This window comes from Leptopilina heterotoma, unplaced genomic scaffold (assembly GCF_015476425.1).
Source record: "Leptopilina heterotoma isolate Lh14 unplaced genomic scaffold, ASM1547642v1 Lhet_95, whole genome shotgun sequence".
NCBI classification, from domain to species: domain Eukaryota; kingdom Metazoa; phylum Arthropoda; class Insecta; order Hymenoptera; family Figitidae; genus Leptopilina; species Leptopilina heterotoma.
This window is the reverse complement of record NW_025111202.1, coordinates 40181-184040: the sequence shown is the minus strand read 5'-3', so window position 1 is coordinate 184040 and position 143860 is coordinate 40181. Positions and strand designations below refer to the sequence as shown.

General features: G+C 23.8%; 17 protein-coding genes and 1 long non-coding RNA gene across 21 annotated transcripts; 16 read left to right on the top strand and 2 right to left on the bottom strand.

Moving 5' to 3' along the window:
• The first annotated feature begins 6884 nt into the window (after positions 1 to 6884).
• On the top strand, positions 6885 to 12194 carry LOC122512052 (divergent protein kinase domain 1C-like). Of its 2 annotated transcripts, XM_043627670.1 has the most exons (5): positions 6885 to 7084; positions 7589 to 7749; positions 7887 to 8395; positions 8510 to 8574; positions 11414 to 12194. In XM_043627670.1, exons 1-5 carry the CDS (start codon positions 6935 to 6937, stop codon positions 11651 to 11653), a joined length of 1125 nt encoding a protein of 374 aa, XP_043483605.1. In that variant the 5' UTR covers positions 6885 to 6934; the 3' UTR covers positions 11654 to 12194. The 2 variants fall into 2 exon arrangements, with proteins under 2 accessions (XP_043483605.1, XP_043483604.1); XM_043627669.1 differs by having other exon boundaries at positions 7887 to 8574.
• A 554-nt stretch (positions 12195 to 12748) lies between these two features.
• LOC122512054 (divergent protein kinase domain 1C-like) lies at positions 12749 to 19951 on the top strand. Its single transcript, XM_043627671.1, has 4 exons — positions 12749 to 13379; positions 16150 to 16310; positions 16852 to 17539; positions 18802 to 19951. Exons 1-4 carry the CDS (start codon positions 13230 to 13232, stop codon positions 19027 to 19029), a joined length of 1227 nt encoding a protein of 408 aa, XP_043483606.1. The 5' UTR covers positions 12749 to 13229; the 3' UTR covers positions 19030 to 19951.
• A 1405-nt stretch (positions 19952 to 21356) lies between these two features.
• On the top strand, positions 21357 to 22462 carry LOC122512082 (putative ATP synthase subunit f, mitochondrial). The gene is made up of 4 exons (XM_043627715.1): positions 21357 to 21524; positions 21611 to 21709; positions 21922 to 22038; positions 22322 to 22462. The coding sequence occupies exons 1-4, from the start codon at positions 21443 to 21445 to the stop codon at positions 22348 to 22350; spliced, it is 327 nt and encodes a 108-aa protein (XP_043483650.1). The 5' UTR covers positions 21357 to 21442; the 3' UTR covers positions 22351 to 22462.
• Positions 22463 to 22971: 509 nt separating this feature from the next.
• On the top strand, positions 22972 to 29181 carry LOC122512112 (serine/threonine-protein phosphatase alpha-2 isoform). Its single transcript, XM_043627766.1, has 5 exons — positions 22972 to 23215; positions 24578 to 24709; positions 26618 to 26848; positions 26973 to 27301; positions 27408 to 29181. The coding sequence occupies exons 1-5, from the start codon at positions 23161 to 23163 to the stop codon at positions 27645 to 27647; spliced, it is 987 nt and encodes a 328-aa protein (XP_043483701.1). The 5' UTR covers positions 22972 to 23160; the 3' UTR covers positions 27648 to 29181.
• Positions 29182 to 29319: 138 nt separating this feature from the next.
• LOC122512110 (T-box transcription factor TBX1-like) lies at positions 29320 to 45724 on the top strand. Its single transcript, XM_043627765.1, has 6 exons — positions 29320 to 30501; positions 30853 to 31068; positions 32664 to 34209; positions 38823 to 39136; positions 39484 to 39735; positions 44872 to 45724. Exons 3-6 carry the CDS (start codon positions 33978 to 33980, stop codon positions 45370 to 45372), a joined length of 1299 nt encoding a protein of 432 aa, XP_043483700.1. The 5' UTR covers positions 29320 to 30501; positions 30853 to 31068; positions 32664 to 33977; the 3' UTR covers positions 45373 to 45724.
• A 13094-nt stretch (positions 45725 to 58818) lies between these two features.
• Positions 58819 to 60454, top strand: LOC122512113. The gene is made up of 2 exons (XM_043627767.1): positions 58819 to 58950; positions 59326 to 60454. The coding sequence occupies exon 2, from the start codon at positions 59337 to 59339 to the stop codon at positions 60318 to 60320; it is 984 nt and encodes a 327-aa protein (XP_043483702.1). The 5' UTR covers positions 58819 to 58950; positions 59326 to 59336; the 3' UTR covers positions 60321 to 60454.
• A 3405-nt stretch (positions 60455 to 63859) lies between these two features.
• Positions 63860 to 68594, top strand: LOC122512107 (splicing factor ESS-2 homolog). Its single transcript, XM_043627762.1, has 3 exons — positions 63860 to 64311; positions 66075 to 67068; positions 68191 to 68594. The coding sequence occupies exons 1-3, from the start codon at positions 64155 to 64157 to the stop codon at positions 68495 to 68497; spliced, it is 1458 nt and encodes a 485-aa protein (XP_043483697.1). The 5' UTR covers positions 63860 to 64154; the 3' UTR covers positions 68498 to 68594.
• Positions 68595 to 70557: 1963 nt separating this feature from the next.
• Positions 70558 to 71816, top strand: LOC122512116. The gene is made up of 3 exons (XM_043627771.1): positions 70558 to 70976; positions 71220 to 71446; positions 71563 to 71816. The coding sequence occupies exons 1-3, from the start codon at positions 70648 to 70650 to the stop codon at positions 71604 to 71606; spliced, it is 600 nt and encodes a 199-aa protein (XP_043483706.1). The 5' UTR covers positions 70558 to 70647; the 3' UTR covers positions 71607 to 71816.
• Positions 71817 to 74963: 3147 nt separating this feature from the next.
• On the top strand, positions 74964 to 77279 carry LOC122512109. Its single transcript, XM_043627764.1, has 3 exons — positions 74964 to 75124; positions 75261 to 76378; positions 77077 to 77279. The coding sequence occupies exons 1-3, from the start codon at positions 75011 to 75013 to the stop codon at positions 77147 to 77149; spliced, it is 1305 nt and encodes a 434-aa protein (XP_043483699.1). The 5' UTR covers positions 74964 to 75010; the 3' UTR covers positions 77150 to 77279.
• Positions 77280 to 79190: 1911 nt separating this feature from the next.
• On the top strand, positions 79191 to 81616 carry LOC122512115. Its single transcript, XM_043627770.1, has 7 exons — positions 79191 to 79369; positions 79932 to 80344; positions 80550 to 80624; positions 80802 to 80864; positions 80991 to 81053; positions 81131 to 81193; positions 81453 to 81616. Exons 1-7 carry the CDS (start codon positions 79274 to 79276, stop codon positions 81502 to 81504), a joined length of 825 nt encoding a protein of 274 aa, XP_043483705.1. The 5' UTR covers positions 79191 to 79273; the 3' UTR covers positions 81505 to 81616.
• Positions 81617 to 83800: 2184 nt separating this feature from the next.
• On the top strand, positions 83801 to 86767 carry LOC122512114 (gibberellin-regulated protein 14-like). The gene is made up of 3 exons (XM_043627768.1): positions 83801 to 83975; positions 84887 to 85584; positions 86555 to 86767. The coding sequence occupies exons 1-3, from the start codon at positions 83859 to 83861 to the stop codon at positions 86619 to 86621; spliced, it is 882 nt and encodes a 293-aa protein (XP_043483703.1). The 5' UTR covers positions 83801 to 83858; the 3' UTR covers positions 86622 to 86767.
• An 808-nt stretch (positions 86768 to 87575) lies between these two features.
• LOC122512108 (ABC transporter F family member 4-like) lies at positions 87576 to 89732 on the top strand. The gene is made up of 2 exons (XM_043627763.1): positions 87576 to 87843; positions 88098 to 89732. The coding sequence occupies exons 1-2, from the start codon at positions 87610 to 87612 to the stop codon at positions 89316 to 89318; spliced, it is 1455 nt and encodes a 484-aa protein (XP_043483698.1). The 5' UTR covers positions 87576 to 87609; the 3' UTR covers positions 89319 to 89732.
• A 12725-nt stretch (positions 89733 to 102457) lies between these two features.
• On the top strand, positions 102458 to 106472 carry LOC122512117. The gene is made up of 2 exons (XM_043627772.1): positions 102458 to 102733; positions 106054 to 106472. The coding sequence occupies exons 1-2, from the start codon at positions 102554 to 102556 to the stop codon at positions 106276 to 106278; spliced, it is 405 nt and encodes a 134-aa protein (XP_043483707.1). The 5' UTR covers positions 102458 to 102553; the 3' UTR covers positions 106279 to 106472.
• A 2385-nt stretch (positions 106473 to 108857) lies between these two features.
• On the top strand, positions 108858 to 109480 carry LOC122512105. Its single transcript, XM_043627761.1, has 2 exons — positions 108858 to 109034; positions 109174 to 109480. The coding sequence occupies exons 1-2, from the start codon at positions 108930 to 108932 to the stop codon at positions 109426 to 109428; spliced, it is 360 nt and encodes a 119-aa protein (XP_043483696.1). The 5' UTR covers positions 108858 to 108929; the 3' UTR covers positions 109429 to 109480.
• A 565-nt stretch (positions 109481 to 110045) lies between these two features.
• LOC122512104 (venom allergen 5-like) lies at positions 110046 to 114217 on the top strand. Of its 2 annotated transcripts, none has more exons than XM_043627760.1 (4): positions 110046 to 110182; positions 111789 to 112035; positions 112111 to 112439; positions 113989 to 114217. In XM_043627760.1, the coding sequence occupies exons 1-4, from the start codon at positions 110084 to 110086 to the stop codon at positions 114184 to 114186; spliced, it is 873 nt and encodes a 290-aa protein (XP_043483695.1). In that variant the 5' UTR covers positions 110046 to 110083; the 3' UTR covers positions 114187 to 114217. The 2 variants fall into 2 exon arrangements, with proteins under 2 accessions (XP_043483695.1, XP_043483694.1); XM_043627759.1 differs by having other exon boundaries at positions 113932 to 114217.
• On the bottom strand, positions 110111 to 114620 carry LOC122512106. Its single transcript, XR_006302595.1, has 3 exons — positions 114407 to 114620; positions 114003 to 114182; positions 110111 to 110193 (listed from the first exon to the last, which is right to left on the bottom strand). It is a non-coding gene; the product is annotated as an uncharacterized LOC122512106 (long non-coding RNA).
• Positions 114621 to 114816: 196 nt separating this feature from the next.
• Positions 114817 to 126965, top strand: LOC122512103 (ataxin-2 homolog). Of its 2 annotated transcripts, none has more exons than XM_043627757.1 (10): positions 114817 to 114961; positions 115814 to 115967; positions 116076 to 116175; positions 116574 to 116897; positions 116980 to 117216; positions 118206 to 118512; positions 118621 to 118919; positions 120682 to 121161; positions 122939 to 123119; positions 124413 to 126965. In XM_043627757.1, exons 1-10 carry the CDS (start codon positions 114952 to 114954, stop codon positions 124937 to 124939), a joined length of 2619 nt encoding a protein of 872 aa, XP_043483692.1. In that variant the 5' UTR covers positions 114817 to 114951; the 3' UTR covers positions 124940 to 126965. The 2 variants fall into 2 exon arrangements, with proteins under 2 accessions (XP_043483692.1, XP_043483691.1); XM_043627756.1 differs by having other exon boundaries at positions 116055 to 116175.
• Positions 126966 to 128631: 1666 nt separating this feature from the next.
• On the bottom strand, positions 128632 to 139698 carry LOC122512094. The gene is made up of 12 exons (XM_043627731.1): positions 139430 to 139698; positions 139149 to 139314; positions 138961 to 139087; positions 138698 to 138827; positions 138390 to 138568; positions 133274 to 133403; positions 132980 to 133148; positions 131924 to 132060; positions 131572 to 131737; positions 131308 to 131434; positions 130904 to 131036; positions 128632 to 128930 (listed from the first exon to the last, which is right to left on the bottom strand). Exons 1-12 carry the CDS (start codon positions 139559 to 139561, stop codon positions 128736 to 128738), a joined length of 1791 nt encoding a protein of 596 aa, XP_043483666.1. The 5' UTR covers positions 139562 to 139698; the 3' UTR covers positions 128632 to 128735.
• Positions 139699 to 143860: the final 4162 nt, after the last annotated feature.

Genomic DNA, 143860 nt, shown 5'->3' with positions numbered 1-143860 from the left:
GAATATTAGGTAATATATTCAATGACACTCGCTCTTTGTGTTGAATAAGTGTTTTCTTCAGCGACCCTAAAGCTATCGTATTCATTGACTAAACTATTGTTCTCCTCGAATTCAATCATGTTAATTGAATCTCCGGACTCAATTGACAGATATATTATGATATAGTTTCAAAAATAATATACAAAAATTTTCATACAATTTTTTTTTTCTGTTTCGAGGTATTTTAGAAATTCGTGTATCGAATCGTATATTTTACAAAATATTATCACTTTGAAGTTCTAGTTCTAAGAGAAAAATTGTATAGAGAAAATAAAATGTTTGCGATTTTAGAAGAAAAACCTGTAATAATGTCTTATCAATCACAATTGAAATGATAACAATTGAAATGAAATAAGACTATAATATATAGAACAATATCACAAAAGTAACATGTGTTTATATTTAAACGAATGGATGACACGACACGCGATCAGAACATGACAAAAGCAAAGACGTAGAGAAATGTCAGTTACCCCGTTCGCTATTTTTTTTTATTATAATATTCAATTTTTTAATATAATTTTACTGTATTTTATTTTAGTTTAATTGTACTATTTAATTGTAGTATTTAATTTTAATATTTAATTTTAGAATTTAATTTCAGAATTTAATTTTAGAGTTTAATTTTAGTGATTAATTTTAGTGTTTAATTGCATTGTTTTTAATTTCCGTGCATTGAATACATAAAAATTGTCAAAATAAAAATTGTTGATTGTATTTTTGAATTGAAAAAAATTGTTTTGTCCCCAAAGAATTTTTTTTACGTCAGAAATATTTTTGTTTATTGTTTTAAAAGCCCTGGGAAAATAGAGAAGTTAGAGAAATTTTAATATGCAAAATGCCATTTTAAAAAAAGATGAATCGAATTGTTTAAAAATAAAATCTCATATTTTCACGTGGTCACTGTCTCCTCCACAAGATTTCTTGGCACTGCTTCAATTGTTTCGTAAAAATTTTATTTCTAAAACTTCGAGGCACAATTTAAATGCTCGTTACTTAATGTGAACTAGATGAATTAATTTTTTTCATAGAAATTAAGCACAATTTTTCGGAGAAATTAAAGAATAGATTAATGAATAGATTAATTGATAATTTTATCTATTAATTAATAATTTATTTCTGATATTATTAATTATTTGATTATTAATAATTTTTCTATTATTAGTATTATTCGTATTAGGTTTTTATTAATTATTTTTATTATAATAATAAATAATAATTGATAACTAAATTTATAAATAAAAATTGACAACTAGATTAATAAATAAAAATTGATAACTAAAATATAAATAAAAATAAATAACAAAATTCGTAAATAAAAATTAGTGATTAAAATAGTTAGAGAATAAAAATTATCAAATTAAATAATAAATAAAAAGTAATGAATATAACTGAAATAAAAGCAATTTGGTGAGAAACAGTGATGTTGGTGTACATTGAGCAAATCTTGAGAGAACAGATGCCCGCAATCATTTGTACAGAGCTCCAAAAATAGTGTTCAAGTGTAGGAATGAAAATATTTTTACAATTTAAAATTTCTATGGAAATAATTCGTTATAAAGTATTTCGAGAATTTCTAAGTATGTAAACGATTACATCCCTGCGATGAAGATATATTGACATGTGTACACTTAATATCATTATGGAATTATTATTCTTCTGGATCATTTTTCATGAATTTTTTAAAATTAAATAAAACACTTTTGTAATTTATTACAAGAATTTTGAATTTCTAATCAATTAACTATATTAATCAAAAATTTCATTTTTCTTTCAATAATTTTTTTTAAAGTTTACCAAAATTTAGAAAATTTGGAAAAAAGAAACCGAAAAAATCCATTAGTTTTGGATCCCAGTCTAAAACTTTAATAATAAAAAATAATTAACAATTTAATAATGAATAATAATTAATATAATTCAAATAAATAATAATTATTTATACTGCATTATATACCACTACTATACTATAATAGTAATTATTCAATTACTACTTAACTAATTGATTACGTATAATAATTTATTTATTCGTTCATTTTTATTCACGAAATCACTTTAATTATTTTTTATTTAATTAATATTATAAAATTGTATTTTTTTTCTAATATCAAAACTTTTTTTAACTAAAATCAAAATTAACAAAATGTGAGTGAACGAATAGAAGAATGAAATAAACATATCACTATGGTACAGTGTCTAAGTTCAGTTTCATTCTGTGTCACCGGTACAAATTATATTGGTTTCAACAATATTAACGTCAGATGTAGTTAATGACGTTGAAAATGACGTAGAAAATTTTTTCTGTTTCTTCATTTATACGTTTAGAAAATATTTCGGTATCTATGTTTAGATAAATTTATAAACAAAAATATATAAAATTGTTTTGTATTATTTTTTTGTAATAACAATAGTTTACAGATCCAGTTCATATTTAACATTATTAAAAATTTCACCAAATCAAAAATTATTTTCTTTACGAAAAAAATATGATCTTTTCAATTTACAAAATTATTTTATTTCTCTTCTACTATTTACTATTTACTATTTAAGTGGAATTTTTATTCAACCTGTGGATTTTTTTAAAGCAACAATTTCTCTTGTAAAAATAGTAGGTATACAAAAATACAATGTATAAAAGCAGTATACTTTATATACAGCTGACCTTCCCATGTTAGGAATCCCCTTATAATTTAAACACCCTTCCCCTCCAAAAAAAACCTTTGTAATAAAAATCGATTTCTCAAAGTGTGCTACCGGCGAAACTATACCATTCATATGACCTAACTTTCGACGAAAAAGCGTTTCGCAAATATGAATCAAAGTTTTCTGAATATCTTTGAATGATCTAAACGTCATTTTAAGTTATTTTTGGAGCAAAAATTGGCACCTCACTTTCACAATATCAAGTCATAAAATCTAAAAAAAAGGCGAATATGAAAAATTTTGCTTTCTCATCATATGATTGTATTATAAATATACATCAAGGTATAAATAAAAAAAAAATAATAATAATAATAATAATAACAATAATAATAATGCTAGTAATAATAAAAAATAATGGTAATAATTAATAAAAATATTAGTAAGTACTAATTAATAAAAATAATACTCGAAATAATATTAATGATTAATAAAATAAAATATTAAAATTAATCGATACTAACTAATTAGTATTTTAAAACATAGTTCATCTCTTCCGGCTAATTAATTATTAACTGTCATTACTGTTATTAATATTTATTATCAAATTATTCTCGTTACTATTATTATTATTAATCCTTTTTTATAGTATTTCCATTATTTTTTTTATTGTTGTTGTTATTTTTATTATTATTATTATTATTAATATCATTATTATTATATTATTACTATTAGTTTTTTTTATATCTTAAAAGTTTAAATGAACGAAAATTTATCCCTTTCAAATATTTTTCGAGCTACTATTATTTAAAAATGAACTATTTTTCATATTCTAATAAAAATTAAAAAAATTAATTGAACGTTAATAATTTATTTTCTAATGTGCAAATTAATATTTTGTACCAAAAATCAAACTACAAAAGATTAATTAAATTACATTTTTTTTAAATCAACATTATTATTATTATTATTATTATTATTATTATTATTATTATTATTATTATTATTATTGTTATCAATTTTAAGGGATCGTTCACAAACTACGTCACACTCCTAGGGGTGGGGGGAGATTTGTATGTAAAAAAATGTGACGAAGGGGGGGGGGGAGTAAAAATTAGTTGCCTCGTTAGAATTACTCGTTTGTTTATCATTAGTTTCTTCTTTATTTAAAGCGATTTTTATAAGTTATTTTTTTATTAATTAATTTATTAAGAAAATTTTGACGATAAATAATATTTTATTATAATTTATCAATTTAATTTTTTTTAATTACAGGAGGACAAGGGCAAAAAACCAAAAATAAAACTCAAAAAACATGCAATTTTCTCTCTCTCTCTCTCGAAACAAAAAATAAAAACGTATTTTTTTCTCTTTCATTCAACAAAACACCGTCGACTCACCAAGTTGTGTGAGTACGTTGACAACTTGAGAATAATTGACAAGATTCTTGCGCCTTAAATTCGGGCCTAATGGCCAATTTTTTTGAACAACAGTGACGTTATTTTCTTTTTTTGTTACACGTCAGGCACAGTGTGTCACTATCACTAATTTGTAGAAAAAAAATATTATTAATTACGGGTGCGTCTTTCGGGACGCTAGATTCACACACGCGCGCGTGATTATCATGCCGCTGATGCTGTGATGATTCGGGTAAATGATCGAATAAAAACGTTCAGTCTTGTGGGCTACTCGTGTAAAAATGAGGTGCCTCTTGTGCGTCGCGACGACAAGGGCATTGAAGGTCGCAGCTGCGCCGTCAATACGCAGGTGCGTGTTTGTTTTTAACTATTTTTTTTATTCTATTTTGTTTATAACAAATAGATGAATAAATTATTTATTGAAACTTCAGTCATTTTGGCCAAGAGTGTGGATGGAGACAATCGAATAGATAAACGTTAATTGTATTAGCAAGAAAGGTGAAGACTCTAAAAAATTTGAGGACCATAAAAATATTGCTGATTAAAGTAAATTAAAAATTTAAATCCGTTTATATTAATTCTCAAATTTTAAATTCTATTATAGAAATAATTATAAAATTAGGAATATTAACGAAAATCTTTAGATTTAAAATGGAGACTTCTCTCCACCTGCGAACGCCAAGGTCACCGCTAGATGGCAGTTCAGTTGATAAAATCAGATTCCACGACACCTGGTGGCGACCTTGGCGTTCTCAAGTGGAGAAATTAAACCACCATTTTATCCTTCAAAAACTTTTGTATAATTAATAAAATGCAAAAAATCAGTTATTTTTTCACTATCCCAGATAGCACATAATCTTCTAGCAACCGAAAATCAATTATTTTTTCTAATTCAGATTTTTATTAGCAGATTTTTTTTTTTATTAATAATCAGTTATTTTTAGTAACTTCTTGTTTTCACTTTATTTATAATTTGAATGAAGAAAGAATTTTTGTAAAAGTTGTACACTGAGAGAAGTCCAGGGCGTAATAGTTACCGCTAGACGTCGCTATAAGCTACTGTTCTTGTTGCGTTTGAGATGTTTTGAATCTAGGGCTCAGACGCCCCGAGTCTGTCAAACATTGTTCCCGCATGTGAGAGAACAACTCGTGACCGAAACTAAAAGTTGTAAGTAATCCCGCTTCGGGACGTTCCACGTTTTTTATCGGGGCTTGAGACGTCCCGATCGAGGGTTCACATAAGAACATTCAAAATTATCACTCAAGCCTCGCACGGGACGTATTAGTTCCCGGACTTCTCTCAGTGTATTAAAAATAAAATAAATTTTTTAAAAATATGAGACGAATTTTGTTTGATTTTTTTAAATAGATATTTTGTTAATTTGTATTGAAAATGTTGATACAATGACACGCAAAGATTATTTTACTCTAAAATAAAAATTATATACACGCCTTTTGTGTATACGTGACATCGTCAAGGGCTTTTTAAAGAGGACAAATAGAAACTTTGCTGAAACAATTTAGTTGATTAACTTTATTAATTTAGTTATTTTAGAGATAAAGAATAAACCAAAAGTTCCATAGAAAAGTCCTCTTTAAATAATTTTTTCAAATAATTTCTTCTCAACTATTTTCCATGGTATTTTTGCAAAAAAAAGAGGAATCCTCTAAAATTGAAAACATTTTTTTTTCGGTGTTGAAAAAAATTTTGTTTTATATTATTGAATCAGTTTCTAATTCGAATCATTCAAACTTAAATTTCTCGAGATTTTAATCGAGAAATTCATTTAACAGCATGTGGCTATTAGGTATTGATCACGTGATCGTCCCCTGGGTTAATTTATTTGTCACTTTTCTCCTAAAATATTAAATGGATTTCGCCACGGTATTCTATAAACTTTTAATAGATTTTCACTAGATTTTTATCTAATACCTAATTTATTTATTTATAATATTAAAATAAAATTTTATTAAAATAAATATTCAAATAAGTTCCTTATGAAAAAAAATGTTTTACTTTGAACAGCAATAAGTTTCTCTAAAATAGCGAAAGTTTTAACTGAAACAACTAAAAATTTAACTAATATAGTGAAATTTGTAGCTGTTCCAGGTGAATATTTTTTTCCTGGATATTTTTTCAAATAAATGTTCATTTAACCAATTTGCATTTAACAAACTTGTGATTCCAATCGATTTTTCTACTTTTGATTCACTAAAATTTTTATTCAACAGTATTTTAATTAAAAAATGTTTAAATTATTATTTTATATTAATTGTAGTCAGAAATTTTGAAAAATAACATCTTTATATATTACATAAATATTTGGTTTTTTGGCAGATAAAAATGTACCAAACTTCATTCATTGAATTATATTAGTTGCAAATAACTAAGTATTGATTAATTAAAATAAATGTCAAATTTTTTATAAAAATTAAGTATAAAAGATAAATAAATAATCTACTTTGTTACGAGTTGTATAAAATACAGGGAAGCACAACAGGTTGCCTTCGCTTTGTGCTAACGTATAATATGTGAATATTATAAAAAATGTTGCATTCAATTTAAAATTTAGAAATGAATTTTAATAATTAATTTTAATGATATTTAATTTAATAATTTCAATAATTTCAATTATTATTTCTAATAATTGAAATAATTTTTATATAATTTTCAAGTTATTTAACGATTTAATGATTTCTTATAACTCGTAAAAATTAGTTTTTATACATTTTTGGATCCGACATTTTGAATTTAAAATCCATAAAAAACATTTTGAGTTATGACTTTGTTCAGCAGATAGATTCGCGCGCGTCGTCGAGTGGCTCACGTTTTAGAAATCATGAATATCCGTCGACTACCTGGCTTCATTTATCGCTATAAAATCGTCGCTTTTTTAATCATAACAAGCATTTTTGTAATTGTTTATCACCTCAATTATTGGAGTGTATTGTGCACAAATTTTGAATCTCGGCGTTTCGTGTCAGAACTTGTGAGTGGAAAAAAAATATTTGTACTATTCTCTTTTTTCTTAAATATTATTTTCACATAATATACATTAGAGAAAAATTTAATTTTTATTTCTTTTACTTTAATTTAAAAAAACATATATTATTAATACAAAAAGATATTATTCCTAAAAGGAACCTTGACTTTTATCAAAAGGCCTCTACTTCTGTAATAAAACTTTTAAGACTGAACGTAACAAATGGAAGATTTTTATTTACAAATTATATATGTTTGGTTAATATCATTGAAATTAAACTTTTAACTGTTTTAAAATTTTACCAATAATACAATTACGCACATATGTGTCTGTAGAAATATATGTAAATGTTTAAAAACCGGACAAGGAGTGACAATGCCCTGGTTTTTTTTTGGCAATGTCCAAAAATATTAATTGCATTCAAATTATAACTTGGACAATATCGCAAATTGCGTGAGAAAAGTAATTAATACTTAATTACAGTGAATTAAATTGTCAATTTAATTTCAGTGCAACAGGCAAAACAATGGAAATGCTGTTGGAATTCTCTGCTCTCCGCTGTGTAACAGAAAAGAAATACATTCCCTTGTTTGCGAAAATTTACATGTAGGAAAAGAGGCTGTTTTTTCAGCTCAATGGGAAAGCACCAAATTAGTTTTTAAAGCTGCAAAGTTCGTTGCAACAATTTTTTAGTTTTTAAAAATTAATTTTCATTCTATTATATTTTGTGGCTAAATTAATAATATTTAGTAATAATACAAATAAATTAGAAAAATAAAAAATTTTTTTTTAATTCTTTTTTCTCCAGAACAGAAATAAATATTGAACAAACAGAATTCCTATTATGGGAGGACGCAAACGGTTTCAAGCATTATCCATCGGAAACGGAATTTGCCAGTATGATGAAGGATGTGGTGTTCAATAAATTAAATTACACAATGTCAACACATCAACTTGAAAGATTGTCACGTCTTCAAGCAAGTAAAATTGAAACTGAAACGAAAAAACGACAATTGGAAATGGAGTATGTCTGGTCATTAATACAAAAACAAGAATACATCATGACAATTTTATTCGAAGATAAAGATGTTTTTCCACAATTAATTGGTACATGCGGCACATTTTACGCTGTCGAATATATTAAACCAATTGAAACACAAATCACTGTATTTGTATTATCCGATTCAATGCCAGAATGGTCGAGACGAGTGAAATTAGCCATTATGATACTTGATCTTTTACAAGATTTAGAAACAGTATTCACTGAACCATTTCATATCTGTGATGTGAGAATCAATCATTTCGGTCTATCACCAGGTGGGCAGAAATTAAAGTATCTCGATCTCGATGACGTTTATCCAAAATCGGTATTAAATAAAAAAGTGAATACAAATAAAAAATGTAAAAGAAATACAGACTGTGATATCTTAGGTTGCAGATCGATCTGCTCAAAAAATAAACGCTGTGAATCACCAGTGACTAATAATAATTTACAAGTTAGTATTTTACGTATTTTTTCTTTTACCAAATAAATAAGCAAAAAGTTATTGTTCCTAAAATTTCGAATCCTCTGGTGAATGAAGATATTTTTGTTAATTCATTTAATTCATGTTTTATTACACAAATTATTTTTTTTTCCTGTTAATAACTTCAATTCTAAATTCTTCTAAACTTCAATTATTTTCCAAACTTTTAGCAAGAAATTTTAGAAATGTTAAAATTCTTCAAAAATTCAATTTTATCTAAGAATAATTTTTAAGAGTGAAAAAATTCATTTTTTTAAAGCATGAAATTTATTTCAATTAAATTTGACAAAATTTTCCACTAATTGGAAATTTAAATAAATAATTTTAATTTTTTTTAAATTTAATTAAAATTTTTTCAAAAGACAAATGTTTTTTTATAATTATTAAATTAAATTATTCAAATTTTCAAATTTTGGTTCAATAAGTAGGTATACAAATACTTATTATATTTATTTTTCTACAGAAATTAAAATTAGAAACAATTTTAATGTAAAACCTTCTTCAAATTTATAACAATTTATTTCTATAAAAATTCATATTATAACGTATTTAATATTCAATTATTATAATTTAAAATTTTAACTGTACCTAATTTATTTTTAAATCAATATTCTTATTAAAAAATTCTACAAGAATCCAATATTGTTTATATACAAAAATAAATAATTAATAGAATAACTAATTGTTTCTTAACATTGAATATTAAAAAAGAGTTTTATCAAGATTTTTGAAAATAATTCATTCCTTTCGAAGAATATTAATAAAATTTTAGAAAATAATTACATTTTTCGAGGAATTCATTTCAAACTGTATTCAAAATAATTCAAATTTTGTAAAGAATTTTATTATTTATAAAAATAATTGAAAATTAAATTCTAGCAACGAATTTTTTTATTTATAAAAATAATTGAATTTTTGCAAAGAAATTTTATTATTTATAAAAATAATTGAATTCCTGGGAGAAATTTTACAATTTTTAAAAATAATTGAATTCTTTTTTTCATTTTATAAAAATTTAAAAGAATAATTCAAATATTACGAATAAATTAATTAAAATAGGATTAAAAATAATAGATTTTTTGCGATTAATTTTATTATTTATGAAAATAATAATTTAACTATTAAGTTTGTCAAAATTTTACACTGAAAAAAAAATTCGGCAGAATGTGCTTTTTACTCAGGCAATTTTTGCCTAAGAACAAAAGCAATACACGTAAAGCAATTGTTTCTTTTAAAAAAAGGCAATTTTTGCTTTTAAAAAAGGCAAAAATTTTAACTAAGGCAATTTTTACCTTTTTAAAAGGCAAAAATTGCCTTTTTTAAAAGAAACAATTGCTTTACGTGTATTGCTTTTGTTCTTAGGCAAAAATTGCCTGAGTAAAAAGCACATTCTGCCGAATTTTTTTTTCAGTGTAGAATATAATTAATTTTTTCCAAAGGATTTTATTAACATATTTAAATAATTGATTTCTTTGGAAAAAATTTCTTAAAAATTATATTTCACACAATTGAATTACATTGAAAATGTTATTATATTTATGATATTATTTGAATTTTTGATTTGAATTATATTCAATTTTTTAAAATAAGTGAAGTAGTTTAAATTATTTTGTGGAAATTTTCGAAATTAATTAAAAGATTTCAAAGAACTAAATTAAACTTGTATTGAAAATAATTGAATTCCTCTGAAGAATTTTATTATTTATGAAAATAATTGAATTCTTTTTCAAGAATGTTATTAAAATTATATTTCAAATAATTGAATTTATCTAAAGAATTGTATTATTTATGAAAACAATTGAATTTCTACGTAGAATTTATTACAATTTAAAAAAAATGAATTCTTTCCAGAAATTTTATGAAAATTGTATTAAAAATAATTGAATTCTTGTTATGAATTTTATTATTTATGAAAATAATTTAATTCCTATAAACAAAAAATTTTGAGAAAATAGTTAATTTATTTTTAAAAAATTTTATTAAAATTGAATTGTGTCAAAGAATTTAATAAAAAAAATTTCCATTTTAAAAAAGAATTTTATTAAAATTTTCAAGTAGAATTTTTTTTATTCCACTGTTAGCGAATTTAAACTCGTGAAAATTCTCAAAAACAGGAAAAAGTAGCTTTTAGTGGCACAAATTTAAAAAAAAAGTATCCAAATTGTAGTTAATCGTAAAAAAGTAGTAAATAGTAGGTTTTAGTAGGTAAATTTTGAAAACTATTTAAGCAGAAAAAAATTTCTTTCACTTGAACGTTTAAATATTTAAAAAAATAAAATTTCAAAATATTAAATAAAAATTTTTTTAGAATTAATTGTAAAGTTTTTCGAGAAATTTTATTAAAATTGTATGAAAAATAATTTAATTCATGCGAAAAATTTTACTATTTATGAAAACAATTAAATTCTTTGGAGGAGTTAAATAAAATTGTATTGTAAAAAATTTGAAATCTTAAAATTTTTTTAAATAATTGAATTGTTTCGAATAATTCTATATCTGTTAACTTTTTTTTAAAATAATTTAATTCTATTGAGAAATTTTATTAGAATTGCATTGAAAATAATTGAATTTTTTTGAGTAATTTTTTTTTTAAACTTTTAGAAATAAAAATGTTTTAATTTAAAAAACATTTTAAAAATACTTAAAGAAAAAAAATTTCATTCATTTGAAGGTTTAGAACTTCAGAAAAATAAAAATTACAAAAATAAAATCGAATAATAATAAAAAATTGTTAAATTCCAACAAAAAATTTTTATATTTTTGAAAATAATTGAATTGTTGCCAAAAATTTTATTATTAATTTTTTCAGTTAATTTGTGAAAAAATTTTTCTCGATTGGCCAATTTCGAGATTAATTATAAGTCCAGGATTATTAATGTCCAAGCACACTAACGATTCATTGGCTATTCTTTTGAGACAATGTGCAAATCCAAATGGAGATATGTCACAATTAAGTCGAGTTGCTGCTCCAGAAAATTTAAAATTACGTTTATATAATATATTAAGTGATATGGATAAGGAATTATCTTCACAACTTCCACGAAAATAAATAAATACATATTTTCTCCTGTTTCATATAAAATTTAAAAAAAAAATTGTTTTAAAGAAAAAAAAAATTTTTTAATGAAAATTTCACCTGGAATGCCCCATATGTAGGTTTATCTGAACAAATTGTATTTTCACTAGTAAAGTATATAATACTATCTCGAAACGGTTTTTTTTATGACCAGGATAATTTTTAAATTTGTTTTTTTCGCTTGCTGTAGAATCATAAAATTGGATATTAACCCCTTTTGTTATGACACCATTCAAATAATGTCTAATAATAATAACTCTCGATACAAAAAAAAAATCAAAACATAAAATTTTTATTCATTTTGATTTTTTTTTTGTATTGAGAGATACAAAAAATAATTAAGCAATTTGCCTTAAAATAAAAGAAAAATGTCGAATTTGAAGAATTTTCGATTTTTGGTACAAGTGATAAGGGTAGTTTTTATTACCAAAGGGTAGAGCCAACAAACTATGCAGGGTGTTTTTGAAGAGCCCAAAAATAATTAAGTTAAATTCCATAAAGAGGAAAGAAAAATGTGACTCTTTCTAAATTTCAACAATTATCAATTATTAAATTGAAATACTTTGAAAATTCGATTTGTTAAAAAGTTTTCAATAAAATTCTTTAACAAATTTAATTATTTTCAGTTGAATTTCACAAAATTTCACAAAATTTCTATTAATTCGATAATTTTTTTTTGATTTATTTGTCGTACTAAATTTCAATCAGTGATGACTGATTTTTTACAATCAAGTTAATTATTTTTATAACTAATTTAAATTTAGAGAACAGTATAAATATAAATATCTATAAAAATTGAGATAGAAGGCGATTTTTTAAAAACAAATTAAAATAATAAAAGTTTTTTTAATTTGGTGAAAAAATTCCTGGTTTGGTATAAAATTCCTGTCTTATTCCCGATTTTCCCCAGTCAAATTAAATTCCCGGCTCTTTCCCGGATTTCTCTGTTAGTACACACCCTGTAACTTTTTTCTTTGATTAAAATAAATTTTATGCAATTCCAATTAAATTTTCTTTGATTCAAGTAAATTATTTCTGTGGATATAAAAAGTGCCCTGAAAAGTTACGTTCCTGTGCGTTTGTATAAAGCACAAACTCTAGAAAGCTCATTGCGATGGCGCAACGTCGTCGCGCGGCTCGCGTGTGCCGCAGATCATACCGCATTGCTTGCAATGTGTGTATAGTTATTCCCGCTTCCTTACTACAACGTACACTCAGTTCGTACTGAATAGAAAAGGGGGATACGAGTTAAAACGACAGAAAAAAGAGACAGAAAGCTAAAGCAAAAGGGATCCTTTCGCAGCTTCATAATATTTTCATTAAAAAAAAAAAAAAAATCTCAAAAACAATATACATGAATTATTCGACATGACGCTTATTCAACTCAAATACAATACACGATCTGTATTACAGTTGGAAATTTTCTCTCATCCTCCCTAAATGTATAACTGGAGGAAAAAGGCAATAAACGTGCAACGATTTTTTTTTTTTTTTTGCAAAAAAAGGAATCTCACCTATTATTCTGAAGGTATTCACATTGTCAGAAATCATGAATATCCGTCGACTGCCTGGCTTCATGTATCACTATAAGATCGTCGCTATTTTAATGTTAACGTTCCTTTTTTTAATTGTTTATCTCCTCATTTATTGGGGTATAATGTGCACAAATCTTCAAGCCTGGCGTCACGTGTCAAACGTTGTGAGTAGAAAAAGAAATATTTTCACAATTTACTTTTTATATGTTAAAAAAAATATTTACATTTTTAGTGCAAAATTTAAATATTAACCGCACGTTTTTTTTTTTTTTGACACATCTCCACACACATGACACAACGGGAATTAATGCGTAAAAAAATACCACTGTTAATACCGTTAGAATATATTTCGTTTCATTTTGTATACTTGCTATGTGAAGAGATATTACGAGATTTTACTATGAAGAGAGAGAGAATGGTTGAGGGTCAAATCAAAATGCGCCCGCGCCTTATTATCGGGGGATAAAGAAGGGGTGGGATTAGAATTTCGGAGTATCGAATCCATACGCCAAGAAAATTTTTTTTTTTTTTACATATAAAAATAGAATTAAAATTAGTTTTTATTATTTGACTAAAATTTCGTTTATTATTATTTTTGTAATAGAGGTTTTTTTTCGAAATTAATATTTCTTTAGGGCATTTGAATCATTAAGACGTAGTTTTTGCAAAGCATGTGTTCTAAAACTGTGACGTCATAAAATGGTTCAAAATGCCCTTAAAAAAGCAAATACTTTTCAAATATTTTTTTAATTATTTACTGAAGAAAATTTATTTGATTCAAATAACCGATTGTCAAATTAATATTTTACTTGAATCAGGTAATACTTTATACATTTCTTATAAAATATTTCATGTAAATTATTTAAATATTTATTTGCTAATTCTTTGAAAATATCAAATGAACAAATTATGAGTTGTAAACATTCACTTATATAAGACAAAATACATAATTATTGAATGAGTGAAAAATAAATTAGTTTTTTTTTTAAAACAAACAAACTATAAACAAACAAAATTGCTTTGAATTGAACTAATCGGTTAGTTGACTATCGTCAGTAAGTAAATATTTATACTTGAGTCAAATAATGTTTATTTCAATCAATTTTATTTAAAGGAATACATTTTTTTTAACATAAATATAATAATTATTTTGATGTAAACAAATAAGGTGAAGAATAAACAAAAAATTAATTTATTATAAATATTATTCAATTTATATTGAAAATTAATTAAACATTAATTTTTAATTAATTACGATTATAATATAATTCTATTATAATTACAATTACTTTAATTTTGTTTTATAAAATAATTTGTTTACAGACTACTTAAATTGAAAATAAATAAAAAACAATAAATAAATTATATGTATAGTTTTAATTTTATATCTTTAGTGTCACAATAATTATCTATTTATAGAAAAATGCAAACTCGCATGAACGATTGCCATTTTCATGCGAATATATATTGTGTTGTAAATGAAAAAGAAAAAAACAAAACAGTTATTCAGCATATTCACCTCTTCAATATTAATTAACCGGATGTGTAATCGTTTAATTTCCCATTGTTTAGTTATACAAACTTATAGCTTTGAAAAGAAAAAAATTTATTTGATTCAAATAATCATTTCTTTGAATTTAATTAAATAAATATTTATTTGCATTAAATAAGAACTAAAACGCGCAATATTTTGGATTTAAGGTTTATAAAAAATTGGGAAAATTGAAAAAATATAACAATTGAAAGAATAAATTTTTCATTTCAAGTTAAAAATTATTTTCCACAAATAAAGAGTAGGTATTTTTACGAATAAAAATTATTTTATACAAATAAAAATTATTTGCTACTAGTAAAAAGTATTTTATACAAATAAAAATTATTTGCTACTAGTAAAAAGTATTTTATACAAATAAAAATTATTTGCTACTAGTAAAAAGCATTTTTTACAAAATACAAATAAAATTTATTTGATGCGAATAAAAATTATAATTTGGTGCGAAAACACATAAATTTTTTTCTTGAATAAAGTTAATTTAAAAACCTATTTGTTAATTGAAAACTATATACATGAACTATTTTAATAAACTTCTGAAATAATTAATTTTTATTAACTATTATGATATTTATTAATACGAATTGAAAAATTTGATTACAAATTTTTTTCTAAAAGCTGTATTACCTATAGTATATTCTAAGAAAAAGTTAAAAAATGAACTTTTGTTTCTGAATCTTTAAGACCAAAAGTTCATTTTAAACCTGAATGAATCTCTTAGGCCCATTTTCAAACTTATCACACAAGAATAATGCATTTCTTTGTTTCAATATTACCCTCTCATTCTCTATTTGAAAATCGAAAAAAACATAATTATTTCACGCTTAATAATGATTTCACACATAAGTTGGTTTAAAAATAAAAACACGTTCATTCAGAGATATGTTACAAAACACTTTGAAAAAAATGTAATTTTCTCTTTGAAATTTTTTAATTAAAAATACCAAGAACGTTCTCTCTCTCTCTCTCTCTCTCTCTCTCTATTGCAGTTCATAGAAAATTTTTCTCGTAAAATAAATTAATTTTCGCATAAATTTTAAATATAACGTTTTATAAAATAAATTAAAATTGAATAAATTATAATATAACATTAAATTGAATTAAAATTTTACTAAAATTATTTGTTAACTTTAAATTATTATTAAAATATATAAATACTTATTATCTTAATAACTCAGACATTAATTAAGTTACTAATTAATAACAAAAATTAATTCACAACTTATTTATTTATTATTTAAAAGAATTAAATTTATTTATTAAATTAAATTTATTTAATTAATTAATTAATTAATTAAATTTATTTATTAATTAAATTGATGTGTCAAAAAAAAGTAATTAATAATTAATTACAATGAATTAAATTGTCAATTTAATTTCAGTGCAGAAGGCACAACTCTGGAAATGCTGTGGGAATTCTCTGCTCTCCTCTGTGTAACAGACAAGGAATACATTCCCTTGTTTGCGAAACTTTACATGCGGGAAAAGAGGCTGTTTTTTCAGCTCACTGGGAAAGCACCAAATTAGTTTTTAAAGCTGCAAGGTTCGTTGAAACATTTTTTACATATTTAAAAAATTTACTTTTCACTCTGTCATAAAACGTTATTGAATTTTATTTTATTTTATTTTATATTATTTAGTAATAATGCCAACGAATTAAAAAATCTATTTTATGTATTTTTCAGTTGATTGTTCTTCTTGTATTTTTATTTCTGTATTTTGCAATATTTAGTATAATTATAATATACCTACTTAGTCGAATTTTCGAATAAAAATTGATTTAAAAATGAATTTTTTATACTTTTAACTAACAATTCTGTAGAATTAATTTTTTTAGACACATTAAATTTTGCTAATAAATATTTTCAAAAATGTATTAATTTGTTATTAGTAAATTCGAATTATTTAAAAATAAAAAAAATTAGTGATTAATTCTAATTAATTAAATAATATTTAGTAATAATATTTAGTGTTAGTAATATTTTGTAATAATATTTAGTATGAATAATATTTATCAATAATAATAAAATTGAAATATGCAAATTAGGTATCATTATAATTATTAATTAATCGTTTTTTTCCAGAACGGAAATAACAATTGAACAAGCAGAATCACTTTTATGGGAGGACGCAAACGGTTTCAAGCATTATCCATCGGAAACGGAATTTGCCAGTATGATGAAGGATGTGGTGTTCAATAAATTAAATTACACAATGTCAACACATCAACTTGAAAGATTGTCACGTCTTCGAACGAGCAAAATTGAAACTGAAACTGAAAAACGACAATTGGAAATGGAGAATGTCTGGCCATTAGTACAAGAACAAGAATATATTATGACAATTTTATTCGAGGATAGAGATGTATTTCCACAATTAATTGGTACATGCGGCACATTTTACGCTGTCGAATATATTAGACCAATTGAAACGCCAACCACGGTATTGGCATTATCCGATTCAATGCCAGAATGGTCGAAACGAGTAAAATTAGCCGTTATGATACTTGATCTTTTGCAAGATTTGCAAACAGTATTTACCGAACCATTTCATCTATGTGATGTGAAAATCAATCATTTCGGTCTACCACCAGGTGGACAGAAATTGAAATTTCTCGATCTCGATGCTGTGTTTCCAAAATCGGTATTAAATAAAATAATTAACAATAATAAAGAATGTGAAAGAAATGAGGACTGCGATTATTTCGATTGCAGATCGATCTGCTCGAAAAATAAACGCTGCGAATCACCAGTGGCTAATAATAATTTACAAGTTAGTATTTTAAGTATTTTTTCAATTACCAAAAAATAAGCAAAAATGATTATTTCTAAAATTTCGAATCTTCAAATGAATGACGATATTTTTGTTACTTCATTTAATTTACGTTTTATTATAAAAATTATTTTTATATTGAAAAAAATTAATTCTTAACTAAATAAAAATGTTTAATTTATATTATTTTACATTTCATTTAGTAAATTTTGAAAACTATTTAAGCAGAAAAAAATTTCTTTCACTTGAACTTTCAGAACTTTAGAAAAATAAAAATTCAAAATATTAAATAACAATTTTTTTAATGTAAGAAATATTAAATTTTTGTAATTAATTAAATTCTTTTGAGGAATTGTATTCTTATAAGAGTTTTCTCGAAATTTCTGAAAATAATTGAATTGTCTCGAGTAATTCTAATCTTTTTTTAAATTGTATTGAAGATAATTAAATTCCTACAAAGAATGAATGACAATAATTTTAACTTAATGAAACTAATTAAATTTAAAAATTGCACAATTTATTATTTTTGAAAATAATTGAATTTTTTTAAGAAATTCTATTAAAACTTTTAATTGGTATGTTTTTAGGACCTTAATTTTTGTCAAAAAACAGTATTTGACATTGAAACTTTTAGAAATAATTGTAAATACTTTAAAGAAATTTTAATAAAATTGTATTAAAAATTATTGACTTTTTTCGAGTAATTATTAAATATTTTAGAATTAATTGTAAAGTTTTTCTCTAAATATTATTAAAATTGTATGGAAAATAATTTAATTCATGCGAAAATTATTATTATTAATGAAAATAATTTAAATCTTGTTAAGAATTTTATTAAAACTGTTGAAAATAATTAAACTCTTTGGAGTAAATGAAATAAAATTGTATTGGAAAAAATTAAAATCTTAAACTTTTTGAAAACAATTGAATTGTTTGGAGTAATTCTAGCTTTTAACTTTTTTTTTTAAAATAATTGAATTCTTTTGAGAAATTCTTTCGAGAAATTTTATTAAAATTGTAGATTAAAAATAATTGACTTTTTGAGAGTATAATTATTAAATCTTTTAGAATTAATTGTACATTTTTTCGAGAAATTTTATTAAAATTGTATAAAAAATAATTTAATCCATTCGAAAACTTTTATTATTAATGAAAATAATTTAAATCATGCTTAGAATTTTTTTAGAATAAAAAAATTTTATTTATAGAATAAATATTATGAAATGTTTAAACTTTAAATATGTTTTATTTTTTGATTTCAGATAGTTTGTGAAAAGATTTTTCTCGGTTGGACAATTTCGGGAACAATTATAATTCCAGGATTATTAATGTCTGAGCATACTAGCGATTCATTGGCTATTCTTTTGAGGCAATGTGCAAATCCAAATGGAGATATGTCACAATTGGCTCGAGCTGCTGCTCCAGAAAATTTAAAATCACGTTTATATACTATGTTAAGTGATATAGATAAGGAATTATCTTCTTCCTAGTAGAGTGTAAATTTTTTTTTTATCGAGAGTCGTGAGAAATTTATTCAATTTGGTGCAATTTAAGAAAGAAAAAATTGGTCGAAAATAAATTTTGTTGATATTTTGTCACTTTGAAGTATATTCAGGATCGTAAAAAGTTATTTTTGCAGAAGGTTAGGAAATAAAATTTTACTAGATTTGCAAAATAGTTATAAATTTAAAAAAAGATTTTATATTTAAATATTAAAACTCTGAACATTTGTAAAAATAACAAAAAAAATTATTCTCAACCATTTTTTTCTTCTGTGAAACGCTCCAAAATTGCAAATGATGAAAAATGAGACTTTTTTTAAGAACATTTAATTGATTGTTAATGAACTTTTTAAAATGAATTAGAAAATTGTTCGGATCGAATTTTTTATGAAATCGATTCAAATTGTAATTAATCGCACATAATCATAATTAGTGCAACGCCAATTGAGTGAAATGAGCCATTTAAACAATTTTGTAAAAATTTCAGCTGTAACTATTTTTATTAATCAACATTTTCTTAATTAATTTACTAAAAGTTTTATTAAAATTATTAAAAAGTGTAAATAATTTATGTACAAGTGAGTAAATTAAGAAAATGGGAGATTATTAATATGGGCTGAAATTTCTACTCATTTTTTATTACTTTATTACTTAAATTATATTTTCAACTTAATATTTTTTAATATAGGATTTGATATAATTTTTTTAAGTCATAATAATTTTGTTAACACATTATTTTCATTTTACTTTTAATTATTTTAAATTAATGTTTAATTTCTTTCTTTTAATTATTTATTTATAGGAATAGAAATAATTATTTTAAGTCTGCTCAAACAAGTCCAATTTATTATTATATTGTCCGAAAGATCTGATGCCTTAAAATCGAAAGGATGATAGAATATTATAATAATATTAATTTTTATATATTTTTAAAATAGAATTAATTTTTTTAATTTATATAGTATTTTAAAAAAATTTAACTAATTATAAATTAATATTATTAAATTGTTAATTAACAAAATTAATTAATATATGTGATTAATAATAATTATCAATCAAAAAAATTAATTAATATCGTTCGTTTAAATATTGTATTGAAATATTAAAAGAAATTTTTTTTCTTCATATAGTAATATTTTTAGTGCAAAAGATGATAATAAATGTAGTGCAAAAATATTTGCTTCATTTTTACACATTGCAGCAATAAAAAAAATTATGAAAAAATAGTGCAAAGAAAATTAATTTATAAAAAGTAATAACGAATTAGAAATACTATTTAAGTAAAATATTATTTAGATATATTTCTAGTTAATAGAAAAATTTTAAAAATCAAACGAAGACGCAGTGTATTTTTGTTAGTACTCTTATAGGCTGATTAAAAATAATTTTAAAAATTCGTTACTTAATTAAAAATGACTTTGATAAATAAAAATTACAGTTTTTTATTATCTTCGTAATAAAGTAGAATTTCAAATTCAATGGTTTTTCATTTTACATTTTGATTTTAATATTCACACGTATACGCTATTATTAAATTTCTAAAAAAAATTTAATTGTTTTTTATTTCTACTATTGTGTAATATTATAAATTATATTTTTTAATTATTATATAATATATTAAGCAAATTAAAAAATTGTTTACTTTATCAATTTTTGAATAATATCAGATTCAAAATTAAAGAAAATTCACTTATTAACTATAATTAATTATTATTTATTAATTTAAAAGATTATATAATAAAATTCTTAGCAAGAATTTTATTAATTTCATGAATAATAAAATTTTTCACAGGAATTTAATTATTTTTTATAAATAATAAACAATTATTTTCAAAAATATTGATAAAATTATTAATAAGAATTTATTTATTTTGAATATATTAATTTTTAAATTTGAAATCTTAATTAAAAAGAAAAATTATTTAAAAAATTAGGAAACAAAAATGCAAACAAGCAACGATTATTAATATAGATTTTTTATTTATTTAATATTAATTAATTAATTAATAATTTATTTATTATAAATAATTTATTTACTCATTGTATTAGTAATTTATTTATTTGTTATTACCAGAAAAAATTTAATTTGACACTATATGTATTTAATTTTGATTCTATTAATTATTAATTACTAAAAAAGTTCAAGTATTTGTTCTTATTTAAAAAATTGACATATTTTTTTTTATTTAAAAATATTGTTTTTAAAATTTTTTAAATATTGATAAATGTCAGGGTTCTGAGGCCCTTTTTAGCATAACAAAAAAGCGGAGAGAAAGTCCCTCTCTAAGTTGTCTTATAGTTTATGGTGGACGATATCCGTCTCCATTTTCTCCTCAATTTTCGTCTGCACCCTGTTTGCAATTATATTTTTTTCAAAAAGGTTTAATTAAATACTATAATTATGTTTAAATTCGGAGAATATCAACCGGATTATAATCCAAAAATCCATGGTACTTACGATCCTGCTCGCTTCTATGGAAAACGTAAGTATTTTATGTAATTTCTATTATTAAAACTTTAAATGACAGACTAACTGAAATTTTCTCTTGTCTTTTTTCAATTTTAAAAGCTGATACACCTTTTGGAGAAGTAAAATTGAGAGAACTTGGATCGTGGTTTAGTCGCCGTCAAAAATCACCACAGGCTTTTGCTCAATTAGTTTCAAGAGGTAATTTATTTTTTTTCTGAAAAAAAATTCATTTTTCTCAAGAATCGATTTGTACAGTTGCATAACCTCCAAACGAACAAAGTTTTTCATTAAAAGCGTATTACATAACGAGGAACAAATTTCCTAAAAATGGAGAAATAATTTGAAAATAAGTATTTGCATTACGGGAAAAAGTTTGAATTAATACTGAAGTTTGTTTTTTTTTCTTTTAGCCTGGTGGCGTTGGCAACATAAATATATGTTGCCCAAAAATGCATTATTTGTTGGACCCATGCAATTAGTTTTTGGTGGAATGGCTTTATTCTATTGGATAAATTACGGAAAATTAAGTAAGTATCGAACTTTTTTAATTTTTACTTTATTTATAATTCATTTTTTATTATTTTCTATTAATATTTACATTTTTTAGATTTTTAAACCTAAAAATCTTTTGCTAAAATTTTTATTGTGTCTTAAAAATTTTGTTTTGTTAAATTTTGTTTTTAACTATTTAATACAAGTTTTTAACAAAAAGTTTTGTATTTTTAATTCCTTAAGGGAAGAAAATAACTAATTTTCTTTATTTTTGAAATGACTAAGAAGTAAAGAGTTTTCTCTCTTTTTTTTTTGCAGAACATCACAAGAACTTCAAGTACCACTAAAAATTATCAGCAATCTTTCGCAATTATAGAAAAATTCAGAATACGAAAAAAAATAAAATGTATAATAAATAAACGAGAGGTAATTCTATTCTCGTGTAATTGTAAATGTTAATTATTTCAAGTTTGATTTATTACCTCATCCGAAATATAAACAACAAAAACTGGAAAATTTATTTTATTTATAGAATAATAATTATTAATTAATATTTTAGAAAGTCAAATAAAATTAGCGGTTAAAAAGGAGGCCATATTTAAATTTGGCTGGTTTTCCCGCTCAAGATAGATCGAATGACAAACAACCAATCAAATTACTTTCCATTGTGGAAATTTCCTAATGTCCCTAGAAGTCAAAATTCCCTAGTTTATATCAAATGTTTATGTTTGTTTAAATATAATATTATTGATACAAATATAACTAACTTACATTCACAATTTAAAATGATCAAGTCTTAAAATTGTTTTTAATAAATCAACAAACTTACATCCCTCCAACTTCTTGAAAGAAACTAGCATTAAACTTTATTCACAGTACCCGATATTCTGAAATTGTCCACAAGCGGAAATGTGGGCCAATTGACGCGTGGGGACTTTGACATCTGGTGATATTGGACAATTTCCGGGCTTGTTCGCAGTGAAAAGGGGAGAGGAGTGCGCGGTTGTTCGGGCGGCCATTGCGAGTACCTTGTCGAAAATTGCGTTCGCGAGTTCAAGTTCTGTGCTTTTTTCGGCAACATCCAAGATAATCAGGAACTATTTTATTCGCAAGGTGCTACAAGTAAAGCCCCGGGACGTGCAAACAACCCCGGCCCGATGGCTGAAACCGACAAACTCAACATTGACAGCATTATAGCTCGGCTCTTGGAAGGTAAAGTTAGTCAATGATTGCTACTGGGGGGAACGCTGCGACAGTACAGTGCTTACGTCTTTACTTTATAATTAAAAATTCCATTACACTGGCAATATACGTTTTTGTATATCAGTGTCAAGGACAAATGTAGCCCTTGGGTTCCCTTTTTTGTCAGGTTACGCAACTCAGAATACAATTTTGGTGTGATTTATATCTAACGTCCACTATCAGAGATTAAGAATTTGTCATACAAATCAAGTTTGTTTACATAAAACATTTATTGGCAATCATAGAACAGTCCATCTTTAATTTTCGATCTGATCGAATAGAATTTACATATTAAAATATTTTAGATTCCGGCGTCATCAGAGAATTTTGGTTATTCTTTCGTTTTCTCATCCTGATTTCATTCTAATAGACGCCTTAAACTTTACAACGTACTTTCATTTAGTTTCATTTTATTTTGCATTAAAATTTCAATTCAATTAAATTGTTTCTCAATTTTATTTTAAAAATAATCAATTTTACCGTCCGCTTTCAAAGTTGTTGAGAGTATAAAACATTGAGGGCGGGGCGGGATTGATTGGAGCAGTGGGGTGAATCCTCGTTTTTTTTTATTGCAAACGAATTTGGGTTCTTATTACGTAAGTTTTAGAATTATTTTATAGTTCTAAACAATTCGAGTGTTTAAATGTCAAATTAGACACATTTGGAATGTGTTTTGAAAAAGGGATTTGAAATAAGGTTGATGGAAAGAATTTTTACCTGCTTGAGTACGGGTGAAAGTCATCTAGGACAAGATAGAAAACAGGAACTGGTAGCTTGTAGTAATTTGACTTTATAAATTATAATCTTTTTTTTCTGAAATTAGATTAGAAAAATGGATAGCAAAATTCAAACAAAAATGAGTCATTGTTATTATAATTAAAGTCATTAAAACTACATAATAATGACTTTCTTAACTTCAATGATTCTTTAAAATCAAAATAATTAGCTTTCCATTCGTAATGGATAAGGAAAAGACGTAATTGAGAGAACGGTAATTTTTTTCGTATTATTGTTTTTATAATGCAAATTCGTTGATTACATGTTACATAGAGAATAAAGTTCATCTCAAACGTAACTTTATTTCAAATTAACATTGATTTTATAGACGTTGCTTCTCATCTTCATTTATTTTTATAGATGAAGTGTTTTTTACAGATGACGAATTTTTTTTTATAGATGAACTGCCTTTTTAATAGATGAACTATTTTTTGATAGAACTATTTTTTAATAGCACAATTTTTTTAATAAACATGATTTTTGTAATAATCAAATAATTTTTTTTACTAAACGAAAGATATTTAAAAGTAATTTTCGAAATTTTTCTTTTTCCAGTACGGGGAGCACGACCTGGAAAAAATGTTCAGCTGACAGAGGGCGAAATTCGAGGACTTTGTTTAAAGTCCCGAGAAATATTTCTCTCGCAGCCAATTCTACTCGAATTAGAGGCACCCTTAAAAATTTGTGGTACGTATTTAATATTTATTAAGTTTCTATTTTTTTATTTCTGTAGAATCTAGATTAATAGAAAGTGAGTTAGAAAAACGTATCTTTCTAATTGCAAAGTATAGAAAAAGTGCTTTTATTAAACTTGAATATAATTCATAATGTTTCTAATCGTTTAGAAGAAATATTTTTCTCGTTTAAAGGAAAGATTTTTGAAATTTTCCCAAAAGTTTTCAACCAGGGTGGCCACATGTCAGTAAAGTCAGGGAAATGTCAGGGAAAAAATATTTTGTCAGTAAAGTCAGGGAAATGTCAGGAAAAAAAATTTTTTGTCAGTAAAATCAGGGAAATGTCAGGAAAAATTTTTTTGTCAGGGCAATTAAAAAAATTAAAACGTTCATGCAATACCAGGGTGGCCACATGTCAGTAAAGTCAGGGAAATGTCAGGGAAAAAAATATTTTGTCAGTAAAGTCAGGGAAATGTCAGGAAAAAAATTTTTTGTCAGTAAAGTCAGGGAAATGTCAGGAAAAATTTTTTTGTCAGGGCAATTAAAGAAGAAGGGAAATGTCAGGAAAAATAATTTTTTGTCAGTAAAGTCAGGGAAATGTCAGGAAAAATTTTTTTGTCAGGGCAATTAAAGAAATTAAGACGGTCATGGAATACATTTTTTGCTCTAAACAAAAAAATTTTTGTCAGGGAAATTCGTTGTTATGTTAGTAAAATGTCAGGGAAATTGATAAAGTCAATCTTGCGGCCACCCTGAATACATTTTTTGCTCTAAACAAAAAAATTTTTGTCAGGGAAATTTCGTTTTTATGTCAGTAAAATGTCAGGGAAGTTGATAAAGTCAATCTTGCGGCCACCCTGTCAACGTTTAAATCAACGAAATATTTTTTGTGCTTCAATATTTTTAAAAAATACTCGACTAAAATGAAAAATATTATAATTAAATATTTATTTAGTTTAAAAGTTAATTTTTTTTATTATAGAAAGCAATATTTTGTAAATATTTAAAAGAAGTAATAAAAATGTGATCGTTCATATCAACGTTCGAAACTTTAGAGTTATTTTTTGAAATAAAAATTAAATGAAAACGATTTTAGAAAATGTAAACTGTTAGTAAACTAAAAATTTGTAAATAAATTTCTAATTTACCCGTTTAACTGAATAAATAAAAAAATTTGAAACTTTAGGGCCATTTTTTTAAACAAAAATGTTTTTACAAAAATTTAAACAAAAAGTTCGTAAATAAATTTATTTTCTAATTCGAAACTTTAGGAGAAATTTTTTAAATGAAAATGTTTCTGCAAAATTGAAACATTTTTTTTAAATTTATACGTTATTAAACGAAAATTCGTGGGGACAGGGACATTTTTTTAAATGAAAATTAAATAAAAGTGTTTTTACAAAATTTTTAAATGGAAAATTCGTAAATAAAATCTTATTTAGAAGGATTTTCAACTTTAGGAAGATTTTTCGAAATGAAAATGTTTTTACAAAATTTAAACAAAATTAACAAATTTCATTAAAGAAATAACAAATTTAAACAAAATTTGTAAATAAATTTCTAATTTGAAATTTTAAAAGAAATTTTTTAAATGGAAATGTTTTTGCAAAATTAAAACAATTTTTTTAAATTTATACATTTTTAAACGAAAATTTCATAAATAAATGTATTCTATTCGAAACTTTACAGGAATATTTTTTGAAATGAAAATTAAATGAAAATGTTTTTACAAAATTTAAACGAAAAATTCGTAAAACTTCGCTATTTTGGATGAAAAATATTTTTTCTACAAATTGTAATTAAGAATTGTATATAAATATTTTTTTTGTAAATATTGATCAATTTTGTGAATGTTGATTAATTGATGTAAAAATTGATAAAATTGAAAATTCTTAAATTTGATAATTTTGAAATTTGACAGGTGACATTCATGGACAATATTATGACCTGCTTCGACTTTTCGAGTACGGAGGATTTCCACCCGAGAGTAACTATCTATTTTTAGGAGATTATGTCGATCGAGGGAAACAATCTTTAGAGACAATTTGTCTTCTTCTTGCCTATAAGATCAAGTACCCTGAAAATTTTTTCCTGTTGAGAGGAAATCACGAGTGTGCATCGATTAACAGGATATATGGCTTTTACGATGAATGTAAGACTTATTTTATAATTTTTAATTTAAATTTCATTTTTCAAAAATGAGGAGGAAGAAAACTTAAAATTTCTCTTGTAAAAGAAAAGAATTAATTTTTCTTTTGGGAATTTTTCTTTTTCAGGCAAACGTCGTTACAACATCAAATTGTGGAAGACATTCACAGATTGTTTCAATTGCTTACCGGTGGCGGCGATTGTTGATGAGAAAATTTTCTGCTGTCATGGAGGTTTAAGTCCCGATCTACAAAGTATGGAGCAAATAAGACGTATCATGAGACCAACTGATGTACCTGATCAGGGATTATTGTGTGATTTGCTTTGGTCCGATCCCGACAAGGACACTATGGGCTGGGGTGAGAACGATCGCGGTGTTTCATTTACATTCGGCGCCGAAGTTGTTGCCAAATTTCTTCATAAACATGATTTCGATCTCATATGTCGAGCTCATCAGGTAAATTATCTTTTTCGTAACTTTATCTAAAAAATTTCCCCTTTTTGAAAGAATAAACGAATTGAACGATTTCAATAAATAAAAATGATTTTCTTTGTTTGAACAGGTTGTTGAAGATGGTTATGAATTCTTTGCTAAACGACAATTGGTGACATTATTCTCCGCGCCAAATTATTGCGGTGAATTTGATAATGCAGGTGCCATGATGTCTGTTGATGAAACGCTAATGTGTAGCTTTCAAATATTAAAGCCAGCAGATAAGAGGAAGTTTACGTATGGAGGTTTAAATGCTGGACGACCGGTAACACCGCCACGAGGTCCAAACAATAAAAATAAAAAGAAGTGAAACCTCCTAGAATTGCTTCGAACGCGACATTTAGGATCTTAAGACCTCTTCCTACCCCCCCTACTACCCCCATTCGCCCCCTCATCCACTCAACATATTAAAGACTTGTCTTTAAAGTCTTTGTATGAGAAAAAAGAGTAATTATTACGGATACATCATAAACTATCTGCGGAGCCATCCACAAAAAAGCAATGATCACAACTATCTCACTTTGTAGAAGAGTTTCCGGAGGATCATTGTTTATCGAATGAATAAAATAAGGATGATCCAAAGAAAATAACTGTCCCTAGTAGGAAAGCGAGTAGGTGGCCTTCAGAAAAGTACAATGCAAAAAAGAAACCTATTTCAATAAAATCTGAGTGACTCCATTGTAGTAGTGTTATGTTTTATATCACAAAAAAATGCGGGTGTTTCTCAATCGCAAAGGTCGACGTCGAAAGCATTTTTCTCCAAAAAAAAACAAACAAAAAAATGGTACATTTTGAGTCTTTTTCTTTGAATTTATATAAATGTTATGAATAACGTGGTGAAATTGTTAATTTTATTAATTTTTTTTTTAAATCATTGTTACAAAAACTGAAAATCACCTACCCGGCTATTTTCTTCTAAGTAATCTTAGAATTTGTTTATTTACGCACAACAAAAAAAATGTGAGCATATTTTCAATTATTGGACAAATTTATGCAATGACCATTTAAAAAAAAAAAGAAAAGGGGTATATAAAAAATCTCGATCGACTCGCGAATTTACTGCCTAGAAAACTTATTTTACTGGACAATAAGAAAATAATCGACTTGAGATTATCTAGGACAGTCAAGTTTCTCCGGATACATCTTCTGAATCATTAAAAAAAAAAAAATTTAATCTACTTGAGGAAAAATTAAAAATTTGTATTCTTAATTTAAAAGAAAGGATATAGAAAATAAAATCGAATTTCTTCAGGAGATTTATCGTTAATGCGTCAAATATACAAGAAGTAATTATTAAAAATCCGTACCGAAAGAAATCTTATCGTAAATAGGGAAGGAGAAATAAATCTTAACGTCCATCGGAGACACTGTCGTCGTTTTTCCGTCCTCGAGAAATCACGAGTTAATAAAAAAGACTAAAAAAGAGTCATTTCTGATTTAAAAAAAAACTCGTTATTTACTCAGGACGAAAAATATAACGTCGCCAAGTGTTTAACAATTATTATCATCATCAACTATCATCCTGAAAGATCATTATCATTATCGGCTTCCACTTCGCAGGTTAAATTTACTGTTATCGTGACCAAGGTGAATTTTAATTTTTATTTATATGTATACATTTTTTTTTAATTATTTTTTTCAGTAATTCCTTATCCCTGATTCCCTATAATGCACACCTTATTCTTCCCCCCCATTAGCACCGAATTGTACCGAGAAAAGAAAAGAAAAATTTCACTCTACTGACACTATCGTGAAACGATACAGCAAATCCGCGAACTCCTCTCACGCACACATCATTGTACATTCATTTTTTTATGAATAATAAAGATCACCAAAAAAAAAAAGAAAAAAAAGAATATATGTTAAAAAAATCAGAAAATCAGTATCCTAGTTTCTTCTCTGCTCAAAGAAGAAAACAAAAAAAAAATAATAACTTTGATCGGTTTCATCTTTTTCCTAGCGTAGTTATTTTAGTAATAATAAAATAATATTAATAACTGTCTGAGTCTCAATTTCAAAAGATGAAAAAACAGGCGAAATTATTTCGAATTTTAGAAACGCATAGTATATAAATAAAATGACAGGAAACATAATTAGAAAAGACAACAATGAATATTCTGTGATTTTCAAAGAAAACTTCAAAACCGGCTGATAATGCTGTTAATTATTATTATTACTATTATTATCATTATATTATGATTTTCAAAATATTATAAACTCGGATAAAATGATAATATAAATTTGAATTAATTAAAAATGATTTCTGTTTTTTAATAATAATAATAATTTTTATTATAAATTTGAAAAACAACATGCGTTGTAGATGTATTTGAGAAAAAAAAAATTTTACTGCTTTGACGGGAAAAAATCTGCATGAAATTATATTTATAGAGGAAAAGATTGGACAAATATTTCATTATTGAAATTTACTTTTGAATATTTGTATAAGTTGGTTTTTCTAGATGATATTTTAGTTGTGACAAATATTTTTCTTCTTTGTTATACAATATTTTTTTCTCTTTTTGAGCACTCTTAAAGGTTCCTTTCTTTTTCTTTTTATGAAATTTACTATTTTTCTTGGAAGTAACATTTTTTGTTAATCTTCAGTTGTTTTCGAAGATATTACTTTAAAATAAACGTAATCGTTTTTAAAACGGTAGAGATGTAAATTTTTTGTAAAAATACACGTAAACGACAAAAAAAAAATGAATAAAATTGAGATGAGCTTTACTATTTATTTTTTTATGATTTATTTAGACTTATTTATTGTCATTGAAATTTTGCTTTAGGCAAAAAAGAAAAACAATTTTTTTTTAGTAAAATATTATGTTTCTATTATTATATAATTTTTTTATTATTTATTTCTTTTTATTTGATGAAACAAAAATTTTAATTTAAGTTACAAAAAAAAGTTTAAATTTCAAATTGGGAAGAAATTCGTCGAAATAATGTGGAAAATATAAATCTTCGTGTAAGAAAGAGAGAGAGAAGGAAATTAATTAAAGACAACATTGGGTAAAGTGACTTTCTCTAATTTGTTGGGAGGCTCTTATGAACGACAAGACTCCACCTTCTGTTGGCTTTGAAGCCAAAAAGTCTTTTTCAACTTCTAATGAACGAATATATGACGCTAAAGAGACAAAATTTTCTGTTTTCAAAAACATGTAAGTAATTATTTAGTACAAATATATTAAAAATTATAATTTATTTAACATTACGATTTCCCTGGATTTTTCAATTAATTTCAACGATTAAGAAAAATATCTAACTTTTAATGTAGACATCCTGTGAAGATTAATTTAAAATATGAAAATAAAATTTTAAAAAACATGTTTATTTTCCTATTTTGTAATTTATAAAGTGTTCATGTGAAATTTATTTTCAGGTGGATAAAATTTACTTAAAAGTTAACATTTAATTGCTAATAAATTAATAAATAAACAATATAAATTTGTTAAGTTACCTATATTTAAAATGTTGAAATTTATGGTCTGAATTCGATTTATGTTCTTTAGAAAACAGAAATCTTCACTCAACAGTCGCAAAAAAGGTCCAATTATAATTTTCAAGATGTGTCCGTGCTTCAAGACAATAATAAGTTATTCTGTTAATTATTCCAAGAAATATCAGGTGCTGAAAAGAAGATTTCAAACATTAAACATTATTATTCAACAAAATTTATATCAGATTCAGTGAATTGAATTTTTTTTGTCAATTGCAGGATACAAGAGGTAAGACTTTTTTCTATTTAATAAAAAGAATTCTTTGACTTTTTAATAATTTGATTCTTTAGAATAATATAAATCTTTTTAACTAAATTAAAAAGAATTTTTTAAGTGAATTGAATATTGACAACAAACTAAATTTTTAAAATTATTGTTTTAAAAATTCAGTGGAATATTTATTTAATAATAGAATTTCCATACCACAGAATATTTATTAAACATAACTTTTGGACTTTTTATTTTCATGAAAAATATAATTATAATTACATTAATATAATTTTTATTCAACTTAAATTTTATTTCACTAAAACTTCTATTTGGCTAAATTTGAGTTATTAACTATAATTTTTATTATTCCAACTTTTTGTCAGAAAAAATTTTTATACTCATTTTTTTAGCAGAAGTTTCACTTAGGGATTAAATAAGAATTCCAATAAATAAAAATTCGACAAAAACTAAAATTCTGTTAAATTTTTACTAAATAAAAATTTGGTTAAATGAAAATTCTGTGCTAAATTAAAATTGGATTGAAATAAAATTGAGTTAAATTTTCAACCATTAGTAAAAAAAAAAAAAAATTAGTTAATTGAAAATTCTCTACAAATTTAAAATCCTGCTAATTTTAAATCCAATTGAATTTTTAACAAAAAATCTATAAATATAAATTTGACAAAATGAAAATTTTGCTATAAATTAAAATTGGAATGAAATAAAACCCCCAGTTAAATTTTTATTAAATTAAAATTTGGATAAATGAAAATTCTACTAAATTAAAATTAAGCCAAAATAAAATCGAGTTAAATTTTTAACAAAAAATAAAAACATCTAATTATAAATTTGACTAAATGGTAATTTTGCTAAATTAAAAATTTAATGAAATAAAATCCAGTTAAATTTTTAAATAAAAATAAAAAAATGTAAATAATAATTCGGTTAAATGAAAATTCTGCTTAATTAAAATTTGACAGAAATGAAATCGAGTTAAATGTTTAATTAACAATAAAAAAACTAAATAAAAATTCTGCAAAATTAATATTTTGTTAATTAAAAATACATTTTAGTTTCGAATTTGGCTAATTGAAGGTTTTTTGGTTTAAAAAAGGTAATTGCCTAGGAAATACAATTTTTTATTTTACTTTATAAATTTCGGTTGAAGGTAAATTTTACTAAAGAAAAATTTGGTTCAATAAAAATTCGGTTTAATCAAAAATTGGTGTACGTAGAAATTCTGTTAAATAAAAATTCTTTTCATTGTGTAAAAAATTTTTGGCCAAAATTCTGATTAAATTAAAAATTAATTTCAATTCTATTAACATGAAAATAATTTCCTAGAAATTAAATATTGAGCGAAATAAAAATCCCACTGAATTTTTCTATTCTGTGGGATTTTTATTTCGCTATTGAATAATTTTTGTTTTTTTTTTGTTCAGAGAAGTTTTCGTTGGAAAATATTTTTCTTTAAAACACTTTAACCAGAAATGATTTTTAGAAGAATATTCCCGTCTACAAATATCAATATTGTCTAAAATTATTCCACTAAACATTCGCGTAACTTTTAAGTTTTAAACTATAAAATTTTTTTTTTTATTTTTCATTTCAAGAAACTGTTTCCTGGTACAATGCACGAATAAATAAAATAAATTGACTCAATTGGGAAAATTTACACCACGAATGGCTCCGCCTTTGATGCCAGCCAAGAAAAGAGATATTTGCGTCCGATTTTTGGTCCATCCAGAATCCAGATTTGAGTGTGGGTGTCAAACTGTAGGAGGTTCTCACTGAAACTCCTCCTTCGCATCTCCACTATCTAAATTCACCGCCACTGATGATGAGGAAGAAGAAGAAGAAGAACTCATGTAATCTCGACCGGCAAGAAGGAAAGAGGAAAGAAATAATTTTTTCCCCTCTCTCCAAAAAAAAGAGAAGAATAAGGACAAAATTAAAGTGTAAAGAGAAAGGGGAAGATTTGAGGAAGAATGGAGAAAAAGGAAGAAGAGACTATTTAGTGATGAATGAGAAGGAGGACTTACAAGAGGGACAAAAATGTTTTGAGGAAGAGAGAGAGAGAGAATGAGAGAGAATGATGGACCGATGATAAGATCTGGCAGTCTCTCGTGTGAAGCACGTCCGTTCTGTGCGCTTTCTTCTTTACCTTTTCGTTGGACTCCACTTCTCTTTACTCTCCGATTATACACTTCGAAACCCTGTCAGCATCCCAACATTGAGGTGAGGACGGCTCCTGTTATCGAATCACACGACCTCGACGATGTCCAGAATCATCAGATATTCGGTCAAGATCACAGGCTCCCTAAGTGGATATTATCCTAATTTCACCATGTGACTTTAAATTTTAGTCAAAAATTTATTATTTTCTCTTTTTTCGCTGAGAATGTAAAATTTCATTTTTCCAAAAATTCTACAATTTTTTTCCCATTCAATTCGAATTTAATATTAAAGACCAAAAATTTGCCAGTCGAAATCGAAAAGAAGAATAATTTCACTATTTTTGATATAAAAATATCTGAAATTAATTTTTGCAAAAATCAAAATTGGATCATTTTCGAAAAAATCAAATTCTTTGATTTTGTGAATGAGAAATTAAATATTTTCTCCCAGAAATCGTAATTTGTGATTTGGAAAAACTGAACTAAAATTCGTTCCAGTTTCTACTGGAATAATAAAATTGTCAATTTGTGGTAAAAATTTTTTAATTGTAAATGAATCGAATGAAACAAGTTTCAACGACAATTGTGTGGAAGTAAAAATGTTTAGTGCTTCTTTCTGAAAGGAATAATCAAAATATTTTTCGTCATGTGGTAATTATTAAGTGTTGAGAACAACAAAGTGATATTGTTTTTGCGTATTCAATGAATTTATAGAAAATTTCGAGTGACAAGAAGAAAAAAAAATTTCTCATGATTCATCAAAAGGCAGATGGTACGACATGTGCCATTGACAATCGATTTTTTGTAAATAATCTTCATTCTCGGGAATTGACAATTGACAGAATGCAACAGCAAGATCAACGAAATGAGGTGACAGTCGATTGCTGTTATCAGCAATGGAGCACACATCATCATCAACACCACCATCATCATCATCAGCAGCTGCCGCCGCCGGTTCCTTCACCAATGCAACAGATGGAAGGTAACACTATAATATTCGAAATTATCGTCTTTTTTTCAAATTTTTAAAAAGAGCACTTTCTTTCGAAATTTATTTTCTATTTTTAGATATTATTGAGTCGTATAATTTAATTTATATTTTAATTTTTTTATTTTATTTATTTACTGCGGCATTGATTGTCCTATTTGAAAAAATTCTGTATTCGGTTTTTTGGTAATTTTTAATGATCCACAAGTTTTGAAAGTTCAAATAAACACGAAATATTTTTGTTTGAAAATATTTTCATGAATTACTAATTTCTCAAAAAAATTGAAAACCAAAATTAATTTAGAAACTTAAAATTAATTAAGTTAAAATTTAGAAACTTTATAATTAATTTTTTTGAAACGTGAGGCAAAATTTTGTAACAGAATTTTAATTTTAAAGAAGAAATAAATAAATCTCGTTCATTTGATTGTTTAGAATTTTAGGAACATCAATTTTATTATAATTTTCGATATAAAAAAATACACTAAGATTGACCGAAAAACCTTTTAAATTACTCGAAATAAAAAACTGAACGGTCATTAATGTGTCAAAGATAAATTTTATATTTAATTTAGAAGAAAAAGAGGAAAACCAAATAAATGTTTAACAATTTTGTTTCTTTAAATCTTTGAATGTTCAAATGAACCAATTTTTTTCTGTTTAAAGTTTAAACATTTTCAAAAATTATTTGACTATACGGAAATGGCAAATAATGTAAATTAAATAATATTTGCTTGTAAGTTAAACATCAAATTTTTCTAACAAAGAGAATATTTTGTAGTAAAATTTAAATTAAAGGTAGTAAAAAAAATATCGTCATTCATTGAATTGTTCTAAATTTTTTTGAAATATGTAAAATAAATTACAATCATCAAGATATTTTTTAAGAAATTTTCTTCAGTTTTTCTCTATTCTCTAATTATCCAAAAATTATAATCAATAAAAAAATAATATTAACACTAATAGTAATTTATTGTTATTAATTAATAATTATTATATTTAATGACCGAAAATAATTCATATTTATAATAATTAAATTATTAATAAAGAAATAATTTGAAATAAATTTATTTAAAAATAAATTAGAAAGTTAGGAGTTGCTTTTAAACTATAAAAATATAATTTTATAATTATGATTGCGAAACTGGATATCAAAAATTGTATTCATTAAAAAATAGAATCCTGTAAAGTTCTGAACGTTCAAATAAATGAAATTTATTTTTTTTTCAAATTCAAATTTTATTGTAGTAATTTTGCATCATTTTCTTTTTTTAAATTATTGATCACGAATGTATGTGAAACAGTTTGGAACAAACATTTATAAAGATATTAACAGAAAAAATATTTTTTCTTCTAAATTGTTGATTATAAACGTTGTGAACTTCATCAACGTGTATAGAGAAACAATTTTACAAATTTTATTCGTTTTACTCTTTTTTTAAGAAATTTCAATATAAAATTCAAATATAAATTAAAAAATGAAGTAAACCGCATAGAAATCTATTATTATTTCTTTTTAAGGAAACAATAAATTATTAAATTTGTTCCTTATTATTATAAAGGTATTAAAGTAATAAATGTTCGTTCACAAATTTTCCCAATGTTTTGAACGTTCAAGTGAACAAAATCTTGTTTTCGTTTAAATATTTTCAAAAATTAAATAATAAATAAATAAAAATAAATTAAATACATTTACGTCATTAAGACTTTTTTTAAATAAAAAAATATTTCCTAATAAAACTCAAATTCGAGCAAAGTGTCAAAAGTGAAAACAATGATTGTTCATTTGAAAGATTCAAAAAATTTTGGACCATCGCAATGAAGTAATAAAAGTACACAAACGACGTTTTGAGAAAAATTCTTGGCTATCAAAAAGTAGAAATTTAGGCGCCCCGAAATTTAACATATTCCATTTTATTTTATTTTTTTGTTTTAAAGAATATTTTGAAAAATTCAAGACAGTAAATTTTATAAACAGCTTTAGCAAATCGGTGAAGAGTAAATATTTGAAATTTATTTTGAAGATCATAAACATCCTGAAGACATTAGTGGTTCACGACCCTCGAAAGTTTTTTTGAACCACTCTGTCATTACCTCTCTTGAAACGCGGTGTGAAAGCAACAGAGGAACACTTGAGGAAAATATATATTATATACATATATATAAATAATGTTTTATGATTTTTCATTTCGCGTCTTTTTCTAATAAGAAGAAAAGAAATGTTATCACATATTTGAATGTTACGAAATAAAAATTCGTTTCTGAATTTTCTTTTTATGGTGATTGTTAGAAGTAAAAGCCAATTTTAAACATCGTTTAAATGACTCTTCTTTTAGCCGACCGAATTTCGTTTGTTCCCTCTTATTGCACTTTAAACAGTTTCATTGCATTCTAACATTCTCCACCAGCTATATACATTGGTTGCAACGATGCATTGCAACGCAAATTCTTCACTCCAAAACCATTCCCCAATAGATTTCGATCTTTAATTTGTTGATTTTTATTACAACGTACAATGACCTGTGCCAATAAATTTTGTACTTTCATTTTCAAAGAGAGAAAAAAAGAGAGCAAAATAGACTTTTATATAAGAGAATTGCATTTTATTGTTACTGGTATTTAGTACTTAAAAATATTAAATCGTTAAAATAAATACAAATCAGGGTTGCCACAAATATTTAATTTTGTTTTTCCCTGATTTCCAGACAAAATTTTCACTTTTTCCCCGACCCTGAAGAATATTCTGATTAAAAATTTTTTTAAAGAATTAAATTCCTATGAAAAAATTTATTTGTGAAAATAATTGAATTCTGAAGAAAAATATTATTATTTATGAAAATAATTAATTTCTTCTGAAGAATTTTATTCAAATTTTTGAAAATAATTGAATTTTTCAGAATTTCTTAAAACTTTTTGAAAATAATTAAATTTTATCGAGAAATTTCATTAAAAAATTAAAAATAATTGAAATCTGACGAAGAATTAAAAAAATTTTTTTTTAATAATTGAATTGCTTTCAAAATGTTTATTTTTGAAAAGAATTGAATTCTTGGGAAGAATTATATTAAAGTTTCTTAAATAATTGATTTGCTTGGAAGAATTTTATTTTTTACGAAAATAATTGAATTGTTTCGAAGATTTTTACAAACATTTTTGACAATAATTGTATTCCTAGGAAGAATGTTATATCTTACGAAAATAATTGTATTCCATGATCAATTTTATTATAATTTTTCAAATTTATATAAAGAATTTTATCAAAATTTTTTTAAATAATTGAATTCTCGAGAAAAATTTTGTTATTTATAAAAATAATTGATTTCTTGCGAAGAACTTTATTTCAATTTTTTTAAATAATTAAATTCTTAAGAAAAATTGTATTAAAAATAATTGAATTATATAGGAAAATTTTATTAAAATTGCAATTTTATTAACTAAATCTTGTAAAGAATTTTGTCAACATTTTTTTAAATAATAGAATTTTTAAAAGAATTTTATTTAAATTTTTCGAAATAATTGAATTTCTCAGAACTTTTTTTTTAATTCTCTGAATATATTTGAATTATTTTGAGAAACTTCTGTGGAAAATTAAAAATAATTGAATTGGTTCGAAGAAATTTATAGAAAATTGGTAAGTAATTGAATTCCTGTGAAACTGTTATTAAAATTTTGAATTTATAAAGATAATTGAAATTTTGACGAGAATTTTTTTTAATTTTTGAACATGATTGAATTTATGCGACGAAGTTTATCATTTTTGAAAATAATTAAATTTCTGGAATCAAATTAAGTTTGAAATTTTCAAGTAAAATTATTCATTAAATAATTCATAAATAATAATTTTATGATAGTTCTTCAAGAATTAAGTTATTTAATATTTAATTAAGTTATTTAAAAAGAAATTATTGTCATAGAAATAGAAAAAATTGAAGGTTTTGTTCTTCAATTCTGGACAATTTCATAATTTATGAGGCAAACAAAAAAGACTCCAAAATTCAGAATTTTGTTATAAATTCTAAAAATTTAATTTTTGCCAGTACTTTTAATAAAAATCCCTTACTTTTCCCTGATTTCCCTGACCTGTGGCAACCCTGCAAATAATAATTAAAAAATATTTCCTATTGAGGAAAAGAATTTTTGTAACTGTAGGAAAAATAGTGTGGATATTTGTGAAAACTTTTTTTGTCGCCGTCGCTTAATTTTATAATTTAAGAAATTTCAAACTTTGTGTTTAACTGAAAGTTTATTTATGTTTGGAGTTCACAAAAAAAAATATTGAAAGAAATTTCATCAAAAATTTTAGCTAATTTTTTATATATTCGAATTTTTATTTAACTTTATTTCGAGAAACTTTTTTGATTTTAGAATTTTCATTTGTATATTCAAATTTCTATTCAAGAAAATTTCTTTAAATTTTTCTAATATTCGAATATAAAATATAGAAAAATATTTGTTTTCAGTTTATTTTTGTTTATTATTAAAATTTTAATTTATTTTTTAATTTTATTCTTTTCGAGGGGAAAAATAAAATAATAATAAATAATAACCGAATAGATAATAATAAAAAATTTGAGATTTAAATTTGTTTGGATAAATTTGTTTTCCAGCTTGCCTTGAAACAGCAGGTCGCGTGAAACGCTCACGAAGTCCAAATTTACTAACAAGTGCTTCACTTTCGCCTCAAGTGTCTTCGGCAATATCTTCATCGCCCTCGGAATCATTGAATGACAATAATAATAATCATAATGAAGACACGAGCCCTTCATCTGCCGAAGGTATTAATTCAAAGAGGCCACTTCATCCGGCTTTAATTGGAGCTGGTGCTGTTTTAGAAGCGAGACCATTGTGGGAAGAATTTCATCAGCTTGGAACTGAAATGATTGTGACGAAAGCTGGTAGAAGAATGTTTCCCACTTTTCAGGTAAATACTCCATTATTTTCTTTTTGCTATTTGCTTCTTTCTTCAGTTTACAATATTTTCGATTAATCAATATTTTTCCATATTCCTGAGATTCTTGAATGTTGTCTGAAAATCCTGACTCTGAAAGAGAATTTTTTGAAATTTTATCAATTTTATTAATATGAAATTATATAAGATTTATTGACAAATGTTAATTTTTAAAAAAATAAAAAATAAAACTAAATACCAAATAACTATTGTAATTAAAATAAAATTCTGTTAAAATAGTTACTGAATTCAAAATTTTCTCTCACTGAATAAATTGAAACTGAAATAAATAAAAAAAAAAATTGAAAATTCTGTTACAGTGTCGTTTCTTTGGTTTGGATCCGAATGCAGAGTACTTATTGGTGATGGATTTTGTGCCCTGTGACGATAAAAGGTACAGGTACGCCTTTCACAGTAGTGCTTGGGTTGTGGCTGGTAGAGCGGATCCAGTTTCGCCCCCGCGAATTCACGTTCATCCCGATAGTCCAGCGAGTGGTGCTCATTGGATGAAGCAGCCAGTTTCATTCGACAAACTCAAACTCACAAACAATCAACTTGACGATAATGGCCACGTGAGTATTCAATTCTTCAAAAAGAAGAAAAAAATTTCACGTTTTTTCCTCTTTATCTTCTTTTTTCTTCTTCTGACGAAATAGCAGCAAAATATCGCAATATTACTGCCTCAATATTGCTTTGCACTGAAACAGAAAATTTGACTCAATAAATTCAAATTATTTCAACAATATTTTATTTTTTTATATTATTTTGTAATTATTATTTACTATTTAATGTTATTATTAATATACATCATTAAAAAAATGCAATGAATATTTTTTGAAACGAAAATTGCGAGAGTAAGAAAATGAATTTTGTGGATATTTGAATTGGAGAATTAAAATAATTAATCAGAGATTCACTCTCTTGAGAAATTAATGACTTCATTTTTTTTATAAAACTTTTTTTTCTCTATAATATATATATTTATTTATGTATATAAAGTTCGCCAAACTCGAGTCCATTACTTGTACTTATAATTTCTGGTGTAAGACACTTTCAATAAACTAGACTGATTGACGACAGTGGCATTGGTCCACGTGTTTGTCGTTTCGAACGGGTTCCCTTAATTGATCTGAGATACGAGCACTTTGCGTATAATATGCCAAAAATTATCGTATATAATAAAAGGGTGCGAAAAACATAAATTTACCGTCGTATCAAAATTTTATTTTCAAATTTCATTCTCAATTTTTTAATTTAATAATTTTTTTCTCTAATTTAATTTTTCTGTATATTTTTAATTAGATCCCTTATTTATAAATGAAATTTTTTTTTTCAAACTGAATTTAGAAAACTAAGCCGAAAAGAAGAAATAAAATTTTTCGTACATTTTTATAAATAATAAAATAATAAAAATTGGAAATTTTTATTTTACATGAAAAATATTTTGTTTTCAATCCTTGATCATAAACGTCGTGAAGTTCACTGACGTAAAATTTTATTTGCGTCAAATAAAATTTTATGTGTCCTGCGAATAATATTTTCATTCGATAATAATAATTTATCTTACAGACAAATAATATATTTTTATTTAATTCAAATAAACAAATACAAATATATTTTTGTTTAATTCAAATATTTATTTATTTTCCAATAAAATGTTTAATTTTCCCTATTGGATGATAAATTAAAAAAAAAAATTATTAAAACGATATTCTTTTTCATAAAAAAAGAAAAAGGTGCGATTAAAAATAAATTAACAAAAATAGAAAAAATAAGAAATTTCTTAGTAGAAGAAAATGAAAAATATTCTAAAAAATATTTATTGATAGTAAAATTGTCTAAAACTGTTTGCTTGGGCTTCTAAAATATTGCCATCGCAACATAATGAATACGAAAACGAATTTTTTTTTACAATTTCAACAGAAAAAAACAAAGAAGGGAAATAAATCGATTTTTTTAAAACTCTACAACCGAAGAACGTGTGTCACAATTTGTTTATTTCTCTTGATTTATTATTCAAGAGGACAGTATGTTGTCTTCGGCAAATTTGTGTACACATTTCGCGATTTAGCAAACATCTGGAATTGCATCTAATACACATTTCCTCGCAGTAAATTTTTAAATATTCAGTATAAAGATTTATCGTTAACTGGAGAAGATATAACGATTAATGTGAGAAATAACTCTATTTAGAGTCCAATGAGAAGAAAATCAACGAAAGAATAAAAAATGATTTTTTCTCTCCCCGAAAAAAGGGCAAAAATTTCAATAGCAAGAGGGACAGTTGTAGATCCCTTAAAATGACGGATATATCTATATTATAGACTCCATAAGGAGGAAGAAACACGACGGGACTAATGTTTGACAGACTGAAGAGATCCAGTGACTAATTAGCGTAAAAACTAACCCCCTCGTCCTAATCTCATACATATATATTCCAATACTTATTTGCAGACACAAAATATTCAAGCACGTGTGGTCTTTTCGTGTGTACACATATATATAAAATTGTGTTTCGAAAAAATGGAGGAGAAAAAGTTATAATGTACTTCAGGCTCATCCTCGAATGCGATTTTTTTTTTTGGTAATTAGTAGGAAAAAAGTGTCAAATGACAGGAATTTTTTTCTATTCGTTGATTTTCAAATTTTTCTTTTAAAAGAATTTTTATTCAGGATTGTAACAAATATTTAATTTTGTTTTTCCCTGACTTTTCCAGACTTTTTTCTTACTGATTTTGACTTTTTCCCTGACCCTAAAGAATAATCTGATTCACTCTAAAAATTATTAGATGAAAAATAAATTAATAAATAAAATTTCTAAAAAAGGATAATACGACTGTATAAACATTCAATTAAAAGAAAATTCCGTAACAAGAAAATTTGGCTAAACGAAAATTATTTTGTTTGTAATAAATAATTTGTTTATATTTTAAAACATAAGGCTAAAATAAAAATTCGAGTAGAAAAATATTTTTAATTCTGAATTTTGCTTTCTGAAAATTGTCTGTAATAAAAATTCGTTTCAATAATTAAATTAAAATAAATTAAATTATTCTATTTAAATTACTTTCAGCGTAATTGAAATTTTAATTAATTATTAATTTTCCTTAATTCTCATTCATTCATTAAATTATTTCATTCATTTTTAAAGAAATAAAAATTCAGGTGAAATAGTAAAAAATGTAGGAAAATGAAAATTTTTTTCTAAATAGAACACATCTGTGTCAGTGGGTTACAGTTTTTTCTCGTTGGATTTTTTTTTCTTTTTTTTTTTGCCATGTATAATATATTCAAAGGAGAGTTATTCTGTCTGTGTGTGGCCCTTAAGGAAAAGTCAAATTCTTCGCTACGCTTTTTGACTTTTTCTAACTAGTTCCCCTTTTTTTAAAAAGTTCCCTCTTCTTCCAAGTTTGTCAAGAGGCCGACAAATTTGGAAACTCTACGCGATACAAAGTGTCAATTAAGCTACACTGCAAGCGCCACAAACAGAAATTCCTGTTACGCCTAACTTTTTTGCATATTTGCAAGAGAAAGGCAAGGCCAAGGGCAATTGGCAATTTTTTTTCCTCTGACATTGAAAATCCCTTTTATTCAGATTTAATTTTTTTTTCTACTTTTTGCTCCAAAACAATTTCATTCTGAAATAAATTTACAAAAAAAATTCAACACACAGTTCTTTCAATTCCTTTTCAAAATTTTAAGGTGGAAATTGATTAAAATAAAAATTTGAATTGATTGAATAATTTAATTTGAATAGAATTGAATTTTGAACTAATTTAATAATTCAACTATAATTCGATTGTAAATTAACTTAATAATTTAATTTGATTCAAAGTATTTTTTTTTAATTCAATATTTGATTAAAAGTACGTTATGAATTAATTTCAAAGTTTAATTTGTTTCAAAATTAAATTTTGAATTAATTTAATAATTTATCTATACGTGCAAAATAAATTTTGAAAATTCAAAAATATTTATAAAAAAATATTGATGAAAATAAATTCGAAATGGATTTTTTAAAAATGAGAGAAATTTTTTATTTAGTAAAAAATTGAATTTGAAATTATATTTTTACGAGTCAAGGTGGTCCCTTTTTGGGGTGTGAAAAAAAGTGTGTGCCCTTATGTTGTTTATACACAATTCTCAATTTGTCCTTTCTTTCAGTCATGTAAAACGCAGATGTTGAGAATTTCAGGGAACGAAATTTTGCAGGAAATAAAATTTATGGTTCCGTTTTAGAATCCGCGAAAGGATCCCTCAATCTTCTCTTGCTTTTTGTGTCACACTATACAGAAACGACGAATGGCTTTTAAGCATCGCTGAATCGTAAATCGTCAATCTAGTCTTAACATGTCTTCGACTTCTCAGAGAATTAGAAAAATTGTAAATGAACCTGTGAAAAAAAAATTTCCCAGGGAATTGCATATTTAGAAAAAAAAATTAGCGCAAAAGTAAATTCGAATTTATTTATCAAACTAAATATTATTTAACTCTGAGATAAATATTAAATTCTACTAATATTACTCTTCATTATTTTTTGGTTTTTAAAATTACTTTACGCAGAATTAAAAAATTCGGAATCAAATTTTACGATAGAAAAAAATTTGCTATTGAATAAAAAATGCAAATCTTTGCAAAATTAAAATAATTACCTAATAATGAATTGAACCAAAAAAGGAGACGAAAAATTAAAAGTAGTATAAAAATTGTAGTATAGAAAATGAATTTTAAAAAATGCAAATAAAATAAACAAAATATGAAAAATTAAAATAAATAAAAGTTGAATATAATAAATAAAACAAGTTAAATGAAAAAAAAATGTTTTTCATTATAAATTAACAGTTCATGCGCTTCTCGGCTTTGAACGAAAATCAACATAAAATATAAAAGTAAAATTAAAATAAAAAAAAGAAATTTTATCCCAGAGCTAAAATTGTATTTACATAAATTTTCCCATGGTAAAAGTTTTTTCCTTTTGAATTTGCTTTTATAAGTGTAGAGGAGAATTTTATATGAAATTCCAAGCACTCCAGACTCTTCATCAAAGTTAGTTTACATTATTTTACCAACCGATACAAACAAGCAAAGTGAGTGCTTGAGAAAAAACATGAATTGTCCTGAGAAAGCTTTTGGTTGAATTTTATTTTTTCCCTCGATTTACGTTTTATTATTAAAACCATTAATATTAAAAAAAAAAAAACTAAAAAGGGAACATGCTTTTTTAAAATTTACTTTCCTAATAGATCAATTTTTCCCACTCAATTAAATTATTGAAATTCTTCATTAAATTATTGAAAAATAATTTCAATTATCTAAACGAAAGATAAATTTAGAAAAGTTTTCTTAGCTTCTTCTTGTATTCAAATTTTTATTTAACTAAATTTCAATTTCGAAAATTTTTATCTTTTCAAAATTTATTGCTTTTTGAATTTTTTATTTAAACAAATATTCAATAAGGAGAATTTTTCTTAAGTCAAATTAAATTAATAATGAAATTATAATGAAATTTTCTAGTTAGTAATAAAACTTTGACTAGATTAATTAATTCGAATTCTACTTGTTATTATAATTTTGTTTTTTAAAATCAAAACATTATTTATAAAAATAAATTAAATTGTAATTTTTTTTAATTTTTCAAAAATGAAAAAATCATAAATAGCATGATTGAAATACCTATTAATATTTTGTCCATCTTTTTTTCTTTCCAGATAATTTTAAATTCAATGCATCGTTATCAGCCACGATGTCACGTTGTTGTCGCACCATCGCCACCTGGTTCGAGTCCCGATCCAAGAACGGAAAATTTCAAAACTTTCTCATTTCTCGAGACAAGATTCACTGCAGTCACAGCCTATCAGAATCATCGAATTACCCAATTGAAAATTGCGAGTAATCCATTTGCAAAAGGTTTTCGTGATTGCGAACCAGATGAATGCGATTCACCGACATCGAGTACACCACAAAATCCAGCAAAGAGACCGGCCACTGGCAATAATGGTGTATTGGGAAGTACATATCCGGGAAGTGTACCTCTAATGTCGACCATGTCGAGTCAAGAACAACATCATCAATTCTATGGAACAACAGCGGGACACTGGACCTATTCGAATCATCATCAAGCAAATCATTCTGTCAATCCATCTCATTATTCCGTTCATCCTCATCATCCCCATTCGGCGCATGCATCATCATTGTACGGTCCAAGGTAGCCCTGAAAAAAATTTAATTTTTATGAATGATGAAACGAAAATCAAATTCAAAATATTCTAATTCTAAAATTCGATTTACAAGTAATTATTAATTAAAAAATTTCTACGAAAAAATAATGGGAAATTTGCAAATGATTCTATTTGGTTATGATAAAAATTTTAATTGACATAAATTTCTATAAGGTTTTTCTTTAAATTGTAAATATTTATTTTAACGAAATTCCCATCTTACTAAAAATTTATTTTCAGCAGAATTTCCATTTAGCCAAATTGCCTTGTATTTTAATTTATATTCAATCTAAATTCAGCAGAATTTTCATTTAGTCAAAATGGCTTGTATTTTAATTTTTATTCAGACAAAATTCAGCAGAATTTTCATTTATCAATATTTTTTCACTAAAAATATTGGAAATATTAAAAAAAAATTGTAATAATTTGAAGATTGGCTTAATTTTTGGTAAAATAAAAATTAGTACGAAATTTCTTTCTTTAAATATATATTTTGCTGCAAGAAATTTTCAGTTGGAGAAAATTTGGGTGAAAAAATTTTGCAAAATGGAAATTTTCTTTAAAAAAAATTTTGTTCATTCGTTTGCACAGATCTCTGTCAAATATAAATTTGTTTTCAAATTAAAATAAAGTGAAATTAAAATTTCTCATTTATAACAAAAAATCGCTGTTTAAAATAAATTTCGGTGAATAAAACCAAAAAATCAAATTGAACGGAGAAAGAATTATTTTTTGACATAATTATAAATTATAAATAAAATTAAAACTTCTAAACTAAAGAAAGAAAATTGAAATATCATTATATAAATTTTGAAAAACAATTTTTCAGTCTAATTTTTAATTTAATTAATTTATTCTAATTTTTGTAGCTTTTCTTACAAAAAATTTATTTTCTAATTGCGATAATAATATTTTTTTCTTTGTGACACATTTTTATTTATTTATTATTTTTTTTTTTAAATAATACAAAGAAATATATATGTATGTATTTATCAGGTGACTTGGACTGTGAATAAATGACGCAAGCGAATTTAAAATTGTGCAAGAGTTTACACACATAAAATGTGGTGCAAAATTAACGATGCCAAAGTTTTGAGCCAAGATACTTCATCTCTAGAACTAGAATAATTATGAAAAACAAATATCAAAAGATGTCAAGAATTATTATTGAGAATTTTTCACTCCGACGATATCTATATTTTTGTGCGTGTTATGCAATGGAAAAAAATTTCGACGAGAAAAATCAAAAAGACCAAAGTATATTTTGCCAAATGAATGAATCTAAAATTTTAATTGACACAGTTAAACATGGATTTTTAAATAACGTATTTTATAAAAAAAAAACTATCAGGGGAAATAGACTGAATGTACGTTTTAAATGTCACTTAATGATTTTAATAATATTAATAATTCTCTCATCAATTTTATTAGGAAAAAAAAAATTGTCAATTCATATTATTAATTAAAAAAATTATTTTTAAAAAATAAAAAAAGTATTAATTATTAATTATTAATTAATAAAATAAAAAATGCATAAACAGAGTAATAAATTAAAAATACTATTATTAATGGATTTTTATTTTTTGTTCTTTTTAAGAGCAAAAAATAAAAACAATTTCTAACTTTGTTTAACTTTTCGAAAGCAAAAACTAAAAATGCAAACAAAATTGTTTTTTTTTAAGTATTTTGTTGAATTAAAAAATTAACTAAAAAACTCTTCAATAAAATTTGTTAATTAAAGTTTAATAAAACAGAGAATTAAAAATAATTTTATTAAACGAATAGTCGACAAAATGACTTAAAAAATAAATTTAAAATAGTGAAAATAAACATAAATTAAGCAAAATAAACATAAATGAAAAATAGCAAATTAAACATAAATCACTTATAAAATATAATTAAAATAGTGAAAAATTGAAATAAAAATAAATGGAAAATAGCAAAATAAATAAAAAAGGAGAAACAAAAGAAAAGAATGAAATATATTTTGAAAGTTAATAAAATTTGTTAATTACTGTAATTTGATTAGACTAAAAATTGTCTTATATATACAAAGTATTTAAACACGTGGGATTGCAATAGTGAAAAAATAAAATAGACTCTAAATATCGGACTTGACCCGCAAGGACCAGTCTCATCGATTTCGTGGTTGCCCCAACGGGTATAACAAAGTGCCTTTTGTAGGAGCAAAGTGCGTCTATTTATGTTGGGTGTCTCAAATGCCAAACGAGCCTAAACGCACTCGAGAGCCAAGATGTGGACGCAAACGTACCGTGACAAACCCCGTAGTCTAAGTGCTTTAATAAATTATACCGTAGAGTGCCACGCTATTATGCATTATAAATCAGTAATGAGTAGAAACAGGAATCAAATTCCCGCATTGGCTGATTTTCAGCTCGTTATACTCTAAGCATTCAATTTTTCAAAAAACTTTACCACATATCATCCCTTCGTTCAAAAAAAAAATAAATAAATAAAAAAAAAACTTGTCAACCAAACGAGACTAAAAAATATAATTACTTCTTTAATTGGCTAATTAATTTTCGCCTTCAATTAATTCACTGACTGGTTAATTAATTGTCTGATTAACAAATTCATTATCTGAATTATTAATTGTCATATTTACTAATTAATTATTTGAATTATTGACTAATTAATTATCTGAATTATTAAATAATTAATTATCAGAATTATTGACTAATTAATTATCTGAATTATTAAATAATTAATTATTTGAATTATTGACTAATTAATTATCTGAATTATTAACTAATTAATTACCTGAATCATTAGATAATTATTTATCTAACTAATTAGCCAATAAATAACTCACCTAATTGGCCAATTAGCAATTTTTTAAATTGGCTACTTAATAATTTTGTAAATTGGCTAATTAATAATTTTGCAAATTAGCTAATTAACTGTATAACTAATTAATTATTTAAATCATTCGCTAATTACTTATGTAACCAATTGGACAGTTAATTATTTGAATAAGTAGCTGACTAATTATGTGCCTCATTGACTAATTACATGAGTACATAAATAATAAGATAATTAATTACGCAAGTAATTTACTACTTAATTATTTAAATAATTAGGTAATTACTTAAGTGACTATGAACTAATTAATTAATATAAATAATAATAATATAATTAATTATGTAACTCGTTTGTTAATTATCTAAATAATTATTCAATTAATTATGTAAATGTTTAGCTAATTTATTCAAATAATTAGCCAATTAATACGATACATTTTATTTCAATCATTGTGTGTTTAAATAAATTTTTGAATTTTTAATATATAATTAATATGAAAATATGTAAGTTTTAAATTAATTATGATAATTTTATTATACGTAAGAATTCCTTTTTTGTATCTAATTTATTATTAATCGTATAATTTTAAGAAATGCAATAGATTTTATTTGTAAGTTCTATAAAGTATTATTAAATTCATTAAGTACTATTTAAAAAACATTTTTTATGAGATTTTTAGTAATTTAAGTTTTGAATAAATTCGTTTTAACAATAATTTAAGAGAAAAAATAATAAATATATAAATTATAATTGAAAAACAAGTTTTTCGAAATTATAATATAAGAGAAAAAATCGACGATGGAAAAAATTATTTATGAAAAATTGTAATTTAAATAAAAATTTACAATTAATATTGCGTTGTATATTGTAAATTTTAAATTATATATAATATAATTATTAATTACTACAATATACTTTATATTCTATTTATACATTTAAATGTTATTTTTTATTTATACCTAGCTCGTACATTACAATTTTTATTGAAATTCATATTTAAATAAATTTTTATTAAAAAATTCATAGAGAATTCGATTATTTAAATGCAAAAATAAATAATTTATTGAATAATTGAATGTTTCTCAAAATTGTAATCTCATAAAAAATTTCAACAACATTTTTAAAAATAATTACATTTTTCGAGGAATTCGAGTAAAATTGTATTTAAAATAATTGAAAATTTTTGATGAGTTTTATTATTTAATATTTATAAAAATACTTGAATTCCTAAAAATAATTTTATTATTATTACCAATATTATCGGAAATTAAATAAAAAATTTGTAAAAATTCTTCTGCTAATTTAAATATTAGTAAAGGGTTTTTTTTATGAATCTTTTTTCTTGATTTTTTTGCAAATTACATCTGAGAAAGGAATAGGAGAAAAAAATTTTAAAGGGGTGTGTAACGACAAAAATGGGTTCATGTAAAGTGAAATTTCTTTTATATATATATGTATGAGAGAAGCATCATGTGAGTCATTAAGGACATTAAGTGTCTTCACGAAGGGCTAAGTCAAGCGTCGGGACAGTAATATGTTTACACAGCATCATTCTTTGCATGCACATCAATCACTCCCTGTCTGTTCGTTTCATTCTAAAATTTAAATCCTACAGATTCTCTTCCGTTCTGGCTCACTTCGTTGTGACACTGTCGTTTCTGACACCCAATGTGTCAAAATCCATCGTCTTACTCTCAGTTCTTAATCATTCAATAGATATATATCTGTGTAATAATGTATTTCACAAGAATATCCTTAAAATCACTTTTTCTTCAAATATTTCATACATAATTTAATATTATTCATTTTTTCCGAATTATTTACAATTATTCACTATTTCATACAGTGAAACCTGTCGTAATGCAACTTGATTTTTTAAATTTTATTACAGTAAACAAACCTTAAAAAAATCATTTATAATTTAATTTTGTAATATTTTTAAAATATTCTCAGGGCTCGAAGCAGTGAAAGTATTTAGAAATACAGACTTTACTGACCAAAAATGAAAAATTATTATAAAACATAAAAATATCGATAACTCCGAGTCTTCGACTCGGAGTCATCGATTTCTTCATATTTTATAATAATTAAAGATGACCGAGTGATAAAATCATTTACAATTCAATTATTATTTACAAGAATTTTTAACTAAAATTCTTCTTTAAATCGATTATCTATATTAATTTTTAATAATTTTCGAAAAAGATCTTTGACAATTTTCAAATCCATTTCTTTACAATATTCAATTTCAAGAAATTTCAATTATTCGTAAATTCTTCAATTAAATAAATATTAGAAAATAAAAACTTAAAATAATATTAAAAAAATTCAATTAAACTTTTTCGAAAAAATTAATTTCAAAATTCAATTACTTTTAAAAATTCACGCTATGTTGCTATATTTTTATTAGAAAATTCTACTAGAATTCAATTACTTAAATAAAAAAAATAAATAATTTATTGAATAATTGAATGTTTCTTAAAATTCAATTCCCGTAAAGAATCGTTATCAACAAATTTTCAAATAATTGAATTCTATCAACGAATTTTAATAAAATTTTTAAGAATAATTACATTTTTCGAGAAATTCGATTAAAATTGTTTTAAAAATAATTGAAAGTCTGCAATGAGTTTTATTATCTTTGAAAATAATTGAATTCCTAAGCAGAATTTTATTACTTCTGAACAATGTTTAATTTTTGCGAAGAATATTATTACTCTTGAAAATAATTGAATTTTTGTAATAATTTCTAACTTTTACAAAATTTAATTTCTTTTCGTGTTTTTAACTAAACATCTTCTATAAATCCATTATTTTGAATAATTTTTGAAAAAATTTTTTAAGAATTTTGAAATTCATCTGTTTACAATTCAATTTTACAAAATTTTAATTATTCACAAACAGCGTAAATTCTTCAATTAAATATATATTAGAAAATAAAAACTTAAAATAATATTAAAAAAATCCACAATTAAAGTTTCTTAAAAAAATTAATTCCACAGAATTGTTAGTTAAAAATATGAAAAATTCAAATTTTCAAAGATTTTAATCTGAAACCTTTTCAAAATTCAATTATTTCTAAAAATTTACGCTCTAATGCTTTTAAAATTCAATTATAATCTAAAATTTGGACTAAAATCCATTTTTAAATCAATGTTTATGAGAAAATTCTACTAGAATTTAATTATTTAAATACAAAAATAATAATTTATTGAATAATTGCATATTTCTTAAAATTGAATTCTCATAAAGAATTTTTTCTAGAAATTTTTAAATAACTGAATTCTTTTAACGAATTTTAATAACATTTTTAAGTATAATTTCATTTTTCGAGAAATTAGATTAAAATTGTAATAAAAATAATTGAATTTCTGTAAAAAATTTGATTGAATTGAGAAAAATTTTTTGAAAATGCATACTTGAAATTTTGCCAAGAATGATATTAAATTTTTGAAAATAATTGAATTTGGGAGAAAAAATTTGTTATTTCTAAACATAATTGAAATATTTGAATTGTTGAGACGAATTTTTTAATAATATTTCTTTTAAAATACCTAATTGAATTCTTTTGTGGAATTTTATTAAAATAGTAGATATTGAAAATAATTGAATTTTGATAAATTATTGAAATTAATTAAATTTCTACGAAGAATTTTATTAAAATTATTTGGAAAAAAATTGAATTGTTAAAAAGAATTTCATTAAAATTTTTGAAAAATAATTTAATTCTTTCAAGAAATTTAGTTAAAAATGTATTGACAATATTACTTAAATTTTAATAAATAAATTATAGGAAGGATTTTTAAAATAATTGAATTTCTTTGATGAATTTTAATAAAATTTTTAAGAATAATTACATTTTTCGAGAAATTCTATTAAAATTGTATTAAAAATAATAGAAATTCTACAATGAGTTTTATTATTTATGAAAATTTATGCAAATAATTGAATTCCTAAAAAGAATTTTATTATTTACAAAAATAATTGAATCCCCGTAAACATTTTATTATTTATGAAAATAATTGAATGATTGCGAAGAAATTTATAAAAAAAATTTGTAAATTAATTAATTATTTATAAAGATAATTGAAATTTTGACGAGAATTTTTAAAAATTTTTGAACATAATTGAATTTTTCGGAAGAATTTTATTAATTTTGAAAATAATTAAGTTTCTGCAATCATTTGTAATTTCTCTAAAATTATCAAAATTATATGGTTGGACATTTTCGAATACAAAAAAATTTTTAAAATAGATTTGCATTCCGACAGGTTTGACTGTAGTTTAAATTTTCCAAAACATCCAACAAGCCCGATACGAAGTACTTTGGATTTGTTTTTACTATTTTTTGTAATAAAAAGTACATTTTTTTTATTTCGCTCACTGAAAATATCTTAAATTTTACTTTAAGTATAGAAAAAATTTTTTTTTCTTTTTTTTTTTTTTAAATAAAAGTGAAATATATTTTTTCAGAAAGCGATCACATGTTGAATTTTTCGAAAAATGGTTTTAAAAATTCTTCTTCCAGTGGATAAAAATAAAAATTGTGCATTCTAACGTGCGAGAAGATTTTTGAAGAAGAAGCTATTGTTTCTCGCAACTGCGTGTGTGCAAAAAGAAGATTTTCTCTGAATGTTCATAAAAGTATTCCGTCGTCGGTGTCACCTAACAAAAGATTAAATCCCTTTTAGGTGAGGAACTGAGATGAAAGAATATTGCAGATTTTACAACCGGCGCCGTCATGGACCGCCGAAATTCTCAGCATCTCTGTTGCAAAGGCCGGCTTCTTCATAAAGTAAAACCGACTCACACAAATGTATACATATATGTTTATGTATTTAAAGACACAAATTTTCATTTTACTTTGTAAAAATTTGTATGCACAACGACAACAAAGTTATTTTTTGGTACCTCAATTAAGAGACGAATTTTTCTTTCCTCAAACTAAATAATTTCATTTTCCTTCCATTTCCTTAATTTCTCTTTCTTTTAAAGTTTCACTTTCCATTTTTTAATTGCTCTTTCTTTTTTTAATTTCTCCTTCTCTTTAATTAGCCATTTTTTCTTTTTCTTCAATTTTTTAGTGTAAGATTTTTTTTTGGTTGGATTTCTTTAAATTGGAGAAATGCCACCCTAAAGAACTCGTTAGGGGTGGCTGCATTTTGTACTCGATGACCCTTGGAAGAGAGTCTGGAAAGTCTCATTTCTTTGTCGTTAATTTCTACATACATATATATATACACACTTGGCTTTGTAAAGGCCACCCGCGTTTCTCAACTTTTACACGTGTATACATATCATTCTCAAATTTCAAAAATTAACATGTCCGACACTTTCTTCCAATTACACCTCAAATTTCAATAAAATGGCAAAGTTTTCAAAATTTTACTTTGTTGAGTCTCAAAAAAATAAAATTAATTTTTTTCCCATTTTTCATTATTAACTTCAAAGGTGAAGTAAAATTTAGAATTTAATAAATCAAGTAATAATAATTTATTTTAATAATAACTAGTAAATGTTACGCGCGCAAAGTATTATTCAATTTATTATTATTATTATGCAAATTACAAAATTTTTGAATTTCCAATATGAATTTTTGAATAATTTCAGATTCAAACTTTAAAAAAATTCAACTAACTATAATTTACTAATTAATTATTTTCTAAAATTTGAATAAATCCTTCGAAACAATTCAATTATTTTTTTAAATAGTAAAATTTTTGCTAAAATTCAATTACTTTTAAATTTTAATACAATTTTAATAAAATTTCATAAAAGAATTCAGAATTTTTTAATTTTCAATAATATTTTTCAAAAAAATTCAATTCTTTTCTAAAATTTTAATAAATCCTTAGAAACAATTCAATTATATTTATAAATATTAAAATTCTTTGCAAAAATTCTTCTTCTTCTTCTTCTTCTTCTTCTTCTTCTTCTTCTTCTTCTTAAATGACTTGTGGCCTTGCCGAGTGTCAGAACTATTATATTCAAAACAATATTTCACTAAAAAATACAATTCGACAATTCAATTTTATTCATAAGTAGTAAAATTCGTTGCAAAAATTCAATTAGTTTCAAAAAAATTTCACGAAAATATTCAATTTCTTTCTTAATTCGTTAAAACAATTTTCAAATAAATTCAATTATTTTCTAAAATTTTAATAAAATTCAATAATTAAATGTTTAATTTCAATTATATCAACAAACATGATTATTTTAAAAACTTAAAAGAAATTGTTCATAAACTTCAATTATTTAAAAAAATTTTAAAGAAACTTCATTGTTTAAAAATAAATTCAAAGAAACTCTTCAAAAAGAATTTAATTAAAATTATCAAAAATTTTAACAAAATTCTTCACGAGAATTCAATTATTTTCCTAAATAATAAAATTCTTCAAAGGAATTCTATTATTATCAAATTTTTGGATAAAATTCCTTGCAACAATTCGATGATTTTCAATATATTTTCATTTTAAAATTGAAGATATTAAAAGAAAATTATTAGATTTTATTTTCTAAAATTTTAATAAAATTCTATGCAAAAATTACATTTTTTCAAATTTAAAATTGTAAAAGTTACAAAATTTTAAGTTTCTTAACAAAAATGTTTAGAAATTTCAAATCACTTTTTTTTCTAACGAATTAAAATATTTGCTAATTAAAATGTTTAGAGCATAAGTTTTAGAATATTATTTTTTGCAAGAAAAATTTAGAAATTATTTTATTTTCCATAATTTTGCAGTAATAAATAAATGTTTGTTTAATAAAATGAAACTTTTATTAAAAATTATGAAAATATTTCAATTTCTGACAAGAATTTTATTAAATTTTTTTTTAAAAATAATTGAAGTCTTTCTATAAATTTTATTAACATTTATTCAAAAATAATAAATAATAATTAATTAGTAAATATTAGTTAATCAATGAATTTTTCTAAATTTCGAATCTGAAATTATTCAATAAATTTAATTATATTAAGAAGCCTGACAATTTTGCAAAGTGGAAATTAAATAATTTATTTTGAGTATTTTGACAAAATGTTATGTAACATTATTTATAAAAATTAATTTTAAAAAATAAAATAACTATACAATAAAAATTGTAATTACCATTAAAAAATTACAAAACATTAAAATTATTTTGTATAATATTAATAAATTACACAAAAATTGAAACTTTTTTCAAAAGAAATAATAAATTATAAAAATATTAAAAATAATGTAGTCAAAATTAAGTGAAAAAGTTAAAAATATTTTTTTCAGTAAACATTGTAAATTATTTTACAGTGGTGAAAAGAAATGTTAAATTTTGCAGTCAGTATTTAATATTTCAACGGCTCCTTTGTAAAAATAAATGTTCAATCGATTGTTTATATGAGGAAAATTCATGCTCTACATTGAGCACTTAATACCTTTGCAGAAAACATTAGTGAGGCGAAGACATTTTGAAGCTAAAGGTGTCAGCGTCATTTGTAAATCAAATGCTTTCGTAATAATATAGAATACATCTAATCCAACACGGTTAGAATTTTAAATATATAAATATATATTCAAAAACTCTCTTAACTACTCTTAACTACTCTGAACTAATGTTAACATATGTAATTTAAATGTCATCGACTTTGAAAATTATATTTATAAATTATAAATGTTTTATTTTCTTAACAGCCGAACTTTTTATTAGAAAATTTTTATTTAGCAGAATTTTTTCCATTTTTTATTTCTTACAGTTTTATTTAACCAAATTTTTTGTTAAACCGAATTTTTTTATTGAGTAATTAATTATTAGAATGTTTAAATATTTAGCCGAATAATAATTTTACAGTTTAACTTTTATTTGACGAAAGTTTCCATTTTGCTGAGTTTTTATCCAAGAAAATTTTTATTTAGCACAATTTCTATTTTCAAACAAATTTTTATTTAACCAAATTTCGGTTAAATAAAATTTTTCTATGAATGCAATATACCAAATGAAAAAAATAGAAAAGAGAATCAATATAAAAATGAAAAAACAGCAAAAGAAAAACTTGATTAATTGTAAATTTGATTAATGAAAAGTTCAGCCAAATAAAATTCTAGTCAAATAAATTTTCAGCTAAATAAAAACTCCTTAGATCGAAAATCCAATTAAATTGAATACCAAATGTAAAGATAAAATACGATTAACAAGGAAATTGTGCAAAATTAAAATTCTACATAACATAGATTCAGGTGCAATTAAATTTTGGCTAAATAAACATTATCGAAACACAAAATTTCTTAAATAGAAATGTTGTAAAATTAAAAAAAAAAGTTCGACTACAATTGAAAATTAAAAGAAATAAAAATTCACAATGAGAGTCTTTTGCTAAAATGAAAAGCGAAAATTTCGAATTTAAAATTCCTCCCCTCCCATTAAGTTGACTAATTTAATTAGTTGGGATTTGATTTACATTGGTTGCTGGGAAAACTATAAAAGCAACACTAGAGAGAGACAGTTTGTCACCGCCATTACTCCAGGATTGTCGCCGTGGCGATGACGGATTCATAGCCCTTGGAACCTCACGATCGCGACCTCCTCGAGACACCATCATCGGGGCGAAGATGCATTTTTATTCAAGCGATTCATTTGTCGGCTTTTGATCCAAAATCCTTAGCGAAAGTTTACCACCGGTAAATTAGGGAGATTTATTTCACTCATTTCTATATTTGGCGCCAAGCAAAATTTTTTTCATCATAATTTTTAATTATTTTTTTCTTCAAAAATAAATTGCATTTTTAATTTGTATTAACTTTAATAAAAATAATTAAGGTAATTTAAATCATTAATTAATTTTAATTGGGTAATAGTAATATGAAAAAAATAATATAATAATAATAATCATTTTTTGTAAGTTTTCGGAGCCAAGACAATTTTTCGTTAAGTTTAATATTTCAATATTTTTAAATTGTTTTTCATTCAAATAAATTGGAAATTTAATAGCAATTACTAACTGCAATTAGAAAGAATAATAATTATTATTTTACAATATTATTTTATTTTATTAGGGTTAGGTACCACAAAAATTTAATTTTGTTTTTCCCTGATTTCCAAACAAAACTTTGACTTTTTCCCTGACCCTGATGAATATTCTGATTCACTCCAAAAATTATTAGATAATCAAAAATTTAATTACGAATTTCTTTAATTGTAAAATTATTCAAAAACATTAAAAAATTACAAATAATTGAAATCTGACGAAGAATAAAAAAATTTTTTTTTTTAAATACTTAATTGAATTGCTTCGAAAATGTTTATTTTTGAAAAAAATTGAATTCTTGGGAAGAATTTTATTAAAATTTCTTAAATAATTGATTTGCTTCGAAGAATTTTATTTTTTACGAAAATAATAATTGAATTGTTTCGAAGACTTTTACAAACATTTTTTACAATAATTGTATTCCTAGGAAGAATGTTATATTTTACGAAAATAATTCTATTCTATGATAAATTTTATTATAATTTTTCAAATTTATATAAAGCATTTTATCAACATTTTTTTAAATAATTGAATTCTCGAGAAAAATTTTGTTATTTATAAAAATAATTGATTTCTTGCGAAGAACTTTATTTCAATTTTTTTAAATAATTAAATTCTTAAGAAAAATTGTATTAAAAATAATTGAATTATATAGGAAAATTTTATTAAAATTGCAATTTTATTAACTAAATCTTGTAAAGAATTTTGTCAACATTTTTTTAAATAATAGAATTTTTAAAAGAATTTTATTTAAATTTTTCGAAATAATTGAATTTCTCAGAATTATTTTTTTCAATTCTCTGAATATATTTGAATTAATTTAGAAACTTCATTAGAAAATTAAAAATAATTGAATTGGTTCGAAGAAATTTATAAAAAATTGGTAAGTAATTGAATTCCTGTGAAACTGTTATTAAAATTTTGTTTAAATAATTGAATTTCGGAGAAGAATTTTATTATTTATAAAGATAATTGAAATTTTTGATAGGAGATAAGTCACTTTTTCGAATTAATTTCAATGTTTTAGGTGGTTTTGATAATGATACGTAATTTTTTATTTAATTACTAACAAGTTTAAGAAAAATCGAACAAATTTCATAAATTAATAAATTTTTAAAATTTATTAATAGCGCACTTTTTTTCTCAGCTCTGATCCCCCGTCTATTTTCTAAAAGTATTACTAATTTTGCGTCATCAGTAAACTTTACTTTGAAATAATGAAATTATTATTTGATGACAAATATTCTGTTTCAAATTAAATATATTGTTTTTACAGGTGTGCTTATTTGCGTTTATTTGATTTTTAAATTTTATAAATTTCTCAGAAATATTATTTGAATAAATTTTCAAATAGTCTTTTTTTGATAAAAAAAAATGTATTTTCTGCTAAAATTTTATTTATTTATACAATTATTACAGGCGCTTTGTTATACCATTTGAAGCATATCATTTTGAAATTTAATAAACTCAGAAATAATTTGCATAGATTTTTAATCTTTTAGCAAATAAAAAACGTAGTTACTATTAATATTATTCATTTATTTTTGGCCAATTTTTTTTCTATATAAAGGAAAACAATGGATAAAAATTTTACTACTTTTCAACAAGTACAGAGATTGATCGTTTCTATTTCTATACTGATTCCAAAGTAAATAATTTTTAATTTGAAACGTTATTCAAAAATATTAGAAAAAAGAAAATTTAGGTTTAATTGAATTTTCATCCGTGCGTCACGACATTAAAAACAGGTATAATTATATCTTTGATAAATTGTGCTTTATAATTAAAAACATAATTTGACATTTTATCATTTTTATGCAATTTTAATGAATCTTTTTAAAAAATATTCTGCTTTTATAAATAGAAAAAAATATACAAACTTATTTAACCATAAAAGTAAAATATGGACTATTCTTACTCTTGAAAATAATTGAATTTCTGCAATCATTTGTAAATTTTCTAAAATTATCCAAATTATATCGTACAATTTACGAACTTTTCATATTTTTTTAATCAAAATTACAGACTTTACGGACTTTTTTTTTAAAAAACGGACTTTTACAGGATTTACAGACCTATAGTTGGAGCCCTGAAATTATTAATTATTTTCAATAAATTTTCAGTTTTCAGAAAAATGGATCTATCAATATTCATAAATTCTCTGCTGATTATTCACATTGTAACACTCTACACGTGCATTAATGCTGAAAATTTCGTTTCATTATCAAAAGAACAAGATGATAATAATAACACATTACGAGAACAAATTGAACCAATCGATCATCAGTTAGATAGAAAAGCAGAAATTGCACGTCTCACTAATTTGGGAATGGATGAACCGGAATTATTTTATAATTTAACACATACAAATAATTATCCAAGAAACTGTTCGAAATTAAGGCAAAAATTACGAGAACTTTATAAACCTATTCTCAATACATCATTCCGTAGAATATGGTTTCGAGGAACTTTAAAATATTCAAAATATTTCTACAGAATAAAAAATCTTTCTTCAAAAGTAAGATTTGAGGATTATTTTGCACTTAAACTTTTCAAAGTAATAGGATACGATGAGATGGAATACGATACGGATATATCGCGAAGAATGAAAAATGCCATCTACAGTGTTGCATTAACACAATTAAATGATCCAAATGAAAAAGTTAATTACACACTATTTAAAGGTTTCACCAATCTAACAACATGGTACAGGGAACAATTTAACGAAACTCGAAAAGAATTACAATGGAATGATTTTACAGTGGTTGAAACAACACGAGAGAGTTCAGATTTTATGACGAAAGGCAAAAAATTAAAGGATCCATTTAATATCATGACGGAATGTGTTTATGAAATGTATTTTCCAAAACCATATTTGAGAGTTAATCTTGACGAGATTATTAGTTATAATATATTTACGGAGGTTATTCTACTTTCAGGAACGAAATTTTTCATTAATGAGACAATTTGGACAAGAGTTAATGAGACAAATGAACCTTTGACAATTAAAATGACGCATAATGATGAAAATGTTGGATTACTTGATCAACAGAAGATAATTATGAGCAAACTGAAAAAATTACGAGAAACTGGAACTCAATTTTATGTTTGTGAATAATATCTTATGTTATATTAATTAAGCTATGTTAATTATTATTAATTTGAAATTTAAGATTTTGAATATTTTGTTTTAACAATAAAACGTAAACCGATACCAAATGGGACTTTTTATAATATATATGTAGATAAAAATATAACGGAAAGTTAATATTAAAATGAAATACCAAAAATAATTTTGGCAAATGTATAAAGTTCATATCCTGTGAAGTAGGAATAAACTTGCGAGGAGGAGTACTATTGCGCTCTCGACACACGGTGCCCACACGAATATGGCTGCAATGACAGATTTAAAGATTCCAGCCACCGGTTATATTCAAAATTCTTGAAGCAAAACTTCTTGCAAGATGCTCTTTGAATGGACCGGAGTGCACACGTCAAATCGCACCTCGCTTGTTTACTCTTTACTTCTATTCGTCTTCCTCTTCTTCCTTTTCTTCATCATCACTTTTGCTTTGTATTTTCAGCTTCACTCATATTTTACTATATTTATTACTCATTTTTTTATTTTTATTTATTTTATTCCAAAATTCAATATAATTTACTCTCCATTAATATAATTATAACCATATTGTATACTAGCGAAACTTGATATTCAATTTATTATTAGTATGCAAAATTACAAAATTTTTTATTTTCAAATATGAATTTTTGAATAATTTCAGATTCAAACTTTAAAAAAATTCAATTACTACCTAATTCAATTATTTTTATAAATAGTAAATTTTTTTGCAAAAATTCAATTATTTTTAACACAAATATAATTTTAATAAATCCTTCGAAACAATTAAATTTTTTTTAATTAATTTAAGAATTCAATCTTTTTCTTAATTCATCGTTATACAATATTTCGAAAGAATTCAATTATTTTCTAAAATTTTAATAATTCATTCGAAACAATTGAATTTTATTTATAAATAGTAATATTCTTTGCAAAAATTCAATTAGTTTCAAAAAAATTTCACGAAAAAAATTCAATTTTTTTCTTCATTCGTTCTAAAAAAATTTCAATAGAATTCAATTATTATTATCTAAAATTTTAATAAATCCTTCGTAAAAATTCAATTATTTTTTTAAATAGTAAAATTTCTGTTAAAATTCAATTATTTTTAAATTTTAATATAATTTTAATAAAATTTCAGTAAAGAATTCAGAATTTTTTAATTTTTAATATTTTTCGAAAAGATTAAATTATTTTCTAAAATCTTAGTAAATCCTTAGAAACAATTCAATTATATTTATTAATTATAGTAAAATTCTTTACAAAAATTAAATTATTTTTAATACAACAATTTTAATAACATTTCATGAAAGAATTCTATTTTTAAACAAATTTTAATAACATTTTTTGGAAATATTAAATTATTTTCTAATATTTTATTAAATTCTTCGAAACAATTTAATTATATTTATAAATAGTAAAATTCTTTGCAAAAATTCAATTATTTTCAAAAAAATTTCACAAAAAAATTCAATTTTTTTTTTAATTCGTTATAAAATTTTTCAAAAGAATTCAATTATTTTCTAAAATTTTAATAAAATTCAATAATTAAATGTTTAATTTCAATTATATAAACAAACACAATTATTTTAAAAATGGTAAGGAAATTGTTCATAAAATTAAATTATTTTAAACAATTTTAAAGAAACTTCATTATTTAAAAAAAAAATTCAAAGAAATTCTTCAAAAAGAATTGAATTAAAATTATCAAAAATTTTAATAAAATTCTTTACGAGAATTCAATTATTTTCCTAAATAATAAAATCCTTCGAAAAAATTCAATTATACTTGTAAATATTAAAATACTACTTTTCTGCTAAATACGAAACTTATTGAATTTGGTCGAGTGCATTAATTGGTGTAGTGTTATTACAAGAAGACTGACTGGGGTTAAATCCCTCGCGAAAGCAACTTTATTAAAAAAATAAGTAAGGTAAAGGGACCTATCATTGAGACACTGTCCGAACTTAATGAGACAAACTAATTTATTAGTGAATAATTATTTTTTATTTATTAAAATAAATCTTTTATCAAAACTTATATCAATATTAATATTTTTCTTTTATGTTATAATTTTGCAAAATGAAATTGAAAGAAAACAAAGTGGGAGATGACGAATAAAAAGAAAAGGAGGAGGAAGGAAGATATCTGTCAACAGGAAAAAGCGTCCGAGCAAGCTCTGTGGTCTCTGTGAAGACAGACATTGCCCGCGATCTTCAACTCCGAATAGTTTACCTTAAGAACAGATAAATACAAGGGGGAATGATCCTCATAATTTATCTCCATAGTTAAAAAAAAGAAGAAAAAAAAACAGTTGACAGTATACGGCCATGTGCCAATCAATTTCATTGAATCACTTATTAAAAAAGTGACTCAAATTTCTCATTACCCAGAATTTTAACGAAAATATTTCATCATACACTTTACGATATTTAAATTCTCGAAAGGGAGATTATTTCTTCATTCATTAATTAGAAAAATACTTTCATAATTTACTCGAATTTTTTTAGCACCGAAAATAATTATATTAATTATAGTAATGATTATTAAAAGTAAAATTACATTTTTTTTGTACACAAAAAGATTAAAAAAAATTTATGATTAATATTTATTAATAAATTTTACTTTATAAATAAATAAATATAACTTAAATGAATCAGTACAATTTCAATAAAAAAAAATTTTAGGGTATCAAAATTTTAAATAAATAATTTATTTAATAAACGAAAAAAATTAAATATTAATTTCTTAATTTATTATTTGTAAAATTTTCTGTCGCAGTCGTTTATCTCTCTAATAAAATTAAAAGGAAAACTTGCAAAATATTTGCTGAATTTACAAAACATATGTTAAAACAATATTTTTATCGTCTTCTATTTTCTATAAATTTGTAAATTTCTAAATAACTTTAACTGTATAGTTTAGTCGACACACGAATCCTATATCACTGCAGGAATCCTCATTATGTCCGTCAACATTTTCGCCTTCTGCACTATATACTTATGAGTTAATATTATTTTCACTCTAAAAGAAATTTTTTAAACACTAAATTAAAAAAAATTTTTTCTATTTGTTTTCTAAATTTTAGTCAGTCTTATTTTTTCAAAGCATTTTTATTTTTTTCGCCTTTATTTAATTTTTTTCGTCGGATAAAAATTAAATAAAAATCTAATTATGGGAAAAAATAATTTTTCAGTTACTTAATGTTGAAAAAATGTTTTTTTAAAATTTTTATAAACGTTTGTAAAAATAGAATACAATTAATAAACCTGAGCTTTCTGTGAAACATGCCCCTGTATAAAAGCTTTCCATAAAGCATACCCCTGAATAAGAGCTAACCGTAAAGCACAGAAGTAATTTAAATCAAATAACAATTGAAAATTTTTCAAACATATTTTTGTTTTGCAAAACAATATTTTGAATGAAATTTTTAATAAATTATTGAAATTACAGGTATTTAATTTAAAAAATTAAAAAAAAATGCGCTAAAGATAGTAACGAGTAACGTCACTAATGGCGCCACTCTCCAGTGATGTTTTACATCTGTCAAATTTGTGATGTTTGTTCCTTAACTCTTCTTTATTTTCGTTTCATAATTAATAAAAATAATTCTTACAAGTACTAATTATTATTACAAGACTTATTCCATCTTATTGTGAATCAAGTAAAACATGTAGAATATTAAGAAAACTACTCAAATTTCCGTAAAGTGAAATTTCATCAAGATAACCTCAAAATTTTCCTAATACGTTGTGGATACATTTTTGGTTTACATCGTTTACATTTAATTTAATTTATCCATAATTGTTAGTTTTAATTTAAATTAGAAATAAAATGTGCTCGCCAATGGATTCTCCAGGAATTCGTGCTCTCGAAGCAGCGAGAAATATTAAGGATTTGGCAATATTCAAAAAACCAATTGGAGTTGCCAAAAAGAGTAATTGTTATCGAGTTAAAATATTAGATGAGGATACGTATATTGGCAATATGGGTTAGTAAATTAAATTAATTATCAAATAAATATTTTACTTTTCAAATATTTTGCTTTCCAAAATAATTACTTTACTTTTTCCATGAAAATTGGCAAAGTACAACCTTCTAATGTTCCTCAAGTTCAGAACGTTATAATGAAAGAAATTTATTTATTTCTTCTTAAAAATTGTTATTTATAAATTATTTAATAAATAATTTTACTTAAAAATTTCAAACTTAATTTGATTTCAAAAGAGTTGCGTTTACAATCTTCATAAATTGATGAACTTCAAAGGTTTCAATTTGAAATTTTAAGAACAACTGATTCCAAAAATTTAATTTCTTTCAAAAGTGATAAATTTCATCGCATAAATTCAATTATGTTCAAAAATTTTTAAAAATTCTCGTTAAATTTCAATTATTTTTATAAATAATAAAATTCTTCTTTGAAATTCAATTATTTTCAAAAAATTTAATAAAATTCTTGCCAAAGTTTCAATTATTTTCCAAAAATTTTCCTCATTTCAATTATTTTTAATATCTATTTTAATATAATTTTCCAAAAGAATTCAATTATTTAAACAAAATTTTAATAACAGTTTCACAGGAATTCAATTACTTACCAATTTTTTATAAATTTCTTCGAACCTATTCAATTATTTTTAATTTTCTAATGAAGTTTCTCGAAAGAATTAAAATATATTCAGAGAATTGAAAACAAATTGTTCTGAGAAATTCAATTATTTCGAAAAATTTAAATAAAATTCTTTTAAAAATTCTATTATTTAAAAAAATGTTGACAAAATTCTTTACAAGATTTAGTTAATAAAATAGCAATTTTAATAAAATTTTCCTATATGTAATTCAATTATTTTTAATACAATTCTTCTTAAGAATTCAATTATATAAAAAAAATTGGAAAAAGTTCTTCGCAAGAAATTAATTATTTTCATAAATAATAAAATTTTTTTGAGAATTTAATTATTTAAGAAATTTTAATAAAATTCTTCCCAAGAATTCAATTCTTTTAAAAAATAAACATTTTCAAAGCAATTCAATTATTTAAAAAAATGAGTTTTTTAATTCTTTGTAAGATTTCAATTATTTTCAATTTTTTAATGAAATTTCTCGATAAAATTTAATTATTTTCAAAAAGTTTTAAAAAATTCTGAGAAATTCAATTATTTTTAAAAATTTGAATAAAATTCTTCACAAGAAATTAATTATTTTCGTAAATAATAATATTTTTCTCCAGAGTTCAATTAATTTCACAAATAAATTTTTTCATAGAAATTCAATTCTTTAAAAAAATTATTAATAAAATTTGTTGCAAGAATTCAATTATTTTCTTGTTTTATAATAATATTCTCACAAGTTATTGAATTTCAAAAGGATTGAATTTGGAAATCTTAATTCCTGTAGAAAAATAATAATTAAATATTTATGTATTTAAAAAAGAAGTTATTAATGTTTTCGAATAATTTTACAATTGAAGAAATTCGTAAATAAATGTAATAGATCATTTTTTTGAGTATCTAATAATTTTTGGAGTGAATCAGAATATTCTTTAGGGTCAGGGAAAAAGTCAAAATTTTGTCTGTAAAACAGGGAAAAACAAAATTAAATTTTTGTGGCAACCCTGTAGAGGAATAAAAATTGAATATGAAGAAAAAATAAATTTCCCTTCATTGTAACTTTAAAAACTTATGGAATATAAATAATATTTGTTTTTTTTTTATTGTCTTCAGATACGAAATTAATTATTAATTTTATACTTTTCAGGAAACATAATTGAAAGGGATTTTTTTCCCGATTTAAAGAAACTAAAAGCCCAAAATGAATATTTGGAGGCTTTGGAGCAAAACGACGTGAAGCGAATGAGAGAATTATACGAAAAATATAGTTCAGGTCCACCACCTACAGAACGACCTGCAAGTCCCGCTACATTTGAAACACCACTTCTCAGGAATGACGATACAATTGAATGTTCAAGTGAAACACCTATTAACCATTCATCAATGAATTCAACAAAATCAGAAACTCCTAACGAATCCAAAGTTGGATTAGACAGCTATCTTCGATCCCATACAAGCGAGGACAATGCAAGTTTTCAGGAAATTATGGCCGAAGTTGAAAAACGACATAAATTAAAATACGCCTGGCTTTATAAGAATGAGGAAACAGCGAAAGTACTCGCAATAGAGAAGGAAAAATCTCTAGCCATTGAGAGTGGTGAGAAACCAAAGGAATTAGAAATGTGGAATTATACGAATAAAAATTACATCATGTACGTTCCCGATGGTGTGGAATTGACGACAGATGAAAAAATTGAGATGGCGAAAAAAAAGCAGGAAGTTGTACACACAAATACTAGACTCACTGTTAATCCATTCAATGAGCAACAGAATAAAGAAACAATCAGTGAATTGGCGAAATCACAGTCAAAAGTGAATGACGGTAAAATTGGCGTCGATGGTAAAGAGGTGGTTAAAAATCAAACGCCTAGAATTAATGGATTTAGTATTGTGGCAACTCCAAGTCCGCGTCCTGGTGAATGCGAGAGTCCACTTATGACATGGGGTCAAATAGAAGGCACACCTTTTAGATTAGACGGAGGTGATACGCCATTATTGAGGGCGAATCAAGGACTGTCGTTCAGAATGGCAGAGCCACCGAAAAGAGAACAAATTGCCTTTCAACTCGCTGAAAAAGCTGGCGAAAGGCACAGGGATAGGAAAAATAAAGCTTTGGAAGTTGCTCGCAGATCCTTAGCAACGTAAGTTTTTTTTGTCTTTTTAAAATTTATGAGACTTCAGCCTTAACTATTTTATTACTCAGGTAAATAACAGGGAAAGTTTTTGTAAAATTAAATTATTCCCAAATGATTATTTGATACTTTTTATATTTTGCTTCAAAGAAACATAAAAGATAACTTTCAAAAATTGCAATAAAATTCTTTAAAATATAAACATTTTTTCAATAAAATTTTTAATAGAATTTGACAAAATTTCTAGTTATTTAAAGATTTTTCAATTTATTGTATTCGGGAATTTAATTGTATTCAAAAAATTGAAAATAAATTATTCAAAAATTAATAATTTTTTCAAATAAATATTTAAATAGGTACTTTTTCCAAAAAAATTAATTAACGAATTATGATTTAAAGTAATGCAATATAAATTAGATTACATCACCTATAAATAATTATTTATAAATAATTGAAAAGAAATTTTGCAAAATATATTTTCCGATATATTTAATTAATTATTAATTTCATAAAAATACTGCGAAGCTGATATTTTTCGTTAAATAAACGAAGCAGAATTTTCAAATTATTCAAATTAAAAAAATTAAATTAATTAATTAATTAATTATTTCAAATTATTATTATTGATGGTTATATTTTACTTATAATAAATATTTATATTTCAATATATATATATATTTACTTACGAAATAAACTCGTTATAAAAAATGTTGTTTAACTCACCTGAAACAAAAAGAAAAGAAAATAATTATTATCGAAAAAATGAAAACATAATAATTTCTATTTCAAATAAGTTGATTGAATTAATTTTTTTTGTCTTAAAATTACATAAATTTTACCATATCTAAATTAAGTTTTAGTAAAAATTCGTTTTTTTAATTAGAAAAAAAAATAATTTTATTCACTTGAACGTTCAAAATATTAGGGACAGAAAACTTTTTAAGATAAAATTTTATATAGATTATTTTTATACAAAAATTTATAAAAATTTGCTTCGAAAAATATAATTTTTCTCCTAAATATATTGTTGATTATAAACCTACTGAACTTCACCAAAGTAATTTTCTTTCTAGAAAAGAAAAAAATTTTTCATTTGACGCAAAAGAAAAAAACTAATTTTTATATTTTCAGACCCTCGCCGAAATCAACAATGGATCGTTTAAGTACAATGTCACCGGCAGCACGAAGGCTGGCAACTCAAAAATTAAAAATGTTTGGAACTCCAACACCGAGTAGCAGTTCAAGATCACGAACACCATCAATTGGTGTACGAACGCCGGGAACTCCGGTTCAATTAACATTGGGAAAAAATCGACAATCTACGCCAGATAATGCGAAAAGAAAAATTGTTTCATCAACTCTTGAACCCGTATCAACGGACAATTTACTTAAACTTCCAATTCAAAGGCAACGAGCTTCTGATTTTTTCAATAATTAAAATTAATGTACCTATTTTTTTTTCTCCCATTCGCTTTTATTTTTTATTTTCTCGTTAATTAACCAAATCAAGGGGATTTCTTCGTATCATTTCTTATCCAACTGATAAGAATTAACGATGTATGTTAATATTTATTTTTTTGATTTAAAAAGAAAATATTCTTTAAAGGTGTAAGGCCTGTTTATTTCTTAAACATAAATTAAAGAAAAACGATATATATATGTACATAGAAAATAGTTTCAAAAAATGAAAATTTCTAAATGCAGAAAGTATATATTAAAAAGAAGCATCTAAAGTAAGAAAAGTATCTAAAATACAAAAAGTATCTTAAAAAGTGTCTATAAAATGTAAAAATATCTAAAAAAAATAAACAAAAAGATACGAAAATACACAAATTATACGAAAATATAAAAAAATATATTGATATAGGAAACAAAATAGTACAAAGAAAATTTTGTATTATTTACTCAAAATAACACTGAATTTCAAAAAAAATACAAAAAAGTTTTCCTTTGTTGGATATTATAAAAATTAATTTTTCCAATACAGTGGAACCTCGATTATCCGAACCCTCTATTATCCGAACCGAAAATCATTTTATCCGAACTTCTATTATCCGAACTTTTTTTTGGCCTCCTGAATCTTTCAAAGGAAAATAACGAAATTTATGCCAGAAAAATCTTTAAAAATTCTAAATTTTATGTTTTATTAATATATTATTATGAATTAATATATATTTAGGTATATATACTTATGTATATTTAAAAAATGGATTAAATGAAATATATATAATTCAACTGTCGATTTTTTTACTTTAATTATATAAAAAAAATTAAAATCTCTATTATCCGAACTTTCGATTATCCGAACCCGGCCTTGCCTAGGTTAGTTCGGATAATCGAGGTTCCACTGTATTTTAAAATATTTTTTTGTAATAATCATTTATCTTGAAACATTTAATGACCATTTGTATATATATGCTGACTATGTAGTTACATTTATTATTGAATTTAAACTTGTCATCATAATTCATAAATCATTTTATCATTGCAAAATAAAAAAAAAATTTCACTGACATCATTCTTGAGAATTGACCTTAATTTTTTTTTTATTTAACATTAAAGGAAACTAAAAATGTGTTTTTATTTCTGTAATTTATTGAATTAAAATGTAGCATTTTTAAGAACTGTCTCTTTTTTATGTAATAAATAATTTCTTGAATGATATTTTAATGCTTCTTATTTCAATCAATCCGACTAAATATTTTTAGATTTATGCATTTTTCATTATTATATTAATTAATATAATTAAAAAACTTAAGGTTTTTGGATAAATCATATTATTCTGGTATAGTATAGGCCAAAATCAAAAAATATTTTTTTTTAATTAAAATAATTAATAATTATAAATAAAATAATTAAATTATTATTTAATAATTTTATGCATTTCTTCAATATACAATTCAGATCATTAAAATTTGGTTAAAAATAATTTATTTAAATATAAATTTAGAGAGAACATTTACAATTGTTTAAAAAGATTTATAAAACTATTAATTAATAAAACTTTCGATGAAAAAAATTGTTTTCTGATTGAATTTTAATACTATAATATTATTATCATTAAATTTTTTAGTTTCGCCTAAAAAACTTTTTAAAATATTAATCGTAAATTACAATTACCATATTTTAATATTGTAATTATTTTTGTTTGTTATAATTAAATTATAATTAGAATATAAATAAGGACTTTTTTGTACGTCCAAACTGAAATAAATAAATAAAAAACTAATTAATATTAAATAATTAATTAAGTCATTACTAATGAATAATTATTCAATTCATAACGAATAAATAATTAACTAATTAATAATGAATAATTAATTAACTTATAAACAAGTAATTAACTAACGATCAAATTATTAATTAACTAAAAAATAATTGAACAACAAACCAATCAATATTGAATAATGTATTAATTTTTTTAAGTTCTTTTGAAATAAAGAATCTTATTTATCGCGTTTTGGAAAAATATTTAAATTTGACGAGTGAATCGATAAATGTATACAAGGAAGTAAATAATTAATTTAGTGCAACTCGTTGAAGAGTTGATATCATCGAAAGAAAAGATTTTATACTGAAACGAATAAAATGGAGTTAAAAAAATTTGTCATTTTTTTACTATTAACATTAACAATAATTTATCACAGTGAAGGTTTATCGGCTGGTTTAAAGACAAATTTCGATATTTGTGGATTTAAATGTGGATTAGGAGTTAATGGCGCAATTCCTAATGCTTGTCAATTTTCAAGACCTCCACCACAGCCCCCACGACCACTACTACGACCACTATCTCCTCCAATGCAATCCAGAAATCTAGGAGGATGTTCACCCTGTTCATCAAAAATGTCACAATTATCTCAGAAATTTAACAATTTCTTAAGAAAAAAGGAAATGTTTCTAAAACAGCTATTCACCAAGTAAGAAAGTCTCTCATATATTTATTTATAATTATTTTTTTATTTGTTTATAATTTAATAAAATTCTCTTTTAATGTTTTCAAAAAAAAATGTAATAACAAAAATATTAAACATTGTAATTAAGTGATAAATAAATAAATTGCAGTTTTTACATAATCCTCATAATCAAAAAATAAATAATTTAACATATTTTTTTTAATAAACTCGTTAATTTATTTATTTATTCTTTCTGTTGCATTTTAGATTTCAACCAAGACCTACATGTCAACCATCGTGTCCTCTATTATCAGTAAACTTAACGCCGACTATTCAAAAAATAAGAACGCCAAGTAAAACAACACAATTATCCTGTAAATGTACATCACAAAAACCTCAAGTTCGAAGTCGACCAAGCCAACCTTCCTGTAATTGTCCACGACAGAACCCTCAAATTCGAATTGCACCTCGTCCAACCTGTGATTATACAGAAGGTTTGTATTCTTTTTTCTATCTAAATTTAAGTATCTTTTTATATTCAATATATTTCTTCTAAAACACTATTCGATTCTAAATTTAAAAAAAAAATAATTTCAATTTTCTGTTACAGAATGCAGTGAAAATTTAGACAATAATTTACGTTCAGTGGATTAATATTGACTTTCAATTACATCACATTTGGTTCAGCAGTATTTAATAAAATAATATTAAAAACTAACAATTGAATTAATTTCTTACAATATTATTCTAAAGAAATCGAAAAAAATGTCAGGGTTCCTACCAAAAATCTATTTCAAAATTTCAGGTTGAAATTTCCTTGAAATTTTGGATATAATTTTTATTTTATTTAAATTAATTTTTAAAAAAATATGAATCTGAATACATATTACATGAATATTATTTTCAAAATTATCAAAAAAAAAAAAAAAAGGAAAAATTAAAAAAAAATTTTAATTACTTAGGCATTTTCCATTTTTAGATTTTTAGAGAACTTTTAAAAATTTCAATGTCTTTTCCATGATTTTTAGATTCTATAGGAACCCTGAGTTTAGAAAATTTCATTAAGACAATGAAAAATCGACGAAAATTCTTGTACAACTCATACAGTATGCAGGGTATTGAAAATTGTAGAAACAATTAAATATAACTATTTTTTTGGATTTTTGGAAAAAACATTTGAAACAAATAGAAAAAAATTACTGTTTCCATTTTTTTAAGCATCACATTCATCGAAATAATATCATTTATATGTACAAAAATTAAATTTACCTCAAATTAATAAAATGAAATTTTATTTAAAAAAATATAAAAATATATGTTTTATCTGTATATCACTTCTTGTAACATTTATTGCTTATAATTATAATCTTTAAAAACCGAAATAAATACGCCTTTCTATTTTTGTTTATACTTTATTATAAATTCCCAAATAGCACGTAATCTTGCAGCAAGCTTTAAGTTTGACTGTAACAAATTTTTAAAAATTGTTGCAAAAAACAGTTGATGAACAATAGTTGCTAAAACTTTTTAAACAATGCTAGCTTAGAAGTAGTAAATAACATTTATTAGGCAACAAACTTTTAAACAATATTTACTAAGCAACTGTTGTTAGGCAAACAATTTTTTACCAACGGTTGCTAAGAAACTGTTACTTGAATTTTCTAAAAATCTGTTGTTGTTATATTAATAACATAATAATGATAAAAGTTAATAAAACCTTTCATTAATTAAAAATATAATTTATTTAATTAATTAATTAATAAAACTTAATAAAAGTGCTAAGAAGAAATTTTGTTAAGCATTTGGTGTCTAGCAATTGTTCATAAGCAACTTTTTCTTAGTAACCAATATTTAATAATCTGTTGCGTAACAATTTTTGGTAAATATTGTTTGTTTAGTGACAGTTGTCAAACAATTGCTTTTCAGTGACTGATAAGAAAAATTTCTTTCGTTCAGCATCAGTTATTAAGCAATAGTTAAAGACAATTTTTTTAAATTTACTACTTAGCAAGTTTTTTATCAAAAATCTTGCAAACGGTTTGTTGAACAACTGCTTCTTAATAATTCACGTTACAAAATTATTTTATCAGCAACAGTTAATTTAATAATTTCTCAACAACTCTAAGCAAAAGATTCATAAAAATTTCGAGAAATGGTTTCTTAACAAATGCAAGTAATAGTTTTATTAAAACTTCAATTAACAGTGTCTTGAAACTTCAATTAACAGTTTCTTAAAAACTTCAAGTAACAGTTTTTTAGCAACCGTTATTAAAAATTTGTAGCCTAGCAACAGTTTCTTAGTAAATATTGATTAATAATTTGTAGTCTATGAAACTTTACAGACAACTGCTTCTAAGAAGGCATATTGTTAAAAAAATTTCTTTAGCAACTGTTGCTCAACAAATTCTTTTTGCAACAACTTTTAAAAATTTGTCATGACCAAAATTAAAAATTAATTGTTACCTAGCAGAAGTAATTATTGTTAAAAAATTTGTAAACTAAGAAACATTGGAAACTGCCTATGAGCATATTAAATTTTTCTTTATCGATTGTTGCTCAACAACTATTTCTTTGTGTTTAGAAATTTGTTATACCAAAGTGGACAATCTATTTTTTTTCTTTTAATAATAAATGTATTTGCGACACTATAGTGTGACAAATTTTTAAATACAAAGAATCAATTTGAACAACTGTTGCTAAAGAAATTTTCAATGGTTGCTTGTAAGCAGATGCCTATTGTTATTTATTTGTTGGTTTACAAATTTTTAAACAACAATTACTAAGAAACTGCTGTTAGACAACAAATTTTTAAAAATTGTGTCAAAAAAACAGTTATTGAGCAACAGATGCTAAAAAAATTCATTGATTGCTTGTAAGCAGTTGTCTGCAAATTTTATTGGTTTAGAAATTTTCGAATAACATTTACAAAAAAACTACTTCTGGTCAACTTTTTAACAACGATTGCTAAGAAATTGTTACTTGAAATTTTTAAAGACAATCTGTCCCAAGTACTATTTTTTAAAATAATTTTTGAAGAAGCCAAAGAAACATTTCTAGTCTATTTATTGTATTAGTAAAAGAACTTTTGAATTTTATCTCAAAAAAAAGGTTAATATTTAATGAAGATATCATTTCATCAGTTTAGAAAGTGATGAAATTTTAATATCTAAAATTATTTCGAAAAAGACAATTTGTGATAACTGTATGACACGTACAAGATTTCAAAGATTTTTATATGTTTTATAATGTAGAATAGTGCGTGCACACTCTCCCATATGTGCTCAACGAGATTTACAATCTACTTTTCACTTCCGACCCTAAAGTACGCTTGTCAACGGATAATAAAGATGTTCGAACGGAAAAAGGGATACTAAGAAGTTTGCCTACCATATGGTGCTTTACACAAATTGCAACAAGAAAAATGTTCTTTTCTTCTATTTTCAACTTCTCACACACACAATAAATGTGTCTAAAAAAAAGAACCGTAAAAATAGAAGTGATTTTTTCAAAAGAAAGCAAAGATAGAGAAAAATTATAGTTCTGATTTCGGTGAGAAATTAATAAGGAAATTACGATATTAAACTTTAAAAATAAACTTTAAAAATATTGATTGAATATACTAAATTTTATAAACAACTCTGAATAATTCAAATATTAAAATTAAATATTTAGAATATTTTTTTTTCGTTCGGGTTCAATGTCTTGTTAGGATAATCATCAAAAACCTGGAAGGAATAAAAATGTTTAATAAATTTTGCAATTATTTTGCATATTGAAAGGAAATGCTTTTTCTTTTAAAATGTTACATTGAAAATATCGATTTAATAAACAAGAATGCATCTTGAAATTTCGAGATAATTATTAAAGTATTATATTTATTGCAACACTGTGCAGTATTCCTTCCGCATTTCTTGTGATCAATGATCTCAAAGTTTTCTTGACGAGATTTATTATTGAAAACAGGAAAAAATAATTTCCTCAAATAACGAGAGTATATTTAACACTCTTCAATCCTCTTGTCAGTTTCATGTCAGAATCTAGTTAATAACTTGATCAACATGAAGGGGTCAATTAAATTACTTTTCATTGTTTATGCATTCGTCGCTGATGCATTTTTATTCGGTGGTTGTAAGTGTGGTTTAGCCTCGGGATTATTCACAGGATGCGCGGATGTAATATTTTAATTATTTACTTCTTCTAATAATATTGTTTTTCTTTTCCTAGAAGTAGTCTCTTTGTTTTTAAATTATCATTTGATTTAGGATAAATTGTGTAAATTTATCTCTTTGGTTTTTTACTTTGTTTCAGGCATATAGTCAACAACAGTATTATTATCCGCATTATCTTAATCCATATTGTCATCAACAATATTATCAACATGCTCCGTATGCAGCTGCTAATCCGCAACAACCTCAGGCTCCAGCAGCAGGAGCTGCTTTGGCAGCACCACAGACACAAGCTGCTAATCCAGCAGGAGTTGCTTTGGCAGCACCACAGACTCAAGCTGCAAATCCTGCAGCAGCACAACCTCCACTATCTCCATTAGCATCAGGTTCTAATGAAACACCAAATCTTCCTGAAGCACCAGCCGAAAATCCACCAGCAACTCCAGCACCAGAAGCCAGAAGTGGTTTTGAATATCCATTTGCTGGAAGGTCCAGTTCATATCTTCCTCGACAAAAACAAAAGTTTCCCGAACGTAATGCTATTTTGTATGGACAAACATCAGCATCAACAGGTTTAGGTTCAGGTTCATCATATCCAAAAACAGACCTCTCTGGCAGATCTGCTTTGCAACAACAACAGTTTTCCGAACGTAATGCTGCTTTGTATCCAACAGGAACAGCAAGAGATCGTTCAGGTTATGATTCATCATATCTAAAAACAGACCTCTCTGGCAGATCTGCTTTGCCTCTACAATCTGTACGTACCAGTTATCAACTCCTAGAACGTCATGCTCCATCATACCTCGAAACTGCCTCCAATGGCAGATCAAATTTACGTACTGTTCTCTTAAATCCCAGAGAACTTCAAGGCAATGCCAGATCTGCCTCTTGGCAACAATTGGCTAATTCTCCAGCCGCTCGAGCTGCATTGATTACAATTTTACAAGAACCAGAAATCGCGGGACAACAACTATCAAGTCAACGTTCATTTAATCCTCAAAATGCAAGATCTCAGATTATTAACCCAACCAGCAGTGGAGTTCGTCTTTTGAGAACTTTATTAACCAATGTACCATTGTCGCCAAATCTCAACTATGACAGTGAAATAAATTCAGGATCACAATATTCGGTCAAGGCTGATACACCATACCCCGAAGAGTACCAATATTACGACAACAGGTTATCGCCAATCAGCTATGACGATTTGCCTGAAAATGAGTTTGCTGAAGCTGATGAATACTATAATCCATCATTGACAAGGTATGTCTAATTATTTGTGGAATTTTTGGAATTTATCGAATCAATAATTATTTCATTTTACTAAAATCACCTATTATTATTAATTATTTTTTCACCTATTACAACATAACACCATATAACCGAACTTGAAGTAGTGCTAACAGATTGTAAGAAACAATGTTGCTGCAATTTTAGGTTCAAAAATATTAAAAATAATTCTCAAAATATCAACTAAATTTGCATTAATGCCACAAATTGTAATACAACAAAAGCAAAATCAATGTTAGAATTACGGTTGCAATTTTAGGTTCAAAAATGCTAAAAGTAATAGTCAACATATCACCTAAAATTGCAGTAACGCTACAAATTGCATTACAGCAGAAGCAGTATCAATGTTAGCATTATTGATGCAACTTTAGGTTCAAAAATATTAAAAATAATTCTCAAAATATCAGCTAAAGTTGCAGTAATATAATGCTGCAAAGGTTCAAAAATGGAAAAAATAATTTTCAAAATATCACCTGAACTTGCAGTAAAGCGTTCTATGTTCTAATGCATGCAGAAACAATGTCAATGTTAAAATTATTGCTTCAGTTTGTCTGTATTTTATTCTTACAGTTAGAATATCTTTATTCTTATAGTTAGAATAGTTAAAATGAGAAACGAATTTTTAAACTATAAATTTTGTTCTTATACATTTTTCAATTGTTTTCTTTCAGTTGGGATGAAAAAGTCGATGGCTCTCCAGTATTTTACCACGATACCGATGAAAACAAATGGTATTACTTATAAATAACTGATTTCTCATAATGTACAAAATGCACGGATTTGACAACATAAAGTATGTTATGATAGACAACATAACTATTATTTTAAACGAATAATTAAATGTGTTTAATGTGAAATAAAATTGAAAAATGAATTGTTTCTTTTTTCTAAGTACCCAAAATAAAAAATAAAAAATGTTAAATACCTAAAAATATTATTCTTAATACCTTTCTATTTTTAAAAAACTGCTTTTGTAATCTATTTGTTGTTCTTTTAACGGTCAATTATTGTCAATAAGTAAATAACTCTGGGTTAGAGTTTTCTTCTTTCAAACATAAAAAATTGTTTTAGAAATTTTGTCTCAAATGAGACTACTTTTAAATTAAATCAAAATTTATTTTTAATAAACATTATCCATGAAATTACTACTTTATTTTACGAATTGCGATGTTAGTAATAAAAAAAAAACTGTCCTGTAAAACATTTTACAATATTTTATTAATTTTTTGCGAAATTATTTATATCAATCATCAATACATTTTGATGATTTAATGAAAAAATAAATAAAACAAATAATAAAATATGTAATTTTCAAATAAATTTATCGAAATTGATTAATTAACAAAAAAAAGAAGAAAAATTATAATGTGAATCAAGGTCGTCATTGGTGTGTCTTCATTTCGAATCAGCAAATTTTGAAACTTTTCTTTAACTAGGTCATAAAATATTCAAGGCTCTTGTTCACTTAATTACGTGACTTTAATGCGAAACAATTTTTTAAAGAAAACAAACAATACCTACAATTATTCTTTTACGAGAATAATTTTTATTGAATTTAATACCAATTGATGACAATTTTCAAAAGAGAAAAATAATTTTTTTAATTTCAGACAAAGTTACAAGTAAACATTTCGAAATAATATTCTTAATTTTTTTTTGTATTTATATCCCTAATTTATGTAATTATTATTTATTTATATAATTTTTTCGAAGAATAATTTGAAGCATCAATTTTTATATTCTCATAAAAAATTAGTAAGTCTTGGATTTGTCAATTTTTTCAAATTAGCTTATAAATATTTTTAACTTTCGGAAAAAATTCTCTAATTTAATTTAAATGTTAAAAATAATGAGCATTTTTTTATATGCAAACAATTATTATTAAAAATAAAAACAAAATTTAAATAGTCTTATAAAAAAATGTTCTTTATTAAAAAACTTTCTAAAATGTAGAATAAGTTTTTAATTATTATTTTAATTATTATTAATGTTAGGTATTATTTTTCTACTTTTATTTTATACTTGCCGTTCGTTAAAAATACAAAAAAATAATTTTAAATTTAGGCCTTTTTTAATTTAAAAAATTACAATTATTTCCAGTACTGTTACTATTATTCTAATTATTCTTATTTTTATTCTTGTTCATATTCTTCATATTTTTTATTATTACTATTTTCACTCAAACAATTTTTAATTTTTAAATATTTTTTTATTTAAAAATACTTTTAATAAATATAATAAAATACGAAGTTGAACTAATTTTTCATTTAACTGTCTTTCCAATTCCTTTTCAGTAGAATAAAATTTTTTTTTAAAAAGCCAAGACCTTTGATTATGAATCCAAACACAAAAGTTCAAAATGGAGGATCAAACATGGCGGTTAATTTTTTAAAAATTAATTAATTTTTATGAAACTTGATTTCTATGGATTCTCCAAATCATTAATTATTAACCATTAGTAAGAATTAAAAAAAACGACGAATGTAAAAATTAGAATTTTAAACTTAGAATTATTTTCATTAGATTTTACACTATATGAAAGACAAGTAAATAAAATTGATTATTGTTTCTTTACACTTTTTCACTTGATGACTTTATTATTCAGTTAATTTTGAAGAGAAGAATTAATAAATAAACACTCTATTGACAAATTTAACAAAAAAAAAAGAAAATTATTAATTTCCGTATCCGGAGGAATTTAAAAATCATTGCATTCGCAATGCTTCCCGGTTATTAATACACTCAAAACATAAAATTATTGATAAATTTAAAACAGGAAGAAAAAATTTTTTTTAACAGAGTTCGGAAGGATGCATTTAAATCTCAACTCATTAGTTAGTTTCACGTCAAAATAAAAAGTTTTACAATATGAAGACGATAATTTTGTTCCTTTTTTTAATTCTCGCTTTGTCATTTGAATTTTCAAATTCTAAATGTATTGAAAAAGTTGAACTTGTTTGTAAGGTAAGGTATTTTATTTGTATTTCAATTAAAATTTCAATTAAATTCATTATCGTTACAGTGAAAAAAAATTTACTTGAATCAAATAATTTTTATTTAAAGTATAAATAATTTGTATTTGAATTTGAACCAATAAATAATTTCAGTGTATTAAGTAAATACTATTTAATTGTCTTAAATAATTTAATTATTAAATAAATAATTAAATAATTTGAAGCAATTACTTTTTAAATTATTTAAATCAAAATTATTTGTTGTAGATAAATATATAATAGACCTTTTTATTTGCTTCAAAGTAAAATTTTATTTGGCACAAATAAATTTTTTGGGGTGAAAATAAAATTTACTTTTAACAAATCAGTTTTTCATTTGGTTGTAGAAAAAAAATATAATTCAATTAATTTTTGAATTAAAAAAAAAAAGAAAAAAATTATTCTTGTAATAAAAAACAACTAATTATTTCAATTATAAATTTTAATTAAATTAAAATTTTTTATTATTCAAATTATTGAAATTAAAAATGAAAATCTCACGATGAATAACTTTTTTGTACGTATTTTTACAGAAATTGCCCGATTGTAATTCTGGTTGTCAGAGAAGAAGAAACGAAGCTCGTTTGCGGCAGAAATCAATCGCTTTAATAGAACAAAAACCAAGTGTATTAATTTTAAATAAATGGCCATCATCTGCTATCAGAAAATCAATAATTATCGGAAAGCCAATTGTAAAATTGACAAGAAGAGTACCAATTAAGCCACTATTAAGAAAATTAATTGCGATTGAAAATGCAAAATATTCACCACGTTATTCATTGAAATTTAGAAATGGTCGCAACGCACAAAAACTTTGTCGTCGTTATGAATGTCGTATTAAAACTTGCAAAAAGAAATGTACGGAAATAAATGCAAGTGGTCCTACTGATTTTAAAATACGAGATTTTGTTAAAATACATGATGAAGACACCAATCTCACGCCAGAGTATGTTTATTTTTTAATCACAACTTAAAAAACGCTTTTCTTTAATTTTTAATTAGAAATTTTAATTTTAATTAGAAATTATTTATTTTATAATAATAATAAAAATATTATTTTGTTTAAATTAATAATTTTTACAAATTGTGCCTCATAGTAAATTTTTTTTTTTCAGAGTAAAAATTAATCGAGTGTTTTATATATTTTTTAGATCTGATGAATTGAACGACTGTTTCTATCAATCACCCCAATGTCATTATGATGAAAGCATTGATTCTGAACCAAGGTACATAAAAAAAATTGCATTCCAAAAATCATTTTAAATAAAAAAATTCAAAAACAAAATTATTTCAAATTTAATATAAAAAAATAATAAAAATGTTTTTAGAAAATATAAATAATTTTGTAACTTTGAATGAAAAGTTAATAGTTGAAAATCTTAATTTTATTATTTCTTTTACAGTTTTGACGAGTTTGATGAATCCCAGCATCATTGTGATGAGATCGATGACGATTCAGTTTCAAGGTTTATTTCATTCTTTTATTTTTCTTTATATTAATTTATTACGTGAAAATATAAATAAATATTCTATCAAAAAATATTTGTAAAACTTAAATTTAAACTAAAATAAAAAAAAAATTTCCTTTTCAGTTTCCACGAATTTGATGAACCCGAACAGCAATGCGATGAGATTGACAACGATTACATTTCAAGGTTCATTAAATTCTATTTCTTCAAAAATTATTTGAAACACATATTGAAAAAACATTATTTAAAATTTTTATTTTCAGTTATAACGAATTTGATGAACCCCAGCAGCATCATTACGATGATATGAACGATTCAATTCAAAGGTTTGATACAAATTTTTCTATTAATTTTATATTTAATCAAAAATTGGTCTTAAATTATTACTTTTTATATATTTATATTTTGTTAATTTGCTGTTTTCAATTTTTAATCTCATCTTTTTATATTTTATGTATATTCTATTTTATTTTTATGTTTTATACATAAATAACAAAGAAAGTTATATTGCTGTAAAATTTTTTCACGAAAACTATTTTGTATAATAAAAAGAGTTAGCATTGAAAACAAATTTTCTTTTTTCAGTTTTGATGAATGTGCTGAAGAGAACTGCATACAGAGACAAAAATTCGAATGACGATTTGGTACCTTAACAGGCATCGCTGACTTAAAACTGTATAAAATATATTTTTTTCTCAAATAATTTTAATAAGAATATGAATTGTGTATATCAATAAAATTTTTATAATAAACAAGAAAAATGAGAATTAATATTTAATAAAACTTTCCTACTTTCCTCCTAATCATAATAAATAAATAAATAAATAAATGAATAAATAAATTAATAAATAAATAATAATAAAAATAAATTAATAGTTTAGTAGTAGAGTATAGTAGTAATAAAATACTAATAAATAATAATAATAATAATAATATTAAATATATATTTTAATATCTGCAATATATTTCAAATTATTATAATTATTTATATTAAAAAAATTTTTTTAAGTAAAATTAATTTTTAAATAGTTTTACCTGAAGTTATTTTATCAAAAAAATAATTATTTTCGAACGAAAAACAATTCCTTTTCAGAAAATTGATTTTTAAGCGTAAAATTACTTCTTTCCAGAATTATTAAATTAATTCGTAATTAACTATTTTCTTAAATTCACGAATTCGAATTTCCGGTTAATCAATTTTTCTTTAAGGGCAAATTTTTATTAGATAAAAATTTCTAAATGTAGAATCAATATTATGCTAACTTCAGGGACATTATAATATTTATTTGACAGAATTTTAAATTTAAAAGAATTTATTTGTAACAATATTTTCAGTATTTTTTAAAAGCTTCAAAGAAAGGTACCTAACAACCAACAAATTTTAGGTTATGTTTGTAATTTTTTCAATGAAAATACACAGAGGGGATCAACTCTCAATATAAATCACTGATACTTAAATCTTCATTGCATCTAAAATAATTAATAAAAACTTATTTCAGTTTTACATTATTAAAAATAAACATTTAAAGAAACATTTAAAAACATTTAAAAACATTTTAGAACATTTAGAAACATTTAAACATTTATTTAAAGCAAAAATAATAAAAACATAACCTTAAAATGATTTTTAGGTTTCTTTCTTCGGACCGTTATTATAAATAATTACTTCTGTTAAACATTTATTTAACAAAAATTAATTCCTTAATTGTATTTTCGATTAAATTTTGTAAATTCAAGTTTCTAATAACCAAAAATTCTATCCACGAAAAGTTATTCATCAAAATTTAATAAATCTTTTTTTTCTTAAAGAAAATTTTTGAATCATCAAATTTTTATTTCATGAAATGAAGATTTTACATAAAATTAAAAAAACTTTGCATCAATTTAAATATTCTACGATTCTACATAAAGAAAATTGTATCAGATTTATTGGTTTCAAATAAATTTTATTTGGTTCGAAAAAAATGTTTATTTAGGAAAACTGCATACGGAAAAAAATTTTTATAATAAAATTATTAAATCTAAAATTTAAAAATTGCATAAATTTTAACTGCAGACGAGAAAACTGCACACGATTAAAGATTACAAATTTTAATAAAAAAATTGAATTTATTTAAAATGCATAAAGTTAAACTACATGCAAATTTACTGAGAAAAACTTTTTTTTATAACAAAATTTTTTGTTATTATTATTATCATTATTATTATGTGTTAAATTAAAATTATTTTTTAATTCAAAAATAATGTTTGGTTGACTGTATAACAAAGATAATTATGTTTGATTTATATTGCTTTCTCAGTGATTCATTAAATTTAATAAAAATAAGGTTTATGCAATTTTTTGTGTACTAATAAAATGACAAAAATCCGATCAAATAAATTTCGAAACACTAAAATTCAGACTCATGAATTTTTTCTAAAGAAAACATTCATTTCGCAGTATTATAATCAAAAATAAAATTTCCAGATAAAAAAATTTTTCCATTCTAATTTAAAAAGTAAATTTTTAAAATTATATTTAATTATTGCGAAACACAAAAAAATCGTAATAATTACACACGCGCAATATTTCTTAAAAACAAATTTATTTTCCATAATTTTGTTTCTTCCTAAAGGAAATAATGTAGAAAGAATGTCAGGTGAGAGTAAAAAAAAAAACAAATATTCAATATTATTTCAATTAACACATGATATCCGGAAATGAGTTGAAGGAAGAACAAACATGGAAAATATTGATAGAAATATCTCATTTATAAGGATGAAAGACTAAATTACGTATCAATAATTATTACAACATGTGTTATTATTTTTTGTCTTTGAATATACAGGAAGTTAATAATTTTTATAAACTTTTTAGGATCATTGACCACAATTATTTGTAATATTTCAAAACGGAAATAAAAATTCTTCGAGACCGAGAATATATTTAAATCTCGACATCTCATCATTTCAGTCCAATGTCAGGGTAGACTTCAAATTAATAATTACAATATGAAGTTGGCATTTGTGTTATTCTTTCTAATTGTCGCTGCGGCGCTACAATCATCAACCGCCAACCACTGTTGCAAGAAGAAGTGTATTCCACTGAAATTATCAGTATCATGTGATGTAATGTATTATTTTCTATTATTCCTTTTCTTTTCTGCTTTATTCTAAACTAATAATTGAATTGAATTTTCATTTTTTTTCTTAATTTTATTTCTTTTTTTTGTGTATTGTATAAATTTCTTTATGTTCTTCAATAATGGATTTTTGAATTTTTAATAAATGAAATTTGTAGCAAAATTGACATTTTATCGAATATTCTTTAATATTCGATACGTTGACTGTTAATTTTTCTGCAAGTTTTGGTACTGTGTTTTTTTTGTCGGTATGATGTAGTTTATTTTAATTCTATTCTATTCTAACATTTACAAATTAAATAAATATGGCAATTTTTGTTTGGGTGTTTTCGAAAACTGTTAACATATCGGAAATATTTTATTGCTTTGATTCAATTCTATTGTAGCATTTAAAAGGTTTTTTGGAATTGTATTGTTTTGAAATGCTTTCGAATTGTTTGGAATTATTTCAAATAGATTAAAACTTGGTATTGCAAAATTGAAGTAAATTGATTTTGACAAATGTGGCAATTTTTGTTTGGATGTTTTTCAAATACTGTATTAACATATCGGAAATATTTTATTACTTTTTTTAATTTGGTTGTAGCATAGCAAGTTCAGAACTTTTTGGAATTCTTTAAATTCTTGGATTTGTTGTTTAATTGTTTAAAATTGGACAGTAGATTAAAATTCGTTATTGCATTTGGATTTATGTCGATGTTATGATAGAATGTGGATTGGAGATAATTTCATGATGTGCTTAACGAATGTGAATTCATGATGTGCTTAATGATGAAGATTTATAATAGATTACAAAATTATTTATAGTTTTATGTTGCAAGCTAAAGAAGTGCTATGTTGAGTGCTAAATAAGTGCTCTGTTATTGAACATTCATTAATTATTTGTCTTATTTGCAGAAATCTAAAACATGCCACGGACACCACAAACATCATCATTGTAAACATCATCATCATCATCATCGTTGTCATCATCGTTGTCATCATCGTGGTCATCATGGATGTATGAAACCTGTCTTCCCGTGGGGTCCTCCATCACCACCACCATTCATCGCACCTCAACATCAGCCTCCACCTATGTGCTTCCAACTTCCAGCACCACAACCAATTATTTTACCTCCACCACCACCTCCTCCACCACCTCCTCCACCACCTCCACCACCACCACCTCCACCACCACCTCCTCCACTACCAGTATATCAACCACCACCACCATTATGCCCATCACCGTCACCAGTATATCAACTACCAATGCCAATGCCACCAATGTCAATGCCAATGCCACCAATATCAATGCCAATGCCACCAATGTCAATGCCAATAATGCCGGCTCCAGGTCCTGAACAAATGGTACCATGCATGGGCTTATCTTATGGATTGATAGGACATGGACATGGACATGGACATCATCATCAAAAATGTTGTTGCAAATCTCACAAGAAACATTGCAAATCGAAGTGCTGTCATAAAAAGAAATGCAACAGTCATGGATGTTCGAATTTGAAAATATGCGTGAAGAAACATAAACGTTCGTCTGATGCCGATTTTTATGAACCTGATATGTACAATCCTTACTCAACGCAAGACAGCGATCCAAGGTATGCTTATTTATAAACTCACATTCGTAAGAAAGCAAAATTAATCCCTGACATTATATTTTAATGCGTCAACAATTTCTTTTACAGTATATTAATGGAAAATCTGTAAAAAAAAATACAGATAAAATTCGATGATCTAAATTTGATACAGATTTCTAATTTTTCCCATAGTTCTGAGCTTTTCAGCATATGGAATCTCACTTCAACTCTTTGTAATTCTTCGAGAAAGAAAAGTTTTTCAATTCTTGAATGCAAATTTTTTTGAACTATACGATACAAAAGAAAGTAACCAAAACTAAAAAATTGTTATCCACAAATAATATCTGAATTTTTAGAATTCTCGAATGGGTTCTAATTTTTTATCAATATCAAAAATATTTTGCACTTCTGAATTAATTAAGGTTCTTGAATAAATTCGAGAATTTAAATACATTTCCAATTTACGAATGGATTAAAATTTTTTGAATTTCGGTAACTGAAATCTTTTCGATTCTGAATTATATCGAATATACTTGAATTCTCCTAAGGATTTAAGTTATTGAATGAGTAAGAGAATTATAACTTTTTGGTTTTCTCGAATGAATTAAAAATTATAGAATAATTTTGAAAATTTAAATCTATTTGGATTTAAATTTAAACTTCTTGGATTAAATTTAAGTTCTTAAATCATTTCCGAAACTGAAATTTCTCTCAATGTCAAATGAATTACACATTTTAATGATTTCTAAAATCTAAAATTTCTCTAATATTTGCATGAAATAAAATTCTTGAATCATTTTGCAAACTTAAATTATTTTTGATGCTTCACTAATTCCGAATACTCAAACACTTTTCAATTCTCGGAAAAATCGAGAAAACGAATATTTAAAAGAAATTTTTTTTGTTACAAAATTATTATTATTTTCCTTTATTCATTATTATTCTCACTATATTTCCTAACTTTGTTAAATTGCAATTTCTTTCTTTACAGTTATGACGAAGAATCAGAAACTTTTGAAATGCCACAATATTTCCAAGACGAAGTTTGCTCATACTGATTTGACAATGCCGAATTATTGACGATATTCTATTGACTTATGAAAATATGTACATATATCCTGACATTTAGTATTATATACACGATATAATACTAATTATGTGTAACATTATAAAAAAGCAACAAATAAAAAATTTATAATTGAAATCAAACAGAAATCTAATTTTATTTATTAATTTAATTTAATTTAATTTAATTTTTATTTATTTATTTATTTTTTTTAATTCACTATATTGAAATTAAGAAGTAAAAAATTAAAAGAAATTTACACAACTTGTGGAAAAAATTTGCAAATATTTTCTACTTTTTTAAAAATATTTGTTTGTGCTAATAGTTTATTAAAAATTTAAGGAAGATAAGTAAAGAATAAATTTTTTTGTATAGTGTAGTAATTGTAATAATAATAGTAGTTTTGAAATTAATATTGAATTAATAACTTATAAATTGATTTTTACAAATTAAAATTTAATCCACAAAAAATGAAGAGTCAACATTATTTTCATTTTATACTTTAATTCGATGTCTTATTTGAAAATTAAGATATACATACAATGATATGTGTTTTAAAATGAAGAACATGTTTAATCACTAAACTAAATGAAACAAATTAAAATTCCTGGATAAGAAAATCACAAGTATATAAATGAAAAGTCACAATTAATGAAAATTAAACAAATGATATATTAATAACAGTATTGAAAGTTAAAAATCTTTTTTTCAATACACAATAAAGAAAAACTTGTCATTGTTGTAAATAATGCGTTATCGCGATTATTCAAATATCATATAAAGAGATTCGCAAATTTTTTTTTCTTAATCATTATTTTATCTTACTACAATTGAAAAAAAAATTGGAATAATCTTTACGGAAGAGTTTAAAGCTCGAAATGTTTCTTTTTGGAAGCACGTTTCTCATGATAATTTGTTCAAAGATTTTGAATAAATAGTCCAGTCAAATCCATCAAGGGACAAGTTACACAGAAGCTACAATGAAGAACTCATTTCTTACATTGAGCTTTGCTATTCTCCTGACAATCTTAATCTACGATTGTCATGGATTGCCCACTTATCATCGTCAAAAACGCGATTCAAATTTATCCACGGAATTGAAAGAATTGCACGAAAAAGTTCAAAGTTTGAATGGCACACAAAATGCAACACTACGAGAGTCTATTTTGGAAAGTTTGAGTTTGATACTAGAAAAGAATCCCGAACTTAACAAGGTGAGTTTATTTTTTAATTAATTTTCTTCTCTTTTTTACAAACTGTATTTTTATTTACTAAATTTTTTACTAAATTGTAAATCATACTTTATTATTTTATGTTTGAGATTTGTTACTAGAGAGTTATTTTTAGAGACATTTGTTTCTACAGACAAACATTATTTTCCGTACTAATATTTTGGTTTCTGAAAAAAAATTAATATTTAATTAATTGAATTAATAAATATATTTAATGCAATTTTTTCCATTTATAGAGATTGGGATATCCTGTTCTGGAGAGAATGCGACGGAAGATTAAAGAAGACTCGTGTTTTTGCCTTGAGCAACCCCTGACACCAGAACAACGAAAAGATCTTCAAAAAATAATAGAAGGAATTGATCAATATAGCAAAAAATATGCTCCTAAAACTGAAGAACCAGATACGGATGAAGATGATGATGATGACGTTCCATCAAAACGGAAAGGAAATAAGGGTAAAAAGGGAAAACGTCCACTTCAGGACAATCAACATCGTAAACCTAAACCTGGAGATGATGACGATGATGATGAAGATGATGATTACATTTCACCAACGAAAGGAAATAAGAGTAAAAAGGGAAAACATCCACTTCAGAGTGATAAACAAGATATACCTAAAGCTGAAGATGATGATGATGATGATGATGATTATGATGAACCTAATAAGCCAGACAAGAAGAAACCTTCAGGTAATGCTCCTGAGGATGAAGATGATGAAGATGCTGAGATACCTGATAAGCATAAACCAGGCAAGAAGAAACCTTCAGGAAATGCTCCTAATGACGAAGATGATGACGATGGTCAACTAGGAAAACCAGGCAGGAGAAAACCTTCAGGTAATACTCCTGATGATGACGATGGTCAACTAGGAAAACCAGGCAGGAGGAAACCTTCAGGTAATACTCCTGATGATGAAGATGGTCAACTAGGAAAGCCAGGCAGAAAGAAACCTAAAACTGGTACTCCTGATGAAGATTGTACATGGTTAGAAAATCTCGAAGAATTCATCACCGACATTATAGAAGATCCATCAAAATTGAAATCAGGCATTTGCAAATATTTCTGTAGCGAAAAACCAAGAGGTAAAAATAAACGTGAATACAATGCTACAGAAATCGCAACTGACGAAGAAATGGAAAAATCACCTGAATTCGACACAGAATCACCTCCACCAGCACTAGTGAAAATTGACGATAATTCGAAAATTAAACGTGAACACAAACATCACGAATTAGATGATATAAATTCAGAAATAACCACAATTTCATCATCAATTTCCCAAGACGAGACTGTTACTAAAAATTTGCCAATTTTTCCAATTATCGAAGGTATCGAAGGTACAACAAATATTGCCACTCAACAGAATGACGAACAAACCAAAGAAAATGACAAAAGTGAAAATAAAAATAGAGAACAAACAACAAACAATGATGAATTTCGACCATATAAAATTTGAAAATTATACGAATGAATTCAATTCAATTCGTACGTCTAATATTTTAGGTTCTATTTGTAGAATTTTTATTATTAGTACTACTATCATTATTATGACTATTTTGCTACTACCCATTGTTGTATTGTTACTAACATTTCGAGTACGTCAAAGATTTAATTATTTTGTTAGATTACTTTCTTTTTAAATAATCCACCAAATGTTTACTAACTGTTGTGTGTACAAATATTAAATAAAAATTGTAAATTATCACAATTCTAACAAAATCATTGTAATTAATTATATTATTTCCTTTATTGAATGTTTTAATAAAGAAATTATTATTATTATAAAATTATTCCAACTTCAACGAAATCTTTGTACTTCATTGTATTATTTCCTACTTGAAATATTTTAATAAATAAATTATTATTAAAATTTATTATTATTATAAAGAAATTACTATTATACCTAAAAGAATTATTCCAAATCTAGAAAATAATTCTACTTTATTATATTATAAATATTTCAATAATGAAATAGAATGACAATTTCAATAAAGAAAATTATAATAGGAATACAAAGGGCATTCCAGGTGAATTTTTCATTAAGAAACTTTTTGTTTAGAACAATTTTTTCGAATCTTATATGAAAAATAAGAAAACACGTATTTTTTATTTTATTATTGAATAAAAATTGTTCCAAACAAAAAAAAAATTTAATGAAAATTTCACCTAGAATGCTCCATATAAAATTTCAAAAAAGTCAAAAAAATATTTAAATTCACTTAATTGCTTAAATTTATTCAAATTCAAACAGCAAATATTTTTTCTAACTAAAATACTTTGTGCTGAATGTTTAAAAAAAGAATACTTCTAAAAATATTTATTTTCGAAAAAACTTTTTAAATTTAATAAGATTTTTCTCAAATTATGTCAGTTAAAAATTATATTATAAAGTTTATTTTAATGTTTAGAATATAAAAAAAAAATGTTTTCTTTTTAAAGAAGAACAAAAAAGTGGATCACAACAAAAGTTCCAAATCTGCAAAAGTTTGAAATTATTTTCATTGTCATTTTTCAAGGATATCTCCTTGAAAATTTATGAAGTAATTTGTCGTATAAATTAAACAATAATAAATTAAAATACATTCATTGTTGGCAAATAATTAAACTTTTTTTAAAACGCATTTACAAACACTGCTGAATTTACAATTTTTAATTGAATCTTCAATTTGACATATATATATATATATATATATATATATATATATATATATATATTTTTTTTTTCATAGAGAAAAACATTATGATAAATCAAATTTCAATTTGCTATTTATTTTAAAATTAATAGTAAAAAAATATTACTTATAAATTCTTTTTTGATACTTTTTTTTATAGTTTTGAATTTTAGATTCAGAGAGATCGATTTCAATAAGAAAAATCAGAATTTAAAAGTTCAGTTTTCAAATGCGTTTTTTAAAAAATATTTCAAAACAAATGGAACTTGAATTTTTATTCTTAAAGGAAATTAAATTTTGTTTTTCATAATAGAAAATTGAATGTTATTACATTCGTATAATATTTTTATGAAATGATTTTCATAAGTAGCTCTATTGTTAACTCTTTTTTCACACATTCAGTATAGTATACATTGTGATGACAATAATTGCATACATCCTGTTACAAAGTCAAAGATATTGATCATTAAAAGTAATGACGTATGAAATATTAGTACGATGATTGTACACGACTTCTTTAAATTTCATATTTCATAAATTAATAATAAAAAAAAAATATAATAATAAAAAAAACAATAAAAATAAAATAATAACAATTTATAACAATAAATAAAATAATAAAAAAAAAATATTTAAAAAACATTCATTTTTAATTATATGTTGAATTATGGTTTTCAGAGTTAAGCCCTTTTCCAAATTCACGATTAAATTATAAATAAATTTTGCTTAATCACAATAAAAAGTATTTTAATTCTTTTAAAAATTAATTACAAAATACTTTTCAGAATTTTTAGTTTCAAATAAAATCGAAAATAAATAAAAATACAAAAAAAAATTTATAAAAAAGGTAAACATTTGTATATATAGATTATAAAATCGAGTGTCTTTCACTGCTTTTTCTATATCTATTTTCTTCTCCTAAAAATTGATAACAAAACTAAATTTAAAATACTTTAAAGTCTATATAGTTAAAAGTCATTTTAATAAAAGCTTTTTTTAGTCACACGTAATTCTTTACACTTTGCGAGAATAACAATCATTCATTATTCGCATACATTATTGTTTCAATTTCAACGGTAAATAATGAACAATGCGCAATAAAAGGCTTTCGCGTTTTAAAACTCAATAATCTGAGTTTGATTTCTAATATTTTTGTTTTCTTTTTTCTTTCAATAACTAAAAGAGAAAAATTACAATTTTGGAATTTTCCTTTCTTTTTCATTTTTATAATATTTCGTATTATTTATTTACAAGTATGTAACAACATTATTTATTAATATTAAAAAATGTTTTTATTTTTTATATGCGTAAAATGAGCTTTAAGAAAAAACAGAAAAGAAAATTTATATTTTAAAGAGAAAAAAATATTATTTTATTTGATGGAAATAAATTTTAATTGGTTCAAACAACAATTTTATTTGTGCCAAAAAACATTTGATTTATAAATAAATTATATTTGATTCAAATATATGTTTTTTTTTATTAAAATAAATTGTATTTGATTCGAAAATGTTTTATTTGATTCGAATAAATTTTATTTGGTTAAAAAAAGATTTATTTAATTCAAACAAATTTTATTTGCCTCAAATAAGTTTCATTTGTTCTAAATTTTTTTATTTGAGCCAAAAAAAAATTTTTATTTTTCAAACAAATTGTATTTTGTTAAAATTTGTTTTATTTGATTCCAATAAATTTTATTTGCTTTGAAAAAGATTTATTTAAAGCAAATAAATTTTATTTGTTTCAAAATAAGTTTTAGTCGGTGGTAAGCAACTTTTTTTTTGTTCCAAATAAACTTTATTTGTTCAAATAAAAATTTTAATTTGCCAAAAAACCTTTTATTTTTTTAATAAATTATAGATATTTGGTTTAAAAATATTTCATTCGATTCGAATAAATTTTATTTGGTTTTAATAAAATTTTTATTCGCACTAAAAAAATTTGATTTGTAAATAAATTACAATTGGTTCAAATATATGTTTCATTTGATTCAAATAAATTATATTTGGTTCGAAAATGTTTTATTTGATTCAAATAAATTATATTTTGGTTAGAAAAAGATTTATTTATTAAAAGTAAATTTTATTTGGTTAGAAAAAGATTTATTTATTAAAAATAAATTTTATTTGGTTCGAATACATTTTTTGGTTCAAATAAATTTTATTTGTTTCGAATATGTTTTATTCGGTTCAAGAAACTTTCATTTGGTTCAAATAAAAAATAAAATAAACAAATTAAATTTCAAATTTTAAATTAAAATCAAATTCTTCTTTATGTAACTGTATAAAAAATGTTCTACATTTTTTCCCATTAAAAAAATACCAAATTCTGAATAACACGAATAAAAAATTATCCAATAGTAAAAGTTTTACGTAAAACTTTATTTATTCAAGTTTCGAAGATTAAGAATGATAAAAAGGAAAAGGACTGGAAAATGAAAAATTTTTTTTGTTTGTCTCCTATATTTGCCTAAGATACGAGGGAAAGAGAGATAATAATGCACAACTGTTAAATAAATAGCTGAAAGTTTTTTAAAAGCTTCACACTATAAAGTTGAAACCTTTGACCTGAAACATACGTTATTTTATCGCGCCAGTCAACTGCGCCAGTTTCGCTTTCAAATCCAGTTTGCCACCTTCTCCTCCATCACATACCATACGAATCTTCAGTTTCTCTCACATCGTCACAAAACAAAGTAAAATTTTTCCAATATGTCTCGTTTTATTCTTCTGACTTTATTGGTCGTTTGTTTCGTCTGCATTTATCAGGTAAAAATTTGTAATTATACATTTTTTCCTTTTTATAATTCTTCACAATATTTTTTAATGTATAAGAAAATATTGTTATTTACAATAAATAAGATAATACAAGAAATAAAAGAACTTTACTAAAGTGCGTTTTAATAATGTAGAAAATTTAATATATTTATATTTTTCAATAACATGAAAAATATAAACCATATTGTAAATTTGAAGCAGTAAATTGTAAACAAAAATATTTCTTATTAGCCAAATTTAAATTAGGTTTTATCCAATTTTTCTTTTTATTCGTTTACGTATTTTTAAATTCTTCTCTGTATTTTATTTCTTTTCATTAAAACGTAATTTTTTATAAATTTTTTATATTTCTCTCCGAGTTAAATGGCACCAAGTTTTTTATAAATAATACACAGAAAAAAATTTGTTTGAGTCAACTAATTAATAATTTGTCAACTAAAAATAAATCTTTTTATTCAAAGCAAATAAACTAATTATTTTCTATTAAATAGGCCTAAATTAACAAAAACGGTTTTAACAAAAAGCAAATATCAAATAAATTCTACTGGAAACTAATAATTTCTGCATTTGAAGCAAATACTGCTTAATTTACATAAATGAAAATTATTTGACAAAAATAAAATGTTTATTAATAATTTTTTTTTTTTTTTTTTTTGCTTAGGGAGTTTTGGGAAATTTGTCAAGTAAACTATAGAAAAAAAGACAAAATTTATTTTCGTTTAATAATAATAAGAATTTTATTTAATTTTGAGAAAAATATGCTTCTATACAGAAATTAAAAAAATGTGATTATTGATTCAAAATGAAAGATTTCTTTGGACGTAAAAAAATTACATAAAAGTAGAAATTTAAATTTATTCTGTAATTTAAAAATTGATAAATATATGTTATTGAAAAAATTCAAATTAAAAATTAACTAGGTGTTTAAACACGTGTTTACAAAATTTTAGGTCCAAACTTTAGAAAATTAAATGCTTGCTTTAAAAAATTAAAACTGAGTTATAAATTTTTCTAAATTAATTAAATTTATAATTATTAATGACATTATTATTATTATTAACATTACATATAATAGAGTTATTATTACCATAACAATTACAAATTAAAATTAATAACAATAAAAAATTATAAAAAAATAAAAACCAAAAAGAAAATAATTATTATTAATTATGAAATTGTTTAATTTGTTTATTAATTTTAATTTATAATTCTTATTGTATTTATTATTGTTATACGTTTGCATATAAGAAAAATTACGTTAGCTAAGAGCGAACTAAACATGGCAGTGAGCTTTGAGAAAAATTAATTTTTATTTTATTTCAATAAAAAATTATTTTTCATTCAAATAAAACATTTATCTTGGGTGTTAATAATTGAAATATACAAATGTAGCTTTTATATGCGTATTTCCGGTACAACTTAACGAAAATACCTTTTATAAACTATGTACTGACCTACTATTTCTGATATAAAATAATTTTATTGTTTCGTCATACGCTCCAAATATACAAGAAACTTGTTCAAATAGAAATTTGAAAATTTGAATTTCAAAGAAAGAATTAATTTATGTATCTTAAAGAAATAATATTATTATAAATGATAATATACATATCTTTAAATAAATAAATAAACAAACTTTTTTTAAACAAAGAAACAAAAATAAAAGAATGAGATTTTTTGGGAAAATATTTCAAATTATTGTTAATTAAATAATATTAAAAGTTAAATTATTATTGTTGTTGAGAACTCTGTACAAAAGAGCAGTTTTGTAGCCTTTTTATAAATGTAAATAAATAATAATTAAATAAAATAAGTAGATTAATATCGTTATAAAAATAATTCATAATAATTTATAATAATTTATATAATAATTTATAATAAATTGTAATATTTTAGAACAATCTCTAATATTTTCTTTGAAATTTCATATATTACAATACTCTTTTGTAATTCTGCATGAAGCGGATAATATGCTTATAATGAAACTTCGCATTACAAATTGTTTTTTCTTTTTTTTTTTTTTGAACTCTTTAATCATTATTCATTATTTCACTTGCAATTAGTCAGAATTTATATATAAAAAAAAGTCCTTGACGCACGAATGATCTTCAATTATTTTCCGCTTACTTTACAAAATAAATACAAAACTAATGTTATTTTTATGTGACTTGAATTTCCAAAATTCAATTTATGCCGTTAAAAATAGTATAGAAAAAAAGGATAATCAAACCTTGAAATATAATGTTTCATTGAGAGCGAAACCAACAGTTTCTTTATAGAATATTAAAAAAGTATATTTACTAAAAGATATTTTTAACAAAAAACTAGGAAAAAAAATTCATTCATCGGAAATTTCATTCGTATATGCACAGCCATATAATTGTTATTGATTTGATACAATTTTTCTTAAATAATTATATAAAACCATAAATTTTTCTCAAAGAATACAAACTTAATTTATTTGCTTCAAATAAAAATTTTATTTTTATAAATACAAAGTTTTTGGAAACAAATAAATATTAATTTGTGTAATAGCAATTAAAAATTTTTCGGAAAACAAATAAAAATTATTTTAAACACGAAAAATGCTTTCCAAAAAATTTAAATTGAAAATTTTAATTCTTCAACTATTTAAATTGTAATTTAAATTTGTTAAAATTAAATAAAAGAATTTTAAGTTATTGTACAAATAATTTTCAGTTGTTTTAAATTGAAATATAACTTTTTTTCATATTGTAATATTGAGAATAATATTTTAATTTTTAGGATAAAATGTCTATAGATATTATTTTATGACTATTCCTAGAGAATCTTTACTCCAATTTGCAATTTAAATTCATAAGTAGGCATATCAAATTTTATTCAAATTCATCAAAACCGATTTCAAGTTATCGTATTCACAAGAAAGTGTGATACACACGCACATACACACATCCGGACATTTAATCAGGAACTCAAATGACTCATTACTATATTATAGCGGAAAGTTTGTTTAAAGCGTTTGAACAATTTTTTAATTTCAACGGAAACAACAAAGCCTTTTCTCTTGGGGAATTAAATTATAAAAAATGTATAATATAGTGTCATTTGGGGTAATTGGAATCAGAATTCCTTATTTTCACCAAAATAATTACTGAAACTATTAATCGCATTGAGAATTAATAATTTACTCCCTTATTATCACCAATAACTTAGTTTTTTTTAAATTTTTAAACGCCATACTTTCGAGTTTCTTCTTTGAATGCAAAATTTACTAAGCTGAACTAAAAATGTTTATTAAAAAGTAAAAACAAAAATAAATACTTATTTAACTTAAACAAAATTTATTTAGAGTAACTTAACAATAATGTCTACCTAACAAAATATAGTATTTGATTCAAACATAATTTTTTTCTGCTTGCATTTATAAATATTTAATATTTAAAAATTTTAAATAATATAAAATATAATATTTTAAATGAAATATTTTTAGGCTTATGCAGCACCAGCAGACGCCACTGATGATGCTTCCAAAGCAGTGAGTGATTGGACGGACACAGTCAAAAATAAATTTAAGGAAATTCAACCTGATCTCGAGAAATTTGGAACAAATACCAAAAACTTCTTTAAAGACACATACGAAAGCATCAGTGAAAAACTTAAGAAAGTTATTCCCAAAACCGATTAAATTACTTCAAATAAAAATATTATAAATATGACCAGTGACCACAGTGATGAATAAAACTTTGTCAATAATTATTATACATATTTTATAACTGACAATATTTATTAGAAATTTATTTCTACATGTACATGTATTAAACAAATAAAAATATGTGAATAAATGTTGTGAGTAACATTCTATATTAACTGTCAGAAGAATAATATAATAATAAAATATATTTGATATACAATATACAATAAAATATGAGAAATTTTTATAAGGAAAATAAATGTTTTTATAAGTTAAAAACAAATTATATAATATCGTTATTAAATCTAAATTAATATCTAAAAATTAGTTCGTTAATATTTTTCAGTTGTAGTAATTTTAAGTTTCAACTGAATTATTAAAAATATAAAATTACTATAGATTACTTTAAGAAAATTAATTTAAATTACTTCAAATTATTTGAAGTTTGTGAATATATTATTGTAATTATTATAGTAATAAAAATTCAGTTAAATTAATTTAAAGCAATTTAAAGTTGTAAATACTATTGCACATACTAAAGCCATTAAAATTAATTTAATTAAACTAACCTAAATCAATTTAAACTGATTGAATTAATTTTTACACTTAAATAATTTAATTAATATTTAAATATTTAAAGTATTTTAAATTAATTTTATCTATAATTACTTTAAATTGGTGAATATTAAGGCAATTAAAATTAATTCAATTAAAGTAATTTAATCAAAATAATTTGAACAGGGTTTTTACAAATTTCTCCTTATAAAATTCCATGATTTTCTCATGATTTTCAGGTAATAAAATTTCCATGACACATTAAAACAAAATTTTTGTCAGTTAAGTCAAGTAAATGTCATGAAAAAAATTTGTTGTCAGGGAAATTAAGGAAATTAAGACTTTTTCGACTTATTTTAAAAAATTCCGACTATTTTGACTTTTCTTCCAAACATTGCAACAAAATACCACAATTTTTAAAAAAAAGTGCAAAGCTTATTTTGATTTTTATAATGCAAAAAATAACTATAAACAAATCTTTCAAAAATTGTTTTTGAATAGTTAAAAATTTGTAAAATTTAATTGAAAATAATTAATTTATTTCAAGTATTTTGTTAAAATTTCTTAAAATCAAATTTTGGAGAATTTTAATTGCAAATTTTGAAAATAATTGAATTATCAAAAATTTTATGAAAAAATCTTTAAAGGTAAATTTAAAAATGAAAATAAGCTTCTAATTTTTTAAAATTCAATATTTTTAATGTTTTTAATTACATATTTCTAAAAATAATAACATTTTAGCATTATTTTTAACATTTTGGAGAAAACAATAATGTTCAAAATTTTTATTTAAAATTCATCAAAAAATTCATTAGTTTTTTTAAATTTTACAAGATTCATTTTAAGATTCATACTTTTTGGACTTATTAAAATTTTTGAGAAATCATGGTCCTGTTTATAATTAAAATTCTTCAAAAATTTAATCATTTTTATTTATACTTTTCTAAAATTCAATTATTTTTTAAAGGTTTTAAGTCATAATTTTTAATAATAAAATGAGTTCATGTATTTAAGTAATTGAATCAATTCTAGAAGAACTTTTGGAAAATTATTTAAATTTATTGATTCAGAGATGAAGTTTAGTTGGAAATTGTAGAAAATAAACCCTGTTAAATTAATTTCATCTAATTAATTTTAATTTCTTCAAATACCACGAATACAATAATTACTAAAACTATTAATCACATTCAGAAATTATAATATTTACTATGTGCTTTGAATATTTATCAGCAAAATTATTATGAATGCGCTTACATTGCTATACGGTTCGTAAAATTTGAGTAGAGGAATATAAAAGCTCATTGACCCCCATCGTTGCTTAAGTGCTCCTTCTTGAGTAGAATTGGTAAAAAAACACTCTTTTTTAAACTTTTCTAGTAAATAAAAGTATTGGTTATCTCATAATTTTTTATGAACATTGTTATATCAAGAGAATTTAAATTTTTTGCTTTTGGTATTTTAAGTTAATTTTTGCACCTGTTGTGGGAAAAAGGAACATTTTTAAGCAAGAAAAAAATGGATTTTTCTGAAATTCTGAACCAGAAAGTCCTCTTAAGATTCACTACTCGCAAATCCCATACCTAGTCTTAAACGGTTGCTGTAATCTCACTCATTGTAGTTTAATTTTAAATATACAAAAACATAATATACATTTTAGGGATTAAGTGATTTTTTTTAACTTGCTAAGAAATGTTTGAGGTTGCTTTTTCTTTCCTGCATAATTTTTAGCTATATAGTACAATTTTCTTTTTTTGTTTGTAATAACTGGATTAGGTATTCCTTCTTTATTTTTATAATATTCCTTTATTCGCCACTCGTTGTTCCCTTTTGGATTTCTTGCTTCGGCCAGTTTCCTACTACTTTTCTGATATTCCTCTTGATTGGTAGAACTTTTCGTTTCTCTATATTCATTCAGTGATTGAAAATTCTTAACTTTTAGTTTAGTAATTTTTTTCTTTTTCTTACTGGTAGCATCTTTGCATTTTTTCTTTCCATTATTTTTGATTATCGTAGAATTTTCTTTCGTAATTTCTCTTATGCCAGCTTCCAATCTGAATAGTACTGGAAAATGATCCGAACCCTCTTGAGTAAGTACTCTTAAATCTTTAAACCAGCTTTCAAGTTCCTCTTGTTCGTTTAATTTTATTATGACCAAATCCAATACGGAACCTTTTGCTTTACTACCAGAGAGATGAGTCACTTCTCCTTTACTATCCTCCTTTGTTCGACCATTCATTATTACCATTTTTCTCTCTTTTAACCATTTTATCAGTGCTTTTCCCTCACTTCGTGGATCATTTTGATCTTCTGATTGTCTTACTCCCACTTTTTGATTAGAGTCTAGTTCTTGTAATTTTCCAATTTTTGCATTAAAATCGCCACATATTATAATTCGATGTTTTGTTTCTTCTATCTTCTTGATTTCTTTATCCAGTTCAGTTAGACAATTGTTCAAATTGCTACTCGAGTTATTGTAGACATTTATTATTGAGTAATAAATTGGTGAATGAATCTTTGATATATTTAGTGTCAAACCGTACTCCCACTTTTCTAATTTACGAGTTACATTGTTGTCGATGATGTCTTTCTTTACTGCCAGTAAAAAACCACCTGATGCTCTTCCGTTTTTAGTTATTTTAGTTTTCGCTTCTTTTCCATTCCATAAGAATTTACAATATTTTTTATTCAACTTGTCGATTGTTTCAGAAAATTTCTTTTCCTCCAACCATGTCTCCTGCAACATTAGGACATGTCCACTCTTCAGTAACTCCCAATTTTTCTCTAGATTTCTCATTCCTCTGAGGTTTAAATGAATCACCACTAAATCATCCATTGTTTTTCACTAGTTCAACAACAGGAAAAAAATTCACTTCTTCTCACTTTCTGTGACTAAATTTATCTTTGGGCGTCAACTCTCTTGTCCGCCGGTTTTGCATATACTAAAGTAAGTATATTCCAATACCAACTAAGATTCTTTCTTATTTTATTATTTTACTTTCTTGTTATATCTGTATATGCTCGGTGAGCACAGATTCTCAACCATTTCTGATTTTCAATTGTACAATTCGATGGAATGCTTAAAAATTGCCACCTCTATTATATCTAATATACTGATAATACTCATAATTATCGCCGGCTTAGCACTACAACTAAAGTTCTGATTTAATCTAACGTTTCCTCATGTTTTTTATGTGAAATAAACACAATTTTGTTATATTTAAAATGTTATTCCAAATTTTACTGATTTTCTTAATAAAAAATTAGAAAAATTTGACATCGTGAAACAATAATTCATTATTTATGTATACAAATACTAAGATCATTCTGACATGATAATAAAGACATTTATTGGTTCCAGAGGTCATAAAAGCATTTAATTAACATATAGAAAATGTGTAACACATTTTATATATTAGAAAAAAATTATTTTAATTTTCTAACCGGTTTATCACATAAGGCTCACAAAGATATTACCCATTAAAAAATAAAAATCTAATAAATTTAAATTCAATAAATAAACAAATTCAGCAGCTTTTTTTCAAATTTATTTTTTCCTAAAAAAAACAAATCAATTAAATCATTATATTAGAAACTGTTTATTATTCTCAAAATCAGTTACTGAAATGATACTTTGAAAATTTACAAAAAAAAATGTCTAAAAAATTTATTACCATCTTAAATTTTTATTGATTCTTGTGAATCACTTTAATTTTCCAAATTAATATTTGGGATATTTTTTAGATACTTATAATTATTATACACATAATTATTCTATTCACATGTAATTTTCAGTTTGGTAAAAAAAATATTGATTTAGAAGAATAAAAAATTTCAGAGTAATAAATGAAGTAATGTAAAAATTTTAGCAAGTGAAATATTTTTGAACAGATGAAGAAATTACTAATTGTAGAAATTTAAATAAATGATCTTTGTCGATAAAGAATAATTCTTTTAATATAAAAAACATCTATTAGATAATTCTCAAGCATTTAACTGATAACTTCTAAGTCATGGTTAATAAATCTTTTCGAAATATAATTTTTCTTCAGATGATGAGAAAGTATAATAAAATTTTTAAATAAAAATTGTCTAAATTTGAATTAGTAGTTTTCTACTATGCAATTAAAAAGCATAGATTTATTCATCAATTAACTAGTAGAAATTTTATTAATTTTTAGTAGAAAACAACGAATTTATTAGTAGAAAATTACTAATTTTTAGTAGAAAATTATTAATTTAACAATAAAAAATTTCTAATTTAATTAATTTAATTAAATTTAATTAATTAAATTTAATTGCTCCTAAATTAGTATATTTTACTTATAAATAGTAATTTCTACTAGATTATTAGTAAATTTTACTAATAAATAATAATTTCTACTCATTTATTAGTAAAATTTACTAATTCAAAAGCAAAAAGTCAGTTACTAATTCAACTTAATTAATATTTTAACTATTTCAAATTTTTAGAATAAAAAAATTCTAGTCATCGAGCCTTTTATTTATCGTATGTTTCAAGTATCAAAATTTCTCCAGGAATCCCGAAACCAATTTCAATTTATCGAAAGATAACTGTATTCATAAAAATAAAAAATCATACTTCAAATTTCAAAGAAGATTTAAAAATAATTCTGAACTATTTACAAATTTCGAATAACTCTCTTTCTCTTCTAATTCGATTCTTATAAGCGAAAAGAACAAACAAACAAAAAATCTAAAACTGAAAAATGGTAGTAAATTTGAAATATACGTTTTCTAAAATGTAATCTTGTTACTTGCCATTAAAAAAAAATGTGGGGAAACGGGGAACGGGGGGGAGGTAAAGCCCTGTGTAATAAATGTTTTCCAAGCTTAATAAGTGGCACTTTGCCCCGGTTATAGCGATAAAGATTGCCTATAAAAGGAAGTGACTAAGTTTTTGCAGCATCAGTTCGTTTGTAATACTAGTGAAGAGATTTATCAGTTTTATAATTCAACTCTAGTAAAAGAAGAAGGAAAAAAGCTCCCAACAATCATGAAGAGCATTTTAGTATTTTTTGTTGTCTTAGCAGTTGCTTATGCAGGAACAATTCAAAGGACACAAAGAGACGCACCTCAACCTGCTCAAGAGACATCTGCCTTTGAAAATCTAGTAGCTTCATTCCAAAATATTGGGGAAAATGTTAAAACATCAATTGACAAAGCTGCTGCTGAGGTAGGATTTTAGTTTTTCATTTGTAAATTTGCAAATTTTTTTTATTTTCATTTAATTTGACTTGACTTTTTTCTCGGTGATTTTTCCAAGTATTTTTTTTCTTTCTCATAAAAAGACCTAAAAAAATTTTTATTTTTAACGTTCGTAAAACTCACGTTCACTAATCAATCATTTGGAAGAATTATAATTAAAATTAAAATTTTAATAGTTTCTATTAAAATTGGTGAATAAAAATAATTTCAAAGAATTGAAATTAAAATTTCAATAAATTTTTTCTACTAAGATTTGTGTATGAAAACAATTATTTATATATAGTTTCCTAATCGACAGTATAGAAAAAAAATTTGTAAATTAAATATTTTATTATTTCAAGAAATATAATTTTTCTTGAAACATGTTTTTTCTTTTAGATCATAAATGTTGTGAACCGTTATATTTTTAAATTTATTTTTGTTTGTAATAGAAAAATGTAAGATTTTATTGTAATCGCTCTTTATAGTAATTAATTTTAATTTAAAAAAAAGGTGTTTGACAAAATTAAAATTATAAACATCCGTAACTTGTGAATAATAAAAAAAAAAATAAAAATTCAAAACTAAAATCATTTCATTGCATTAAGTATTAAATGTTTAAAATATAAAATATTAAACATTAAAATTTAATATTTCAAAACATTAAATATATTAAACATTAACTAATTAGATATTCAGAAATATTTTATGATTTAATTTAATTGTATTGAACTTTAATTTTTTTTCATTAATAAATGAAATAAAAATAAAAAACTTATGAATTTCAAATTAAAAAAAAATTCATTATTGAAAAAAAAATTGTTGTAGAAGGAGTTCCAAAAAAATGTTTCCCCCCGAGACATTATTTTCCTTCTCGTTTTCTTTAAACAATTTGTTTTCTGTTAAACATTTTTTTCCTTCTATTTGTCTACAAAGCACAAATCGACTTCAATCTTCTTCGCGAATTTTTTTCTATTATTCTTTTTTCCTTTAATTCCATTTGCTATTAATATTATTAAAAATTGAACTCGAGTTCAATGTCTTTATCAAGAAAGAAAAAATAATAATTCAAGATGATGAAAAAATTTCGAATGTCTCGGACATCACGCAATGTATAAGTGCCCTTTGAGGAAAAAAATGTTTTCTAATCACAATTATTCATTATTATGAAACTGGGTGAAATTTATATGTATAAGTCAATCATATCTTTGCAAGTTTGCACAGAAATTGATATGTGTAAATTAACCTCTGAACTATGTCATCCGGGTTTAAAAATCTTTTCTCTCATCATATTCCTATTTTTAAATTTTATAGCCATCTGCGATTGTAGATAAAATTTAGAAGTAACATTTTTTTTCGTCAACTATATTCATTTTATAAATAATTCATTTTTTGGAATTATTTATCACTAATTAATTATAAATAATTGTTTAGTTAATTAACTATGACTCATTTTTTAGCTAATTAAATATAAATTATTCAAAGTTAATTAACTGTAATTAATTGTTTAGTTAATTAACTATAACTAACTTTTTAGCTAATTAACTATAACTAATTCTTTAGCTAATTGAAAATAACTAATTTTTTTAGCTAATTAACTGTAACTAATTGTTTAGATAAGTAAATATAAATAATTGTAAGCTAAATAATTATAAATAATTGTTTAATTAATTAACCATAACTAATTATTTATCTCATTATAAATATAAATAATAAATAATTGTAAGTTAATTATCTATATAGCTAATTTTTTTAACTAGTTAACTACTCTTTAAATTTGAATTAGTTAACATGTTTATTAATTTCAATTAGCGACACTTTTAGCTTTTAAATTAGTAAATTTTATTAATTAATAGTAATTTCTACTAATTTTTTATTAAAATTTACTAATTCGAATGCAAAAAGTCAGTTACTAATTCAACTTAATAAACATTTCAAATTTTTAGAGTAAAAAAAATTCAAATTATTGAGTCTTTTATTTATCAAATGTTTCTTCAAAACTAATTTTTTAGTTAATTAACTATAACAATTTATTTGCTTATTAATAACTATTAAATAAATAATTATAGTTTCTTAACAAAAAATTAGTAGCTAATAAATTATAATTAATTATTTGTATAAAAAATTCAAATACAATTAAATAAAAGAAAATTTCAATTAACACAAGAAAAAATATTTGACAATTTAAGATGAACGCGTTAATGATTAATTTTAAAATGTAATTGACCTTAGAATTTAAATTGAGTCTGACGTCTGTTAATTTTTTTTTGCTTCTCGAAACCATTCCTAGCGTGAATAATGAACAGTTGAGACAATATTCATATATAACTCGGTTTTTTTTTCTTCAAAAACATTTAATGTTACGTAATGTGTAAAAAAATCATCGCACATTTTATGTAACATTTCATGAAAAATATTTTGTTTATAAACTGAAATAATTTCACTTGAACTGCACGATTTACCATTGTTCACAATAAATTTCTATAAAAATAATTATGAAAAGAATAATTAAATTTGACAAAATAAAATTAAAAGACAAAATTTTAATTAAAATTTCATTATTTTTATGAACTAAAATTGCTACTTTTAATATTTAGTAATAAAATATTATTATAGATTTAAAATTACATCAAGGTTGCGAAGAAGTGATTAGTGCAGAAAAAATGCTTATGTAAACTTTAGTCATTTTTGCACAAAATGTATTTTACCGTTTAATCACTTTAATTTTGTTTTCTTTTTGCGCAATTCGTAATTATGATTTTTTTTGTTCAACTATTATTTGTTTTCATTTATTTCTTTTTTTTGCAATGATTCCTTAAGATGAAATTGAAAATTTCTAAACGAATTGATGAGCGTTAAACGTTTAGGACAATCTTCTTCTCTGATATAAGAACATCTAGAATTAAAACTAATCTTCTCAACAGTTTAATGAAACATAATTATTTCCTTCCTTTTGCGAAGAATTGTTATTATATATATAGTTCAAGTCTGTTAAACGTTTTATCATCACTGAATTAAAAATATTATTTATGTTTAGATCAAACTTATTTTTTGTTCGAAGTTTGAACTCGTGATTTTTTTTCTCAATGAGTGGGGACAATGGAAATATAATTATTATTCTACATCAATTATATTTTCATTCCTAATTATTATATTTATAGAAATAATAATTATTATTTCGTAATAATTATTAAAAACTATATTAATTTAAAAATAATCATTACTATTAAAAATAGAAAAAATTGACTAACCTTATTTTCCAAAACTTGTTTTTGCAAAGAAATAAAAGAAAACCCTCTTCTTTTGCAGTTCACAGAAAAGAATCCAGAAGTACAGAAGCTGTTAGACAGCGCAAAAAGTTCCATCCAAAAGGGCATTGAAGATTTCAATAAACAATTCCCCGATGCACAAGAAAAAATCAATGAACTCCAAGCTAAAGGCCAAGAAGTTCTCTCAGTTGTAAGAAAGGAAGCTGAAAAAACATACCAAAATGTTAGCGATCAATTGAAAACAGTCATTGAAACTAAAAATTAATATGCAAATTAAATAAATAAATAAACGAAAATGACATTTTTGTAAAAGAGAACAGACACAGTCGATAAAATGTACTTGTCAAAAATTTAAATGTACTTTGATTTAAAGAAAAAAAAACTTCACAATTTCTTGATTTTCTATTTATAAAGTGCATTTTAGACTGTAAAAAATTTTTTCCAAAAGGATTATTTTATTTTATAAAAAAAAGAAAGAAATAAAGTAAACGAATTGTTACCACAAAAATGTGTTTTTATTCAATTCTTCAATATTTTATGATTTAATGCAAACTTTTATTAAATTTTATTCCATTATCATTCTTTTAATATATTTTATTATAGGTATATGTATTTATTACTTCTCCCTTGCCTACTTATTTATTTTCCCAAACATGTAATTATTTTTTTCTCATTTACTTAATTTTTTTAAGCATTCCAAAAATTGTTCTTTTTTCAGTATTAGACGTTCCTAAAATTTTGAACTTTCAAATGAACGAAATTTATTTATTTCTTCTTCAAATTAAATTTTTATTGCAATAATTTTGCGTCCCTATCAAAAAAATTAATGGTGAAGTTTCTAAATGTAAAATTAAAGTTTTTTTATTTTCGTTGCAATCAGTAATATTAATGAAAATATTTTTGATAAAAAATATTTCGTTCATTTGAACATTCAAACCTTGTGGACCATAGTATTAGTAACTACTAAAAATTAAATTTTCCTGATTGTTTATAAATAAAACAATCTAAAAATAATTTCAATTCAAATTTTTTTCCAATTTAATAATTTTTTTCTCGATAATCAGAATAATAAATTTGTTTAAACATGAAAATAATTTAGTATTAATTAATAAATAAAATACTGATTAATTATAATATTTATAAAACTATAATTTAATAAATTGATGCACGTACATTAAAAAGTGAAAAAAAGAAAATTTAAAAATTGATTAAAAGATAAAATTGCATATTGTATGTGACTGTGGTATCATAATTTTTCGATAATTAAAACTTCTTTAATTATTATTCATCTGATAAAATCGTGATTCAGATCGTATTACTTTTCCGGGATAAGTTCAAGTTTCAATATAATATATGCATTTTGTCATAAACTTTAAGATTAGTGAAAAAATTTACGAAAAAAAACAACATCAGTAGTGACACGTTTACATTCAATAACATTATGGAAACTCTCTTTAGTAAAAAAAGAATTTACATATTCTCATAGAAATGTGTTTAATGTATAAAAGTTGGACAATTAAGAGTGCGAATGTTTCATTATAAAATTTTCTATTTATCATTTTTTTTCATTTATGTAAATTTTATTTTTTCCACTAACACGATGAATATTCAACCTCGTAATTTAGAAATTTTTATGTATCATCCGTATCAAGTGCAGGTTTGATATTTTTATTATTACTCTTATTATTATTAATGCTGTTATTATTTTTATTTTTCTTATTTTATTAAAATTTAAATATATATAAAAAAAATAAGTACATAATTTTTTACTTTTTTTTGTATTTTCTCTCTTAAGATTTAATTTTTTCAATTTCAATTTTATTTAACGATGGGACAATTTATTGACAAAATCTATTGACAATAATAATTGCTTATCAAATTTAAACCTGAATAATCACATTTAAATTTAATAAACAAATTATTATTAAATATAACGAAAAAAATTATAAATTTTATTTAATATTGTGAAATTGAATTAACTTTCAAAATAAATTTTACAAACGTTGTTAAAAAGTTTATGAAAAAAAATACGACATAATAAATTCTCCCGGGAGGAAACGATAATAACTTTTATGTCGAAGGGAAACTTTAATACTTGTATATATAGAAAAAAAAATGCCTTGAGTTTTAGAAACGTTCGCAATTTTATTCTCATTTTTTAGTTGACTTATCCAGATTTAGACGACCGGCTTTTGATGAGAGCAAATCGACAAAATTTACAAGACGACATTCGCTTCCTGTGCAACCACATTATGAAATTGTTCGACTATCATACAAAATTATGGTTGAAACGTGTATTAAAATGTTCTTAAATTTGGCAAAAATAATAATTTATAATTTCGTCGATAAGTAAATAAATCTGAGTATTTATAAAATAGTGTACAATATAATTTATTATGTATTGAATTTTGTTACTGGGAAATAAAATATTATATTATTTTGCAATTAAGTTACTTTTAGTCTTGTTAATTGATTTATCATTTCAGATTTCAAAGGACAAGTTTTTATAAACTTCAATTGTATAAGTTACATTGTTATGAAATTAACTAATTTTGGGTAATGAAAATTTTCTTGATATCATAAGTAATAAAATTCTTATATTCTCGTTGAAAAAAAAATTAAAGCGTTAAGAAATTAATTCAATTGACAAGTTTTCTTAATCCTTTTTATAATTTTTTATTGCAATTATTTAAGTAAATAAATAAAAATAAATCGAATTAATTAAATAAATAATAAGTAAAAATACTTTTTAAAATGTATTTCTGAGATTTTTAATTAATTTGTGAGCACCAATCAAAAGACATATTTCTACATCAGCAAAAATTTGCAAGGTAGTTAATTTTTACTTTTTGTGTCATTGTCAGTTGAGATGTGTAAAGTGACTGATTAATTAAGAAATTTATTTTCTTTTTCTTAATGTTAATTCTGTTCTTTAATCTTTTTGTTTCACGAGATTATATTAAAAAAATTAAGAACATTATGAGGACGATATTTATATTTTTCATCTTAATCATTTGTTCGGTAAGTATTTAATTATAATGCCTTCTCGTTGGTGTTAAAAATATAATTGTTTAACTAATTTAATAATTTATAGTTTAATTATTTACTTATTTATCATATTTTTCGTGACAATTAATGAATTTATACTGTTTTCAAAAAGGTAACAATTTTTGCATTTGATCTGAAAACAAGAGTGCCTAAGGAAGAGAATTTTTTCGAGAAATTAACATCAAGAAATGTGAATAACGATAAATTTTCAACGGAAAAAGTGCAAAGAGATGAAACCGGAATTGAAAAAATGATACAATTAATGAATATTCTGGGACAAGTTGATAGTTTTTTTACAAGAAAGACTAAAAATTTGATTCGAAGACTGAATGCCGTTTATGAACAAGACGATCCTGATCCAAAATAAAATAAACTTTTCTTATTAAAAAAAAAAATAAAAATACAATTTCCTCACCAGTCATCAATTTACATTTTTCATTATATTATTTATAAATTTTATAAATTATTAATTAGAAATTAAATTAATTTTCAGTGTTAACTAATTATAATTATTCCTATTATGTGAAATTACTATTATAAAAATACTATTATTACAAAAACGACAAATAGCAATTTTGAAAAATAATTTCAAAATAGATTCGCTAATTAATCTTCACAGTTACCATTTTTATCCGTTAATTTAATATTTTAATATTAATATTTTCAAATTTAATATTTTAATTAATTCAATTTATAAAAATTAGAGAAAACCAATGCCGTGCTTATGTAGTAAATAAAAAATAATAATTCCCAAAAAATGTTAATATTCATTAAAAAGTTTTTTTAAATTATACAAAAAAAAAACATTGCGGAAATGAGAGCAAGATTTAAGATCAAGTGTAGAAGTGGGAGAAGACAATAAAGAAGTGAAAATAAAATTTAACAAAGATCAGTTCGCATGTGTATGAAATTCCATGCATAAGTAAACTCGTTACGGAATTAGGTAGTTATCGAAAATAACTTACCTTTTTCACTAATTTTCTCCATTTTTTTCAACTTCAATTTTACTTTAATATTGAAGAATGATTCGCAACTTTATAATTTTACTATTCCTTCCATTCTGGATAATGGCCGTTGATTATTGTTCAATTTCCAGTGATCATACAATGTGCAAGTATAAGGTGAGTGATATCTGTAAAAAAAATTACAAATTTAGAATATTACGTATAATTATTTCAAAATGAGCCAAATAAAAGTAAATAAAAAAAAAAGTTAACAAATCCTGATTATTTTTAAGAAAATGAGAAAATTCTTCTGAGAAATTCAGTTATTTTAATTATTTTAATAATATTTCTTAATGAAATTCAATTTTTTTTTAATAATTTTAATAAAATATTCTTTAGAAGAATTCAATTTATTTTAGTTCAATTTTGTATTTTAAATTCTTTCAAAGAATTTAATTAATTTGAAAAGTTTTAAATAAAATTCATCGAAACAATTCAATTATTTTCAAAAATTATATTAAAATTCTTCGATAGAATTCAATTATTTTCCGAAATTTTAATAAAAAATTCTGAGAAGAATTGAATTATTTTCATAAATAATAATTAGTCGAAGAAATTTAATTATTTTCAATAAGAATTTTAATCAAATATCTTCACACAATTCAATTATTTTTCATTTTAATAACATTTCTTAAAAGAATTCAATTATTTTCAAAAATTTGGATAAAATTCTTTAAAAGAATTTAATTAATATCAGTACAATTTTAAGTAAATTCTCACGAAGGAATTTAAATTTTCTTCGAAAGAATTAAATTTTTTTTCTTACAAATTTTATTATTTTCGCATAAATAATAAATTGACTAGCAGAAATTCAATTATTTTCCATACAATATTAATAAAATTTCTTTAAACAATTCAATTACTTTGAAAAATTTTGATAAAATTTGTTTATTAAAATTCAAGAATTTTAATGAAATTCTTCGAAACAATTCGAATATTTTAATAAAAAATTCGTCGCTAAAAGAATTTTCTCATAAGTTTATTTACTTATTTTCATAAATTATAAAACTCTTCGGAGGATTTTCATTATTTTCAAAAATTTTGATAAAATTCCTTAGAAAAATTCAATTAATTTCAGCACAATGAATTAAATTTCTCAAAACAATTTATTTATTTTCAAAAGATTTAAATAAAACTTTTCGAAAAAATTAAAATCTTTTCAAAAATTGTAATAAAATTCTGTGCAAGCATTAAATTATTTCAAATTGGAAATTATAAAAGTTCAAAAAATTAGGATAACAAAAATATAAAAAATAAGAAATGTCATCTTTTAAAATTAAAAAAAAATGTACTTATTAACGCAAAATTATGAAAAATAATATAATTTCTAAATTTGTCTTGCGAAAATATTTCTATAAAACTTAATAGCCGAGTAAGTAAATAATAAATCTGAATTAATAAAAATTTTTACGTATTAGAACAGAAATTATTTAGAATGTTAAATTTACAAATTGAATTATAATTTTTAATTAAAAACAATTTTGTTTAACTAATTTTTGTTATTTTTAAATTTTCAAAGTACTTATTAAATTAGAATTTCCTTAATTTTAAAATTCGAAACCTCATTTAAAAAGAAAAGTTGTCGAAAAAGTTAAGATATACAAAAATGAAAAAAATAACTAACTTCAAACTACGAACAGACTACCGGAATACAACGATTATTAATTATTAATAATATAAAAAATAAACATTGTAAAATAATTATTTTAAAAACAATTTTTAGGGACCCGGACCAGCTTGTGGAAAAGAGAGAATAAGCGGAATTTCGGAGAGGGAAATTCGAGAAATTTTAAAAGTTCACAATGATTTTCGTTCGATTGTTGCTTTAGGAAAAGAGAGACGAGGAAATCCTGGACCACAACCAGCAGCAGCTAATATGAATGCATTAATTTGGGATAATAATTTAGCTGAGGTAGCACAAAGATGGGCTGATCAATGTACCTTTCAACATGATTTTTCCCGTCAAGATCGTGAGTATGAAAATAATTTTCTTCAATTTTTAATTGGATTTCTGTATAATTGATTTCTGTTTTTTATTCTAATAGCTCGTTTCCAAGTTGGTCAAAATATTTACTTTGCCACTGGATATCCGAAATCAAATTGGACCCAAGCAATATCCACTTGGTATGAAGAAGTAACTGAATTTAATTCTAAAAATGTAAAAAAATTTCAATTTCAATTTACAACTGGACATTATACTCAACTCGTTTGGGGAAATACTCGTTACATCGGTTGTGGAAAAACAACATACAATACACCTTTAAGGGCTTTTGATTATGAACAAAAGGAATATATTTTATCGTCTATTCCAAGAAATGAATCAATTAGGAATGATGATTATTTGATTGGTGATAATTTATCATCAAATGTGCAGGTAAGAATTCTTCACATATTCTCGGTAAATTTCAATATTTAATATTCAAAAATGCTTTTAAAGTTTTAAATGTTCAAATGAGACAATTTTTTCCTAAAATTACTCTACTGCAATGGAAAAAAACGTAAATTCTGATTCACTCTAAAAAATATTAATTACTCAAAAAAATGTTTTATTACATTAATTTACGAATTTCTTTAATTGTATAATTATTCGAAAATATCAATAGTTTTATTTAATTTAAAATAAATATTTGATCATTATTATTTTCTAGAATTTTTTAACTAAAATTCTTCTTTAAATTAACTATTTTTAATAAGTTTTTAAAAAGTTCTTTGAGAATTTTCAAATCCATTTTTTTACAATTCAATTTTCCGAAATTTCGATTATTCGGAAATCTTTAATTAAATATATATTGGAAAATAAAAATTTCAAATAATTTAAAAAAAACTCAATTAAACTTTTTCAAAAAAATTAATTCTACAGAATTGTTAGTTCAAAAACTGAAATTAATTGTTAAATAAATTTTTCTTAGAAAATTCTACGAGAATTCAATTAGTTAAATACAAAAATTAAATATTTTATTGAATAAATGAATGTTTCTTAAAATGAAATTCTCATAAAGAATTTTATCAACTTAGTTTTAAATAATTAAAATTCTTTTGACGAATTTTATTATTTATAAAAATAATTGAATCTCTGTAAAAAATTTTATTATTTATAAAAATAATGGAATTATTGCGAAGAAATTTATAAAAAATAAATAATTGAATCCCTGTGTAATTTTTATTATTTATGAAAACAATTAAATGTTAGCGTAGAATTTTATCAAAAAGTTTTTTAAATAATTAAATTCTTTTGCCGAACTTTAATAAAAAATTTTTTTAAATAATTGAATTTTTTAGGAAAATTTTATTAAAACAGTAGATATTGAAAATCACTGAATTGAGGAAAATTTTTGGAAAATTAAAAATTTTGACAACAATTTTATTAAAATTTTTGAAAATAATTGAATTTCGGAGAAAAATTTTATTGTTTATAAAAAGATAATTGAAATTTTGCCGAGTATTTTTTAAAAATTTTTAAGCATAATTGAATATCTGCGAAGAATATTATTATTACTCTTGAAAATAATTTAATTTCTCCAATCATTTGTAACTTCTGTAAATTCAATTTTTTTAGTGTTTTTAACTAAAATTCTCCTATAACTTTGTTAATTTTAATAATTAATTAAATATTAAAAAATCTAACTAATTTCAGAAGAACTTGAATTATTAAATTTATTGAAATTTCTAATTAAATTCATTCAAAATGGAAATTTTATAAATTTTTAAATTGAAACCTTTTGAAGTTCATATATTTATGAATATTGTAAACGCAACTTTTTTAAAATTCAATTAATTTTGAAATATTTAAGTAAAAAAATCTACTTTCCCTACCTTCCTTGACCTGTGGTAACCATGGAAAATTTTATATCGAATAATATTTTCAGCATTTAAGTAAAATTATTAATAACAATAATAATAATGAGAAACATAATTTTGAAAAGAATGTATTACATACCCGTGTGAAAAAATGGATTGGAGACGAATGGATAAATATTTACGAAAATATGGGAAAAAATCACATCCTCGTTTGCAACTATGGACCAAGTGGAAATTTCTTATATCAACCAGTTTACATCAGTGGTAAACATTGTTCACAATGTCCTTTCGGATTTCAATGTATAAATGGCCTTTGTATCTGAAAATTGAATAAAAATTAATCTTTAAATTATACAAACGATGTAAACAAAGCATTTTTCGTATTGCATGGGGAACATAACCTAAAAAGTGTTTAATTATTAAACTACAGACTTTTTCTATTCAACATTAAAAATAGTTAAATTTTAAGAAATGAACCTTTTTTGTACTACAAAATTGATGGTTTTTCGATATTGAGATTTAATTATATAAAGAAATAATTACTTTTATATGGATAGAACAATTTCTTGTTGCAAACCTTGCAAACATTGCAAACTTTCTGCAAGCTTATAGCGTTATGACAAAATGGCCGCCAAATTTGGCGCGTATATCAATTTGCTCATAAAAACTTTCACAATTATTATTAACAAAAAAATAGATGGAAAATTTATTATTTACTGTTAAATCAGAACTGTTGACGGAAAATAGCGCGGAAAAAGAACATTCGTTTCGAATTTAAAATACGTTTCACTATAGAGAGAATTTAGAGAATACAATATGCGCCATCTGTGATTGAAATTCTCAACTGTTGTGAATAAAACTCACCAACGCCATCTAATCGATAAAATAGAAAATGAGAAAACCCAATAAAGTTTTGTCAAAAATTAAATTAAATAAAAACTAGATAAATAATAAAATAAACTGCAGTATTTGATTGTCATTAAAATTTTTCTCGTCAATAGGAAAACGATAATTTACACGTGCTTTTTACATTGTTATTAATATTGTTTTATCAACAAAGCAGTTACCTTTAAAGTGTTGTAAAAAGGATGCAATTTGGTATGTATATAATCTTTGACGAAAATTAATTTACATTTAATTGTGTTATCCTAACATCCGCCGTACGCGATATAATATTCTTTTTTTCATTATTATCTCCCTTATCTCAATTCTCAGTCCAAGTTTGTCGACTTCCTCAAATTTACAAAAAAAAAAAAGAAAAAAAATTAGAAAATTCCAGCAGCATAGGTTTATACATTGAACTTTCACCAGATGGCGAACTTGAACAGTCACCGGGATCGGTCCGAACGGTCGACTTGCTGAGATTTTATAGTTCGCCACATGTTGATTAATTAAATATATCTATATTATTGTGACGAGTGTCAAAAATTGGGGGTGATAACGCTCGTTCCAAGGATTCCGTCGAAAACGGAATTCTCATTGGGGCGAATTCGCGTTGGCTCAATCGAAAAATAGTTACGTCACGCATAGGCACGAAGCACAGCAGCAGCATTCGTGGTTTGAGTTGATTTCCACGGTGCGTCCCCTCGAACTCTGTGTTTTTTCATTTATATATAAAAGTGACATTAAGTAAAGGAACGCACGCGTTTTATTTCGTTGATCGTCAATTTGATGTTTATTGAATTCGTGTGATTTTGGGTATAACCTAAAAAAACAAGAAAAGTGGATGTCTTGAAGCCAGACGAGGTGACTGCGCTGCCTCTTGTCAACCACTTTGACGAGAAGGGGTATTACGGTGCGTCCATTTCACATAACCACCCGCGCCGATTTCCGATTTCCCCGCCTTTTCTGTGAGCCACACAATTTTCCCCCCTGAAGCTTCCCCTCCATAAAAAAATAGGAGAAGTATCGTTAACTTGTCATTTTTGACAATAATTTTTTGGCATTAAGGTATAACCGGGAAATTTGCCAAAATTCCGGTCCCCACTAGGAAACGAGAAGGCCCCCAACAAACCGGCGGCAGGAATCCATCTAACGAAGAGGATACATCGTCCGCTGGAAGGATGAATAGCAAAAGAAAGAATCGTTCAAACACTACCACTAGGTATGAAATTTTTAAAACAAATGAATTTGACAATAAGAATTTTATTTATTTTTTTCCCTAATTATTTATTCTTTTAAAATGATATAGTTACTTTTCTCGTGACATTAGATCCCCGCGGGCCAGGGAAAGGAGTGTTGCAGCCGAGGGTGTTTATAACAATGCACATTTTATGCATGCAATCACAAGTCTTGTTGGAAACGTTGTGCAGGTAGAAAAAAATGAATACTATCAAAATAAGTTGATCTCAACATTTAGGAGCAGACAATTGTTTTTAAATTACAATTTAAGTGATTAATAATTGCCATAATTTTATTTTCGCTGAACAGTAATTACTTTTTCTAATGCACTAAATTTGAAAGCAAGAAAATAAAATTCATTGTTTATCAATATTTCTCAGTGTGTTTCTCTCAGTTAATGACCTTTAGAAAATTTTCTCCTTCTTCAAGAAGAATGAAATATTCGTTATATTTGAGAATTTTGAAAACAAATTTTCAAGATAATTTGACCTTGAGTTTATTCCTAAAGGGAGAGAAATTTTATATTTAAAAAGAAATTTTTTTTTAATCAAGAATAAAATTTTTTTTGACTGATTTTGTCTTTTATTAGATTCAAACGCAAAATGGTTCTATATATGAAGGAATATTTAGAACCTTTTCCAGTCAGTTCGATGTCGTTTTGGAAATGGCTCATCGAGTTGATACAGATGGAAAAATTACTGTTGAAAGTGTTGTAGAAAAATTGATTTTTAAACCCCAGGATATTATAACAATGACTGCTAAGGATGTTGATTTGGATTACGCTATTAAAGATACATTCCAAACTGATACAGCTATTAGTAAATATAATGGTCAAGTACGTCAAAGAGAATTGGAGCCCTGGCAACCTCCATCAACAATGAATGGAGTTGAATTTGATTTGGACGGTGCTTCTGTAAGTTAAATTGTTTGAAAAAAAAATTATTTCTTTTCTTAAAAGTTAGGGGAAAATAAATCCAAACTTGATTCTTTTACAGAATGGATGGGATGCAAATGACATGTTTCGGAAAAACGAAGTAATGTACGGAGTTCAAACAACTTTTGAACCCTCCTTGGCTGGATATACGTTGCAACTTCAGCGAAAAGATACAAAAGATTACAAGGATCAAGAGCAAAGAGCGGCTGATATTGCACACGAAATTGAATCGCAGCCGAATTATAAGGCTCGTTTAGATCTTGAAAATGGCGATGAGGAAGAAAGATTCGCGGCAGTGGTTAGTATTTTATTTCTTTTGGCGAAGTTTATATAAATATCAGGTATCACAGTTGGTCCCCTTTTCCCCTTTTGTCCCCTAATTTCAATTTTATCACCTTTTTCTCCTTTTTTTTGGTGATTTGTCCCCTTTTTCTAATAAAAAATAAACAAGTTTTTCTTTTTTTGAAATCTTTTTCGAAGTGTTATCATAAAATTTAGACTCAATGTTATAGAATTCAGTTCATTCAATTCAATTCAATTCATTTGGTTCATTCAACAAAATGCAGACCTCTAGAAAAATAATTAATTAACGTTCAAATAATTAAAATATTATTATTATTAATAGAATGCAAACATCCAACTATTTTCAAAAGTAATAAAATTCTTCGCAGAAATTGAATTATATTCAAAAATTTAAAGAAATTCTTCTTAAAAATTCAATTATTTTCAAAAATTTTAATCAAATTCATGGCAAAATTTCAATTATTTGCAAAAAATTTCCTAAATTCAATGATTTTCAATATCTACTATTTTAATAAAACTTTATTAATTAAGTTCTACGCAAACGTTAAATTATTTTCATAAATAATAAAATAATTTCACAGGAATTCTATTATTTACAAATTTTTTATAAATTTCTTGGCAATAAATCAATTATTTTCATAAATAAAAAAACACTTCGCAGAATTTCAATTATTTTTAGTACAATTTTAATCTCTCGGTCATTTTTAATTATTATAAAACATGAAGAAAGTTAATTATGATCACTTTCTTTATGTTTTATAATAATATTCTCATAAATTGTTGAATTTCAAAAAGATTTGAATATTTTTTAAAAGAAGAAGTTATTGCTGTTTTCGAATAATTTTACAATTAAAGAAATTCGTAAATAAATGTAATTTTGTCTTTTTTTGTACCCATTTTGAGGAAAAAAGGTACTGTGATGCCTGAAATAAGTAAAATTAAATTTGAAAATATTAAATTTCTTTTTAAAATTAAAAATTACAGTTGAGGCCGACTGAAGGTAAATATGTGCCGCCAGCAAAGAGGAAACACATAAATACTGGAAAATTGGTGCGTTCAACACCGCCACCAGTTTCACCTGGACCGACAACAAATAAAAATACTTTCAGTCAACCACCACCGTCAAATCCACCATCGTCAAACATTCCAGTGGGCATATCTTCTCATCCATCGCCACAATCGCATTCAATCCCTCTTAATACAGGGATGCCAAGTGGCGTAATTGTTAATTACCCTCCACCTTTTGTGCCAACGCCTACAACTCAACCGCCACCAAGTGCAGGAATTCCTGGTTAGTTTTTATTTTCTTCGAATTTTCTACAAAATTAAATTCTTTTACTCCAATAATAAAATAATATTCATTAATTTTGTTGTCTTAAAAATAAAATTCATTTTTTAGTTGTACCCCCAGCGCAATCTCAATCACAAACATCTTCAATTCCGCAAATTGCATTCTCTCAACAACAACAGCAATCATCACAGCAACAGCAGAATAATGTAAATAATGAAAAACGCGAACGACCCGGTCGACAGGTTCATCAATCTGATAAAGCCCCACCGGCACCATTTCCGCAAGCAAATATTGCTTCACATCAACAGCAGCAAATGCAACATTCATCTCATCCTCCAATTCAACAACAAAATTCCATTGAAGCACAGAGATGTGAAATTATTCCTCCCAAGACAGAGCATAGAAAGGTTAGCGATTGAATTAATAAAAAAAAATTTTTTTTCGCAAAAATAATATTCATTGTGAATATTGAATATTGAAGGTAATAATTTTTTACTTTATACTTTTTTCAAATTTGTATTCCTTCTTTTGGCAATTTGTCGCCATTTTCACATTTTTTTCACGTTATCAAATTAAAATTTTAATTTTTAAAAAATTGTTTTTTATTTTTTTCCGTTTTTTTTTAAATTTCTGGTTGGGAAAATGTTGGGGATGAAAAAGAGAGGAAACTAGTTTTCAAAATGTTTTATAGAGATGTGAGTTTGTTTTCTTTTTTTAAAGTCACGATTTTTGATAAATGTTTTTGAAGATCGAATTATTTGAATTTGTTGTTTAACGATTTTATATTTTATAATTTAAAAAAGAATTTAGGTTTCTTTTGAATTGTTCTTATTTTAGATTCGCTTAAAAAATTTAAGTTTAGTTTTTTCTTTGAATTATTAAAATTTTTTTTAAATGATAGTTTACGAAAATTTTTTGAAATGAAAGTTGGTATTTTGTTCTTATACATTTTCTTTATTTTACTCTTTATGCACGGGTATTATTATTAAATATAATTGCACTTAAATATTACGTCAGTGAAGTTCACAAGGTTTATGATCAACGATTGAAAGAAAAAAAAATATTTTTCACGAAGAGAACAATATTTTTTGTTAACAAATTTTTCTTTTTTCAATTATTCATCAAAAATGTATATATAAAACATTTTGAAACAAAAATATTAACAGAAAAAATATTTTCTTAATTATTGATTAGAAATGTATGAACGCAATATTTTTATATTTAATATTATTTAGTATATTTCATTTGAGGGTAAATATTATTTCTAATAGAATAAACTTTTTTCTGCCATAGAAAAATGTGAACTTATTTAATTCTTGGCAGGAACTAAATTTTTCTAAAATATTCAAATTTCCTTTCGTTGAAAAGCCTAAAAAATGTCTTCGAATAATTTTTATTTTTTTCCAAATTGGCCTAAATTATTTGAAACCAAATTCGAATTATTAAATAAAATAAATTTTCTTTTGTAGAAAAGTAAAAATAAAAAATCCTGCTTTTCAACTTTCTGCTTCTTAACAAAATTACGAGAAAATTGTTCTGTGACTACCGTCCATAATATTGAGTAGACACCTTTTTTTCAATATAGTGTAAAAAGCGTTAAACGTAGAAAAGAAAAAGAATAAAAAGTATCTATTTTTTTCCTACAAGCTAATAAAATTATGAAAAGAATGATACCTAATAGGAGAGATTACGTTAAGTTTTCTGTTAGATATATAAAAAATATTGATTTTCCATGTTTGTTTAATTTTTCAATACCTCCCAAGATAATAAACATTTTTTTAACGTTCTTGGACTCATTCTAATCGTTATTTAATGTAAAATAATTAAATTTATTTATCGGTATTTTGGTAAATATTTTTCCTCACCAGTTGCAAATCGTGAAACTTGGATAAGAGAAATTTAAAAAACTATTATTAGTATTAAGATGTCAAAAATGTTTCAGTGAAATATTTAAATTTTATAGATGCATAAAAATCCAAGAAAACTTATTGAGGTAAACAGGAGCACGAATTCATTATAATAAAAAGTACTCAGATAATAATAAATAATTGCTATTAAAAATAACAATTTAACAAAATATTATAGGATGTGAGGGAAATAAAAAAAGCGAATTATTATTATTATCCTGTGGAATATTATAAAAAAGAAGTATTGAATTTTGTCTTCTAGATAACAACACCAAGAGGAAGAGATGAACATCATGCGGATTTGGCACAATTCTCGCGTGACTTTAAATTAAGTGAAACGCCTGCTCAAGAAACACCGCCTATTACAAGAAAACATCAACAATCACAACATCAGGAGACACATTCCACTCCAGTTCAACAACAAACTGCTCACCATCAATCATCACATCAACATCAGACATCTCCCCAAGCTCAACCACAAACTCCACAAGTATCACATCAATCACATCAATCGCATACACCGCATCAACAACCAGTGTCCGAGGAGCCACTAGTCACCAGTAAACCACCACCGGGTCCAATTCCCGTACAGACAAATTCACCACCTCAACAGCAACCACAGACAACGCCACCAATTCCAGCCGCTGAACCGGCTGTCGAAAAAATTACAACTGCTTTCAAAAAATCAACATTAAATCCAAACGCTAAAGAATTCAATCCTAATGCTAAACCATTTACTCCGGTAAGTTTTTATAAAATACAATGTTTTCTTTTATTAACAAAATATACTATATATAATTATATTTATTTTAATAATAATAATTAAATGTATTTAATGAATAATTTTACTTAAATTTTTCAAAATTCATTGATTTTTAAAAGTGTTAAATGTTTACAATTTTCATAAATAGATGAACTTCAAAAGAAAAAGGAATTCTTCGGAAATTAGTTAAAATTTTAATATATATTTAATTAATTATTAAAAATAATGGATTTGTAGAAGAATTTTAGTTAAAAACACAAAAAAAAATTGAATTTTTGAGAAGTTAGAAATTATTGCAGAAATTCTGTTATTTTTAAAAGTAATAAAATTCTTCACAGAAATTCAATTACCTATGTTAAAAAATTTTTAAAAAATACGCGACGAAATTTCAATTATCTTTATAAATAATAAAATTCTTCTCAAAAATTCAATTGTTAACCAAAATTTTAACTTAATTCTTGTCAAAATTTCAATTATTTTCAAAAATTTTCCTCAATTCAATGATTTTCAATATTTACTATTTTAATATAATTTTCCAAAGGAATTCGATTATTTAAAAAAAAATTTAATAAAATTCTACGCAAATATTTAATTATTTACATAAATAATAAAATTCTTTTTAGGAATTCATCGCAGAATTTCAATTATTTTTAATACAATTTTTATCGAATATCTTATTCGATTTTAACCGAATATCTAATTATTCTTACAAATTTTATTAAAATTCGTCAAAAAGAATTCAATTATTTAAAAATTTGTTGATGAAATTCTTTATGAGAATTAAATTTGAAGAAACATTCAATTATTCAATAAACTATTTATTTTTCTATTAATATAATTGAATTCTCGTAGAATTTTCGAATTAAAATTGATTTATAGTAAAATTTCAGTTAAAATTTTAGATAATAATTCAATATTAAAACCATTATATATTATTCATACTTTTAACAAACAATTCTGTAGAATTAAATTTCTTGAAAAACTTTAATTGGATTTTTTTTTAAATTATTTAAAGTTTTTATTTTCTAATTTATATTTAATTGAAGAATTTCCGAATAATCGAAATTTCGTGAAATTGAATTGTAAACAAATAAATTTGAAAATTCTCAAAGAACTTTTTCAAAAATTATTAAAAACAATTGTGTTAAAGAAGAATTTTATTTACAAATTCTAGAAAATAATAATTGAATTGAAATGATGAAAATAATTTTGAAGAAGTTACAGTAACAATATAAAACATGAAGAAATCGATCGCTACGAGTCGAACACTCGGAGTGATCGATATTTTCATGTTTTGCAATAAAATTTTTGTAAGTTGTTGAATTTCAAAAAGGTTTGAATTTGAAATTTTTGAAAATCTTAATTCCTATGGAAAAATAATAATGATTAAATATTTATTAAAAAAAGAAGTTATTGATGTTTTCGAATAATTTTACAATTAAAGAAATTCGTAAATAAATGTAATAGAACATTTTTTTTTGTGTTATCTAATCATTTTTAGAGTAAATCAGAATATTCTCTAGGGTCAGGAAAGAAGTAAAAATTTTGTCTGAGAATCAGGGAAAATCAAAATTAAATTTTTGTGGCAACCCTTGTTACAGAAACGTTATGGAAATATTTTATTATCTAACTTGACTCGGAGTAATTGCAAAAAATTCATATTTTTATCAACAATAACTAAAGTTATAAAATTGTGTAAATTTTGGTAGATTTTCTGTAATGTGGAATAATAATAAAAAATTTGTATTGTTTTCAGCGATCTCCAAGTACACCAACTCCAAGCAGACCACACACTCCTCAGACTCCGCAATATAGTGGCGCTGCAATGTCCGCTACTGTTGTTATGCCAGCGTATGTAATGACAAGCCAACCACCCACTGCTTTCACTCAACCCCCATCCCAACCTGTTACAAGGTTCCGGAAGGGTCAGTATCTAGGTATGAAACGTGTCATCATATGTTTACAAACTTATTTAGATTATTATTATTGCTTTTTTAGTAAAGGAATTCCCAAATTTGGAGAATGTGATGAGAATAATATTGTAAGGAATTTTTATCTACATGATTTGTTTCTTTGAAAAATTCAATGAATTTATACTTTTATGTTTATCTTTTACAAAAAAAAATTAATAATTAAAGACTATCAACCATAAGAAACAATAGTGGAATAAAAATTCTTTACACGAAAAATAGCTGCATGCTTCGTAATTGTATTTGGTTTGTAAATTATTTGAAGTATTTCAGTTCTTAAAGAACAGGGTAAAATACAAAAATAATAATTTACGTAATTCATTGCTTATTATAACTCATTTTTCTAGTCGTATTTCTTAAACAATTTTTTATATACGAGTAAATGATAACCTTTAAAAAAAAGCATAGATAATTATTTTTTCTACATATCATGGTTTAACACATCTAGGCCAAGAACATTAGAAATGAAACTCGTTCCATTTAAGATTACTCTTAAGATAGTACTAATTACAATAAGTTTATAATTTCAAACAAAAATCAATTTTCGACTAATTAAGTTCCATTTGTCGAACTAATGATTTGTCTCATTAGAGATAAATCTTTTATTAGAGATTTTATTGATAATTTGAAAAAAAAAATGGGAAATATTAAAAACTCGAGACAAATTTACACTAAAATTAATTTTAATTATACAATAATATTATAGATTCATAATTTTTTAGTTTGAATTTTTAAATTTTGCTTTAAATGTTAGAAAGAAAACATAAAATACAAATTTTATTGACAGTACGAGTCGTAAAAATAATTTCGTCACTGACAAACAATTCTGATAAGATTTTTACTTGAAATGCTGTCCTTGAAACTATCGAGTTAGCTTTAGATTTTTTTTGCAATTCAAAATTCAGAAATAATATTTAATATAATCGTTACAAAAATTATTCACGTGCTTTATATTTTTTCTAGACAATTTTTTTTTCTGATTTATCATTTTTTTTAACAAAAATTATTTCCGCGCCTTTTTTTCTTATTTTATTTCTATAAATGGCACATAAAGAGAAGATATTTATTTTTTTAATACATGTAGAGATTTTTTTTGTTACTTGTAGAATTTGTATAGTAATTTCCATGGATTCGATTTTGAATGTGATTAAAAAAAAAGCGAAGCAAATAGAGTAAAGAATATAAATGTAAAATGGAAAAAATGCCTAAATGTGATGGACCAAAATGAACTGAGAATTAATGTAAACGCTGTTTTCACAGTACCCATGATGCCACATCGCGCGCCAGACATTGCATCACAAATGCAAGTGGCAGCGGCAACTGGACAACCATTGTTGGCTCCAGCGCCGCTGCATCCACCATTCCAGGTGCCTTATCCAGGTCAACAAACCTACCAACAAATGGTGCGCATGGTGCAAGCGCCACCACCACCGCCGCACATGGGAACGCCTTATCATCACCATCATCACGAATCACCAGGGCCCCAAGCGCCGGGCTTACAGTACATGGGACCTCACGGTCATCCCCATCACGTTGCTCAACAACAACAGAGTCAAACACAATCGTCAGCAAATCCCAATCAATCACACACTCCAGGAGCCTATAATCCTCCAGGTACACCTCAACCATCATATCCTCAACCACCACCGCAAGGTCACGCAGCAACCTATCCAATAATGTGTCCAATTATTCCGCAACATTTACCTCTACCTCCTCAACATATGCAATACCTTCCACCCCAACCACCTGGACAAACAATACCAGTTATTCTCCCTCATAATCAGTAGCTGCTTCAAAACAATCAATAGAGAATGAGAGGGTTTATAGTATTCAGCAAAGATATATAGAAAAGAATATTAAATTTTAAAAAAAAGTCAACTCGATATTGATTCGCTGTTATTTCAACCACTGGAGCAATTTTTTCTCAATTGCTTGTTAAAGCAAAATCGTCTCTTTCTCTCTCTCTCTCTTTCTCTTTCTATTAACTGCCATAAAATACTTCTCTAAAAAATTGGAAACCGTGTTTCCTGTTTTATTATTCAGAGAAGCTATATAAAAAAAGGGATCGATTTGTAATCAAAAGAAAAAAGGCCGACTTGAAAAAATCTAGTGAAAAAAAATCGCGCGACAAATAAACAATTTTCAAGTTGACTTTTTTATATCGAGAAAAAAAATGGATTACTGAAAAACTAAACAAAGTAATCCATTCACTTTGCGACAATTTTATTTCACCCTCGCAACTCTTGACGTTCTATACCAAAGCAAAATATAAACGAAAAACAAGAAATGAAACTTTGAAAAAAGAAAGTCGATGATTTTTTCTTAAACTGGCTTTAAGAATTGCTCGCGTTCACCCGCATTTGAGAAAGAAGAAAAACAAATCTCGCTTTTTAGGTATTAAACTCCCCCCGAGTTTAAACCTAATTTCTTTTTTCTCTCTAAACACGACTGAAACGGAAATTAGTTTCCAAAAAAAAAAAGCGGAAAGAATTTTTTCAGCAGAATTAACTTTGATTTTAAACAAAGTTTATTACAGTCGCACCTCTTCATTAATATTCGTTTTTATAGTGAATTTTTTCGAAAGAAGAGAAGCGAATGGACATTTTTTTTTCCAAATCACACGCGTGATCTGCTGAATCTGATCCTAAATAGGAAAAAAAAGGAAAATAAAAACTAAAATTGTTGAGATAAAAAAAATTTGTTAAGATCGGTAATCGAGTGTGTCCATCTCCTCATCGAAATAGAAGAAAAAAAAGGTAGAGCACAGAGTTTCATTAAAAAAAGATCCCAAACTCTGTGAATTGTTGATATTGAGTTTTGTTATGAAATTCTTGTATAAGAAAGAAATTAGGAAAGCAATGGCTCATTATATGAGGTTTCTCAATGGGATTCCTGCATTTTCTCTTAAAAAAAAAAATATCGAACGATATCGCGAAAATTAATAACACGTGTTCCCTATTCAAGGTACAATAAATAAATAAAACAAAAACTAATAGAAATGCTTTTAAAAAGTAGAATATTGCAAAAAATTGACAATTTTCCCAAATTCAATAGTTCAATTTTACACTTAATCCTTCCCCTCCCCTAAAAAAAAAAATATGTACATTAAGTTTTAAATTAAATTTAAATTAATATATCTTCGACAAAAATGCTTTTCAAGTTAAATTACTCATTCAAATTTTAGACGAAAATGGAAATCACATCGTTTTTTTTTCATTATAATAATAATTGTAATTTCGATTTGAAACACTGTAAAGAAAATAAGCATGATTTTATCAATTAGAAAAAAAATTAGTAGCAAAAATAAAAGAAAACCCCGTAAAGTATTGTTAAATTGTTTTACTGTAAATTCAAGACAGTTTCTGAAAAAAAAAATTTGTAAATAACAAAACCTTCTGTTCAGTTGATCCTTCAAAATGTGCGTTTAACATTTGTTGAATAAAAAGAAAAAATGCATCGATTATTGTCACGGGAAAAATGAAAGGTCTGCTTCCACAAGTTTAAAAACTATCTTTTAGGTACTACGACATTGCGTTCTATTTTTTAAAGTGCTTAAATGCACTAGGTATCGTGAAAATCTGTACCTAAGAAAGACTAGAATCGCATATCGTTAGATATCGTTGAATAAAAGAAAAAAATAAAAGAATTATCTTTTACGGCCTTAGACCTAGTCGTGTACATAAGATGGAAAGGTAGGGAACGATCCTCATTTGGAAGGTTCACTGCGTGGTATCGTTAGACACAAATTTTATATCGAAGAGATTTAAACTTGAAAAAAAACATCAAAATAAAGTAAAAACTTTAAAAGCCAAATGGTTTTCTTTTTTCTTCATTCCCTAAATCTTGATAATTTTAGATTTTGACTTTATTAATCTAATTTAATTTAATTTCATCAAATTTTAATCGATTTAAAATTCTCTCGATCAAAATTTTTAATTATTAATTAAAGCTTTAATAGCTGATAAAAAAAAATTACAATTGCAAGCCTTGGATATTATGATTTTTTTGCCTTTTTTCCACTATTTTCAAAAAATGCGACTTTTTTCGACTTATTTTAAAAAATTGTGACTTTTTCAACTTTTCTTCCAAATATTGCAATAAAATACCAAATTTTTTTTTAGTATAAAATGCAACTTATTTCGATTTTTATGTCAAAAATAACTAGACAGTTCTTTACAAAATTCATTTTTGAATAATTTTTCTAATTAAATTTTCGAATTATACAATTAAAAATATTTTGAATAATTAAAATTTTATAAAATTTAATTGAAAATAATTATTTTTTAAAAGTATTTTATTACAATTTTTGAAGATAAACTTTTGAAGAATTTTAATTGCAAATTTTGAAAATAATTAAATTCTCAATTTTAATAAGAAAAATTTCCAAGTGTAATTTTAAAAATGAAAATGAATGAAAATTAGCTTCTAAAAAAATGATATAAAAATATTTTCGAAAAAAGTGATTCTTATAATTTATTCATTCTAATTTTTTGAAATTCAATTATGTACAATATTTTCAATTAAATATTTTTTCGAAAATTCAAATATTAAAAGTTTTAAGACTTATTTTTAACAATTTGGAGCAAACATCATATTCAAAATTTTTTAATAAAATTCTTAAAAAAAATTAATATTTTTTAAATAATATAAAAATTTTTTTAAGAAATTCAATTATTTTCGAAGAATTACATTACAATATTTTTAAAAAACTTATTTTTAGAATTGTTTTATCAAAATTTTTTAAGATTCAATTATCTTCTTCTCGTGGAAAAAGAAATATATAAGTTTTTAAATATTTATTTAACAAAATTATTCAAGTTTTGAATAATTGAATTTAGAATTCAGAAGAAAATACAGAAATAAAATTGATTTAAAAAAGAATTTCAGAAAATAATTGAATATTAGAAGCGTTATAGTAGAAATTTTTTGGAATTAATTAAATTTCAAAAGAATTTTAAATTGAAATCTTTGAAAATTTTAATTGCTACAAAAGTATAATAATATCTAAATATTTATTATTAAAAATTATTAGTTTTCTAAAAAATTATTAAAGTTTTGAATAATTTTCTTTTTAATTCTAAAAAATAATTGAATTTCGAAAGAAATGCAGTTGTCAATTTTAGAAATTAAATTTCAAGAAGTTTTAAAATGAAATTATTTAGAATTTTAATTAATGTAGAGAAAAATAAATAATAATAAGTATTTAAATATTTATTTAACAAACATTATTGAACTTTTAAGTACATAATTTAATTAGGAAATTTTGAAAAAATGACTTAAAATTTTTCGAAGATAGTTAAGTTCTTTAATATAATTTTAAAAAATTGAAATATATGGAAATTCTTGAACTGATATTTAAAATTTATATTTGAAAGAATATAATTTTTTTACATATTAAGAATAATTTTGAAAAATAATCGAAAAAAGAACTTTTATTAAAAACTTTGTTTTCCAAAAAAATTTATTAATTTAAGAATTTTATTTCCACTTTGAAATATTTTCGAATTATTTGATACTTTATTTTATAGAGAAAATAGGAACTAATTGATTTTTACATGTAATTTTAATTGAACTGAAAAAAAATTAAAACGTTTCACCTAGAGGTTTAATTGTTAATTCTGTCACTTGAACACGTGGATGTGTTCCCAAAATATAAACAATTGCTTCCGCAATATCCTCTGTTTCCATAATAGGCGCAGTATTCACTATGTCTTTCGTCGGTTGATCCTTTTGATCTATAGTTGGAAAAATTGTTCTTGTAAAACCTGGTGAAATACTCTGTAAGCAGAAGTAGAATAAGAAAAAACAAATTTATTACATTTTTAGAAAAAAATTAATACCATCTTAATATTTTATTTCATTATTTTAAAACGTTTTTAATTTTTGATTGTCAAATTTAAATTTCATATTTTTAATTTTTTTATACAAATTTTAGTAAGAAAAACGTTAATTACCGTCATTCTTATTTTACTGCCAATTAATTCTAGTTCTAAAGTCGTTGTTAATGCTGTTAATGCAAATTTGGTTGCACAATAAACATTTGATTCCCATCCTACTGTTCGTACTACCCTGTGTCCATCAATGCTAAAAACAATTTTAATAGTTTTTGTTTTTTAAAATTAAAAAAATTTATTATTTTAATATCTTAATAATTTATTTAAATTTTTTAAACCTGTTAAGATTTATGATGTGGCCTTCTTCACCAGATTTTTGTAATATTTTTATTGCTTGTTGACTGCAATATAATATTCCCAGCATATTCACACCAATAACTTGATCCCAAATTTCCTGATTAGTATCTAAAAATTTATTAAAGTTTGATTAAATTATTATTAACTACAATTATCATTATATTATTATTTATATTGATTATATTTTGTTACTAATTGAAAAAATTTATTTTTAGAAGAAAAAATATTTTTCTATTTAATTATAAATTTTTGTTTAGAAGACGTTTTGCATAGTTTCTGAATCTTGAATAGTGAAAAAAGAAAAAAATAATTATTATTAAATTCGCAAAGGCAGAATAATTTGTTTAATATTTTATACAAAAAAATATATTACCTATTATATTTCCATCAAATGAAATACCAGCGTTATTGATAAGAACATGAACACCACCTAAATTTTCTCTCATCCATTCAAAAAGTTGAATTACTTCTTCTTCTTTTGAAATATCACATTTTAAAGCGTAAAATTTACCTTTGCCTTTAACATTTTCCATTTCACTCTAAAAACACAATGAAAATGCAAGAAAAAAGGAAGAAAATAGATGAATAAATTATTAAATAATTAGTAGTTTTTGATACACATTTTCATACATACCTCAATTTTTTCCTTTCTTCTTGACACTCCCACGGTAATCATTCCTAGTTTAAATAAAGTTTTGGCTGTTTCTAATCCAATTCCATGAGAAGCACCAGTTACCAAAGCAACTTTTCCCTCCCAACGATTCATTTTTTTTCTTGTTTGTTTAATTATTGAGAGAAAATTCAATAAAGTGGGAGAATAGAAAATTACTTTTTAAAATATTTAAACAAAATTTGTTTTTATTTTCGCAAAGTTCTATATAGAAGAGAATGAAACAAGTTAATAACATTTCTTTATATAATTTATATAGATCTCTTATACAATGACTTGCTTTTATGATTTATGAAAATTTATACTTTATTATCAGAAATAATTATAAATTTAAAAACTTTTTATCCATTATGCAGCATAAACATTTCCTCTATTTCTAAAATTATTATTATTAATTATTATTCTAAAATAATTTATATCGAATTATTATTCATATTTTTTTTTTGAAAACATTAAAACATTTAAACTAATGGAAAAATTAAAAAAACAGATTTTTTTATGATTATTTTCCATTTATAAAAATTCGAGATTATTTTGAATATTTAGTAAATATGAAAGTTTTATTTCATAAAGAAATTAATTCTTTTTTTTTACATATGTTTGGAAAATAAAAACAAAGAAAGTGATTCAAAGTATTTCACCAAGGGGTCTAATTGTCAATTCACTTATTTGAACTCTTGGATGGGTACCCAAAATATAGAGAATTGATTCTGCGATATCTTCAGGTTGAATTTGTGGTAATTTTCTTAATTCAACTTGACCAGCGTCTTTATTTATTAAATTTGTATTTACCAAACCTGGACTGACACTCTGCAAAAAAAAATTTATTTCAAATTAACACATATTTCTTTTTTCTAGATTATTGTATAGAAAACAAAAGTGTAAATTACCGTCATTCTTATTTTACTGTCAATTAATTCTAGTTCTAAAGTTGTTGTTAATGCAGTTATTGCATGTTTCGTTGCAGCATAAATATTCGAATCCCATCCGCCTACACTTCGAACAATTCTGTGCCCAACAATGCTGAAAATATATTTTTCAGTCTATTTTTAACAGTTAAATTTTTTTTTGCCTTTTCTAATATTACTTTCTTTTTTCTAATATTTCTAATATTTTTTCTTCTTTCTAATATTATTTTATTTTTATAATATGTACTTCTAAAAATTTATCTCTTCTTTCTAAAGTATAAAAAAATTTGTCATCTCGTCAAATATGAGAATGAATCAGAATAATTTTACAATTATTATTACTCCAAATATATATATTTCTTTAGTTTTGCATAAATTTTGTAAACCTGTTAATATTTATTATGTGACTTTCTTCGCCAAATTCTTTCATCATTTTTATCGCTTCCTTACAGAAATATAATACTCCTAGGATATTTACTCCAATAACTTGATGCCAATCTTTCTCATTTGTTTCTGGAAATTATAAACAAAATTGAAATATATTCAAATAATTAAATTCCTCGAAAAAATTGAATTACTCTTGAAAAATTTTGATAACATTTTTTATGAGTTTATTCCTCATGACTAAGAATATTATTTGATAAAAATACCTATTATTTTTCCTTTTACTGAAGTGCCAGCATTGTTGATAACCACATGAATATTTCCAAAATTTTTTCTTATCCATTGAAAAACTTGATGAACGTCTTCCTCTTTGGAAACATCACATTGCAATGCGTATAATTTTCCTTTTCCTTTAACATCTTTCATTTCACTCTAAAAAAAAGAAAGAAAAGCATTAAATAATATAAAGTCAGAAATAAATCAATACAATTATTAATTTGTTTATTAATTTAAATTTATGTTTTATATTTTAAAAAATTGTTTTCAAGAATGAAAATTCTAAATTTGTTTGAACATCCACATATAGTAATAAATTTTTATGTAATTAATTTAAAAAACCTCTATTTTTTCTTTTCTTCTCGCCACTGCTACGGTAATCATTCCTTGTTTAAATAAAGTCTTGGCAATTGATAATCCAATACCATTAGATGCACCAGTAACGATTGCAACTTTACCCTCCCAGCGATTCATTATTTTTTGTTAATAAATTGACAGAAAATTTTTAATAACTCTTTTTTGAGAATTAAAGAATTGTTTATTATAATTAATAAAATAAATTGAGGCTGTTCATGTGATTTAGTTTCAGTGAACTTATTAGGTCTATGAAAAGAATTGAGACATCTTTTAAAAATCAAAACATTTCTTTATAAAGCTTTTGTAATGTGGGAAAACAATTATTCATACACGTATTATCTCAAAAAAATGCTAAACAGAAAAATTTATTATTCAATAATATTCTGAAACATATTTCCATTTTTTGCATAATTAGAATTCATTTATTCTTTAAAATTTGTTTAAATTAAAATTGTTATAAATTTAAATGTAGAATTAATCATTTTTCTTTTTGCTAGAAAATATAACTTCGGGTATTTTTCGAAAATAAAAGGAAAGAGAGACAAAAATTCTTTAGGGCTAAAAAGTAGTTTTTAAAATTATAATACGAAAATGAAACTTTCTGAAGTAGGCGTCGAAACTTTGTTTTCGCAAAACTGAAAAATATAATAACCATTTTTTCGAAGATTTTAGGTTTAAAAAGGTGAAAAATAATTCAGCTCCATTGCAATAAAATTGTAAGTTAAATTAGTAACATTTTCATGACTAGAAATCTTGAATAATAATTTTCGACGCTGATCATCGACGATAACTTCAAGGACTTTAAAATGATTTAAAATTGAAAATTTAAATTAAATAATTTAAGTTGCATTTAAATAAATTAAAGGATTTTAACATGTTTAAATTATTATGATTTTAACATTAGGTAATAATAAATGTCGAGTCAATATTCAATAAAAACAATTTTCCCATTGTAAGAGGAATAAATGGTTCTTTAGGATAGAAGAATTAATTTTTATTTCTAAATACAGAATTTGTAATTATTTTAAAATAACTTCTCACCATGAACTGAAAGTGTCACTTCTTTAACTTGTACTCGTGGATGAGTACCCAAAATATAAATAACAGATTCTGCCACATCTTCTGCTTCCAAAAGTGGCCTACCTCCAAAGTCTTCTTCAATCGATTTTCTGCTTGCACAAGGTGTATTAGTGAGTCCTGGACAAATATCCTATAAATAAATCATAATAAATTTTTTTAAATTAAAAAATGTTTATATAACAATAAATGTTTTTATTCATAATTCGAAGTAAAAAGACTGAATGAAAAACAATAAATATTATTTATTTTCATTACCGAAACTTTTATTTTACTGTCAAGTAATTCATTTTCCAAAATTTTTGTTGCTGCACGAACTGCGTATTTCGTTGCCGGATAAACATTCAATTTCAGAACTGGATCTCTAAGTATTCTTTGCCCAGTAGTACTAAAATAATACAGTAACTTTCATAATTATAATAATAATTTGAATTACAATGCAACATTTTTTTTGTGATGAATTTAACAATTATAAATTTTAAATGCAATAAATCATAAATTATCGTGAAAGAATAATAACCTGCACATATTTATAATTTGACATTCTTCTTCACATTTTTTCATAACCGAGACTCCAATTTGACAACAATTTAATAAACCAACTAAATTCGTATCTATAACTTTCTTCCAATCTGACGAATTTGTCTCTATAAAGAAATGAAAAATTAAATAAAAAGTACATTATTAATAAAAATCTGCTAATTTTACCTATTATTCGTCCAGCGACCCAAATTGCAGCGCAATTTACTATAACTCGAGGACAACCTAAATTCTTCTCCACCCAATTAAATAATTCTTTAACATTCTCTGATTTTGAAACATCACATAAACGACTATAAAATTTTCCTCTAATTATAGTACTTTTTATCTCACTCTAGAAGAAGAAATTTATTTTTCAAATAAATATACTTTTATAGATTAAAAATTTTAATTTCATTTTCTTCAATTCTAGAAAGAGTATTTTAAATTGATAGAAGTTTTTACAATACCTCCATTTTGTCCTTTTTTATGTCAACTCCGACGACAATCATATTTTTAATAACTAATGCGTTAGCGATTGCAAAACCAATTCCAGAATTAGCGCCAGTTACAATCGCTATTTTTCCAGCCCAACGATCCATTTTGAAATGTGTTAAAGAAAATTACAAAAGAAATAAATCCTTAAGACAAACAATTGCCAGAAGATGAAAGAATTTTGTCAATAGTTGATTTTTACAACTAACTTTTTTCAGTTCACCTAAAATAATATTAACTTCTTTATATATTATCAAAGAAATGCAATGTATATTTAATGTGTTATCTAAAAATTATACTCTGTATAATTTTTGCCTGCACACATCACAATGAATTAAAATTCAAATTGCAATAACAAAAAATATTAAAAAAATTAGTTAGAAATATTAATAAAAATTCAGTATTCTCGTCTCTGTTTAAATACTTAAATTTTCAATAATTTTTTATAATTTAAATAATAAGTCTACAATAATATTTTCCAAAATTATAAAAATTATTAATATTGAAGATCAAATATCAGCCATAATGAACGATTTTATTTTAGAGACAGAAACTAATGCGTATTAAAATATTAACAAACTTAAGTAATTAATAAGAGAAATAAAAATGTTAATTATATTTTTAAACGGAAATGTAATTAATATTATTTAATTAAACAAATTAATGTGAAACAGTTTATGAATAAATTAACAAAAATACCGTAAATCTGGTCCAAGTTTCAAAATCCAATGTTTGTAATAAAATTAAAAGTTTTTCTTGAATATGAATCTATATTGTATAAATTCAAATTTTGACATTTTTTTAATTCTAGAACTCTTGATCCGCATAATCTATAAATAAAATACAAAATAAATTATAAATATTAGCAAAAATTAATATAAAATATTTATAACCTCCAAGGAATGATATTCAACATAGACCCTCACAGCACCGGGATATTCAGGATATCCCAGAGACGTCCTGGGGATATCGATTTGTTTTCGGAAGTTTGGATATCCCTGGATTATCCTCTGGATATCCATGGACGTCCCTAGGATATCCCAGAGATATCCAAACTTCCGAAAACAAATCGATATCCCCAGGACGTCTCTGGGATATCCTGAATATCCCGGTGCTGTGAGGGGATATATTTAAAAAAAAATTCCTAAATATAAGAAACATGAAATAACTATTAAATTTAATTCTCAAAGAATTAAATTAAATTATTAAAAAAGCAATTAAAAAATTTAATTACGAAAATTAAAAAAAGAAATACAAACCCCGATGTAAATCCCGAATTTTCAATATTATGTATTTTTGATTTTCCAATCGTCTTCTCTAGAGAGAACATCAGAGAACATTCTCTATTAAATCTACTTATATTTTCTTGAAAATTAATTATTTGAATTATATTTTTCTGAATTTATTACCTCAAAAATACGAAATTATTTAACAATAACAATTACTGTTTGTTGACATTGTCATGTGCGTATGTTCATGAAAATGCACCTTTAATAAAACCACCAATTATTGCGCATGCCAATTGTTTCAAGCATTTTCATTGGTTGATTTCTTCGAAGCGGTGATTATGAAAATTATCATCACTTCTTTAATTTTAAAAAAGAAAAATCAGATTAATTAGAATTTTTATTGATGTATTATAGATTGTTGTAGTTCGAAAAAGAAGTAATGTTTGAAAAGTGAAGGAGTAAAGTAATTAAATGAGAAAATTTTGGAAATAACAAATTGAGAATTTGAAATTAACGTTTGAATCGTCAGCCAATCAGATTAGAGGAAAATGTACGGAAGTCACGTGACCCAAAGAGGAAGTCACTTCTCAAGTAAACGTTTCCCTCAAATTGTTGCGTCTTTCATGGAACTGTCGCACTTTTTTTAGACTTTGGTAAGATTGTGTCGTATTTTATTAGTAATTTTCCATACATTTGTGAATTTAGCGTACTAGAATTATAGATTATTGATTATTTTGTTAAATAGATAAGATTAAATGGTAAAAATGGATTTGTTGCCATATGAGCGTTCCTGTCGTCTATCTTCATCGTATTTCACACTTCTCGATTTTTGGTAAGATCATATTATATTTTTCTTGTAAATTTGCATTTATCAATGCTTTGAATCTGTTAGTTTTATAAAAATTTAATTTAACTGGTTAAAAAAGTGTATTGAATCATTGAATTGAACAATTGAATTGCAAACACAGACATTGTTGCCAACATCATTGTGTTTGGTATCAGTGTCTCGTCTCCGTTAGTCCGTTGATTTGGTCGAATTTCATAAAGACACATTTGGTAAGATTTTATTTATTTTTGTGACAGTTTTGTTCTAATCGCTGATTTATCGAGTCTATTCCTATTTGGAAAAATTGTATAATTTTGTCAAATAAAGAACATTATAAATGACATTAAACATTAGATACATTAGACAATGTTGCCAAACGAATGATATCAGTCGAATTTTTGTTCGTTCAACAAATATGTCGTATAATATTTTGTCAAATCGATTGTTAGTTAATATTTTTGAGTCCCAAGTTAAGTATAAAATAAAATAAAAGTTAAAAATTAGTTTATACTAAAAAATTCGATATTGTTGGCAAAACTGAGTCACTCGCATCAAACTTCATTGTTTACCAGTCCATCAAACGCGCAGACATGCGTATTTTGATCATACAATTTTTTTGTTTTGTTAGTTATTTCTTTTTACCATTTACTACAATATTGTAAATTTTGGGTTTTTACGTGTTGATAAAAATGTATATATTCATATTAATAAGTGTTAAATAATGTTATGTAAACCTGGTGCAATGAATAATGTTCTGCCTCAAACATAACCTAACTTTTTGTCAAATTTGCAAATTTGCAACTGCGGCACAGTTGCACATAATTTATCTATTATTCTATATCAGATTAAAATTTTCTTGAGTAATAACACTTTTTTAAACGAAAACTTTTCGTTTTTGTGAATTTAAAATAGTGTTCGATGAAAAAAATTCGAAAATATATTAAAAGAGCATCAAAAGTTGGAGCGATAATGACAATATTTTCCAACATTGTAAAAATCATAGCAATATTTAGAAAATGTTTAGATTTACAGTAATTATTGTAATTTTAACTGCTGAGAAAGAAAAAGGAAATTTTTTCTTATATTAACTTTTCGTTTTTGGAGAATAAGACCTTCGAAAGTTGTTGTTCCGCAAATATGCAATTTGAATTCTTTTATTGGTAAAATTTTTATTATCTATCATTATAATCGTTATTCATTATTTATTGTTTTACTACTATTATTACATATTAAAAATTAAATAAAGTTACAGCTAAATATTGTTAAAATAAAATAAAAAATAGTAAAATCTCTGTATTTTTTTCAATTTTATATAACTTTTTCCTATTTTGTGGAAAACTTAATAGGATTTATTAATTGAGATAAATTTACTTATTGTTTAATTGTATTTTATTTTTTATTGTGAATATATTAATAATAATTTTTTCAAATTTTCAGAGTGAAAAAAAGGATCTGAAAATAAAGGGACTTGTATCTACGTTTCCTTTTCTTTTGGAAAAAGCAAAAGTTCAGAAATTGTCTAAAAATAGACCAAACGAAAGGACAATTCAACATGGGATTCCCCGAGACGCAGTGGTTCTCAAAATCTCATGAACGTAGAAAAATCTTCAATTATAATTTATAAGTAAGTCTCTCTTGTCATCATAGAAAATTATACACGTATTATCTTAAAAAATATATAAATAGAAATATTTATTATTCGATATTATTCAAAAAGAGATTTACATTTTTTGCATAATTAGTTTTCTATTCTTAACAACTTTTTAAAATTATAATTTTCATAAATTTAAATAAAATTGATTATTTCTCTTTTTATCATAAAATATAACTTCTGGTATTTTTCGAAAATAAAATGAAAAAAAACTGTCTTTAGGGCAAAAAAGTAGTTTTTTAAAATTAAAATAAGAAAATAAAACTTCCTGAAGCTGGCGTCGATGCTAAGCGTCGAAATTTTATTCTCAAAACACTAAAAAGAATGAAACTATTTTTTCGAAGATTTTTTTAAATAGTGAAAGGTTTTTCATATTTTTAAATTACAATGATTTTGACAATAATTAATAATAAATAATGTCGAAGCAATATCCAATAAAATAAATCACAGTTTTCTTGAAAGCATCAAATTTATATTAAAGTGGATCAAATTTATACCAAAAATTTGGATCAATTTATGATTTAATCCATATTTTTGGCATCAATTCGTTGCATTTTGATATTTTAAAATTAACAGTAAGAAGAATAAATGGTTCTTTAGAATAGAAGAATTAATTTTTATTTCTGAATACAGAATTTGTATTTATTTTAAAATAACTTCTCACCATGAACTGAAAGTGTCACTTCTTTAACTTGTACTCGTGGATGAGTACCCAAAATATAAATAACAGATTCTGCTACATCTTCTGTTTCTAAAAATGGCATACCTGCCAAGTCTCCTTCAATCGATTTATTGTTTGCGCACGGTGTATTAGTGAATCCTGGACAAATATCCTAAAAATAAATCATTAAAATTTATTTTCTTTTAATTAAAATATCTTTATGCAAAAATCAATGTTTTCATTCACAATTCGAATTAAATAATCTGAATAAAAAACAATAAATATTATTTATTTTCATTACCGCAACTTTTATTTTACTGTCAAGTAATTCATTTTCTAAAATTGTTGTTGCTGCACGAACTGCGTGTTTCGTTGCCGGATAAACATTCATTTTCAGAACTGGATCTCTAAGTATTCTTTGTCCAGTAATACTAAAATAATACAGTAACTTTCATAATTATAATAATAATTTGAATTACAATGGAAAATTTTTTTCGTGACAAATTTAATAATCATAAAATTTTAAATGCAGTAAATCATAAATTATCGTGAAAGAAAAACAACCTGCACATATTTATAATTTGACATTCTTCTTCACATTTTTTCATGACCGATACTCCAATTTGACAACAATTTAATAAACCAACTAAATTCGTATTTATAACTTTTTTCCAATCTGACGAATTTGTCTCTATAAAAAAATGAAAAATTAAATAAAAAGTACATTATTAATAAAAATCTGCTAATTTTACCTATTATTCGTCCAGCGATAAAAATTCCAGCGCAATTCACTATAACTCGAGGACAACCTAAATTCTTCTCCACCCAATTAAATAATTCTTTAACATTCTCTGATTTTGAAACATCACATAAACGACTATAAAATTTTCCTCTAATTATAGTACTTTTTATCTCACTCTAGAAGAAGAAATTTATTTTTCATATAAATATACTTTTATAGATTAAAATTTTTAATTTCAATTTCTTCAATTCTAGAAAGAGTATTTTAAATTTATAAAAGTTTTTACAATACCTCCATTTTGTCCTTTTTTATGTCAACTCCAACGACAATCATATTTTTAATAACTAATGCGTTAGCGATTGCAAAACCAATTCCAGAATTAGCGCCAGTTACAATCGCTATTTTTCCAGCCCAACGATCCATTTCGAAATGTGTTGAGGAAAATTACAAAAGAAATAAATCCTTAAGACAAACAATTGCCAGAAGATGAAAGAATTTTGTCAATAGTTGATTTTTACAACCAACTTTTTTGAGATCACCTAAAATATTATTAACTTCTTTCCACATCAAAGAAATGCAATGTGTATTTTAATATGTTATCTAAAAATTATACTCTCTGCATAAATTTACCTGCATACATCACAATGAATTAAAATTGAATTTGCAATGAAAAACTTATTGATAATACAAAAAAATGTTTATTTAGAATAATATAAAATTAATTATTTATTGCGAAAAACATTAAAAAATTAATAAACTTTTCAATTTTTCAGAGTGGAAAAAAGGGACTTTAAAGTATCTACGTTTCCCTTTCTTTTGGAAAAAGCAAAAGTTCAGAAACTGTCTAAAAAATAGACCAAACGAAAGGACAATTCAACATTGGATTCCCCGAGACGCAGTGGTTCTCTAAATTTTTTTAACGCAGAAAAATCTTCGATACAAGTAAGTCTCTCCTGTCATCATAATTTTCCAAAGGCAAGTTTTCAACTCTATTAAAAAAACCTCATAGTGATAGACTAATTAAATCGATTAAAGTTATAATAATTTTCAAATTTTGGAAAATTATTTTTAATCTATTTAATTAATAAGTGGGTTTTGTTTTGTTTATATTTCTCCGGACTTTGCTTTTCTTGGTATACGCGATAATTTAAATAATTAAAAATTTAAATAATGTAATTAAAAAAATATTTCAAGAGTGTATTTATTATTAACTTATTAATTTATACTTTTAATTTGAATTAGTAATAATGTGTAATAATTTGAGTTAGTGACTGACTTTTTGCTTTTGAATTAGTAAATTTTACTAATAAATAGTCGTTTCTACTAATTCATTGGTGACATTTATCAATTAAATAGCAAACAGTCAGTCACTAATTCAAATTAATAAACATTTTTAATAATTCAGTGCTGTGTCAATATTTAATTATTAAATTACAGTAGTTATAATTAAGTTTGTAATATTTACCACTACTTTTAAAATTATGATACAATAATTAAATAATTAATTAATTACTAATTTAGTATCACTCAAAGTATTTTGTATGCCAAGAAAAGTTAGAAATTCAAATATTTTGATACAAATTATCCAGTTTTAAAATTTACAAAAAATATTCTTGATTAGACTTTTTACTTTTTAAAATAAGTAATGGTTCATTCGAAGTTCATTAAAATAAAATATTCTTCTTTTATTTAAGTTATGACAACAATTATTAAAAAATATACACAGAAAAAATATAGAGTAACTTTTACTATAATTTACAAAGTAAAATCTAAACTGTCTGGAATTTCTGCGCATTTTTGCTTTGCAACTTTTACTTTGTTTTGGAGTAAATTTTGTTTTTTTACTCCGAGAATAGTGAAAATTCCAAAGCAAAAATGTACAGAAATTCCTTACAGTTTAGTCTTTGCTATAAAAGTAGTAAAAATTACTTTATTTCTTCTTTTTCTGTATTAAATTTTCATTTAAATGAATACTATCAAAAATTTTGTTTGGGATTTTTTCCCAAACTTTTTTAATTACTTAAAATACAAAAGTACTCAAAATTCTTTAGTCCACTGAAAAATAAATTTATTCAATTCAAATAAACGAGCGATTACTTGTCTATTAATCAAATAAATATTTATTTACATTAAATAATATTTACCTATATTAAATAATTTCTATTTAAGTCAAGTAAATCGTATTTGCTGCAAATACTGAAATTATTTATTCAAATACAATTTATTAGCTGTAAATAGAAATTATTTGATTCAATTAAATATTTATTTGATAACAGACAAGTGATCGGTTATTTCAATCACATACATTTTTAGCAAATCTGAAAATTTGGTAGAAAATTTTCAAACTTTTTGTTGGAAATTATAATTAGGAAAAAGAAATTAAAAAGAGAACGACACAAAAATTATATTAAACGATTTATTCAATAACGTATTCTTTTTGTGTAAATTGGCTTATTACATTACATTTATTCTACACAAAATAATATCATCAATTTTACAGATATTTAGTATATTTACAAAATATACTAAATATAAGTCCCGTTAAATCGTGCATACTTAAAATAATTTACAAATGTTGATAATGAGAAAATATTTATGAATCATATTGTATTAAAAATAGTGTAAATATACTTTTTAAAAAATGCCTCTGTTATAGAGAATTAAATTCATGTTCTAATATTACTTAATAATTAATTAACTATAGTATATTCATATTAACATTGCTCATTATTATTGGCTACATAACAAATATTGCTCAACGTAATTAATAATTAATAACATTTCTGTTCAAAACGTATTTAAACATAAAAAATAATTTTAAACAAACATTGATATGTTATTTAACGGAAATTTTTTAAATGAATAATTTTCCCATTATCTTTGATTTGTAAATATAATTAAATAACTCCATTTACATAAATATTTTCATATTATTTATGCATAATATTATGTATATGGAACAGTCGCATTAATTTTACTTTTATTATTTTCTTCTTCTTCTTTCTGTTATTATTCATATTTTATTTTTAATGAAAAATAAGTACCATTATCATTTCACTCGTTTATCACCGTTATTAAAAGTCGATATTTTATATAATATTTTTTTTTATTATTGTAAATAGAAAATAATTTCACAAAAGTAACATCAGTATAACATCTCATTCAAACGATGTATTAATGAGTAACATGAAAATAGAACAGGCATTACAAAATTAAATGCATATTTTAACTTTTCCATGAAACATAATATTCTTTATTTTTCGCAATAAATATAGTTCTATATATATATATGTCTGTTGTAACAAATTGTGTTTTATATTCTATAGTTGCGTCTCGAGAGTATTCGAATAAATTCACTTCATAAACATTGCAATCGGGTTATTAAAAAAATTAATGGATTGTTTTGGAAGAATTAATTATTAATTATTAATAATTAATAATTAACTATTAATTAATAATTATTTACTATTACCAGTTGATTATTAATTATAAATTATTAATTATTAACTGTTAGTTATTAATAATTTATTATTAATTAATAATTATTCATTATTAAATATAAATTATAATTTATAAATGATTTACTGTTGACAATTAGTTATTAATTATTTGTTAATAATTATTAATTATTAATACTGGTATAATTTACATATTATTTATAAAAAATATTTACATATTTTTTTTGTATTTTATGGGTCATTCCAGATGAAATTGTCATTAAAAATTTTTTTTTGGTACAATTTTTTCAAATTTAATATGGAAAATAAGAAAGTAACAATTTTTTATTTTGTTATTGCATGAAAGTTACAATTTCCACAATTTTCATTTAATAACAATATAAAAAAATACGTGTTTTCTTACTTTTCATATAAAATTCGAAAAAAATGGTTCAAAAAAAAAATTTTTAATGAAAATTTCCCCTGGAATGCCCTACATATGTAATTATAAAAATATTAGATAATAATTAAGAACAAATAATAATTAAAATTAACAACTAAAAATAAATTATAAAATCTATAATTAATAATTAACATTAATTATTACTAATATCCAAAAAATTATTAATATCAATGTGAGAACATTAATAAATAATAATATATTAGAACATTAATACTAATTAAATTAATTAATAATTAATATTAATGGTTATTGTTAAAATTAATATTAATAATAAATAAAAAAAATTACAATAATATTTAGTTTAACTTGTAATTAATAAAGTTGCTAATTAATAATTAATTTATTAATTAATATTAATTTTTAATTATTATAAATAATTTTCTTTTTCTTGAAAAATTTGCAAAAAATAATAGTTTTTAGCACATCTTTCATTTGAAATTCATAAAATCAAGGAAAATATGTGGGAAAAAGCATTAATTTTTCATATTGGATTGAATATAGGAAATTTGTGAATTTATTTTAAAAAGTAGTTTTTCAAGTGCCTTTTTAATTCATTGAAAACATTTCTATATGTACTATTTACATTGTAAAGAATTCACAAATCAAGTTAAAAAAAAATTATTACCTTTCTCTTGATTCGAAATTCCGTTTTCCATTGTTATTCAAATCGATATATTTACAACAATTTATTGCTTTATTTTATATTATTATTATTTATTTATTTATTTTTTTTATTATTATTATTGAAATCTTTCAATTTTTTCTCCTTTGAATTCTTTCAAGTGCTTCTATTTTCTTGTTATCTTATTATTTTCTTTATTT

Excerpts from the sequence above, each read along its gene's own strand:
- LOC122512052 (XM_043627669.1), top strand. The coding sequence starts at position 6,935 with ATGAATATCCGTCGACTACCTGGCTTCATTTATCGCTATAAAATCGTC. Across the intron at positions 7,085-7,588 it reads GGCGTTTCGTGTCAGAACTT|TGCAACAGGCAAAACAATGG; the intron begins GTGAGTGGAAAA and ends ATTTAATTTCAG. Across the intron at positions 8,575-11,413 it reads TGACTAATAATAATTTACAA|TTAATTTGTGAAAAAATTTT; the intron begins GTTAGTATTTTA and ends TAATTTTTTCAG.
- LOC122512054 (XM_043627671.1), top strand. The coding sequence starts at position 13,230 with ATGAATATCCGTCGACTGCCTGGCTTCATGTATCACTATAAGATCGTC. Across the intron at positions 13,380-16,149 it reads GGCGTCACGTGTCAAACGTT|TGCAGAAGGCACAACTCTGG; the intron begins GTGAGTAGAAAA and ends ATTTAATTTCAG. Across the intron at positions 17,540-18,801 it reads TGGCTAATAATAATTTACAA|ATAGTTTGTGAAAAGATTTT; the intron begins GTTAGTATTTTA and ends TTTTGATTTCAG.
- LOC122512082 (XM_043627715.1), top strand. The coding sequence starts at position 21,443 with ATGTTTAAATTCGGAGAATATCAACCGGATTATAATCCAAAAATCCAT. Across the intron at positions 21,525-21,610 it reads TGCTCGCTTCTATGGAAAAC|CTGATACACCTTTTGGAGAA; the intron begins GTAAGTATTTTA and ends CAATTTTAAAAG. Across the intron at positions 22,039-22,321 it reads GATAAATTACGGAAAATTAA|AACATCACAAGAACTTCAAG; the intron begins GTAAGTATCGAA and ends TTTTTTTTGCAG.
- LOC122512112 (XM_043627766.1), top strand. The coding sequence starts at position 23,161 with ATGGCTGAAACCGACAAACTCAACATTGACAGCATTATAGCTCGGCTC. Across the intron at positions 24,710-26,617 it reads GGCACCCTTAAAAATTTGTG|GTGACATTCATGGACAATAT; the intron begins GTACGTATTTAA and ends GAAATTTGACAG. Across the intron at positions 27,302-27,407 it reads TCATATGTCGAGCTCATCAG|GTTGTTGAAGATGGTTATGA; the intron begins GTAAATTATCTT and ends TTGTTTGAACAG.
- LOC122512110 (XM_043627765.1), top strand. The coding sequence starts at position 33,978 with ATGATTCATCAAAAGGCAGATGGTACGACATGTGCCATTGACAATCGA. Across the intron at positions 34,210-38,822 it reads ACCAATGCAACAGATGGAAG|CTTGCCTTGAAACAGCAGGT; the intron begins GTAACACTATAA and ends TTTGTTTTCCAG. Across the intron at positions 39,137-39,483 it reads GAATGTTTCCCACTTTTCAG|TGTCGTTTCTTTGGTTTGGA; the intron begins GTAAATACTCCA and ends ATTCTGTTACAG.
- LOC122512113 (XM_043627767.1), top strand. The coding sequence starts at position 59,337 with ATGGATCTATCAATATTCATAAATTCTCTGCTGATTATTCACATTGTA.
- LOC122512107 (XM_043627762.1), top strand. The coding sequence starts at position 64,155 with ATGTGCTCGCCAATGGATTCTCCAGGAATTCGTGCTCTCGAAGCAGCG. Across the intron at positions 64,312-66,074 it reads TACGTATATTGGCAATATGG|GAAACATAATTGAAAGGGAT; the intron begins GTTAGTAAATTA and ends TATACTTTTCAG. Across the intron at positions 67,069-68,190 it reads GCTCGCAGATCCTTAGCAAC|ACCCTCGCCGAAATCAACAA; the intron begins GTAAGTTTTTTT and ends TTATATTTTCAG.
- LOC122512116 (XM_043627771.1), top strand. The coding sequence starts at position 70,648 with ATGGAGTTAAAAAAATTTGTCATTTTTTTACTATTAACATTAACAATA. Across the intron at positions 70,977-71,219 it reads CTAAAACAGCTATTCACCAA|ATTTCAACCAAGACCTACAT; the intron begins GTAAGAAAGTCT and ends GTTGCATTTTAG. Across the intron at positions 71,447-71,562 it reads AACCTGTGATTATACAGAAG|AATGCAGTGAAAATTTAGAC; the intron begins GTTTGTATTCTT and ends TTTCTGTTACAG.
- LOC122512109 (XM_043627764.1), top strand. The coding sequence starts at position 75,011 with ATGAAGGGGTCAATTAAATTACTTTTCATTGTTTATGCATTCGTCGCT. Across the intron at positions 75,125-75,260 it reads TATTCACAGGATGCGCGGAT|GCATATAGTCAACAACAGTA; the intron begins GTAATATTTTAA and ends ACTTTGTTTCAG. Across the intron at positions 76,379-77,076 it reads TATAATCCATCATTGACAAG|TTGGGATGAAAAAGTCGATG; the intron begins GTATGTCTAATT and ends GTTTTCTTTCAG.
- LOC122512115 (XM_043627770.1), top strand. The coding sequence starts at position 79,274 with ATGAAGACGATAATTTTGTTCCTTTTTTTAATTCTCGCTTTGTCATTT. Across the intron at positions 79,370-79,931 it reads AAGTTGAACTTGTTTGTAAG|AAATTGCCCGATTGTAATTC; the intron begins GTAAGGTATTTT and ends GTATTTTTACAG. Across the intron at positions 80,345-80,549 it reads GACACCAATCTCACGCCAGA|ATCTGATGAATTGAACGACT; the intron begins GTATGTTTATTT and ends TATATTTTTTAG.
- LOC122512114 (XM_043627768.1), top strand. The coding sequence starts at position 83,859 with ATGAAGTTGGCATTTGTGTTATTCTTTCTAATTGTCGCTGCGGCGCTA. Across the intron at positions 83,976-84,886 it reads AATTATCAGTATCATGTGAT|AAATCTAAAACATGCCACGG; the intron begins GTAATGTATTAT and ends TCTTATTTGCAG. Across the intron at positions 85,585-86,554 it reads ACGCAAGACAGCGATCCAAG|TTATGACGAAGAATCAGAAA; the intron begins GTATGCTTATTT and ends CTTTCTTTACAG.
- LOC122512108 (XM_043627763.1), top strand. The coding sequence starts at position 87,610 with ATGAAGAACTCATTTCTTACATTGAGCTTTGCTATTCTCCTGACAATC. Across the intron at positions 87,844-88,097 it reads AGAATCCCGAACTTAACAAG|AGATTGGGATATCCTGTTCT; the intron begins GTGAGTTTATTT and ends TTCCATTTATAG.
- LOC122512117 (XM_043627772.1), top strand. The coding sequence starts at position 102,554 with ATGAAGAGCATTTTAGTATTTTTTGTTGTCTTAGCAGTTGCTTATGCA. Across the intron at positions 102,734-106,053 it reads TTGACAAAGCTGCTGCTGAG|TTCACAGAAAAGAATCCAGA; the intron begins GTAGGATTTTAG and ends CTTCTTTTGCAG.
- LOC122512105 (XM_043627761.1), top strand. The coding sequence starts at position 108,930 with ATGTTAATTCTGTTCTTTAATCTTTTTGTTTCACGAGATTATATTAAA. Across the intron at positions 109,035-109,173 it reads TCATCTTAATCATTTGTTCG|GTAACAATTTTTGCATTTGA; the intron begins GTAAGTATTTAA and ends GTTTTCAAAAAG.
- LOC122512104 (XM_043627759.1), top strand. The coding sequence starts at position 110,084 with ATGATTCGCAACTTTATAATTTTACTATTCCTTCCATTCTGGATAATG. Across the intron at positions 110,183-111,788 it reads ATACAATGTGCAAGTATAAG|GGACCCGGACCAGCTTGTGG; the intron begins GTGAGTGATATC and ends AACAATTTTTAG. Across the intron at positions 112,036-112,110 it reads TGATTTTTCCCGTCAAGATC|CTCGTTTCCAAGTTGGTCAA; the intron begins GTGAGTATGAAA and ends TTATTCTAATAG.
- LOC122512103 (XM_043627756.1), top strand. Across the intron at positions 116,898-116,979 it reads TTGATTTGGACGGTGCTTCT|AATGGATGGGATGCAAATGA; the intron begins GTAAGTTAAATT and ends ATTCTTTTACAG. Across the intron at positions 123,120-124,412 it reads CCGGAAGGGTCAGTATCTAG|TACCCATGATGCCACATCGC; the intron begins GTATGAAACGTG and ends CTGTTTTCACAG.
- LOC122512094 (XM_043627731.1), bottom strand. The coding sequence starts at position 139,561 with ATGGATCGTTGGGCTGGAAAAATAGCGATTGTAACTGGCGCTAATTCT. Across the intron at positions 131,435-131,571 it reads AGTAAAAGGAAAAATAATAG|AAACAAATGAGAAAGATTGG; the intron begins GTATTTTTATCA and ends TATAATTTCCAG. Across the intron at positions 128,931-130,903 it reads ACAGTAAAATAAGAATGACG|AGTATTTCACCAGGTTTTAC; the intron begins GTAATTTACACT and ends TTCTGCTTACAG.